The 121896-nt window shown below is 40.2% G+C and overlaps 1 protein-coding gene across 1 annotated transcript; it reads right to left on the bottom strand.

Moving 5' to 3' along the window:
- Nucleotides 1-623: 623 nt before the first annotated feature.
- dhx8 (DEAH (Asp-Glu-Ala-His) box polypeptide 8) lies at nt 624-70848 on the bottom strand. The gene is made up of 23 exons (XM_063038067.1): nt 70625-70848; nt 68665-68750; nt 66899-66974; nt 66607-66692; nt 48657-48760; nt 45215-45550; nt 43984-44128; nt 43598-43801; nt 42691-42778; nt 41827-41924; nt 41063-41210; nt 38239-38420; nt 37450-37644; nt 32153-32338; nt 30730-30940; nt 27694-27875; nt 23692-23832; nt 22880-23035; nt 21281-21418; nt 20323-20451; nt 19536-19732; nt 9349-9528; nt 624-1531 (listed from the first exon to the last, which is right to left on the bottom strand). Exons 1-23 carry the CDS (start codon nt 70731-70733, stop codon nt 1312-1314), a joined length of 3597 nt encoding a protein of 1198 aa, XP_062894137.1. The 5' UTR covers nt 70734-70848; the 3' UTR covers nt 624-1311.
- Nucleotides 70849-121896: the final 51048 nt, after the last annotated feature.

Genomic DNA, 121896 nt, shown 5'->3' with positions numbered 1-121896 from the left:
GTGCAGGTGCATTTCCAGGTAGTAACCACATATTAGCACACACAGCAATGATGAAGTGGCCCTGTGGTTCCTGCCTGGATGAATGAAGTTATAACATTGTAATTATAACTTTGTAGTTACGTCCGAAAGAACTGTAATAGCATGAAAAATACTGAGGAATGTAAAATATACAGCTGTTCTTCTTTCTAACATACAACATAAATAAAAAATGAACTTTTTTTACATACATGAAATATCAATTTAAATACACCTGATTTGTAAATAAAGCTGGCATGTCTTAGAATGCAAAAAATTCCCTTGTTTCTCATTCTAGCTGCTACAATACCTGCACTGCAAATCTCCTATCAGGATTAAACGCTACACATAAAATAGAAAATGTCAAATACTGAACTCCAAAATGTTACATTTCTTTCTGAAATTAAATGGAAACAAAAGAAACATCCATATCACTCTAAAACAACAGGAATTCTGCAGATGCTGGAAATTCAAGCAACACACATCAAAGTTGCTGGTGAACGCAGCAGGCCAAGCAGCATCTCTAGGAAGAGGTGCAGTCGACGTTTCAGGCCGAGACCCTTCGTCAGGACTAGTCCTGACGAAGGGTCTCGGCCTGAAACGTCGACTGCACCTCTTCCTAGAGATGCTGCTTGGCCTGCTGTGACTCTGTTCACTGGGCAACTCATTAATATCCGGCATTCCATTGGTACAATGTCTTTTAAGAAAGCAATGAGAAAAGCAGTGTTTTACAAATAAACAATTATCTATTTCAATCATGTTTAAAACTCTCGAGTCAAACTTGAGTGATTAAAAAAAGTACTGGACCTTCTGTGCAAAGCAAAACTAAAGGAAAAAAGTGGGTTGAGGTTAAAGATAGCTCTGAACTTTGACGAGTCTTAAAACATTAGGTTTTTGAAAAATGTTAAAACATATTCTCTATTCTGTTTTGTGCAAGTGTCCACAGAAGTAACTCTGCTTTTGTAGAAGATAAGGGGGATGCCAAATTGAAAAAAAAATTTATAATTGTATATTATGCAGGCACACATGGTTGCAGCTTTAAACCAAGCTTACATGTGACAGATTGCATCGCTATGACACATGAAGAATAAATCAAGAGATGGAGTATTGCCTTGTATAAAAACCTTCTATGCGGTTCTTTTTTAAACTTTTAAAAACAAATTATACAGCAAACATTAATTGCTTTAAGTACTCCAGGCACCAATTTTCAGTTCCGAGGGTGAAGTACACAAACTCCTTTCACCCATCCAGTATCAATGCTACCTCTCCATCACCTTCCTCAAGATGACCAGTAGCCTAACGTCGTCTGAATGCTCGAGAAATTCTCCAGGCATTGGGCTCTTCATAGCGGTTGTACAAGGGCTCCAGCCTCTGTTGTTTCTTTTGTTTGCTGAGTTTAGTTGGATCAGATACTTTGAAGAAAGCAGGTGCAAACTCCACCAACCAGCGGGGGTCAATTGTGGTCACTTCCCGCATGTACTCTTTGGTAGTTAACACGAGTTCATGATATACAACCCTGAAAGAAAAAAATATTTTATGTTTTTTACCATTTTCTTTATTTCACCTTCTCACATTCAGGAAAATATTTCAATTTTATCATAGGAGATTATGAACAATGCAAGGAAAGAATCTATATTAACAATGGACTCTGACCAATGAACTTTAACAATGAGTCATTAAGTGTAGGGGCAGGAGGGAGAAAGAGATACTGACGTGGTGCGATTGTCTTTGGAATCAGGAGGTCAGCTGAGACTGTTGTGCTCAAAGCTTCTTCCCTCTGTTAACAACAGAGCATTCATGCAAACTATGGCTGATGAACCCTTTCTTGCAACTTAATACAAAGTGGCAAGTTTATTAAGAAATGCCACAAAGAACACTGCTATTAAAAAAGGAAATACACAACGGTGCAGTACAAGGGAATTATGTTACCACTTTGGCTCAGTGTTTTCACTTATGACACTGCCAGAAATCCAAGGTTTCCAGTCTCTTCTTTTTGAATCCAATTTAGGCTGCCATATCACTGAAGCATTAAGTGAGTATTGCACTGTTGAGACCTAGTCTTTAAAATGAGTGAATAGGATAAAGCCCAGACAGCTTTCTCATGCCAATATCTAGAGATCTCTTGTTCAAAGAGCAGCAAGGAAGTTCTCACAGTGGTTTACCCCTAACTGATAATTAAAAAAGACCACCTAGTCAATTACCTTATACTGACAGACATTCTATGCACAACAAGGCCATATTTTGCACTTTAAAAATATTGTAACTGGTTATGCCACATTTTCAGAAGTCCTGGGGTAATGAAATGTGCAATAAAACTGTTTTGTTTTGTACGTAAGACATGTCTATGCCTGATCTGAGTTCCAAAGCAGGAAAATGACCTGTCATTTTCTGGACAGATCAATTTACTTATTTCTTTCTCCTTCCGATACCTTTTAATTGTTTCATGTAACAAATGTTGAGAGTATGGAATGACTGCCTGACCAGATAGTGGAAAGTGATTCAATTACAGCTTTCAGGTGGGATTGAGATGAATACTTGAAAGAATAAAGTGCAGAGGACCAATTGGATTGATCGTCAAAAAGGCGCAGAGCAAACAAGGACCTCCCTTGTTGCTACATTCCTCCATTTGCTGGGCCAAATACTGTACTGTCAAGGACATAGTGCCATGCTTTTTCAAGTACAATGCTTTCCTACACTAACTTTAATTGACATTGATAAATATTATGAAAACAATTTGATTTGAAGATTATACCAAAATGAACTGTGCAGCTTCGCGCACAATGATTTATTAGTTAGGATCTACCACCACTGGAAAAAGTGGTGGTAGATCCACGGGGGGCGGGGGTGATCTATAAAAAAGGACATTATTTTCAGATCCTAGCTTCACTCCAGACACCAGAACAAGCCCACTAGGAAAGTCTTGAACAAGAACTAACTTATGGAGTAGTACTTGTTCAGGACACTATCTTAAGGCTTGTTCTGGTGCCCAGAGTGAAGCTGGAAACAGGAAATAGATCATTCGCATTTTTGAGGTGTTCTTTTGTAAACTGAGGTTTCTTCCTGTGAGGATGCCCACCCAGAATAAGATCTGGGATTAGCAGGATTCTGCCCATACAAGGGAAATAGAATGACCTCAAACCGATCAGGTGAAAGTTAATTTAAGGATGTGACAAGGAGAAAAAACACTTTTGAAAATGGAACATTGGAAAGTAAACTACAACTTATGTACACAGAAAAAAAACCATACATTATATTGAGTTTGTATCTAGTTTTCAGAAGTCATAAGGCATAAAATGTTTGAGGTTACAGAATAAAGGATTACTTCTTCTTCAAATGAAACAAAGATTTGCAAATAGCCATCCGCACAAGAATATTCATGCTGTGTAGACCAGGCTGCCAAATGTAGCAAATCGATTAAAAAAATGGGGAAGTGACTCACTTAGCCCAAAGGGCTTACCATACCATAATCCACTATGGAATATGGGCTGACATTATCTGCACGCCAATTAAAAGAAACTTCAGCATTAAAAAATAAATTTTCATGGAATTAGAATTGCATAAAACTACCAGAATGTTATAGGTGGATTCTTGCTAATTAGTTCTATTACTATATCCACTTTCCAATCTCTCACAGCATTCTAAAACAAAGCCAATTACATCATTTTTTAGATTAAGTTTTGGATTTACTCCTCTAATTACCTTTCCTGGTAGAGTTCCACCAATGAAGAGAAAAAAAAACAGCCAAGAAATTTGAAACTTCCATGATCTCCAACATGTGAGGGGTGTAGTGGAGTGGACTTTGGGGAAGGCTTTTTCGTAAAAAGTATAATCATGGTTTCCAATCAACAATCTCTCCTTCAGTTAGCCATACATCTCATTGTACCTAATGCAGTGTGTGATAGTCACTATCTACTTTAGACAACTAGCCCAACATTTCTAGTGCAGATTTTCTGGTCAACTGAACAACTTCAATACGACTGAAACTTTTTTTTAAAGACAACTATATTTGGCCTTTTGGTACTTCTACACCACATTTCCATCTATCTCACCTTATAGAGGCATTTAAATCTACCTCTGATCAAGCTTTCAGATTTTCTTGTCCTAATATTTCATGTGGTAAATTTGATTCTTACATAATGCACCTGTGGAGTTCCTTGGAATGAATTAGGAAACAGTGCTGAATTTATGCAAGTAATTGTGACGAAGTAGTTTTAGATGCTGTTACATGATTTTTTCCCCTAGTTTTCTAGTTTATTTTGAGATAAAATTCCCAAAGGCACAATTTCACACTCAGGGTGCATCAGTTTGATTGGTGGGGACTCACATGTATTACATGCAAACATCATTTTTTTAATTCAAAGAGGTGGGTACAAGTGATGAGTTCACTGCATGCACTTCAACGTTTAGAAACCGTTCTTAAAATCAGAATTGTTAATAAGATGAATATTGCTCTGTGATTCAGCAAACTGGAATTTGGCCAATTGTAGCACAATTCTCAATAAGTTTGAAAGATGACACGAAACTCACAACTAAGCAGTTATTTACATTTTCATCATCTGATTTCATTTCCATTTTAAATTTCCCTTTGGCACCTATTAAAAAAAGTTACCGTAAACTTTCAATTACTGGTGATACTAACACAAACCATGAAATGACCTTGTGGAACAGCTCTCTATCTACCATTTTAAATGAAGTCTTAAGAAGTTTATTTCTGCTCACTATAATGTCACCGATAATATTTCCTTTATTTTACAATGCATCTCCAGTACTTTAACCACAAACAAGAGAAAATCTGCAGATGCTGGAAAACCGAGCAACACACACGCACAAAATGCTGGAGGAACTCAGCAGGCCAGGCAGCATCTAGGAAAGGAGTACAGTCAACGTTTTGACCTGAATCACCAACTGTACTCTTTTCCTAGATGCTGCCTGGCCTGCTGAGTTCCTTCAGCATTTTGTGTGTGTTGTTCCAATACTTTAATATTCTCTGTCTAGCTCCACACAAATGATGTAAACTCTAGCTGGTATACAATCCTACTGCAGGCAAAGCTTTCCAATATCTTTTCTTACTAAGCTTTTGGTGAGTTTAGTGAATGTCAGCACATCATTCACAATTAATGGGATGATGGCCAAGCAGATGTTGTTCACAAATGACACATCTGGCATCTAAACACTACATTCTGCATGTGGACAGCAATCAATTACAGGAATTCATGCCAGTTTTTCCTCTTGTTGGCCTTTGGGCATGGAATTCCATGGCAGTTGAAGTCCCATGTCACTAATACTGCTCAACACCATGAACTTCATGTCATGTATAGCTCTGTATGTTAGATAATACTTTTATTCAGCAAGCTTTCAAGTGACCTTAGGTATATTTATAAACACCAAAAATATGTAAGCAGTAGGGTAATGTAATCTGTTTACAAACACATACCCTCAATGAACTTTTTACTATAGAACCGCTATAGAAAAACATGTCCAGAATGCTAGCTTAGGAAAGGTTATACCATAAGAGAAATCACACTACTCAATCAGGAATATTCAGAAACACTACAGTAATAACATGACAGCAAACACAAAGATTAAAGTGGATGAAAGGATGTATGAGAAAATTTATCAAGAAACAAAATAGCAAACTAATTTATGAGCAAGTGAAGAGTATTAAAAAAAAACAAGATTGGTATGGAAATACTTACAAAAGAAATCTTTGTGCAATAGAAAGCAAAGGTTTGGTGGTAACATGTAAATAAACATTTTGCCTCAGTTACTACTAATTCAGTACAGATTTGGACATACCTAGCAAGGATTGATACTGAAATTTGCTGATGATACAAATCTCAAAAAAAAATCTGGAAAACAGTTAAGAAGAATGCTAGAAGACTATTTAGTGAAGTATGAAGACTGGAGGCAGATTCAGTTCAATCCAGAAAGGCTGCAGTATATTACAGGGCCAATGATGTGAAACAAATATGAGAAATAAATTTTGCAAAAATACTGATGAGAATATATTTGCTGTGCCAAGTACTGTTCTGAACATATTACTGAAATGGTATTGCAGCCTTCAAAAGATTTATTATGAAAGGCAAAAATTCAAAACCATAACATGCATGACAGGCTACAGATTTAGATTATGGTTTAAAATGGAGTTCTTCAAGTTAAAGTATGATCTGACACTTTCATGAAAGACATGAATGTGCAAATAGTGAAAATATCTTTGTATATTGATGACATTTCGCAAAGTTTTCAGATGGTATGATACAGGGTAAAATTAGAATTATTCCCATGCTGACCAAGACAGACAGACACACAGACACTTTACCACAAACAGCTGTTCAGCAGTGACCACAACAGGAGTTAAAACGTGCAGAGGTTTTTGCTGGACAAAGTAACACCATACAGACATTACCAAGGTGAGGATGATTGAACAATGACAATGCCATGTTCTTCCTCTACTCAATCTTCCACCCAGAGGAAAACAAGTCAGGCAACAATTTAGTCTCATCTTTCAGTCAATAGCAAATTGTATTTTGCAGTCAGTGCTTCAGGTGATGCATCAGTTAAGTTTGTTCTTTCATAGTCTCAGTAGTGCAGGTATAATACTGATCCCCAAGTGAGAAATGTGGGAAGTTTACACTTTCCCCTTGTAATTGCAAGGTTTCCCCAATTTCCTCTAACATCCTAAAATAGTGCTGATAGGTTAGTTGGCTAGTAAACTATCATTAGTGTAGGTACAAGTACTGTGCAAAAGGAAGAAAAACTCTCCCTGCCATGCCAACCACTGTCCGAATCTGAGTCATCTGAAAACTTCGAGCCTCTGATCAGCTCTCCGACACCAAGTACTGAGCGCCATCTTTGTCCGAACGATTCAACCTCAATCTCGGTCGCCAACAGCAGGCAAAGCCGGGGATTTTGAGGCCTACCCCCCGGAAGATTCCCCACCGCGCAGTAACAACAGCAGCCAACTGGCATTTCAGAAATTACTCCAGATGTTCCTCTGTGCTTTCACGTCTGTCTCCATCAAATCAGAATTGTCCACGGCCCCTATTTAACGGATACGATATCATTTTTCACCGGAGGGCTGCTCACTCATGACAAGCTGCTCTCTCTCCTCCCGCCTCAAATGACCTTGCCTGGTGGTTTCAGGGCTGGGTGTGTCTGGACCCACACCACACCCCCAACTCCAGGCATTCCTTCTCTGCCACCTTTCTCACACTCCTCCCACAGCACCTCCCCTTGAATTGAACCTTATATCCTTCACTTACATGATTAAATATCTTTACATTATGTCTCCGTCTAAATGTGCAATCATAGTAATTTATAATAAATAGAACAGTCAATGTAACATAGAAGTACTCTCAAATCAGCATGATTTAATCAGTCTGATGGCCTGGTGGAAGAAGCTGTCCCGGAGCCTGTTGGTCCTGGCTTTTTTGCTGTGGTACCATTTCCCAGATGGTAGCAGCTGGAATAGATTATGGTTGGGGTGATTCGGGTCCCCAATGATCCTTCGGGCCCTTTACTCCCACCTGTCTTTGTAAGTGTCGCAAATCATGCGAAGTTCACATCTACAGATGCGCTGGGCTGTCCACACCACTCTCTGCAGGGTCCTGCGGTTAAGGGGGGTACAGTTCCCATACCAGGCAGTGATGCAGCCAGTCAGGATGTTCTCAATTGTGCCCCTGTAGAAAGTTCTATGGATTTGGGGGCCCATACCAAACTTCCTCAACTGTCTGAGGTGAAAGTGGCACTGCTATACCTTTTTCACCACACAACTGGTGTGTACAGACCACGTGAGGTCCTCGGTGATGTTTATGCTGAGGAACTTAAAGTTGTTCACCCTCTCAACCCCAGATCCATTGATGTCAATAGGGGGTTAGCCCATCTCCATTCCTCCTGTAATCCACAACCAGCTTCTTCATTTTTGTGACGAGGGAGAGGTTGTTTTCTTGACACCACTGTGTCAGAGAGATGACTTCTTCCCTGTAGGCCACCTCGTTACTGTTGGAGATTAGGCCAATCAACATAGTGTCGTCGGCAAATTTAATTAGCAGATTAGAGCTATGGGTGGCGACACAGTCATGGGTATACAGGGACTACAGGAGGAGACTTAGTACACAGCCTTGAGGGGATCCTGTGTTGAGAGTCAGAGGGGTGGAGGTGAGGGAGATCAGGTCTCTGAGCCTGGACAGAATTATGTTTTTTTTTATAACAATTAGATTATGAAGACACGTAGTCCTCTTTTATTGTCATTTAGTAATGCATGCATTAAGAAATGATACATTATTTCCTCCGGTGTGATATCACAAAAACACAGGACAAACCAAGACTAAAAAAAACTGACAAAACCACATAATTATAACATATAGTTACAACAGTGCACAATACCATAACTTGATGAAGAAGTCCGTGAGCACAGTAAAGTTCAAAGTTTCTCAAATGTCCCACATCTCACGCAGATGGGAGAAAGAAGAACTCGCCCTGCCATGCCGACCACAATCCGACTCTGAGTCATCCGAAAACTTCGAGCTCTGATCAGCTCTCCGACACCGAGTACTGAGCGCCATCTCTGTCCGAGCGATTCGACCTCAACCTCGGTCGCCAAAAGTAGGCAAGGCCAGGGATTTTGAGGCCTACCCTCCGAAAGATTCCCGACCTCGCAGTAACAACAGCAGCGAACGAGCGTTTCAGAAATTCCTCCAGATGTTCCTTTGTGCTTTCACGTCCATTCTCCATCAAATCAGAATTGCCCACGGCCCCTATTTAACAGATACGGCATCATTTTTCACCGGAGAGCTGTGCACGCGTGGCGCGCTGCCATCTTCTCCTCCCGCCTAATACAGCACGGAAACAGGCCATCTTGCTGAATGCTGAACTGTAGTCCAAGAACAGCGTTCTCACATAAGCTTCCTTCTTCTCCAGATGCGCAAGGATGGTATGTAGAGCAGTTCCCAACATCCTTCACCATTCCCAGCATCTTTTTCTCCCTTCAGATTTACAAATTTGCTTTCTGCTCCCTATTGACAAATATGGCACTGTGCAAAAGACCATTGAGCATGTAAGGAAGAAGAGGTTAAAAGGAAATAAATGGGGAAAATCAGACTGAAAGGACTACACTGCAAAGAGGTCACATGAACACAATGGTACGAATGGCCTCCTATGCAGTATTAAGTTTCTGCTAATGAACAAAATTAAGATTTTTCAGAAAATAGATCTCAGGGATTATATTTTTGTTTGCAGTAAACATACTTCAGCAGTAAAATATGAACCAGACTCACCACCCTGGTCACTCCATACAGTGGTTTGTATTGTGATTACCTCATCAACATTACATACCATTCAGGCTGCCTGTTGAAGAGAGCACTGGAAGGGTGAATGTACACCACCTGCTGGTCAATCAACGTACGGTATCCCTCTTGTGGGTCCTTCTTAGCTGCATTGCGGAAGAAGCCACTGCAAATTGCTTTCTGAACTCGCACTGTAGCTTTTCCACACGAAACAACATCCAGTTTATGTCTGTGTAAAAATGCAAGGAAAATTTATAAATTTACAAAATAAGACAATATGTGAAAGAATTTAACAGAAGGTGTGAATTTACTTCAAATATCCTGCCCAGACTTTCACTTATCCCATCATTTTTACAGTACATCTGGGCTGGGGAGGTGGTAGAGAGCATGCTTAAACACATGCAAAATAGAGGTGCAAAAGGAGAGAAACATGACAAAGTACTTCACATATTTGGATCCCTTGAAAGTTGGATGCAAAGATAGCTGTTTGGCACAAGTCCTCAACATTTCAACAATCAGCAAGTATCATCGGCTAATATAGGAAATTAGGTGACAGCATCACCAGCCATAATCGAGCATGCACTGCGAGGTTATGGCTTCGTACAGGCTAAAGAGGGGAAGGCTGGAAACTCAGAAAGAAACTACAGATATTCCTCTTCACTTTTAGAATTAGAGGTACATCAACAGAGCAGGTATTGGTGCTAATCTACCTTGACAAGTAATGCTTCACAAACAATGGGATGATGGAGAAGCCAGATGATCTAAACTCTGTGGAAGTCAACAAGAGCTTGTAATGCTATGAACAAAGAAATAAACCAGTGCACTGATCACTAGTAGCAGTAATCACTGCATCCTAACATTGGGTGATGACTAACTTTAATTCTGCACTCATAACTGAGTATGTTTACACAAGGCCTTTTGATAGCAGGGATTTCATTAGAAGACAGTAATCAAAACTATTATACTGGTAAAAATGATCACAAGATTATTAACTTTTCTGAGCACCTACTATATTAAATTACATTTGTAAAAACACAAAGTAAAGATCCTGGGAATGGAAAGCAGGATAAAACAAATTAATGTTCTTTGAAGAAGCAAAGTGGAAGAGTTGTCATGCTCCAAAAATCTGCAGGATCACTTAGAGTTCAATTATTTGGAGGTGGGGGTGGGGGAAGAAGAGAAGGACAAATAAAATAACCTGTTGACACCACTAAACTAAGTGATGGGGAAATGTAACATAGCCGCAGAAAGAATAATAGTACATTAGAAAGCACATGGTGTAGAGTCACCGTAATGATTAAAAGAACATGAGGCTGCAAGTAAAAAAGTTTTGAAAACCTGACCCTGTTTGTTGGGAGGAAAGCCACTTATTTAATGTTTTCTAAATAACAAAAGGCTTTGAAATGTTAAAAATTGAAATGCAACATAAATATAGAAACATTTCAAAAGGAAGAAAAATCTTTTACACCTATTATCAGAAATGTGCAGAATTAGTTCGAATATCACCGGTATATGCTGTGAAATTTGTTAAGTTAATGGCTGCAGTACAATGAAATACATGATAAATAAATCTAGAGAAAAAAAAAGCAGAATTACATTATATATATATGTCCATTAAATGGTTCAGTTAAAATAAGCAGCACAAAAACACAGAAATAAAAAAGTAGTGAGGTAATTCAATGCCGGTTTAGAATTCAGATGGCAGAGGGGAACAAGCTGTTTCTGAATTGCTGAGTGTGCGCTTTCAGACTTCTGTACCTCCTTCCTGACAGCACAGAAATGGACACTTTCAGCCCACTCCATCCATGTTGTGACGTCCATCTACACTAATCCCATTTGCCTGCATCCCATAGGCCCGTACCCCTTTCCCACCCAAGTAGATGTCCAAACACCTTTTAAATGTTGTAATTATATCTGCCTCCACCACCTCCTCTGTGAAAAACTTACCCCGTAGATCTCCTTTAAGATTCCCCCCGCCCCAATCTTAAAACTTTTTAGTTCTAAACTTCTGTCTTAGAAACAAAAAAATCTCACCATCTATCCCATCTATGCTCTCATTTTATAAACCTCTATATGGTCACTCCTCTGCCTTCTACATTCCAGTAAGAATAAATGGCCATCTCTTCCAGGTAACATCCTAGTGAATCTCTTCTGCACTCTCTCTATTACTACTACAGGTGAACTTTCACTAATCCGACTATCTGTAATCCGGTTCCTTCGATAGTCTGCACTGATTTCAAATTTTCCATGCAACTGTAATTTCAAATTTTCCAGGCCACCGTACCAATATGCTGTGCATTGTTTTGGTTGCACTAGATCTGTTCATAGGTTGGCGCGCTCTTGTACACACAGGCAGGCGATTCCTGCTTGTTTTCCTGCATTTATTAATACCATTTGCCTCCTGATAAATTAGATAATCATTTAAGATTATGTTTAGGGACAGAACACATCATCGCCTATCTATATGATGCCATACAAAACAAGTGTCATACAACAATCGCTAATACAGATTTCCCCCCGCCATCTGAAGGTAGAGCGTTTCTGTGAAATGGTTCGTAAGCCGAAATGTCATAAAGCGAAGAAGCAATTACCATTTATCTATATGGGAAAATTTTGTGAGCGTTTGCAGACCCAAAAATAACCTACTAAATCATGCCAAATAACACATAAAACCTAAAATAACAGTAACATATAGTAAAAGCAGGAATAATATGATAAATACACAGCCTATATAAAGTAGAAGTACTTTTTCACAAACATTGCTGGCACTGTTCGCCGAAGCGAAAATCTCACGCAAGTGCTCTCGGCAGAAAATCTCACGCAAGCGCTGTTGGCAAAAACACGGCGCAAGCGCTCTCCAGTAACCTTTAAGCTATGAAGCTGCCAAATCATACCAAATAACACGTAAAAATACACAGCTTATATAAAGTAGAAATAATGTATGTACAGTGTAGTATCACTTACCGGAATTGGTTCAGCGCCGAGCACACTGATGATGGTATGTTAGTCATAGTCATACTTTATTGATCCCGAGGGAAACTGATATTCGTTACAGTTGCACCATAAATAATAAGTAGTAATAAAACCATAAATAGTTAAATAGCAATATGTAAATTATGCCAGTAAATTATGAAATAAGTCCAGGACCAGCCTATTGGTTCAGGGTGTCTGACCCTCCAAGGGAAGAGTTGTAAAGTTTGATGGCCACAGGCAGAAATGACTTCCTATGACGCTCTGTGTTGCATCTCGGTGGAATGAGTCTCTGGCTGAATGTACTCCTGTGCCCACCCAGTACATTATGTAGTGGATGGGAGACATTGTCCAAGATGACATGCAACTTAGACAGCATCCTCTTTGCAGGTTCCGCCCCACACTTAATTGTCGGCTCAGATCAGTGCCGATTGCATCGCCTCTGATCTGGGCCAACATTTATGTGTGGGGCGGCACCTAATTAATTAGCATGTTTATTTCGGCTTTTTTCTTAAAGATGTGCTGGGTGCCTCCCGGCTACCGCTGCATTCTCCACGAATCGGTATCTCTCCGTGGCCCGGGGGTTGGGGTGGTGGGACACTGGGGTGTCATCTCGTCATCTGTTTCCATTAGAGCAGGTGGCTCATCTTCTTCTATGACTGCCCGCCTCGATGTCGAAGGTTGAGGTTCGTCGTCTGCAGTGACTGATGTGGAAGGCTTGCTTGACTGCTGAGCCTCGCGCATTTTTCTATCATACAGTTCTTTGTAATCACTCAAACCATCTTGCAAATATTCCCTAAACCTACGTACCCTTTCAAAATTAAAGTCGTACTTTATCATTGCAGTGAAAATCTCACGCAGTTGCTTCACGTTCATTTCGCTACTGCATTCGGTTTCAATTGTTATCCTTTCCTCTTCCAATTACATCAGCTCTTCATCTATCAGTTCTTGCTCATGGGATGCCAAAACCTCTTCAACATCAACTTTGTCAGCTTCCACAAGCTAAACTCACGTTGTTCTTACTTCGTTCACCACGATCAAAATGCTTAATTATGCCTAGTTTTACGCTAAGTGTAACACCCTTACGAGCTCTTTCAGGCTTTTCCAATACCTCAGAACTCATCTTGCAAACGGCTGCAAGATCATCTTGCACGTGTTAAAGCAATGCCGTTCCGAATCCGGGGGAGAGCGGCTGCTCGGGGCGCACGCTGCCTTTTATCGCGCGCTGATTTTTTTCGTAACAGTGAAAACACCTTCTGTTAGCGAAAACAGGGTACTAATGTAGGTCTTTCATAACAGTGAGGTTTCGTAAAGTGAACATTCGAAAAGTGGGGGACACCTGTATTAAAAAAGAGTGAGAAAAGGAGTTGGGTACAGAGATAGAGGAGGTTATATGGAATGAGGTTTTGGAGTATGTTAACTCCTGTTCCATCAATGCCAGACATTGTTTAATACAGTTTAAAATCCTACATAGACTACATTACTCAAAAGTGAGGATTCATAAAATATTCCCAGAGGTGTCCCCAATGTGTGAGAAATGCAAGTCCTTGGAGGCAAATTTGTTACATAGTTATGCTTTATGTCTCAAGGATACAAGAGTATTGGAAGCAAATATTTGAGGTCCTATCGAAGGTACTAAAGGTTCAGATAATACCAGACCCCATTTTAATAATTTTTGGAACTTCTGGGTGGTCAAATAAATTCCAGGCTACCCAGCAACAACTCCTGACCTATAGCATACTTAATGGAAAGAAACTCATACTGATATTCTGGAAAAAGGAGGAAACTCCATCACTCAAACAATGGCCGGCTGCATTAATGGATACTCTGCATCTAGAGAGGATGATACATTATCAAGGACAGTCTCAAGGAACTTGAAAAAATCTGGCAACCATTACTGTTGTACTTAGAAGAAGCCGACAGCTGAACTAAGTGTGGGGGCGGTAGGACCTAAACAGCACGTACGGGAGCGGTGAGGGGAGGGGAGGGCTGGGGAGGGGAAAGGAGACGGGGTGGTAGGTTTCCTTTGTTTTTTGCTTTTTTACTATACATACATTCATTTGACTTTCATTATGTTATTATAAGAAAGAAAAGAAAAAAGAAGCATTATACTTTAGGACATTGTAGGTTATGGTTAAACTGATGTTGCTTCACAATAAAAACATCTGAAAACAAAAAAAAAAATCACTTGTGAGAGGTGCGGCCGTCCGGCACCCACCTGTCTCACCCGCCAACGGTGGGGGAGCTGGTGCGCACTGGGTCGGTCCGCCTTCTCACCTGCTTGCCGGCAGTCGCGCACTGCCCTCCGGCATCACCTGGCCAGCGCTCCGTTCTCTTCTGCCTGTGACCTCAGATCAGACATGGTGACCCGCTGAATTTAAGGATATTACTAAGCGGAGGAAAAGAAACTAACGAGGATTCCCTCAGTAACTGCGAGTGCAATGTAGTCTTTGGGGTAACTGCAAGTCTGTGTCTTTGCTATTGCTAAGCTCGCTTGAGTGCTGGTAGTGGGTACGCTTTATTTTTTACCGGTGGGGAGGGGGGATTGTTGCTCGCTGCTGCTTACGTGCGGGAGGGAGGGGAGCGGGGAGGGGGGGAGGAACTTAGGGGTTCTAACATTTAACTGTCATTCATTCTTTGGGGCACTCCTCTGTTTTCGTAGATGGTTGCAAAGAAAAAACATTTCAAGATGTATATTGTGTACATTTCTCTGACATTAAATGAATCTTTGAATCCTTTGATATTTTAAAGGTATGATGAGGCAGTTAGCTATTGCTTAATGTGATCCTTCTGTAATTCGGCATTTTCACTAATCCGGCACTCCTCAGGTCCCAATGGTGCCGGATTAGTGAAGGTCGACCTGTACAACTTTCCTTTCGTGTGACAAGCAGAACTGTACACAATAGTGCAATCTAACTAATGCTTTGTACAAACCCCATTTCCAGAAAAGTTGGGGTATTTTCCAAAATGCAATAAAAACAAAAATCTGTGATATGTTAATTCACATGTACCTTTATTTAACTGACAAAAGTACAAAGAAAAGATTTTCAATAGTTTTACTGACCAACTTAATTGTATTTTGTAAATATACACAAATTTAGAATTTGATGGCTGCAACACACTCAACAAAAGTTGGGACAGAGTTAAAATAAGATTGAAAAGTGCACAGAATATTCAAGTAACACCGGTTTGGAAGACTCCACATTAAGCAGGCTAATTGGTAGCAGATGAGGTATCATGACTGGGTATAAAAGTAGCGTCCATCAGAGGCTCAGTCTTTGCAAGCAAGGATGGGTCGTGGCTCACCCCTTTGTGCCAAAATTTGTGAGAGAATTGTTAGTCAGTTCAAAAGGAACATTTCTCAATGCAAGATTGCAGGGAACTTAGGTCTTTCAACATCTACATTACATAATATTGTGAAAAGATTCAGAGAATTCAGAGACATCTCAGTGCATAAAGGGCAAGGTCGGAAACCACTGCTGAATGCGCGTGATCTTCGAGCCCTCAGGCGGCACTGCCTAAGAAACTGTCATGCTACTGTGACAATTATAGCCACCTGGGCTCGGGAGTACTTCGGAAAACCATTGTCACTCAACACAGTCGGTCGCTGCATCCAGAAATGCAACTTGAAACTGTATTTCGCAAGGAGGAAGCCATACATCAACTCTATGCAGAAATGCTGGCAAGTTCTCTGGGCCCGAGCTCATCTCAGATGGACCAAAATACTGTGGAACCATGTGCTGTGGTCAGATGAGTCCCCATTTCAGCTAGTTTTCGGAAAAAACGGGCATCGAGTTCTCCGTGTCACAGATGAAAACGACCATCCAGATTGTTATCAGCGAAAGGTGCAAAAGCCAGGATCTGTGATGGTATGGGGGTGCATCAGTGCCCATGGCATGGGTGAGTTGCATGTATGTGAAGGTACCATTGACTCTGAGACATATATTAGGACTTTAGAGAGACATATGTTGCCATCAAGGCGACGTCTCTTCCCGGGACGTCCATGCTTATTTCAGCAGGACAATGCCAGACCACATTCTACACGGGCTACAACAGCGTGGCTTTGTAGACACAGAGTGCATGTGCTTGACTGGCCTGCTGCCAGTCCAGATCTATCTCCTATTGAAAATGTATGGCACATCATGAAGAGGAGAATCAGACAACGGAGACCACGGACTGTTGAGCAGCTGAAGTCTTATACAGGTTTCCCCCGCCATCCGAAGGTAGAGCATTCCTATGAAACAGTTCGCAAGCCGAAATGTCGTGAAGCGAAGAAGCAATTACCATTTATTTATATGGGAAAATTTTGTGAGCGTTCGCAAAGTCCCCAAAAATAACCGAACAAGTCATGCCAAATAACACATAAAACCTAAAATAACAGTAACATATAGTAAAAGCAGGAATGATATGATAAATACACAGCCTATATAAAGTAGAAATACTTTTCCACAATCATTACTGAACTGTACTCCGTAGCGAAAATCTCACGCAAGAACCGTCGGCAGAAAATCTCACACAAGTGCTGTTGGCAAGAACACTCTCTGCAGTAACTGTTAAGCTATGAAGCTGCCAAATCATACCAAATAACACGTAAAAATACACAGCCGATATAAAGTAGAAATAATGTATGTACAGTGTAGTATCACTTACCGGAATCGGGACAGCACCAAGCACACTGATGATGGTGTGTTAGACTGAGTCGGAGTTTGGGTGGTACAGTGGCCCCACCCTCTGGGCCGCCGAGCGATACATTGCCGTGAAGAACGCAGGAATGCAGAAGTAGCCGGGAGGCACACAACACATCTTTAGGAAAAAAGCCGGAATAAACATGCTAATTAATTAGGTGCCGCCCGACACATAATTGTCAGCCCAGATCAGTGCCAATTTCCGATTGCGTCGTCTCTGATCTGGGCCGACAATTACGTGTCGGCGGCACCTAATTAATTAGCATGTTTATTTCAGTTTTTTTCTTAAAGATGTGCTGTGTGCCTCCCGGCCACCGTTGCGTTCTCCACGAATCGGTATCTGTCCGTGGCCTGGGTGTTGGGGTGGTGGGACACTGGGGTGTCATCTCGTCGTCTGTTTCCATTAGAGCAGGCAGTTCATCTTCTCCTATGACTGCCCGCCTCGATGTCGAAGGTCGAGGTTCATCGTCTGATGTGGAAGGCTTGCTTGACTGCTGAGCCTCGCGCATTTTTCTATCACACAGTTCTTTGTAAGGACTCAAACCATCCTGCAAGTATCTCCTAAACCGACGTACCCTTTCAAAATTAAAGTCGTACTTTATCATTAGTCATTCGGTTTCGATTGTTATCCTTTTTTCTTCCAATTGCATCAGCTCTTCATCTATCAGTTCTTGGTCATGGAATGCCAAAACCTCTTCAACATCATCTTCGTCAGTTTCCACAAGCCAAACTCACTTAGTTCACCATGATCAAAACGCTTAATTATGTCTAGTTTTACGCTAAGTGTAACACCCTTACGAGCTCTTTTAGGCTTTTCCGATACCATAGAACTCATCTTGCAAACGACTACTCACAGGCATGTGTTTAAGCAATGCCGGCGAAAATACCGTTCCGAATCCAGGGAGAGCGGCTGCTCAGGGCACGCGCTGCCTTTTATCGCACACTGGTTTTCTTTGCGCGCTGATTTTTTTTTCGTAACAGTGAAAATACCTTCTGAAAGCGAAAACAGGGTACTAATGTAGGTCTTTCGTAACAGTGAGCTTTCGTAATGCGAACGTTCGAAAAGCAGGGGACACCTGTATCAAGCAAGAATGGACAAAATTTCCAATTGCAAATCTACTACAATTAGTATCCTCAGTTCCAAAACGATTAAAAAGTGTTATTAAAAGGAAAGGAGATGTAACATGATGGTAAACATGCCTCTGTCCCAACTTTTGTTGAGCGTGTTGCAGACATCAAATTCTAAATTTGTGTATGTTTACAAAATACAATTAAGTTGGTCAGTAAGACTATTGAAAATCTTTTCTTTGTACTTTTGTCAGATAAATAAAGGTTCACGTGAATTAACATATCACAGATTTTTGTTTTTATTGCATTTTGGAAAATATCCCAACTTTTCTGGAAATGGGGTTTGTACAACTGCAACATTGTGCCCCAACTCCTATACACAATGCCTTGGCTCATGAAGCATAGCATCCCAAATGCATTTTCACTATCCTATCTACCTGTGTAGCCATTTTTAGGGAACCATGTACTTGCACCCTAAGGTCTCTCAGTACATCAATGCTCCTAATGTCCCTGCCTTTTATTCTATATGTTTATCACAACATGGAATGCTTTATTCTTGCACACTGAAAAAGACCATGTTATTTAGATTCAGAGGAGAAATAGATAAAAAGGACTACAGAAATTAAGTTGTTGACAGCACAATTTGATAAATCGTACACTATTATTTTTCATTATTCAATGCTAATTAAAATTGTAATTAAAACATTCAAATAAGACTCTGAAGTTTTACTTGGGTCTATTCTTCATTAAAAGTAACTTATGCAGTTCACGGAACTGTCCCAAGCAGCATTTACTGAACAAGAAATGTTTGCAAGAGACTATCTTAAATCTCTCATAGAACATGCTTATATAGTGCTAGAACACAATAAGAAGTTTTGCTCATTTTCTTCTCTTGATAGAACAGAGCATGCTTGCAACCATTAGTTTCTGGCAGAAGCCATCAAGCTGTACTTCAGAAGAATTAAGGCAAATGGTGTACCTTTTTCATGATAAAAACATAATGAATGCCAGTAAATAAAACCTTTTACAATTTCCATATGTTCCAGATTATTCCACTGCCCGCTCTTCCTATGTCCACGATTATTCTAGTTATTTTTGTGAATTATTGTTATTAGTATACTACGCATGGACTGCATAAATAGCATGAAGTTGTAGGACATAGATTCAAAGAATAAAGTACCTTTAATGCCATGTGTACATAGGAAAGTGCTGCTTGGAAAGCAAACCATTTCCTCCACATAATAGAAAAAACAACAGAACTCTAAGAGAGGCATGTCAAATTGTTTTTGACAGAATTCCTGTAGTTAATGGTAAAATGCCAGAGAGCAATGTTACCTGTTTAGTGCCTATTCTACCAAAGGAAAAACAAAGATTTATCCAGTAAAACTTCATATGATTTGAACTGCCATGTAGTGAAATGTTTATACACACTTTCCGATGACTTTGTATATATTGAGTACTTTGTTTCAATTCACTTTTAAGAAATATGCTGTAAGTACGACATTTCTTTTACCTGTCCATGATGCCCAGCATTTGTTTGCGGATATCTTGGGCTCTGCGAAGGGAACGTGCTTGGATGAAATTTTCATAACACCAGGGATTGGAGAATTTGTTGTTCTTCCAAGAATTATAAACAGCGAGCAAGGTGAGGTGATCTCCTTCTGCCTGGTGGAACTTAGCCTTCTTCTGGTCTGCAAGTGCTTGCTTATCCTAAGTGAGGGAAGGAAGACACATGACCAATAATTGAATAAAGGCAAATTGGACTGACAACTACAACTGCTTAAATATTAACACAGAAAAGAAACCCATAAAAAAAATTGGAAATTTGGAATAAACACAAAGAAACTTTAAATGTACAGGTTGGTTAATGCATACAAAGAGAAAATGATTAATAACTCATTTGTTAATCTTCTTTTGACACAACCCTATTGATCTTGCTATAGCTCAAATATTTTCTCGTAACATTTGACAATGGATATGCAGTGCACATCTATTTTATTTTGACAAGCAGTAAACATTTTCAATTGTAATAGAAGCACTGAGTTTACAAGACCAACAGTCACTTGAGCTACCGTGTTCTTACATTTGCTTTAAGAATTAATAAAAATAAATGCACGCAAACGATGGCAGTCCAGATCCTTTATCTCTAAAATATTTTTTTCCCAGAAATTGACAGCTTGAACGGAAAACAATAGCACCTATAAATTCAAATTTTCACATCTATGTCCAAAAGGACACTTTTGTAATTGACAGCAATTCCACTAGTCCTTTCAATGATCAGTCCAAGTAGATTTGCTTACCTTTGGTCGGTAGAATACATTCTGCACTGACAGCATAGACACAATTGTCAACATCTCTTCACTGCAGCCAAGATGCACAGACATGATCAGCATTTTACACAGCATGGGCTCCAAAGGAAATTCTGCCATCTAAAAAGAACGACATGGAAAAACTGAACAACTTAATACGGGAATGAAACAGAATTCAACTTCCCTCACAATTTATTACATTGAAAGGTGACTAGGATGCAATACAGCCCATTACATTTTTTAAAGCAAATTCTTTGTTCGCCAATCATACATTCCATAAAATCTCAAAAGGTGTACTGCATCAAACTCAGTAAATGCCGAGTGCATGCCCCATACATCTAAAAGATGATTTCAGGCTCTGCAAGACAATACCAGTTATTTACAGCATATTTTATGTTATAGATCCTTTTCCTGAAAGACTTCAGCATTCGATCAGGATGAGCTCATAGCTCAGCTCTGTCAATCAATCAAAATAAAATCAATACAAAAACTTAAATCAACAGAAAATTTAATAAGACTGATCACCTTGTCCACCCAGCCAATTTGGCCATTGAAAAATTGTGCAGACACATCTCATCCTGTTCTATGGAAGACAGTTTTATTATCGCAACGACATCAGCAAACACTGCAAGGTTAATAGCTGCATGACTGACCTACATATTGAGTAATAAATGGACCTAAATGAGAAGTGATGAGCCTCACTTCAATCACTTCCTGCTTAGTACTTGCATACTGATATTAAAATGAACACACTTCAATCATTAATGTTCACTTTACCTAATAACTTGATATATTTTCCATTACAAAATAAAGTGAAATTTGCAGAATGATTTAAACTCATCCTTATAACAGCAATTGTAATTAAAGGCAAACGCATGTTTTCAGGTCAAATTTTAAAGGGAAAAGCATTTTGTGTTCAGAAAATCAGGAATGTATAAGATCTTCTTACTCTACGCCCAAGCCTTGTCAGCAAGCCTTCATCATCAAGAGCTCCTAATGTATACAGCTGTTCCATGGCTGTGATGAGGGTCTCCATAGGAGGGGCATCCATGAAATCAAATGAAAGGAGGTCATTGATTCCCATAGCCTGAGAAGGAGAGAGGTCTCATTGTGAAAGAGCACAGACCACATGAATAAAACAAATTAAGTCAGTGCGATAAAAGCTTTTATTTATGCCTACATGTTTCAACTTCCACAAATTTTGATTCAAATTATGAAAAGTACTATAAATTTCACTATACACAATTTACCCTTCAAATCATCTGTGTTAGTTCTAATGTTATAAAATGTTACCAGCCACACAAATTTCCTGGAACAATTATTTTTAAATATCAAAACTGAAATCTAACAGTGATCTTTAACTATTCACAATCCCATCAAACAGCTGTGCATATTTCAAGCTCAGTGTACTGGATACATTAGATATTCATGAAGAACCAAATCTCAACAGGGCAATCAAATTTTATATCCTGATTCCTGACCAGGGTAATGCGTCCCAAGCATGCATGACCAATTGGAATTTGTACACCTGGTGTAGATATTAGACCACAGAGCTCTCCTCACTTCCACCATGCTTTTAAATTAAACTGCTGTGCTCAGCAGATTGAAGTCAATACAGAATTAGTAAATAAGGGTAGCACAGTTAATAGAGACATTGCTTCGCAACACTAAAGATGGGGGTTTAATCCTGACTATGGATACTGTCTGTGCCGAGTTTGCATGCCCACCACCCTGCCCTCCATGACACTGAGGGTTTAGCTGGGTGTTCCAGTTTCTTCCCACATTCCAAAGACATGCAAATTGGTAGATTAGATTACTGCAAATTTATTATTTTAGCACTTAGTAACAAGGAGGGGTTTAGAGGGCTATTGGCTCAAACACTGGAAGAAGGACAACACAATTGGCACAGACGAGTTAAGCCAAAGGGCCTGTTTTTTTCATGCTGTAGAATCTTATGACTTGATATCCCCTCGTGCATAGACAGGTGCTAGGAGATGAGAATGTTGGGAGAATAAAAATAATTGGGATTAATGTAAAACAGTGAAAATGCGTAGTTGATGTGGACTTGGTGGGCCAAGAGTCCCGTTTCCATCCTGTCTCTGTTTCTAAGAAGATCAACACGATCAGATATTTCTACACATCTTCAAATGTTTGAAATGCTCCAAGACTCTTCAGATGGAAAGACCTTGTACAGGATTTTAAAATAATGAAATGTTTTGACACTGTGATGAAGTGATAAGGTAAAAACAATTAAAAATGACCTCATCATTGAATGTTTGTTACCAGGGTTAATAGAGGTAAATATCATTGCATCCAGTGAACAATCATTTGCATCAAGAGAAGTCACTGTTTTCGATTTCTGCCATAAAGAGTCACTAGAGACAAGGGCTCCTTTTGTACTGTAACTTTCTTTACTTTTATGACACAAATGCAGTTTTGCTCAGAATTCATTGTCACTAAGAGGTGGAGAAAGAATTCTAATTACTCCTCAATGCATAGAGAACTTTAAAGTGCTTTATGATACAACTGCAATTTATATTTAACTTACCTTAAGTGAAAGTACAGTACTTGCAAGATTAGTTCTTTGAATTTCAGGAACATTTGTGGTCAACATTTCATCCCTATAAGCACGCTCTGTGTACAATCTATAACATTTCCCAGGTCCTGTCCTTCCTGCACGGCCAGCACGCTGCTTAGCTTGAGCCTAAGGACAATGGATAATATTAGAACCTTGGAAATGGAGACAATATATAAAATTGCACAACAAAACCACACAATATTTAAGAATAAGTGAGAAAGTTTAATTTTAAAAATATTTAAATTTTTTTTAATGTTTAAATTTAAAATTTTTTTTTCTGTTCACTATCTTTTGCATAATTTTAAAGAGCGTTTATCCAACTGAAAATAAAATCTTTTGAATTTCCCCATTATCTCTCGCTGGTCTGTCACATTACTTTAAAATACTGCAATTTACAGGAGCTACTCGAGCTGAGCTTCAGCCTCCTGGCTCCTACCTGGCTTCTTGAATGTCTTTATGTTCCTAAATCAAAAAAGGATCAAGCTTGGGTATGACACTATCCACTGGGGAAGATAGCAGAGAGCGTCTGATAGTATTCAAACTATAACCAGTAAATAAAATTCATCAGGAGAAAGGCTCATTCTAAATTTCAGTAGAGCATAACATTGAATACTAAGCCAGATTTTTGTTTTAAGAAATAATGATTGTATGGTCTGCAGGGAACCCTGAAAGGCATTTGATGCATATCAATTTAATGCACAATGTCAGCCTTGCTTCTAATGAAAATTACTAAGTAAATAATACTACCAATAAGTTAAATTTAAAATAGTTGTTTAAATAACCTGTGAAATTGGAGTCACCACTAGCTGGTCAATACCAGTCTTGGAGTTATAAACTTTTTGCTTAACAAAACCAGGGTCCACAACATAGTAGATGCCATCAATGGTCAATGATGTTTCAGCGATGTTAGTGGCAATTACAACCTGTAATTTAAACAAGAAGTTAGTTATGATGGAAAAGATTAAGGAAAGGAAAAAATATATCTGGATGACTAAATTTTTTTAAAAATGGAGCAATAACACGGCTATTTTCATCTCATCTTAATTCACCAGGAGAGAGTAATCACAGGCCCATGAGCCGGTAACCATCAGGGGATCAGAGGTGGAGAGGGTCAGTAACTTTAAATTCCTGTGTGCCACTATCTCAGAGAACCTGTCCTGGACCCATATAAATACTATTGCGAAGAAAGCACGATAGCACCTCTACTTCCTCAGGAATATGCAGAGGTTCAGCATGTCATCGAACACCTTGTCAAACTTCTATAGATGTGTGGTGGAAAGTGTGTGAACTGACTGTATTAAGGTCTGGTATGGAAACACCAATGATTTTGAGCAGAAAATCTACAAAATGTAATGGATTTGGCTCAGTACATCACGGGTAAAACCCTCCCAACCATTGAGCATATCTATATAAAATGTGGCTATAAAAAAGCAGCATCCATCTTCAAAGATCCTCACCCTCCCAGGCCATCCTCTTTGCTGTTGCCATCAGGTAGAAGGTGCAGGTGCCTCAGGACTCGCACCACCAGGTTCAAGAACAGTTACAACCCCTTAACCATCAGGCTCTTGAACAAAAGGGGATAGCTACACTCATTTAAGGATTGTTATATTGTTATTTCATGCTCATGATTTATTGCTATTTATTTATATTTGCATTTGCACAGTTCGTTTACAGTTAACAGTTCCTGATATTTAGTTTTACAGTTACTGTTCTATAGATTTGCTAAGTATGCCCACAGAAAAAGAATCTCAGGGTTGTATGTGATGACATGTATGTACTCTAATAATAAATTTTACTTTGAACTTTGAACCACGGATCTCAATACAGCTGTCAACAATTGCTATTGTTTAAGGCATCTAAAAGCACCTTGTGTATAAAAGTCTAAAATCTGCAGGTGCTGTAGCAGGTCACAATAACAAGAGTAGTTGCTTGAAGTGAGTGTTGATGGTATGATGGAAGGAGAGGAAGTTTGGAAGACTAAAAGTCGAAAGGTTGACTCAGTTACACCAGTTCTGTCTGGAGGAATGGAACAAAATTCCAGCAATTTACTGTGAGAATCTTGTGGAAGGCTACCCAAAACGTTTGACCCAAGTTAAACAATTTAAATGCAATGCTACCAAATACTAACAAAGTGTATGTAAACTTCTAATCCACTGGGAAGTGATGAAAGAAATAAAAGCTGAAATAAATCATTCTCTCTACTATTATTCTGACATTTCACATTCTTAAATAAAGTAGTGATCCTAACTGACCTAAGTAAATGTCAGGAATTGTGAAAAACTGAGTTTAAATGTATTTGGCTAAGGTGTATGTAAACTTCTGACTTCAACTGTAACAAACAGAAAACAAGAGTTGGGTCACTTTCAGGCTGGCAAGCTGTAACAGGAAATACTGAAGCATTAACTGTTTACAATGACTATTAATAAGATGGATGAAGAGAATTAAATATATTGTCGCTAAATTTGTTAATGATACAAAGATAGGTGCGAAGAAAGCTCTGAGGATACAAAGCAATACAGGTAGTTCGAGTGAATAGATAAAAATGTGTCAGATCAAATATATTGAGAAATCAGAGGTTATCCACTTCTGTTGGAATAATAAAAAAGAGAATGTTGTTCAAGGGTACAGGCATAGCAAATGCTGCTGTACAGAAAGATCTGAATGTCTTTGAACACGAAGCACAGTTACTATAGAGGCTCTGAAGGTAAATGCGAAGGTCATGGTAATTTTGCCATTTATTTCAAGATGAATGGAGCATCAAACTAGGCAGCTATAGTTAAAATCATATAGGGAGTAAGATCTCACCTATAACACTACTACACTAATGATCTCCTTATTTAATGATGGAAGTACTTCCAATGGAAGCAGTTGAGAGAAAACTGCTTTATGTTGAAGAGACTGTCCTACGAGGAATGTCTGAGCATACAAAGCCTATCGCCACAATAGGTCAATGGCAGATGCAATCTCAATGGCTCTCCACACGGCTTTAAGCCACCTGGACAACACAAATGCCTATGTCAGGATGCTGTTCATCGATTATAGCTCAAAATTTAATACAATCATTCCCACAATCCTCATTGAGAAGTTGCAGAACCTGGGCCCCCTGTACCTCCCTCTGCAATTGGATCCTCAACTTCCTAACCGGAAGACCACAGTCTGTGCGGACTGGTGATAACATATCCTTCTCGCTGACAATCAAAACTGGAGCACCTCAGGAGTGTGTGCTTAGCCCACTGCTCTACACTCTGTATAGACATGACTGTGTGGCTAGGCATAGCTCAAATACCATCTATAAATTTGCTGACGATACAACCATTGTTGGTAGAATCTCAGGTGGTGATGAGAGGGCGTACAGGAGTGAGATATGCCAACTAGTGGAGTGGTGTCGCAGCAACAACCTGGCACTCAACATCAGTAAGATGAAAGAGCTGATTGTGGACTTTAGTAAGGGCAAGACGAAGGAGCACATACCAATCCTCAGAGGGATAGAAGTGGAGAGAGTGAACAGCAAGTTCCTGGGTATCAAGATATCTGAGGATCTAACCTGGCCCCAACATATCGATGTAGTTATAAAGAAGGCAAGACAGCGGCTATACTTTATTCGGAGTTTGAAGAGAATTGGTATGTCAACAAATACACTCAAAAACTTTTACAGATGTACCACGGAGAGCATTCTGACAGGCTACATCACTGTATAGTATAGAGGGGCTACTGCACAGGACTGAAAGAAGCTACAGAGGGTTGTAAATCTCGTCAGCTCCATCTTGGGTACTAGCCTACAAAGTACCCAGGGCATCCCCTTTTCTCACTGTTACCATCAGGTAGGAGGTACAGAAGCCTGAAGGCACACACTCAGCAATTCAGGAACAGCTTCTTCCCTTCTGCCATCCGATTCCTAAATGGACATTGAATCTTTGGACACTAACTCACTTTTTAAAAAATATACAGTATTTCTGTTTTTTGCATGTTTTTTTAATCTATTCTATATACATATATTGTAATTTATTTATTTATTATTTATTTTATTTTATTTTTTTCTCTTCTATATTATATTGCACTGAACTGCTGTTTAAGTTAACAAATATCATAATGCTGGTAATAATAAACCTGATTCGGAATCTATATTCAAAAGAATTTAGAAGATTTGGTAAGTGGTCTTATTGAAACATCCAAGATTCGTGTGGACCTGGACAGTATAGATGCTGAGACGACGTCTTATCTCTTGTGGAATTAAAAAACTAGGACCATAGTTTGAGAATGAAGGCTTATTCATTTTAGACAGGCAGGCATTTCCTGTTTCTAAGGGGCATGATTCTTTGGAATTCTCTACTCAGAAAACAATAGAGGCTGAATCACTGAATGTGATCAAGGCTGATTCATGGAAAATCAGAGAATTAAAGATTGCGAGAAACAGGTGGGAAGGCGAAGTAGTTAAAACCAAGACCATATCAACTTACTGAAAAGCCAGGCTTAATGGCCCATAAGACCATCTCCTACTCGGATTAAGTTTTCTCAAGGGACATTAATTGCTAGTTATTTAGGCAACAAGATAACCAATGAAATTTTACAGATCCAAGTCTCCTTTCAATGACGCATGAAAAGCTATATGTTCAATGTTCAAAGAATTAGCCCTCATTTTTCTGAAGTATGAATGGCCAAATATTCAAGGAGCTCTCATCTAAAATTTTACTCAAAATACGTTCCCAACTCAATACAAGATAATCTTAATTTCAATAAAATATAGTTATATATTTAGCAATGGAATTGATAGATTGAATTTTTACCTTTCTGCTGCCTGGTGGGGCTGGATCAAAAATTCGAGTTTGCATTTCACTTGGCAAAGCAGAATAGACAGGCAGGATAATCAATTCTGGCACATCAGGACCCATTGATTTCATTCGCTCATACAGAATTTCACATGCAGTGTCAATTTCTTCCTGACCGGTTAGAAAAACCAGGATATCGCCTAACAACAACAACAGCAACAACAACATTTAGAGTACAGACTTTGGAAGTAGATTAAGTGGTAGGTACACATTAAGCTTGAATGAAAAAAAAATTAATAGCCTAATTTAATGAGGCTTTTCATTCCAGGACGAGGGAGATGTCCTCCTTTTTTAAAGAACGGGGCTTCCCTTCCTCCACCATCAACTCTGCTCTCAAATGCATCTCCCCCATTTCACAAACATCTGCTCTCACTCCATCCTCCAGGTCCAACATTTTATTCTCCGTAACTTCCGCCACCTCCAACGGGATCCCACCACTAAGCACATCTTTCCCTTCCCCCCCCCCGGCTCTCCGCAAGGATCGCTCCCTACGTGATTCCCTTGTCCATTCGTCCCCCCCATCCCTCCCCACCGATCTCCCTCCTGGCACTTATCCTTGTAAGCGGAACAAGTGCTACACATGCCCTTACACTTCCTCCCTTACCACCATTCAGGACCCCAGACAGTCCTTCCAGGTGAGGCAACACTTCACCTGTGAGTCGGCTGGGGTGATATACTGCGTCCGGTGCTCCCGATCTAGACTTCTGTATATTGGCGAGACCCGACGCAGACTGGGAGACCGCTTTGCTGAACACCTACGCTCTGTCCGCCAGAGAAAGCAGGATCTCCCAGTGGCCACACATTTTAATTCCACATCCCATTCCCATTCTGACATGTCTATCCACGGCCTCCTCTACTGTAAAGATGAAGCCACACTCAGGTTGGAGGAACAACACCTTATATTCCGTCTGGGTAGCCTCCAACCTGATGGCATGAACATTGACTTCTCTAACTTCCGCTAATGCCCCACCTCCCCCTCGTACCCCATCCGTTATTTATTTTTATACACACATTCTTTCTCTCTCTCTCCTTTTTCTCCCTCTGTCCCTCTCACTATACTCCTTGCCCATCCTCTGGGCTTCCCCCCTCCCCCTTTTCCTTCTCCCTGGGCCTCCTGTCCCATGATCCTCTCGTATCCCCTTTGCCAATCAGCTCTTGGCTCCATCCCTCCCCCTCCTGTCTTCTCCTATCATTTTGGCTCTCCCCCTCCCCTCCCACTTTTAAATCTCTTACTAACACTTCCTTCAGTTAGTCCTGACGAAGGGTCGCCTGAAACGTCGACTGTACCTCTTCTTAGAGATGCTGCCTGGCCTGCTGCATTCACCAGCAACTTTGATGTGTGTTGCTAATAGCCTACAGTTTCATTTATGAAGTCAATACATGTACTTAAGAGAACTGGAGAGAGTAGTCTTAAGAGGCCTGAGGTCACTTTGGTCAGTGGGTTGGAAAGTTGATGGTTTATCAGGTTTTATGTACAAAAATACTGAAGAAAAAGGCTTGTTTTTTCCAGCCAGTGGAAAGCAAATGAGACTTATTGCTTGTTCAAGGACTCTGCATGCTCATTTACACAGGAACTTGGAGTAATCAGCAATCCAAACCATGTTCCTCTACAAGGGGATTGGAGCAGCACAGTGGCACAGCAGTTACAGTTTTAACTTGCAGCTCCTGCATCCTGGTCTGAGTTCTGATCTCTGTGGAGTTTACAACCTTTCCCTACGATCATGTGGATTTCACTTGAGTGTTCCAGTTACCATTCACATTCAAAGGATGCACCCGTTAAATAGGTTAGTTGGTTAAAGTAAATGAACCATTGTGTAGGTGGCAGTTGAAGATTGGGTGTTGGAGTCAAGACTGTTGATGAGCATGCAACAGAGAATAAGTCACAAGGAAATAAATGGACATTAGGAAATGACTGGATTACTCCAAGAGCAGGTATAGCCTTGATGCTCTCCCATTTATGCTAAAAGATGTGACCAGGGAAAACATTTCTATCATCCTTAGTAAATCTGACTAAATAATTCTTACTGAAGCATACAAAGCTTAAACCAGAATTGTAAAATGCAACCATTTAATTCACATGTTATGCATGTGTACAAATAACCTGTAACCAAAAGTCACTTACTTGTGAATAGACAAGTCATAACTTTGTCATTAGCATTTATTACACTACAAAGCAACTTGCATTCACTTGAATGATAACTATCACTATCAGTGGAGATAACAGCATATTGACACTTCTGGGGTAGCAGAAGTTGTAAGCAAACTCCTGATTTCTGCATGTCGCTGTTCAGGTATATTTAAATGAAGTTTACATGCAATTAAATCGTTAGTAACATTGATTGGTCTTCACCGCACACTTTATTTTACTGCTAAATCCAAGCCAACTTCAATTAATTTAGCATGAGATTATAATGGATAAATTGAACTTTTATGCTATTTAAACTTTAAAGATTGTTTAGACTTTAGAAGAACGGACAACACAGATTAGAATCTCCAATGTTAACTGCATAAAACAATGTACACACCAACATCTAAGAGACATTTAGATAGATATATGAACAGGTAAAGAACAGAGGGATGCAAATCTTGCAGTGCCACAGTAGTGTAGCAGTTAGCTCAAAGCTATTATAGCTCAGGGTGTCAGAGTTCAATTCCAATGTCACTTGCAAGGAGTCTGTACATCCTCCCCATGCAATGCTCCGGTTTCCTCCCACAGTCCAAAAGACATACCAGTTAGCAAGTTAATTGACCCAGGATTAGGCTAAGGTTAACTCAGGGATTGCTAGGTGGTGCGGCTCGAAGGGATGGAAGGACCTATTCCATGCTGTATCTCAATAAATAAATAATGTGGTGTCACATTGCATTAGTCAGACTGGCAACATGATCCGTGCACACATAGTAGGTCAAAGAGCTACTCCGATGCAATACTGCTCTCCTTTCAGAAGAACAGCAGGTCAGAATCATAAAAAAAGTTTAGTAACCAGATCTTAATACCTGGTGGTTCAGTTAGATGAATCTGCATCACTGTAATCAGACTAGCATCAAGATAATCAGTCTCAGGTTCCTTAGTATACAGCACTTCCACTGGGTACGTTCGACCAGGAATAGTGAAGATAGGTGCTTCATAGAAATACTGGGAGAATTTAACAGCATCCAGCGTAGCTGATGTTACAATCAATTTCATATCAGGACGCTTTTTAACAGTCTACAGAAAAGTAAATTCATATAACTTATGTTAAAATAGAAAAAACAAGTTTTAATTAAACAAACATAACAGATTATTTATTGCTTTACATTACAAAAACATCTGCAGGGCTGGGGAACCTGTGACATGCGTCCAAGATGACATTGTTTAAACACTACCCATAATAGAAGGATACATAACGATCATCTTTACCACCAAATGAAGCAGCCAATGATTTTTTTTTTAAACTGGAGAGCAGCAAGATGTTTCATAGTAAACATCTCACACCAGCTTAGTGCCAGCTGGAGAGTTGTGAGAACACATGACATTGGATGATATCTTTTGAAATCCTCGCAGATCTGGTGTACTTGCATTTGGATAGTTAATGGCTCGGCCAGTTGGCAATGGCTTGGCTCAGCTTACTTTTTTCTACTGTCGTTTGTGAGTGAACACTGGATGTTCAGTGATAATAATGGTAAATACTGTATGCAGTTTAGCACCTCCATGAATTCCTATTTTTCAATTTTTAAAAAAAAAAGATTACTTTTAGGAAAGGTTTTCTAAAATGTTTCATTTCAATTTGCAGCTGTTAAACTGTTACTAATAGTAAAACAATGAATACACATAAATAAGCAACAGGACTCATCCTTTTTCCTTAAAAAGTCTATAATTATTGTTACTAATTCATTAATGAATGATAATTTCTGTTCAAAATTACCATGGTATGGCACACAAGAGAACTTTTTTTTCAAGAAAATTATTGCAAATTTGGACACACTATCAAAAAGGTTCACTACCCTGATCTACAGTACAGAGAGCAACAGGATAAACTGGAAAAAAAAAATCATTTAATATACAATCTGCAACTCCATCTCAATTTATGTAACTTTGCAATACAAAGTTGACTTATATGGACCTTAGATAAGCATAGGTAACTGACTCATTTCAAGGATGCAATTAAATTGAGCTTTAAAGGAGGGTTGTAAAATCAAACATTTTCAGAATTTAAGACATCACCCAAAACTCTCAAGTTAGATTGATTCAGTCCGACCCGTGAGCCAGTCACATCTTAAGTTTTGACTTCTGTGTCAAATAAGTAAAAATAGTACTAAGGAAGAATATCTTCCACTGACAAGCCAGTTGATGCACTTATGTGTCTGACTTATTTCAGGAGTTTAATATGCAATGTTCACCATTTAATGGGTTTTCAACCAAGGAAAAAAGACAGTTTACCTTCTTCAGCAGCCCAAACAGAACATCGGTATGTATGGTCCTCTCATGAGCCTCATCCAACATGATGATAGCGTATGGAGATAGGTCAGGATCTATTAGACACTCTCTCAGCAACATACCATCGGTCATGTACTTTATTACCGTTTCTGGACTGGTACAATCTTCAAATCGAATGGTGTAACCAACCTACAACAGTCAATAGAAAGAGTGAAAATGAATGCTCTCTCCCATTCCTACACCACCAGCTATTGTTACTACCTAAAACTTCTAAAGTTTAAAATTACTTAGTGCTGTATGTGAGATATACTTCAATTAAACACTACTACTGCAAACTTAAATTATACAAGGTTTCACTCATGACACAACAGATTGAGAAAACAAACTAAAACCTGGGTGAAGAATGGAAGGAACTGCCACAGTGAGCAAGGTCAAAGCAACTTGAATTGCACCACTGAATGGAGCACACCGGCACACTCAAAACCGTTATAATTTTATAGACTGACACTGCATGATCCACTGAAATTGGTTTTCTGTAACTTTGCAATATGGAAGATGCAGGGCACACAAGAACAAGAATTAGTCATCATATTAATCTACTGCATCCAATTTTCCTCTGCTTTAATTAAGGCATGAACTGCACTGCCTCAGTATGTTGGAGCTACACTCATTTCTGATACCCATTTCTTTGACCTGCTCCAGAACCCATAGTGGTTTAGTTGAGTTCTGGCCAATAGTGATTCCCAGGATGCTGACTGTGGGATACTTGGAAATGCTAATGCCATTGACTGTCAGACAAATGTGGTTGGACTCTTGGCTGTGGTTATGTTATGCCACTTATTAACAATGTTGATTCTTGTCTAGATCTTGACAAATGAAGGCGCCAACTGCATTTTCAAGGCTGCAGCAAATGCATTTCAACATTGTGCATTCATCACGGACATCCTCATTTCTGACTTCATAAACATTGGAATGAAGGTCACTGCTGGGGCAGCTGGAAGTGGCTGGGCCAGGACACTGCTTTGAGGAACTTCTGTTGAAAGGCCTCTGGACTGACACATCTGGCCTTCAACAACCATAACAGTTTTTCTTGATGCCCATGGACCTTTTTACCAGAGCAGCTTGATGCCATATTAAGTCAAGTGATGCCTTGATGCCAAGAGTAAGTTACTCACATCTAACCAATGGGATTCACCTCTTTGGACCAAGGTGATGTTGAGGTCTGCAGCTGAGTGATCCTGATGAAACTCAAACAAAAGATGCATTAAGAGATTATTGGTGAGTAAATGCCACTATTGTAGAGACTTCTCATTACCTTAATTGAGAGATGACTGGGAAGTAAATAGCAAGAGTGGATTTCTCCTATTTGTTGAGCACAGAGCATAAATGGCCAATTTTTCATATTGTAAGATGGTACTGCTGTAGCTGTGCTGGAAAGGTTTGGAGGAAGGCACAGCTAATTCTCAAATGTGAGTCATCAGTTTTACAACCTGGACATTTTCTGGCCCAAATGCACTCACTGTTATCTAGTATTCTTGGTTGTTTCTTCATATCACATGGTGAGAAGGTTAATTCTGTAATGGTAATGATCTCAGTTGTTAGCCAAAACCCACCCAACATTTCAAGGTGAAAATGATGACTAAAATGGTTCAGCCTAGACTGTTATCATTTTATTCTTAGTTTGGAGACTCAACAGACTACAGATGCTAGAATTTGGACCAAAAACTATTGAAGGAATTCAGTGAGTCAGCCCTGACACAGGGTCTTGACCTGAACCGTTGCCCATCCCTTTGCCTCCACGGATGCTGCTTGACTCGCTAAATCCCTCCAGCCCTCCTGCTATCGTTAATTCTAAACTCCATATGAGCAAATCAGCTACCACCTCAGCACAACAATCAACCATTTCTCATTGCATGTACAGCAGTCTCAATTGCTATTGAGCTTTTTGCAAAATACGAGACACAGCAGTCACCAGAAGACAAAAATAAGTTGAAAGCATTGGGTCAAGCAAAACACAATCAAATGCCCCAAGCTGACAGCAATCAGAGATTACTGCAACTCTGTTGATACACCAATCAGCAGATACTCAAACATATAAAAGTGGTTGGTGCTGTTGTTGCTTTATTTGAACATGGAAAACAAAATCGGAGGATATCCACAAGCCCAACAGGGAAGAGATCAGACGCATGCTGAAAGAGCCGATGGGAGAGGACTGCAAAGAACAGAGGTCTTTAATGACATAGAAACAACCATTGTTGACCATGTCCTACACCATAGCCTGTCCATGCGTGAGGCTGGTCTAAGGGTGCAGCCTAATGTGCCACATCAATTATCTGGACATTCAGGAATGAGAATCGCCGAGACACAACATTGCAGATTTACACCAGTATGTTACGTAACTAAGTTTTGACATGAATGTAAAAACAGTAGTTTTCCCTCTATAGTGTACTACGGTAAGTGTCATCGGTGGAAGTATACTTATCTTTTCATAGAACTGAAAGAAGACCTCAGGCTGGTGGATGAGCCAAAGTGTTCAATGCTGGACAAGAGCAATTGTTCGGATGGTGCTAGTGAACGTTACCATATGCTTGCATGAAATACAGACAACTGTAATTGCAGATTGCACCATCTTCTCAAATATTCACACCACCAGTATATGACAAATTGATAGGGTGTTGAAAAACCACCACATCAAGATGAAACAGATCTGGAGTGCCCTTTGCTAGAAACAGTGATAGGTTTAAGGAGCCGAGGTATCTGTATGTACAGGTAAGTTGTCAACATCGTACAAGTTTTACAAAGTAGTATAGTGTATTCTGGTTAATTGGGACACATTGGGACCAGTGCATTTTGGCCTAATTAAGCAACTGGCCAAATTAGCCAAAGTTTCATTGAAAAGGTAAAAAGGTATTAAAAAAGTCAAATTACTGTTGAGTAACAAATTATATATTGAAATGAAATAACAAACAAATTAGAAAACTATGAATATTACTACAGTACTATAAAACTCTGTATTAGTTCCTCAGTTATCAAAGGAGGAAATCATCCAGTGTTCTTTTGATTGACTGTAATGAACAAAATCAGCATCGACCTAGTGCAGGTAATGGACTGCCTTCATACAACGCTTTCGATGACTGCATCCTACAAATCTTTATTTTCCATTGTAACATTCAAGATGATTGTCAATACCTTCATAGTTCCTAACTTGGAGTAGTGAAATTGTTTCATTTTTATTCCCAGCTGTTTCTGGCATTCCCAAGCCTGAATGCTTGAAATTGCAGTCAGCAAAACAGTTTGGAATTGTCTTACTGCATATTTCTTGCCAACTATCAGACAAAAATCACTGTTTTCTGAACACAAACTGACGCAACTCACACCATTTAAAAACTACTTGCTCTGAGCACTGTGTCATGTCTAACTGCTACACAACTGCATGTGACTGACACTAGCTAGAAACCGTTTGGCAACAGTCTCCTGTCACAAGTAAGCGACATAGTGTCCCAAGTAAACAAAGCGAATCCTGGCTATTTTCTCGATTAGTTTTTGTTCTTAAAGAGTTGTCCCAAAAAAGCAGTTGCCCCCAATTAACCAGAATCCACCGTACTGTATTCCTTTTCATACACTCTTCCATGTGTTTCACTTTGTCTTCTCTACTGTATTTACAGAGGATAATACAGCTGGAGTTCAATACGATACCACATAAATTCATCTAGGTTGATGAATATGTCTAAGACAAGGAGGTAAGGGAGGAATGTTGTAGGGCAAAGGGCGACAGGCCAGGTACCATGCTAGAGAGGTTCAAACATTATTATGTGTGCAGCCATACCAGACACTAACTTTCTGGCATACATCCTAATGACTGGGTCATATAACAACCCCACATCTTAACACATTCCTTGATGGGCTTTACAGACAAGTCTTAGCATCCAAGGAGGAACAGGACAACAGGGTCAATGGCCCACACTATGTCATCATATGAGATAATGTATCTTTCCACCACTCATCTGCAATGACAGACTGGTTTCAGGCTCACACATGCATGTCCATGGATTTCCTTCCACCATACTCCCGTTCTTCAACCCTATTGAAGAGTTTTTTTCCCTCCTGGAGATTGAAGGTCTATAACAAGCATCCTTATGACCAAATGTTGACGTCATGACTGAGGCTTGTCAGATGATCACCCTGTCAAACTGCCAGGGCTGGATTAGGCATTTCCCCTACTGCATCACTGGGGAGCACATTCTGTGATGTTGATGAAAGCACGTGGTCCAACATTAGGGAAAGAATAGATCAATGGTGACCATTATCTCACTGCATTTCTGTTATCCAGAGATGTATGATTTTTTCCCCCAAGATGTGAGCAATTTTGTCTTCGACTTTCATGTAATGACAGATAGTAAATGACTAAGATTACAGTGAAAAGTGTATGTACGTTTTCATTCTTGCATCTTATTTTGATGGCCCTTCAATGCTTACCCATGATTGGAGTTCAAATCATATTTACACTAATGGACTAAATGTCCTATCTCTGGCATCATACACAGTATGCAACAAGAATCACACCGTATGACTGACTACACTGTTCATGTTATGCCTTAATGAGACGGACAGTCAGTGTTTTGCCAGTAATTATTTGGTGATTGCTTATGTGTTAGTGATGCAATGTTGTGTGCAACTGTTTTATTTGAATTATTCATTTTTACTACAAGTATTTTTTTGTCTTGATTGGCTGAGTGTGTTTTGCAGTGAGAATGAGGAGTTTTGCGGGCTGTGTCGACTGTTTTGATCAGTGTGGTTAAGCAACTGAGAAAAACTTCGATTGTGGATTGCTTCCCTCTGCTGTTCAGCATGCAGACTTGCAGACTCACCTGACTTGCATCATTTTTTTTGGGTATACCTGGTGCCGTTCCAAACATGCTCTTCAGCATTTTCACTGAACCAGGAAAGATCCACAGGTGTGATTGTAATGGTATAGTGATAGATATGCCAAGCCAGATTGTGGAGGATTTTGGTGAAGTTAACTTTTGGTAATTTTTATAGAAGTGATAATGTATTATCTTTAAGAAAAACTGTTTTAAGATTTCCAGCGTCTGCAGAATCATGTGTTTAAAATATATTATTGTTTATACTTTAAAAAATTGTCGATAATGTGAAAAAGGAGACACTATTAGAGCATTAAGTCTGAAAGCAATTTATCTTAGTAACCACAAATGACAATAACTGGCTAACCATTAAAAATGGTAACATCTAGTAACTTATGAAAGTTCAGATTTTAACATAGACAGATGATTTCAGCTTACCTCTTGACCCAAGCAGCAACCATACTCTTCCGACACTCTTTTGGCAACTGACATTGCAGCCACACGTCTTGGTTGTGTGCACCCAATCTTGCCTCGGGTCGTATATCCTGCCTCTGCCAAGTACTGGGTTATCTGCGTGGTCTTACCAGAACCAGTCTCCCCGATCACAATCAGGACTTGATTGTCATGCACAGCCTACAAAAGAGAAAAACATTTCATTACCAAAAACATTGTTTTCCAAAAGGATTTTTATCAGAAAAGGTGCCCCATATAGGAACATCCTGTTGTGTGCCAGGCTTCAAGAGGATAAATCAAGCAATATATTTTGTTTACCAAATAGATAGATTACAGATAGATAACTAACCAGTTGTACATTGAAAATGTTAAAATTAATATTGTTCTGGCTTTAATCAGACCAAATATTCAGTCTTTCAATTAATAATATGCTCCTAAGTATAACAAGCCCTGGAAAAAAAATGTTATTAATTTATTTTTTAATGGATTTAATGGGTCTGCTACTCATATAGGGAGAAGAGCAACATCATCCAGGGATGTAAAGCTGTAGCACCGCCTGGTGGCCTGCAATTACAGCAATCAAAGGCAGTAGAGACAAAAAGGACTGTAGATGCTGGAATCTAGAGCAACAGATTCTTTGGTGCTACAGCAATTACTAAACCTGTTGACAAGGAATTTCTTTTTTAATCAAACATTTCATTGCAATATTTTCACACAATGTAAGATGACATTTGAAAATACATAGATTTATGTGATAGATTGCAAATGTTATACCTGAACCAACTGCTCCTTAAGTCTGTAGATTGGTAGGCTCTCTCTCTGCTCAAGAATTGACAATTGGGTTTTACGTCCATAAGATGCTTTGTTCCCTCCAAAGGCATGCTTTTTCCACTCAGGTATGTCTTGCGGCATCATTCCTATGCCTCTCATGTTTGCTGCAATCTGTCGGCCATCAACTAGAAATAAAGACCATCATTTTATACCTAGTGCAACTGTGATAATTTACTTCACTCACACATTAAAATGAAATTTTATTTAGAGAAAGGGAAAAGCAAAAGTTTTAGCGAGCAAGGTACTTCTTTTTGCAATAGCAATCAAGAGTTCAAATCCAATCAAATTTCTAAGCATAGATATTCCTCCACAACGGCAGATGCCATCTCTCTGGCCCTACATTCCTCCTTAGAACACCTGGAGAATAAAGACGCATACGTAAGGCTCCTTTTCATTGACTACAGCTCTGCCTTTAATGCCATCGTTCCAAATAAACTGATTCCTAAGCTCCGGAACCTGGGCCTTAGCAATCAGATCTGCAGCTGGATCTTCAACTTCCTCACAGACAGGACCCAGGCTATAAAAATAGGGGACAAGCTCTCCTCTACAATCACTCTGAGCACTGGTGCCCCACAAGGCTATGTACTCAGCCCCCTGCTGTACTCACTGTACACCCATGATTGCGTAGCCAAGTTTCCATCAAACTCAATATATAAGTTTGCTGATGACACCACAATTGTAGGCCGTATTTCGGGTAATGATGAATTTGAGTACAGAGAGGAAATTAAGAACCTGGTGGCATGGTGCGAAGACAATAACCTAACCCTCAATGTCAGCAAGATGAAGGAATTGGTCGTTGACTTCAGAAGAAGTAGTGGACCGCACGACCCCATTTACATCGGTGGTGCGCAAGTGAAACAGGTCAAAAGCTTTAAGTTCCTCGGGGTCAATATCACAAATGACCTGACTTGGTCCAACCAAGCAGAGTCCACTGCCAAGAAGGCCCATCAGCGCCTTTACTTCCTGAGAAAGCTAAAGAAATTTGGCCTGTCCCCTAAAACCCTCACTAATTTTTATAGATACACCGTAGAAAGCATTCTTCTAGGGTGCATCACAACCTGGTATGGAAGTTGTCCTGTCCAAGACCGGAAGAAGCTGCAGAAGATCGTGAACACTGCCCAGCACATCACACAAACCAACCTTCCGTCCTTGGACTCACTTTACACCGCACGCTGTTGGAGCAGTGCTGCCAGGATAATCAAGGACACAACCCACCCAGTCAACACACTTTTCGTCCCTCTTCCCTCCGGGAGAAGGCTCAGGAGCTTGAAGACTCGTACAGCCAGATTTGGGAACAGCTTCTTTCCGACTGCTGACCGGATCCTGACCCGGATCTGGGCCGTACCCTCCAAATATCCGGACCTGCTTCTCGGTTTTTTTGCACCTTACTTTCCCTTTTTTATTTTCTATTTATGATTTATAATTTAAATTTTTAATATTTACTATCGATTTGTACTCCAGGGAGCGCAAAGCGCAGAATCAAATATCGCTGTGATGGTTGTATGCTCTAGTATCATTTGTTTGGCGACAATAAAGTATAAAGTATAAATCGAAAAGTGTACAGCTGGTTTCTAGTCAGGTCACAAAATTGCCATAATATTTGCAATAACTAACCACTTCAGGAAAAGCATAAACAATTTTTGCAAAAGATTTAGGACTGAGGCAATGGAGAGAGGTAGATTACTAATACCAAGTACCAGTGCTTTGTCCTGTGACTTCACCTTTGATAATTTGATAAGTGGCATAAAAGATTCTAATCCCTGCATCAAAAAGCTGACGAGGTGTACAGGAGCAAGTTACATCAGCTGGTTGTCACAACAACAACCTTTCACTCAATATCAGTGAGACCAAGGAATTAATTGTGGACTTCAGGAAGGGGCAGTTGAGGGAATGCACACCAGATCTCATCGAGGGATTAGCAGTGGAAAGGGTGATCATTTCAAATTCCTGGGTGTCAACATCTCTGAAGATTTATTCTGGGCCTAACATATTGATGCAATTATAAAAAAGGCAGGATAGCCACTATACTTCATTAGGAGTTTGAGGAGACTTGGTATGCCACCAATGACTTTTGCAAAGTTCCACAGAAACACCGTGGAGGGCATTCCAACTGGTTGCATTACTGTCTGGTATGGAGGGACCACTACAAAAGATCGGAAACAGCTGCACAAAGTTGCAAATTCAGCCACTTCCACCATGGGCACTTGCATCAAACATATGTTCAATAGGCGATGACTCAAGAACGTGGCATCCATCATTAAGGACGCCCTTCACCCAAGACGTGCCCTCTTTTCATTGTTACCATCAAGGTGGTGGTACAGGAGCCTGAAGTTTCAGGAACAGTTTCTTCCCCTCCATTATCAGGTTTCTGAATGGACATTGAACCCATGAACACTACCTCACTATTTTTTTGGGGGGGGTTTTTTGCTCTCTTTTTGCACTATTTAATTAAATTACAATAAGTATATATAAAAAATATTTTACGTGTACTGCTACTGGAAAACAACAAAGTTCATGGCATACAGTATGCCAGTGATATTAAACCCTATTTTTATTTGGATTCCCACTTTGAGCAGATAAAAACACAAAAAGAATAAAATCTACAATATTTTAATAATTCTCCCAATAGTAACTTAAGGCCAGAAAACCATTTAAACACTACGTTATCAATTACTGAAATACAGGATCAGCAGAAGTCACAACTTATAATCAATATTTTTCTATCCCTATCCTCAGCGCAAGGAAAATATTTTAGCCATCAGCATACCATCAGGTAGTGGATCAACCCAATGTTTATTGAGTCCCATTGGGATCGAATCCATTTCTGCCTCTCGCTGTGCTTGTTTCATTTCCCGCCTTTCCTTAGCCAAAGCACTCTGCATCATGGCAGCCTGAGACAGAGAGCCATCAGGGTTCTAAATCAAATATAAACCAGCAGGTTAGCAATTAAAGAAAACATTCATAGTACCAAACAAATGTGAATTTCAAAGAAATGAAGAGAATAGAAACCTCAAATAAAAACAAGAAAATGCATGTCAGGTAATATCTTTGGAATGGGAAACAGAGGTAATGTTTCAGATCAAAGGCCCTTCATCAACAGAACAAACAACTGAGGTTTGAAACTTTTCATACAAATTGTGCCAGAAAATGCATTTCAGGAAATAATCTCACTTTGTCATCATTACCTACACCTCTGCAAAAATTAATTTTACAATCAGGAATACTCTGAAACTTTGACTGAATTGTTTTTAAATACAGCACTTGTAGTTTCCAAATTCAAATGAGTTCAGAATTTCTTTGCAAATAATGCATAACCTCACAAACAAAATAGCACTTACAGAATTGTCACAATTAAAAGCATAGGAACATTCATGCCTCAATGATAAAAGTGTGGATTAATTTCTAATTTATTACATTAAAAATAAGCAGCAAAATGCTTCAAAAGGAGTGGAAGTTTAAAAACATTTTGCAAATTCTATTTGAAGCATATATGTATAAATGTGAGTTTCTGGATTTAATTGCTCTGCATACCTTTACTATCTTAACAGGACTCATGTCCATGCTCTGCTTGGTATGCCCTCTGAGGAATGGCGGCTCTTCTTCTACAAGCTCTATTTCCAAGTCTTCATCTGAAAAATAGTACAGACAATCACGCAATGTTTCAGAGCTCCCCAAAATAAAAGGCAAGTAGATTTTTAAGATTTGATTTTGAATGTAAATGTTGGCATCCTATTGATTAAGTTGCTTCTTCTACACTGATCTATTCAGAAGGATCTTATCGTTACTTGGGAAATCCAGTGTCTAATTCCCATGTTCTTCCTTGTATGTGTCATGATCTACCATAGCACAAAATTGATTGAAACTCAGTTTGTACAAAATGCCTCTTGTACAATGAAGAGCCAAAAGCTTGCTTATAAGTTAAAAGGCAACCTTTAAAAATAAAATCATGAATAAAAAGTTAGAAATGTAACAATGAATTTTACAGGAGTGAGAACACACCAACATAACCATCAGCAACTTTGATTGAGAAAAGGTGCTTTAAATACAGTAAGTCAAAGCACTTAACAGAAACATTTACAAACACAATTGAACATCATGGCATATAAATGTTATTATACACAGATAAATCTTACACAGTATCTTAAAAGGAGGCACAGCACCCCCTTTAAAGCTATTGGAGGTTACGTTGGCTTAAGATTGAGGAGACACAACAGAGACCGTGGGTCAGACAGATCTGATTTAGGGAGAGAATTCCAGAATATAAGACCCAAGCAGCTGAAGGCATAGCTGTAAATTCATTGTGATGAAACCCAAGCACGAAGTAAGCAAAGACGAAAAAGTGATTTAACAATTAGTGTACATTTTTCATGCTGTAAAGTGAAAAATGGTGCATACCTTCTTCATCATCAACTTTAGGCAGGATACCCGTTTCTTCATCAAAGTCTGGATACTCTTCCTTGGAGATTACATTTGCTGCAATCATCTGAAATATAAGGAGAAAAATATTATAGAAGCAATCTAACCTTCAAATGTAATTGGTCCTTAAAAACACAATGGTTAAACTTTGCTGCTTGCAGCCTGTTTCCGAAGAAAACAATGGCATTCTGTCACTCCCAAACTTTAACAGACTCACTCAAATAGATGTGCTTATTAACAGATCCCAGTGCATCCTTCACTGCTCCACTGCTGGAGTCAAACAATGGAGCCCCATCTTGTTAGCAGTATCCACCACCAATAAGAAATCTACCTCCCAGTTCCTCTCCCAGCCCAACCTGGCACAGAAATGGAGATCCCACTTATAGTGCCTCCTGGCCTGAAAATTCAGTGAAAATAGAAAGTAATTAATTTTTTTTTGCATTTAAAAAATTACAGTAATTTTATCTTTTCATAGGTTTCTGAACTTATGATATATTTGAACTTTACAGCTTTCACAGGAGGCAAGAACTTGAGGCCAGCTTTTCTTTTATTGAAGGTTGTGCAGTGTCCCAGAGACAAGGCCTCAGCACTATGCCATTAATGGTTTATTTTCTGCCATGACCTTGTTACACCTCAAGAGTCAGCCACACTCAGCCTCTGCATCCATGTAGAGGTTTCAGGTGGCAATGAGGGTCCTATCCAATTCAGCCCTATGGATCTAATAGGTTAGCATAGTGCTTCCCAATGATAGGAATATACAAATATAGGAACTTTACTGACACTTTATTCAGGTTAATCAATCACCTCGGAAACACCAGCTCAAACTGAGCTTAAAAAAAATGTTACGTCTGCCATTTGATAGGTTAATCTCTGAACAGGGTCCTACCTGCTTAATTTCCCATTTCTCTGGATCGGAGATTTTTGTGAGACGTTTGCGCTCCAATACATCATCCTCTACCTCGGGAGTGTTCACCAATGACAAGTTACTAGGTCTGTCAGGGTTCCTCATGGCAGCTTCCTCATTGCTTTCACCTCCAACATTACGCCGTCGGTTTGGATTTAGATCCTCTCCAGTCTCCTGATCCACATCCTAATGAGCCAGATTAAACCAGAAAATTTTAAGATCAAAGCAGAAATTATATCGTCTTGGACTTCAAACTGAAAGTTAGTCTTTTCAATCCCCTGCCCAACTCTGGCATGGGTCAAACTTAAACCAGTTTTGAACTTTGTTTAAATATTCAAAAATCTTAATTGAAAATTGCAAATAATTACCTTCATACTTAAGCTTGTTTTGGACCCAGTGAATGATAACACTTTAATCTTTACTCTTTGACCTTTGCTAACAACATCAGCAACATTGGCTACACGCCCCTCTCGTCGGAGCTCGGATATGTGCACCAAGCCTTCCCATCGTTTTCTGAAAAGAAAAGTGCAATGAAAAAAAAATTACTGGTAAGTTGACCAGAATAACTACACATAATTCTACTTACATGGTGAATGATGTATTTTGAAATAATAATGTAAGCTCTACATTTCTTAAAACAGTTAATACATTGAAACACACCTGAGGAACGGTTGGTATCTGAAACATCCAAGAAAAACACAGATAAAAAAAATATAATCAATAGACAGGTTTGCAATTTTCATTTAAGAATTTCCATAAAATCAGTAATAGTATTAAAATTTTAGAGACAAATTCTACACGGAATTATATTACAATATCATATGAATTCAAATCATGCTCCAAGGTACATAGAATCCAGGGCACCATTTCCCAGTAATAATCTTAACAAATGTTTTAATACATGGTAGAGAAATAGGCTTCAATCATTTCCTGTTGCACTTGAGTCAAAGTATGACATACTTTGTTTCCTTCTACCTACAGAATGCAAAGCAATGGTTTCCCCAAGAAACTATCATAAATAAAAATTAATATTGTGCAGACTTGAGCCTTGTAAACTTACAAAATTGGAAGAACACAAAGCTCAGCTCTAAAGACTTAGTTACAAATTTCAATTTCAAAATACTTAAATAATTGTCTATTATTATCCCAAAAATATTTTTCTTCTATAACTTAAATAATCCTTTTAAACAAATGAGGAGACAGCTTGGGTATTATTTTTCAAGGGAAGAACAAGCCTTTTGTTCTAAGCACATCTGGATATCTCCTTTCACCATCCAGAACTTGGAAGCATTGGCTGAGCAGTATACATGAAAGGGAAAACACTCCTCCTTGCAGCAATAACTGTAAGAAACTATTTGACAGAAATTAAAACACTGAAGGAGATTTGGGAATTTTTATTCGCATGCAGGAAGCTGATGCAAAAGGAAATTTATGACACGTGCCTTGAAATGCCATTTACCTAATATCAACATAGTCAAACAGTTCACAGCATATCTGAAGTTCTTAATTTGAACAATTACACTCATATCACTCAAACCCAATTTCTCAAGTGTTCACACTATTGCAATGACTTCTTACACTACCTGCCGCTTACTATACCTTAAACCTTCCAGCTGTACAAAACATCCAAACTGCATGATACTGGTGACTTTGCCGTTGTATATTTCACCAACAGATGGTTCTTCAGGTGGAGGCCTGTCGACGTATCTTTCTTTCCTTTTCTCACAGCTCTTTTCTCTAGTTCTGAAACGTTCCTTATGATCTCGGCTTGGGCTCCGACTCCTGCTTCTGGATCTCCTGCTGAATTTACCTTTGTTTCGGTCTCTCGAGTGTGATCTGGACCTCGACCTGCGATGACGCTTCCGGTCCCGGTCCCGGTCTCTGTCTCTACTATGACTGCGACTCCTTTTCTTTTTCTTTACTTTTTCATTAGAGCTACAAATGAGAAACAATTCTACTTTTACAAACTTGAAATAAATCATGACAATATTTCACCGGACAAAGAAAATTATTTGAAGAGAATCATGAGAAAGGCAGAAATATATTTGTTCTTTCATATTGCTGACCTGAATATCAACTACAAATCCAGTTTAAGGGTAGCTTATCAGTCTAATTAATGTCCTCTTGGAGTAGGTCTGAGATTACCATCTAATATTTATGATGGTAAACTGTCATTACATTAGCTAGTTTAACCAGTGTTACTGGTCGCATTCTGCTTAATATATCAATTGACAAAGCTGGCGCTGGCAAGACATGGCGACATTTTGCAGGCAGCAAAAAATCTTTAACTATTCTACTAAGTATACTTTCTCTGGACTACGATCACTGCGATCCGCAGCCTGTGATTTCCCTTTGGGAGTTGTGCTTTTTAAGCCATCTGCACGAGCTGCTGTTTTTGCGTTTTTCCTGAAGGATTCGGCGAACTGAACTCTTCAGATTGCAGGTATGGCCGCAGCAGCCATTGCTGGGTGGACTTTGAGCCAGATTGAAGCAGTGAGGCCCAGGCCTGAGAGCAAAAAACAAACTGATGTTGAGCAGAACTATGCGCCGAGCCAGACAAAGGTGAAGGACGAACTGATGTTCAGATCTCTACTCTGTGAGGCTTTACTCGCCTCAGCACTTAAATTGCCTCTTGCAGCAATCGGGCTCCTGCATTGCCTGCAGTGCTGAACTGACTCCATGGTTGTGAAGTCAATTTCAGGGATTCTGCAATTTATGTTGTGTATTATTTGTTTACTTTACATTTTTTTAAATTGTTTACATGATTTGCTCTTTTTTTCGCACACTGGATGCTTGACAGTTTTTGTTGTGTGGGGTATTTCCTGGATTCTACTGTGTTTCTTCATTTTACAGCAGCCTACAAGAAGACAAGTCTCAAGGTTGTATACAGCATATATACTTAGATAATAAATGTTCTTTGAACCAGCAAGGGCCCATGGTCCACACATCTAAGTAGTTCCAATTTAGAGTTGCCCATACTTACATGGAAATTTATGACACAGGGCTGACACTTGACCCATTGGTTCTGTGGTAGAATGCACTTACGTTTTAAAGTCACCCCAGTAATACCAGAAGATTCCAGATTGATTGCATCAACTGCTCACCAAGAAATTCTATTCCACAATACCAATATTATTCCTTTGCTTGAGAGGAGAAATGTGGATAATCCAGGAAATTTTAGGCCTCATACCAGTGGTTGTAAAGCTATTAAAGATTCTTAGAGGTAGGAGTTATTCCCATGTGGAGGAACATGGTCTGTTTAGAGACAGTTAGCATGGCTTTGTGTGGGACAGGTCATGCCTTATAAACATCACTGAGGCTTTTCTTTGAGTTAGTAATGAAGATAATTGATGAGGATAGGGCTGTGGATGTTTATGTGGGGATCTTAGTAGGGTATTTGACAAGGTCCCACATGATAGGTTGATAAAGAAAATTAAGATTCATGGGATCTAACTGTGACCAGGCAATTTGGATTCAGAAATGACTTGCCCAGAGAAGACAAGAGTATTGTGCTGCAGGGGTGTTATTCTGGCTGGAGGTCTATGACCAGTGGTGTTTTGCAGGGATCCATACTGGGTCCTCTGTAAATGAGATATACAAACATCTTGAACAAAAATGTAGATGGGCCAGAAAGTAAGACAAGAAAATTGGTGGATTTGCAGACATTGAAGGTCAAAGGATACAGGATATCGATTAGTTACAGTTAAGGGCAAAGAAACAGCAGATGAAAGATACCCACCATCCTGCCATGCCATCTCTTTGCAGCTTTGAATTTGGGAAGCGTGAGACATTGCACTTTTGAAAATCAAATGCAAGGGGAAAGTACATAGTAAATGGCAGGATACTTAACAGCATTGATGTATATTGCTCCCTGAAAATGGTAACACAAAAGGATAGGGTGGTAAAGAATACATGGCATGCTTGCCCTCTGCAGAATTCCTCGTGCTTGGAGTTCAAGAGTCAGGGAGGCATACTGTAGTCTCATAAAACTTTGGTTAGACCACACTTGCAGTACTGCACGCATTTCTGGTTGCCCCATGACAGGGGACATGGAGGCTTTGGAAAGAGTATCCAAGGGGTTTAGCAGGATGTTGCCTGGATTAGAAAGTATGAGCTGTAAGGAGAGGTTGAACAAACTTGGGCTGTTTTCTCTGCAGTGAAGGTTGAGGAGAGACCTGATAGAAGTTTATAAAATGATGACAGACACAAACATAAACAGACCAAGTACTAGAGGGCATAGTTTTATAGAATCAGAGGGGGAAAGTTTAAGGGGGAAATGCAAAGCATGTTTTCTTTTATTTACACAAATAGGTGCCTAGAATGGGCTGCAGGGACTAGTGGTGGAAGGAGATACAATAGTGGCATTCAAGAGACTTTCAGATAGGCATGTGACTATGCAGGGGCTAGAGGGATATGAATCCTGTGCAGGCAGATGAGATTAGTTTAATTTGGCATCAGATTCAACTCAGATATGGTGACTGAAGGGCCTGTCCTGCTCTTTCGAGTTCAATATTTCAATAACTCATTAAAAGTAAAAACTGTCAAATGGCTGCCAAAGTTAACCTTTTATTGACTTGAACAGTATCCTACCATCAATTTATATACCCTCTGAAATAACGCTTGGACTTTTCTTTATTTTCTTTTTTCTGCCAAGTCTTCCCACCATACACATTTCAATCCTACTTAGATGGCTTAATTTTAAAAGAAAGTTCCAGATATGCTTTGGGTACTCTTTCTCAACAAGTTGCTACTTCTGTCCTGCCTGTCATTGTAGTTATTTTTTCTGTGCAATAGCTATTAACTTTGATTTGAAGGGAGTAAATTTAAAAGAGAAACTTCAATGTGAGAACAGGTTGAACCAGGTGAAAATTGTGGTGAAGGGAAATTGGCTTGGTTTTGTAAGATAACTCAATACAGATGAGTAAACAGACCCCAGACTTTTTAGTTGGGACCACTTATTACACATCATTTGGTATCTATTCCTAGTCTATTAAAAAAAAGCAGATTATAAAATGTGCTTAATAGGACACTGTAAAAGTACCCGTTTTTGCTACTCTTTTTAATATCATTTTTTGATGGCATCAAGGCTTCAAGTTCCTTCAATGCATCTGCAGCCACTTTCAAATCATCTTCATCCAGTGAAGTCTGCAAAACAAAGAGTAAGTTTAGATTTTTTCAAAAAGACTTTTTAAAAGCCATGCAGCACCTGATTGGGCCTCAAATGCAAAATAATTCAAGATCTCCAATGGGGTACACCCTTCTAAGATTAATATGGAATATTGTGCTGTTTGGACGCAATTAGGTGGGTTGCAATTAAATTGATAGAATATCATGAGATGCACGTATTTCAAATGATTTAGTTGATGGCCACTCAAAAAGACAATCACTTGACGTCTACAGTAATAGATCATGAAAGAGTCCTATCTCAAGTCATAGAAAATGATTTTTATTTCACAATATAAATGGTAATTAGTTAAATGTACCTACAGTGATGCCAAGATAAAAACCTAAAAAAGTCAAAATTATTCAAATGCACTGACCAAAAATAACATCTTTGTAAATCTAATAGTATTGCAATACTATAATATTCATAAATATTACAAATATTCCAACAACTCCTTCAAAATACTTGAGATGTCCACATTGTTGAGTGTGAGAATGAGATCAGTGCACTAAGTAAGGAATTGCAAACTGTTTCAAATCAGAACTCTAATCTGGTGAAAGGGCACCCCGAAAATGTTCATGCCTTTTCTCTTTCAGATACTAATCCCATCCACTTTGAATCACTGGAGAACAAAGATTTTGCTTCCTGAATATTTTTAGGTGTATCTTATGGGCTGCTGATCATGAAAATACCATGAAATTTCCAAACAATCAGGAGGGAGGAGAAGATGGCAGCGCGACGCAGTGCGTGCGGCTATTCCAAATTGATATCGTATCTGTGAAGTAGGATGCCATGCACAATCCTGATTTGATGGGGACAGACGTGAAGAAGCACAGAGGAACATCTGGAGAGACTTCTGAAATGCCTGCTTTGCTGCCGCTGCTACTGCGCGATCAAGAATCTCTGGAAACAAAGGCCCCGAATCCTCGGCTTTGCGTATCGCCTGTTGCCGGGGCCGGGGTCGAAACGCTCAGCAGAGATGGTGCTCGGTGCATCGGTGTCGGGGAGCTGGACAGAGGCTCGGAGTTTTCGGACGGACTCGGAGTCGGACTGTGGTCAGATGCTTCCGGGATGCTGCATCGGCAAGTTTGCGGCGCTGGAGGTTCACCGTCTGCATGAGATGATGGGAATTTCGAGAGACTCTGTGATTTTACCGTGCCCATGGTCTGTTCTTATCAAATTACGGTATTGCTTTGCACTGTTGTAACTACATGTTATAACTATGTGGTTTTTGTCAGTTTTTCATTCTTGGTTTGTCATGTGTCTCTGTGATATCATTCTGGAAAAACATTGTATCATTTCTTAATGCATGCATTACTAAATGACAATAAAAGAGGACTGCGTGTCCTCATAATCTAATCTCATGCACCATTTTGCAAAAATCCTGTATTTGTTATTTCAATTCATGATTCAAGTCAATTAAAATGTTGCCCACAATGCAAGCTGAAAAGTTTTCTATCTTGTCCAGGCATGCTTAGGCAGGGCAGATGCTGCATGGCAGGACAGGTCTTAGAAAGGCTACAAAAGCATAACACACACACTGTTCTATGCATTGCGTTTGCATATATATCTGCGATCACATTGACGTGCATTGCATATTGTGAGTACTCATTATAATAAAAGAATTGCATTTTCAGGAGTATTTGTGATAGTAAAATGTCTCACCAATGTTGCAACAGCCGCGATACTTTCTGTTATATTTGTGGCAAGTATACACTCAAATCTCAAAGATAAGGCATGACTCCTCTTATTAAGGAAGTCTATGAGCTCTAACTTTGGGTGTAAATTTGGCGACCAAGACAAAGCCTGAGTTCCTCACATTTGTTGCACAACATGTGCTGTCAATCTTAGAGCTTGGCACAGAGGTATTTCGGAAAGCAACACCGTTTGCTGTCCCAATGATATGGTGAGAACAGAAGGATCATGTGACAGACTGCTACTTCTGTCTGACCAGCGTGTCTGGTTTCTCTGCTAAAAACAAGTGATTCGGACTCTCTTGAAGCACTAGATGGAGTAAGTCGCACTTGACTTTGCTCCGTTCTTTTTTTCATTTATTTACCACCTGTTTAGTATTCACATTGAAGTGTTTACGTTATTTTTGTATGCTTGAATTTTGACTTTCAATTCTTGGAAATGACAACCAGAGGGAAAAAGACACTAACCGAGAGCGAGGAAGCCGACAATGGAAATGGAGGAGAAGAAGGCGACCCTAAACAGTCTAAACAGCATAAACAGGCACAACTGACTTTCAAAGTTATATCCAAGCTTTTGGATGACAAACTTGATAAATTTGATAAAAGATTTTCTAATCTCGAGATAAAGTTAAGTAATATTGAAGATCAACTCGGAGTAATTAAATGTGAGAATGAAAAGCAACAACTAATTTCGGATCTTGATGAAAATGGCAGACAAAGAGACCGTGGATCAAGCTCACTGGAAAAGAAGGTACTCTTGACCACTCAAACACTGGAACGATAATAAGCCAAGATCATTGACCTGGAAAATCGTAGTTGCAGACAGAATCTACGGATTATAGGACTTCGTGAGGATGCTGATAGTGGTGCTCCCACTAAGTTTTTTGCTCAATTTTTAATGGAGGTATTCGGTACTGAAGTGTTTTCTAACCGTCCCCCCCCATACTAGACCGCGCTCATCGCTCGTTAAGGGTTAAACCTCCGAAAGATTTAAAACCCAGAGCAGTTGTTCTACGATTCCACTATGTGCATACTAAGGAGCAGTTAATTCAAGTTGCACGTAGGAAAGGAGTCATTGAGCATGGGGATCTCAAATTTCGTTTGGTGGAAGATTTTAGTTCAGAGTTGTTACAAGAGAGGTCTCTTTTTAAGTCGGTCATGTCTGAATTATACCAAAAGTAGTTACATCCTGCGTTATTATATCCTGCGCGTTTAAGGGTTGTTTTGCCAGATAAATCACGTAAATGGTTTAAAATCAGTGACGGAGGCACGTCAATTTCTTGAAGAGCTTGACTAATCTTCAACTGTTTAATAAAGTTACTGCTTTCTCATGTTTGAATGTAGTTGTCTATTAGTTTAAAATTAATGTGTAGATTTGCCTTTAAAGTTCAGGAATTCTCATTCTTGGTTGGATTATACCTGTATCTTTTTTGGAGTATAGATGTTTATTATGCTTTTATGTTAAGATTTCTTTTCTCTTATTATTTTATGTAAGTATTTTTAACTTTTCCTTTAACATTTTGACTTGGCAACAGATTGTTTTTTTTTGAAATATTAGTAAGATTGTATTTGTTTCATTTTTCAAGATTTTGCCTTTCAAAATGTCTCGCAATGACTGGGTTCTTTTTTCTCAATATTTGTTTTGTCCTTTTCTTGGTATTTCTCTCAATATTTTGTCTGTGGGTGGTTTATTACATTCCTTCCATTTGGAGTTACATCTTCATGAGAGTTGGGGGTAATGTATTTGGGATTAGTTAGCGTACTGGCTGGCTGTGGCCAGTTGCGTTTTTTTTTCGGGCTTGGTGGGTAGAGGATGGTATTCCTCTTAGATTAGTATTTTCCAATTGGGATGTTCTAAAACTGCAAATATGTCTGAAGTGTCGTAGATTCCAGTTCCTCTTTAACCTTTTTCCTCTTCCTGAGTCATGGGTTTCCTGTGCAGTAAGGTTAACCCTTTGCATACCATTTGGCTTATTGTAGTAAATGGATAATGATATTAATTTTGTTTCATGGAATGTAAATGGTTTGAATCATCCGATTAAACAGAAGAAGATTTTTAATGTCTTTCGTAGACTGAATGCTCAAATTATCTTTGCTCAGGAGATTCATGTGCGGAGGGTGGATAATCAGCTTTTTTTAGGTTTTGGAAGGACCAACAGTTTCATTCTAATTCACAATCTAAGGTAAAAGGAGTCTCTATTTTTATAGACTCCTCGATTTCATTTGTTCATTATGAAACAATTTCAGACCCAAATGGTAGATCTTTGCTAATTACTGGCTTACTTTAGATTAGATTAGATTATGAGGACACGCAGTCCTCTTTTATTGTCATTTAGCAATGCATGCATTAAGAAATGATACAATGTTCTTCCAGAATGATATCACAGAAACACAAGACAAACCAAGACTAAAAAGACTGACAAAAACCACATAATTATAACATATAGTTACAACAGTGCAAAGCAATACCAAAAAGTTGTTTTGGGTAATCTTTATGCACCAAATACTGACTATTACCAATTTTATTAAAGAACAGATTGATTTTTTCTTTTCAACTAATTCTACGGATGAAATCTCCAGTGGAATATTGTGGGATACTTTATCGTGGGCAAATTATTTCATATTCTGCTGGATTGAAAAAATGAATTAATAATGAAATATGTACATTGGTTGAAAAGATTAAAGAAACTGATTGAAAGTATTCTGTTGCTCCTAATTTAGAACTCTATAAAAAGAAGGTTGAACTTCAGATACAACATAATTTGCTACTAACTTCCCCAATTGAAAATCAATTACTTAATACTAAGAGTCAATTTTATATACATGGTGATAAATCGGGTAAATTATTGGCAGACCAACTGAAAGCTGCTTCGGCTAAACGTTTGATTAGTAAAGTTTCTAAACGGGATGGTACCTTGACGGTTGATCATGACGAAATTAATAAATCTTTTCAAAACTTTTATACCTCTCTATATCAATCGGAATTTCCTGAAGAGTCTACCATTATGCATGAATTTTTAAAGAAATTGAACATTCCGAAATTACCACTTAATGAACGCTTAGAACTAGCTGCATCCATTATGGAAAATTATATTAAGAAAGCAATTTTTGCAATGAATACTGGAAAGTACCAGGCTTGGATGGATTTACAGTAGAATTTTATAAATCTTTTTCAAATTTACTTTCACCATGGCTATGTAAAATTTTTAAGGATGCCTTACTTGTAGGTAAATTACCACAATCCTCTTATGAAGCATCCATTTCTTTAATTCCTAAAAAAGATAAAGACCTTACAGATTGTGCATCATATAGACCTATATCTTTGTTGAATACAGATTCCAAATTTTTTTTCTAAAATAGTAGCATATAGATTGGGAAAGGTACTGCCACAAATTATTTCTGATGATCAGACCAGGATTTACTAAAGATCGCTTTTCGTATTTCAATGTTAGGAGATTAATGAATATTGTATATGCTCCTTCATCTAAAGTCCCAGAATGTGTTATTTCGCTCAACGCCGAGAAGGCATTTGACAGAGTTGAATGGAAATATTTATTTAATATGCTTGAGAGATTCAACTTTAGCTTAAAATTTATTTCTTGGATTGAATTAATATATCATTCACCTTTGGCCTCCGTAGTTACCAATATTCAGAGATCCCCCTTTTTTAGGCTTTTCAGAGGTACTAGACAGGGCTGTCCGTTAAGTCCTTTATTATTTGATATAGCTCTGGAACACTTGGCAATTGCCTTTCGTGATTCATCCAATATATTTGGAATTATTCGTGAGAAGGAGATACATAAGGTATCATTGTATGCAAATGACTTGTTACTATATATCTCGAACCCAGAGAAATCCATCCCTGCAGTTTTATCACTACTAGCTCAGTTTAGTAGTTTTTCTGGTTATAAACTAAATCTTAATAAGAGTGAGCTTTTTCCATTAAATATGCAAGTTCCAATTTATAGACTATTACCATTTGAATTAATTACTGATTATTTCACTTATTTGGGTGCCAAATTACTAAAAAAAAATAAAGATCTATTTAAAGTTAACTTTCTACCCTTAATTGACCATGTTAAACAATTGTTTACTAAATGGTCCCCACTGTCCTTATCATTGATTGGTCGAATTAATGCTATTAAAATGGCTGTTTTACCTAAATTTCTGTATTTATTTCAAATGGTACCAATTTTTAATCTCTAAATCCTTTTTTGATATTATTGATTCTAAAATTTCTTCATATATATGGCAGAATAAAAATCCTAGATTGAGTAAGAAATATCTACAGAAATCAAAAAAGGACGGTGGTTTAGCATTGCTGAATTTTAGATTTTGTTATTGGGCAATTAATATCTGATAATTAATGTTTTGGACACAAGATTGGGATGAAACTCATTGTCCACGATGGGTGAACCTGGAGGGTGAGTCTGAGCAGGAGTTCTCATTAGCTTCTATTTTAGGAGCTTTGCTCCCCTTTGCATTAACCAAACTGAATAAACAAATAATTAATCCAATAATTAAACATACAATACGAATATGGTTTCAATTTCACAATTTTTTTGGATTGAATGAATTTATTTTATCTAGTCCTATTATATCTAATTTTTTCTTTCAACCTTCTAGAATTGATCAAGTTTTTTCCTTATGGAAAACGAGGGGAATAGCATGCTTTCGTGATTTATCCATGGATAATGTTTCATGTCGTTTGAACAATTATCTAATACAAGTTGCCTAGTTCACATTTTTTCAATATCTGCAGATTAGAAGTTTTTTTGAATGGTATTTTACCTAACTTTCCAATATTTCACCCAACTAGTATTACAGAAAAAATTTAGGTTTAAATCCCTATCAGAAGCGCTTAATAGCAAGTTTGTATGATTTAATTACGAAAATACATCTACGTACATCTGATAAAATAAAAAAATGAATGGGAAAGAGAACTTCATGTATCCTTACCTATAGAGAAATGGGAGAAAATTCTTCAACTAGTTAATACTTCCTCAATATGTGCTAGACATACACTGATACAATTTAAAATAGTCCATAGGGCTCATATGTCTAAGGATAAATTAGTTCGTTTTTACCGACATATAAATCCTGTGTGTGACAGATGTAATTCTGAGGTGCCCTCTCTAACACATACGTTTTGGTCTTGCCCTCTTTTAGATAAATATTGTAAAGATATTTTTGATATTATTTCAACAGTTTTGCATATTAATTTAAAATCTCACCCTATGACTGCAATTTTCGGATTACCAGTGACAGATGTTGGTAATTTATCCTTTTCAGCTTGCTGTTTGATTGCATTTGTTACACTAATAGCTAAAAGATCCATCTTACTTAAATGGAAAAATTCTGATCCTCCTACTACTTTTCAATGGTTTTCTCAAACTATATTATGTTAAAACCTGGAAAAAATAAGGTGTGGTATGGGTGATTCCTCAGTTAAATTTGAAGAAAGCTGGAGACCGTTTATTTAACATTTTCATATGATGTAAGCTCTCCCTTTCAGAACCCTTTTTTTAAATAATCTTTTGTTTATCTATGGAGGAGTAGAGTTAATGACAAATAATGTTCTCATCCGAAGGAATAGGACATCCCAGATATGTTTTGTATTTTTTAGTTTAGGGGGTTCTTTATAAAATTCTAAGTAATCTTCAATTACTTAGAGATTGGGAAGTTTGAATTATATATTTTACTCGAATTATGTTTGTATATGTTAACCATTATCAATGTTATACCGATCTCTTTGTATCATTAGTATTGTTATGTATATTAATCTGAAACTTAAAAAAAAATTCAAAAAGGGAAAAAAGAGATTCATTGAATACGCCAATCTCCCTACGGTCATGAGACCTGTACCACATAGCAACAGCCTTGCTGTACTGAAGCCACCAGAGACATGGAGTCTAGAGGAGGCAGAAGAAGATGCCATGATGCAGAAGCCAGGAATGGAAAATGACACTGATACAGATTTCGAACACTTTATATCCAGTGAGCCTCATCTGATAGCTCAATCTAAGTTAAATGACTTGGCCAGAGATTTGGGTCCGTCAAAGACAAAAGCTGAATTATTGGGTTCAAGACTGCTAGGATGAAATCTGCTGTTGTCAGGCTTATGAACAATTTTATGAAAGCGAGGAACAAGGAAGGTGAAGGATTTTGCTATTTCAGCGGTCCCCAACCACCGGGCTGCGGACCGGTAACGGGCCGCAAAGCATGTGCTACCGGGCTGTGAGGAAACGATATGAGTCAGCTTTACCTTTCCTCATTCCCTGTCAGGCACCGTTGAACTTGAACATAGGGTTGTCAAATGTCCCGTATTTGCCAGGACATCCCGTATATTGGGCTAAATTGGTTTGTACCACACGGGACTGCCCTTGTCCCATATTTCCCCCGCTAAGGCAGAGCGTTCCTTTCTTTCTTTCTTTTTAAATCTTTTTATTGAGTAAGTATACAAAAAAGGTAAGCCATATAAACATTAATACAATGTTAAAGTATAATAAAATTCCAAAAGATATCAATACCAAAAACAAATACTACAAACATAAGAAACCAAGATAACATAATAGTGTACTAAATTTTATATATATCAATGGAAAAAAAAAGAAAAAAAAACCCCCAAAAAAAAAACCCACCGTGCAGCTAACTAAAAGCAAGGCAAAGCAATGGGCTAACTTGAAACCAAACAGAGTTAAACTTAAAATCACGTCCTCAATCCCGACCTCCATTAAAAACAGTGAAAAAAAAACAAGAAGGGTAAATATTACATTAAATGAAAATATCGAATAAAAGGTCCCCAAATCTGTTCAAATTTAAATGAAGAATCATAAAGGTTACTTCTAATTTTCTCCAAATTCAAACATAAAATCGTCTGAGAAAACCAAAAAAAGGTAGTTGGAGCATTAAGCTCTTTCCAATGTTGTAAAATACATCTTTTCGCCATTAAAGTAAGAAATGCAATCATTCTACGGGCTGAAGGGGAAAGATTACTAGAAATTTTAGGTAGTCCAAAGATAGCAGTAATAGGGTGAGGAGAGATATCTATATTTAATACCTTAGAAATAATATTGAAAATATCTCTCCAAAAAGTTTCCAAAGTAGGGCAAGACCAAAACATATGAGTTAAAGAGGCTATCTGCCCCGAACATCTATCACAGAAAGGATTAATATGCGAGTAAAAACGCGCTAACTTATCTTTGGACATATGTGCTCTATGAACCACTTTAAATTGAATTAGGGAATGTTTAGCACAAATAGAGGAAGTATTAACTAATTGTAAAATCTGCCCCCAATCATCCACAGAAATGGTAAGCCCCAATTCCTGTTCCCAATCTACCCTAATCTTATCAAATGGAGCTTTCCTAAGTTTCATAATAATATTATAAATCATAGCCGATGCACCTTTCTGACATGGATTAAGGTTAATTATCGAATCTAAAATATATGTAGGAGGAAGCATTGGAAAGGAAGAAAGTATAGTACTTAGGAAATTTCTAACTTGTAAATATCTAAAAAAATGTATTCTTGATAAGTTATATTTATTAGATAATTGTTCAAAAGACATAAGGGAACCATCTAAAAATAAATCCAAAAACCGTAAAATACCCTTAGTCTTCCAAGTTTGAAAAGCGCGATCCGTAAAAGAGGGAGGAAAAAATATGTTACCTAAAATAGGAATCGCTAACCCGAATTTATTAAGATCAAAAAATTTTCTGAATTGAAACCAAATGCGCAAAGCATATTTAACTATCGGGTTAGAGACCTGCTTAAGACGTTTCGAATCAAAAGGGAGAGAGGAGCCTAAAATAGAACCAAGTGTATAACCCTGAACAGATTGTAATTCCAATGCTACCCATTTAGGAATAGATAGTATATCCTGGTCAAGTAACCAAAATTTCATATGTCGAATATTAATAGCCCAATAATAGAATCTAAAGTTAGGTAATGCTAAACCTCCATCTCTCTTAGCTTTCTGTAAATGTATTTTACCCAGTCTCGGATTCTTATTCTGCCAAATAAATGAAGAAATTTTAGAGTCAACTTTATCAAAAAAAGATTTTGGAACGAAAATTGGTAATGCCTGAAACACATATAAAAATTTTGGCAAAAAAAACATCTTAACTGCATTAATACGACCAATCAAAGTTAAATATAAGGGAAACCATTTAGATGAAAGTTGAGTAATATGGTCTATTAATGGTAAAAAGTTAGTCTTAAATAAATCTTTGTATTTACAAGTAATTTTAATCCCAAGATATGAAAAGTAATTATTAATCAATTTAAATGGAAATTTATAATATAAGGGAAGATGTTTATTAATCGGAAAAAGTTCACTCTTACTAAGATTTAATTTATAACCTGAGAAAAGACCAAATTGTGCTAATAACTCTAAAACAGCAGGAATGGATTTCTCAGGATTAGAAATATATAAAAGTAAATCATCAGCATAGAGTGATAATTTATGGGACTTTAATCCCCGAGTTATCCCAGTAATATTTGAAGATTCTCGAATAGCAATTGCAAGAGGTTCTAATGCAATATCAAATAATAGGGGACTAAGAGGACAGCCTTGTCGAGTACCACGAAAGAGAGGAAAAAAAGGTGAGTTTAAAGAGTTAGTACGAACCGAGGCTACAGGGGAATGATATAACAGTTTAATCCAGGATATAAATTTCAAGCTAAAATTAAACATTTCAAGCATCTTAAATAAATAAGGCCATTCTACTCTATCAAAAGCTTTCTCGGCATCTAAAGAAATAACACACTCAGGAACATTTTGTGAGGGAGTATAAACGATATTTAACAATGTACGAATATTATAAAAAGAGTAACGACCTTTAATAAAACCCGTTTGGTCTTCCGAAATAATAGAAGGAAGTACTTTTTCTAGTCTATTTGCTAATAACTTAGAAAAAACTTTAGAATCAACATTTAATAAAGATATTGGTCTATAAGATGCACATTGAGCAGGGTCTTTATCCTTCTTTAGTATTAGAGAAATTGATGCTCTATTAAAAGATTCAGGAAGTTTACCAAGTTTCAAAGAAGCCTCAAAAACCCTACAGAGCCAAGGAATCAATAAAGAAGCAAAACATTTATAAAATTCAACGGTAAACCCATCAGGGCCAGGAGCTTTCCCCAGATTCATAGAAAAAATAACATTCTTAATCTCATCCATTGTAATGGAAGTATCTAATAAAGAAGACATATCCTGTGAAATCTGAGGGAAGTCTAACTTATCTAAAAAATCATTCATATATTTAGAATCTCGAGGAGACTCTGATTGATATAAAGAAGAATAAAAATCACAAAAGGTTTGATTAATCCCCACATGATCCAGTATCAATCGATCATTTTGGTTATAAATCTGATTGATTTGAGATTTAACATAATTAGATTTCAATTGATTAGCCAGCAGCTTGCCAATTTTGTCACTGTGAACATAAAAGTCACTTCTTGTTTTCTTTAATTGGTTTACAATCGAGGACGAGAGTAGTAAACTGTGTTCCATTTGAAGTTCAGTTCTTTGTTTGTATAACTCCTCAGAAGGAGCCATAACATATTTCTTATCAATTTCTTTAATCTTGTCCACAATTGCCATCTCCTCCTGCTTCTGTTTCTTCCTCAGAGCAACAGAATACGAAATAATCTGACCCCGAATATAGGCTTTAAAAGTGTCCCAAAGAGTGTTAACTGAAATATCTTCTGTATGGTTAATTGTAAAAAAAAGCTCAGTCTGTTCATTCATAAAATTAACAAAGTCCGAGTCCTGAAGCAACAGCGAATTAAAACGCCGTTGTCTATTATTTGGTATATTGGCCATAATTTTAATAGAAAGCTTAAGTGGAGCATGATCTGAAATGGTTATAGAATCATAATCACATTTAATCACTGAAGGAATAAGACGAGAATCAATGAAAAAATAATCAATTCTTGAATAGGAATGATGAACATGTGAAAAGAAGGAAAAATCTTTTTCCTGAGGATGCAGAAAACGCCAAATGTCCGTCGACCCAGAATCAGAAAGGAAAAAATTAATCAGATTTGCAGATTTATTAGGTAAAGTCCGTAAAGGAGCCGAACGGTCCAAAGCTGGAGACAAACAGATATTAAGATCTCCGCCCCAGATCAATGAAAACTCGTTCAAATTCGGAAACTGATCAAACAATGATTTATAAAATTCCGGACAATCCATATTAGGAGCATAAACATTAACCAAAACTACTTTTTTATTAAATAGTAAACCACTAACCAATAAAAATCTACCATTCGGATCAGAGATAATATCCTGTTGTATAAAAGTAACTGAGGAATCTATAAAAATAGAGACGCCTCGAATCTTAGCATTGGAGTTCGAATGAAATTGTTGGCCCTTCCAGAATTTGAAAAAACGTAGTCTGTCCCCCCTCCGTACATGGGTCTCTTGTAAAAATAAAATTTGTGCTTTAAGTCTCCGGAACACTTTAAAAACTTTTTTCCTTTTAATAGGATGATTAAGACCGTTAGTATTCCAGGAGACAAAATTAATAATAGACTCCATAAATCCTAAAGTCAACCCACAACAAGGAGGATTGACGATAGGCGCGACCCACAAACCCGGAGAGGAAACAGAACATACAAAAGATACCGGGAAAAAGGACGCAACCAGTACTTCAATAATGTATATAGCCCAAAGAGAAACAAACTAAAACGTGAAGCCCCTCCCACCACCCGCCGCCCCAAGACCCCAAGGCAAAATCTAAAGCAGACCCGCCAGAAAGAAGCAAGCGCTAAAACTACCCCCATGACTTCCGGTATACGCTCCCTAAAAAAAAAGGTATAAATATGAAAAGGATCAGCTAATTGTAAAACAGTAAAAAAGTAAAAAAAAAGGTAGCTCAATTAAAATACACACAGAACAGAACAAAAGCCGGAAAATATATATTAAAAAAAAACCACAATAAACCTCAAACCCATGAATAGACACAGCAACAAGAAAAAATAAGATTATTGACATAAAGTGGTTATAAAAAGCAAAACAGAATAAAATTTAAAAAAACTACAAAATTTAAGGCCACACAGGAAATACGTAAGATGACAAAAAGGAAGTAACCACCCAGAATCCCCTGGGAAAAGAAAGAAATGACGCAGTTAAAAAGAAAGTTTAGCAACCATATTAAGAAATCAAAAATAAACTTTTCTGCCCAAATAGGGCACGAAAAAGTTAAAACCAACCAATTCACAGCCTCCGATCAACGGAGATAATTAAAAAAAGGCAATTAAGATGTTGAAGATGAAAGTTGATCCAGATAACTCTGGGCATCCGATGGAGAATCAAAAAAACGAAGGGCTCCATCTGACATGCGAATCCTTAGACGTGCAGGGTACAGCAGCGCTGGTCTTAAGTCCATCTTATAGAATTCCGACATCACGGATCTGTAACGAACCCGTTGGTCCCAGATTGGTTTACTGAAATCTTCCACGAATCGGAACTTAAGATCCGAAAAATCAATGAAACCTTTAGATCGAGCGAATCGAAACAGTCTCTCCTTGTCTTGAAAGTAATGAAAACGTAAGATAACATGCCTAGGTCTATCTGACCTAGACGAGTATGATGGGATACTGTGAACACGATCCAGAAGCGGTGGTTGGTCAGGAAATACAGTAGGGAATGCATCTTTTAAAAGTTGAGAAAAATATTTCATGGGGTTGTTAGATTCCACAGCTTCCCTCACCCCGATCATTCGTAAATTCTGCCGTCGCATTCTAGATTCCAAGTCAGAGTTTTTAAAAGTCAAAAAGTCAAGTTTCTTCTTCATTACATTAATTGTTTCTTCGATTTTCCCCATCTTAAGCTCACTTTGTTGCGCGAATTTTTGAAGATCAGATATAGCCGACTGATGTTCTGCAATAAATGTTTGCATCTTATCAACTGAATCGGCAATTTTCTGGAGATTAGTTGAGATTTCCGTATGAATCAGGTCTTTAACAGGGCCTGCAATTTCCGTACGAATCATCTCCCTAACAGAGGTTGAAATTTCCCTCTGAATTAACTCCGATATCGCTTTCAAAGTCACCGGTGATTCAGTCGGGGGGAGATCCGTAGCTTTCGGTTTTACCGGAGGTTTACCATCCTTGCCGTTTTTCCCGTTCTTAGACATAGCAGATCTAAGTATCATCCAATTGTCGGAGAATTCAGTTTAATTCAAAGTATTGTAAGAATTGATGCCTTAATGGTTAATTAAAGTATAGCTGACCATAGAGAAAAAAAAATCAGAGGTAATGGAGCGAGTCAAGAACGCGACTTCACTCCATGAGCGCTACCGGAAGTCTCAGAGCGTTCCTATGAAACCTTTCGTGCCGAAATGGCGTGAAGCAAAGAAGCAATTACCATTAATTTATATGGGAAAAAACTTTGAGCGATCCCAGACCCAAAAAATAACCTAACAACTCATACCAAATAACACATAAAACTGAAAATAAATAACACTAACATATAGTAAAGGCATGAATGATATGATAAATACACAGCCTATATAAAGTAGAAATAATGTATGTACAGTATAGTCGGGAAGATGAAGGCAAAACCGATTTGTGGGGGGAAAATTGGCACGTACGCGCATGCGCACACAGGTGCCCGCGCAAGGCTTCATGGTCATGGTAGTCTTTCCTGGGGTAAAGTGTCCCGGGATTTGACTGCTACTTTTGTCCCTTATTTGGGAGTGAGAAAGTTAGCAACCCTATCTACAAAAGGCATGTTAAGGTGAGTTTAACCCTACTTGAACAACCCCTCCCGGCCGGTCCGCAAGAATATTGTCAATATTAAACCGGTCAGCGGTGCAAAAAAGGTTGGGGACCCCTGTGCTATTTGAAACAAATGTTTCCGAGAATAACTGATGCTAAAATTAAGGCAGGCATACAGTAGCATGCAAAAGTTTGGGCACCCTGGTCAAAATTTTTGTTGCTGTGAATAGCTAATAGAAGATGAACTGATCTCCAAAACTCAAAGTTTAAGATGAAACATTCTTTTCAACATTTTAAGCAAGATTCGTGTATTATTTTTGTTTTGTACAATTTTAGAGTGGTGGGGGGGGAAGGAAAGGAGCACCGTGCAAAAGTTTGGGCACCCCAAGAGATTTGCGTTCTCAGATAACTTTTACCAAGGTCTCAGACCTTAATTAGTTTGTTAGGGCTATGGTGTTCACAATCATCGTTAGGAAAGGCCAGGTGATGCAAATTTTAAAGCTTTATATATACCCTGACTCCTCAAACCTTGTCCCAACAATCAGCAGCCATGGGCTCCTCTAAGCAGCTGCCTAGCACTCTGAAAATTAAAATAAATGATGCCCACAAAGCAGGAGAAGGCTATAAGAAGATAGCAAAGCATTTTCAGGTAGATGCTCAGTTCATAATGTAATTAAGAAATGGCAGTTAACAGGAACAGTGGAGGTCAAGTTGAGGTCTGGAAGACCAAGAAAACTTTCTGAGAGAACTGCTTGTAGGATTGCTAGAAAGGCAAATCAAAACCCCTGTTTGACTGCAAAAGACCTTCAGGATATTTAGCAGACTCTGGAGTGGTGGTGCACTGTTCTACTGTGCAGCGACACCTGCACAAATATGACCTTCGTGGAAGAGTCATCACAAGAAAACCTTTCCTGCATCCTCACCACAAAATTCAGCATCAGAAGTTTGCAAAGGAACATCTAAACAAGCCTGATGCATTTTGGAAACAAGTCCTGTGGACTGCTGAATTTAAAATAGAACTTTTTGGCCACAATGAGCAAAGGTATGTTTGGAGGAAAAGAGGGTGTGGAATTTCATGAAAAGAACACCTCTTCAACTGTTAAGCACGAGGGTGGATCGATCATGCTTTGGGCTTGTGTTGCAGCCAGTGGCACGGGGAACGTTTCACTGGTAGAGGGAAGAATGAATTCAATTAAATACCAGCAAATTCTGGAAGCAGACATCACACCGTCTGTAAAAAAGCTGAAGATGAAAAGAGGGTGGCTTCTACAACAGGATAATGATCCTAAACGCACCTCAAAATCCACAATGGACTACCTCAAGAGGCACAAGCTGAAAGTTTTGCCATGGCCCTCACAGTCCCCCGACCTAAACATCATCAAGAATCAGTGGATAGACCTCAAAAGAACAGTGCATGCAAGACATCCCAAGAATCTCACAGAATTAGAAGGCTTTTGCAAGGAAGAATGGGCGAAAATCCCCCAAACAAGAATTGAAAGACTCATAGCTGGCTACAAAAAGCGTTTACAAGCTACGATACTTTGAAAAGGGGGTGTTATTAAGTACTGACCATGCAGGGTGCCCAAACTTTTGCTTTAGGCCCTTTTCCTTTTTGTTATTTTGAAACTGTAAAAGATGGAAATAAAAAAGTAATCTTGCTTAAAATATTAAAGAAATATGTCATCTTTAACTTTATGCCTTTTGGAAATCAAGTCATCTTTTACTCGCTTAGCTATTCACAGTAACAGAAGTTTTGACTGGGGTGCCCAAACTTTTGCATGCCACTGTATTTGTTGGTCCACAAATCAAACAGGTCATCAATGATAGGCAATTCGAAGAACTTCTTGTGGGACCAGACAAAATCGCATAGAAGGCATTTAGGGATGTTGAAACTTTTCTTGGCAAACACAGAGCACCAAACCATGCACTGATGGTTGATAACATGCTTCAGGCATACAAAACCATGAAGTGCAACATGTCACTAAAGATTAATTTTCTGCATTCTCACTTAGACTTCTTCCTGCAAATCTTAGCATTGTCAGTGACGAGCATGGTGAAAGGTTTCACCAGGACATCACAAGTAAGGGAGAGATGGTATCAGGGCAATTGGAATTCTGGCTGGCTAATTGTTGTTGGACAATTAAGCAAGAAGCCTCAGACACTGAATACAAATAAAAATCATCATAACATTAGTTAACTATTGCAAATTGTCAGCACCATCATGCAATTCAATTTATCAATAAAAGTTAATTTCATGTTTCCCCAAATTGCTACGTGATACAAGTAGTCTGAAATTACATTTAGGTTCGGCTTCAAGCAGTCTATCATAACCACAAAGAATTTCTGAGGAAGCACCCTTCCATAAAATTTGCTGCCCAGTGATATTTGTTGTTTCCATTTCAATGCAAGATAACAATAAATCTGTCAAACAGTTACCCCCCCGCCCGATGAATGTACAAAATCTCAGTTGAAGGCCTAAAAACAGATTCAGCTTTATTTACAACCTGTACATCAAAACACACAGTGAAATGCACTGCTTGCATTAGCAACCAACACGCCCAAGGATGCGCTGGAGCAACCCACAAGTGTCGCCACACATTCAGCGTCAAGATAGCACGTCCACCATGCAAGGCAAAACCATACAGAACACAAGCGACAAAATAAAAACAGCAAAGCGAGCCCTGTTCCTCCTTCCCACCCACCTACATACCCACACACGCACACAGTGCTCGAACCAGGACAGGCCATCTCCTTTGGCCTCGGACCTCCAGTGGACTAGGATTCGCAAACACTGGGCCTTCAACTTCCCTGCAGACTCACTGAGATTCACAGACTCAGATCTCTCGCCATCGGGCCTTGATATCCGATTGACCTTCGGGCTTCAATCTATCGTACTGACCCCAGGTCTCACCGATTACGACGAAGGAGGACCCTGAATACTAGATATTTCACGCCGGACTCAACGATTTGCAAACCTAGTGAGTTACTGTTGCTTGTGCCTCCTGCCTGTACAGAACTCTGATCTCAGAACCAGCCGATAACATGCTGACTAGGGGGAACCTCCAGCATTTGTCCTTGCTGATCTGACATCTGACCACAGATGCCCTTTGCCATACATCCACATCACTGGCCTTCGAACACAGTGAGAAGGATGGAACAGAGGGCCAGACTGTCCTCTAGCTCCCCCACGTTGCTGTCCCTAGGTTCTACCTGACCCCGTAACTTCTCTCTGAACCCAAAACCATCCCTACAAACCTAAAAGACAACTAAGTCTGAGCCATAACCTCGGCAAAGACGGCACCTTGGTGTCATCTTGCCTGGAAAAGTTAAAGGCATTTAAAGACTGGAAAATATCAACCAAGGAGTTCCCCATTAAGGGGGCTAAGAGTAAATGCAGAACTTACCCGCGTCGATGGATTATCAGGCATACAAAGGGCAGGGAATAGCTCCTTTATTTTTTCTTTTTCTGATTTTTGTTTTGGTAATTCAGCTGCATGAAAATATTAAGAAAAATTGAGAAGGAATTAGATAAATATTAAGAATAAAAATGGAAATAGCACAAAATGAACAGTTTTACAGCGAACAGAGCAGTTGGGATGGGCTGTATGACCTCCATCTGTGTTCTAAGATTTCACAAATCTCTGGAAATCTGTTCTACTGCACATGTACAAAGAGGGAAGGTGCTGTATTTCTTACATTTGCTGGAGGTTGATGGCTTAGGTGGAGGTCGCATAGTCTGGATCAAACGTAACAAATTGCTGATGAGCGAATCCTGGAAAGTAACAGAAATTATGAACACAGTTAGAGCAAGCAATTAGAATCCACAATAAAAGTCACTTTTGGGGTTAACACTTAGCAACATGCTACATTTGCAAGAAATCTGCAAATCACCAAAAGAAATTTGGCTGGAATCTCGAACAGTAAGCTCAAGAACTCAAAGGGTCAATCAGCATTTGTGGAGCCAAAAGATTCAAGTCAACATTTTGGGTTCAAACCCTGTATCAGGACTGGGAACAGGAAATATTGCCATAATATTGTCATTGGCAGACAGAACCTGGAAGACCATTTCATATCTGGCTTGGATAGCTTACAATCCAGTGGTACGAAGACTGAATGCCCTACTTTCAGATAACCTACATCTCTGGTTCTCTCCTTCCTCACACTCACCTGTTTACTAGATTTTCTTTTCTTTTCCCTTTGTTCACTCTCTCATCCCCTTAATCCACCTGCTTGGACTACCAGCCCTACCTACAACTATATACTGGTAATCTTTCTTCTTCCCTCTCAGCCATGAATCACTAATTTACATCTTTTGCTCCTACAGATGCGAATTGACTCATTCCAGCATTCTGTATTTGCTCTACTTTAATATTTGGCCAACCACTACAACAAAGAAAGGCAGAAATAATGAGCCAACTACTTACTAATCATGATTAGCCGTTTGTCGGTTTTAAAAAAATGAATAGTTCAGTTTCTGAATTCAGAAATTTTGACTTTAAGAGGAGACTGTATTTAACAAAAACATTCCATTTATAAATTGGAACTAGTCTTTCAGTGTGATTTTTTAAACAGATGTTACACCCTTTATTGCATTAGGAAAGGGTCCATAAATTGTTTCAAGCAAGGCAGCTCAATGTTCCTGGATATTGCTGCCCGAGGTGTAACAGAGGAACAGATAAGAGTGGAGGGGGTGCTGTCTTTGTTTGGTCTATGATTTTGTTGATCTTCGGTTGATGGCAATATGCAGCAGAAATAATGAATGAGTTATAAAATACATATTCTGACCACAACTGAATTTCTAATATCAGCATATAGTACATTGCAAATATGTTTCAAAAATTCCACTGTCTTTGCATAATACTATAGTGAATTTTTTCAAAGTAGTAGAAAAATTTATACAAGTACCAAACAAAAATGCTGAAAATGCAAACTGGTCAGCAAAATGGTTAACATTTTAGCGAAGACCCTTTATCAATATTTCAAAAAGTAAAATTCTCTTTGTTCTTTCAGATGCTGACTTATCTTTAACATTTTTCTCTAATACTTTGCATTTATACTTCAGACTTGTACCACCTTAGGTTTTACTAATATTTCCTAACAATTTTTATCCGTTATCGATGATGCATTCAAAACAGAATGTCTATGGTAATGAAAATATCAGAAAGTACATTGATAGCTGATATTTAGCATATAAAGAAAATAAAGAATTCAGAAATACGAATTCTGCTTAAAACTCTACCAAAGCATTCTTTCACTAATGTTTGTATCTTAAAAGTATATTTCAGTGCTGCAGAAAAGGAACAGCAGACTGGTTTTTGGAAGACTTCCGTTGATTCAACACAGTCCAAAAAAAATCACTCCTTTTGTCAGATTATCTTGAGGATCATGGAACATTCTCCATCCTTTTGTGTAAAAGGGATGGGTATATCAGTAAGGAACAAATCATTCTGTACAGAACTTACTGTAAACTCAGCTCCATTCTTTACCAGTGCTCCTTTGAAAGTATCAAAAGTAATATTCTTCTCAGCAAGACTGATGATAAATTCAGCTGGAAAAAGGAAAACATTATATTGAAAAAGTCAGCATATGACATTGCAGAACCCAACAGAAGCAAATCAAACTTAGCCTTATATTTGATAGAAAACCAATGATAATTTTTCTTGATTTTGTTCCTAATATTGAGCCCAATAAAAACAAACACATTCACTAAGTGACAATCACAATGACCAATCAAGTGTTTTCCTCACGGGTAGCTCCTGTTGTATTGTTGGAGATGTAGATGCCAACAATCAATGACCAGTAAATCAGAGTTCAGTGACAAAGATTGACAAGAACATCAGGAACGATTCTCCTATTCTTCACTGAACTACTGTTAAGAAACAACAGCATCCATATGAAGAGCCAGGATGTGACATCTCCACTGGAAAAAACAGCAATTCCAATAGACTAGATTTGTGCTCAAATCTCTATAACCAACAACCTCTTGACAGAGGGGCAGCTTGGAACATCCAGGTTGCAAATTACACTAATTACACATGCAGATTCTGAAATAATCAAGGTGCAGGAAACGTAGATATTTCCAGTCACCAGAGGCTGCACCTGAAGCCATTGTTGACACATTCACCGAAGTGTACAAAAGAATGGGCCTTGCACCCAGCATCCACAAGGCAAAGATGTTCTATCAACTTGCCCACACAGTACAACCCTGCCCTTTGACAGTGAAGGTCATTGGTGAAATCCTGAATAATGTGGACTACTTTTTCAATTTCTTGAACTACCTCTCAGTGAAGCCAGACGGCAGTGATGAAATCTGTCATTCCCTTCAATACAACAGAGGAGTTTGGTCCCCTTAGAACAGAGATGAGGAGGAATTTCTTGAGCCAGAGGGTGATGAATCTATGAAATTCATTGCTACAGATGGTTGTGCAAGCCAAATCGCTGGGTATATTTAAGGTGGAAATTGAAAAGTTCTTGATTAGTGAGGGCATCAAAGGTTACAGGAAGAATGGGGTTGAGGGGAGAATATAAATCAGCCATGATCAAATGGTGGAAAAGAATCAATGGGCCACACGGCCTAATTCTGCTCTCACGTCTTATGATTTTATTTGATTTTCTTCAAAATCTCAGATCTGGCACAAAGCTCATGGTCTATCAGATAGCAGCACTGCCTGCCATCCTACACATTTCCAAAACCCAAAGTATAAAAAGCAAGCACCCCTGAGTGCTGGAAAAATACAATGAGCACAATGAAAAATCTCAAAATTTACTGGATGATGAACAAACCAACATAAGTGTCTATTCGCAGGCCAACAACCCCGATACTGAGAGCCAAATGATATTGATATCTACTTTGCAATACAATGTCATTCTATATCCCCAACACCAGCACTTCTATTCCAAACTCTGTCACAACGTAGACAGAGGAAAAAGAAGGATGTGTTCAAAGCATCCTAATGGAAACTCTTGGAAATTGCAGGCCCAGCAATAAGAGAAACATTTTTTTTTAAAATTGCATATGCTAGAATTTTGAAATAAAAAAAACAAAAAAGCTGGAAATACTCAGTTGGTCAGGCAGCATCAATAAACAGACAAGACCGAAACATTGACCTGAAACTACTCCACTGCAAAGTCTCAAGGTATGCTGAAGTTTTCCTCCAAGTCCTGAAACAGAGTTTAAATCGCAATATCAGCAACGCCTCTCAACCCACCCAACAAATGTTGCTCGGCCCCGAGTTCCTCCTCCAGATTCCGGCATCCACAGTCTCTTGTGTTTTTCCTGCAACGCGGACTCTGCGCATATTCTGCCTGACCTATTGAGTATTGCTAGCATTTTCTGGTGTCATTCCCTGCTCAGGGCGAAGAAGGGGTCGTGAAGCAAATGCTACAAGCCCCGTGTGCCATCCCAGTCCACGCCATCCTTACCCAGGTCCTTGTCGTTGATGCCCAGGTGGTTGTCTAGCTCAGTACAGACCTTGGAGACCAGTGACAGGTATTCCAGCTTACTCAGTTCCTCCAACGCCACCTCCGCCATCTTCCAGGCCTTTCCCAGTATTTGCTCGTCCGAGAAAAACCTCACAAACTTCCTGTACGAGAAATCGAATCAAGCTCTCTTCACCAAATCGCCATCTTCTCGCAGACACGCTCAACTCTCACCTTTCACCTTTCACCTCGTGACGCAGCGCCGGGTGCTCGGCTCGCACTCGGTTCTTTCCGGAGATCCTCGGGTGGAAAGTACAGCTCCGTCACCGCAAGGGGCCGCAGCGGAGCAGCGTGGCTAAGTTAAACATTGACTACGACAAGGACCCGGGTGAAGAACGGCTCGGAGTTGTTTCCTCGGAGCTAGCAGCACCTTCCCCACCGTTAAAACAAAAACATGTTTTCTGGACTACTATGTTCAAAATTCGTAGGTAGGACATAACCAGGGTTTGTACAGGTGCTTGCAAAGCTTTAAATATAAGAATTACGAGGCGACGGGGTGACCCGTTGGGGCACCCTTTGAGACAAGGGTAGTGCAGTCTGATGTGGCCAGAATGAACATTAAATTTTCCTGAATGCTATTGCTATCTCTTTGATTTGTAAATTAAAGAAGAAAAACTCAACTTATTAAAGAAGAAAGACGCATAGCAAGACAAATATGTGACCAGAATGAATATTAAGTATCCATGAAGTAATTTTGAAGGAATCGGGCTTGCTGAGTCAGGTCTGGAATTAAATGTCCGATGTAATGATGGATTTGGCCTTGAATACCACAGAAAGATTCCATCGATTCCCAGTTGGAATGACTTCCTTGGCACCAAAGGATGTCATTTGGAAGAGGCAATTGTATTGTCTGATGTTCTTGCTGAACTCGTTTGCAATAGGTTCATCATTGCTGTACAAATTGAGGAGTTCATTAGGTAAAGGCTGCAAATTGCCTATCCTGACCTGTCCCTTCATACAGCAGAAATGTGCGGTTTCTCCAGTGAGTAGGAAGGCACGACAGTGAGGCATACTCTCGTCATCGAACCAACATCAGCAGAAATGTGACGGCATGTGAGTCGTGCATTTTGCCTTGCTCTTTCTCTGTCGAGGTATTGTTGTCAAAATTGGCCATTGTCATCTTCAGCAACTCTCGCAATAATTACTCTGTGCCGCATATTCTCCAGTTGATCTTTCCTTTTCTCCTCTGTCTCTTCCTCTCGCCTCCTTCTCTGCCTGTTTTTGTCATTCTGGAGACACACAGCCCTTTCATCCTTCGTCTCTTCATCTCTTCTACCATTTGTTCTTTCTCTCTGATCCTGGAGTCGTGCAGCCCTGGCCTGATCGGATTCCTGCTGTCTCCTCCGTCTGTGCCTATTGTTGTCATTTTGGAGACGTGCATGCCTCTCCTCCTCTGTCTCGTCTTCTCTCATCTTTTTTGTCCTGACTCTTTGATCCTGGAGTCGTGCGGCCCTGGCCTCATCCAATTGTTATTCTGTCCCCCTCCTTGCCGCTTCCTGACGACGTTTGGCATCATCACTTGACCATAATGTCCCCCTTCTCTTTCCACGCGGCATAATTAGGTTATCCATATATTTTTACCCTAATGCTTGATGGAAGATAGGAAGCAGTAACACCAAAGCCTCTAAGCTGCTGAGGCTGGCTGTGTGCATGTGTCGGGCTGTGGCGTCCCGATTGCCATGATGGCTGATCAGGTCTCAGGTGAAAGGCAGCCTGTTGATTTTTGGCAAATGAGCAATTTTATACGAATATATAAGCCTGAACTTTGCCTGCATTCTGTAAGTTAGCGCATTTTTATTCGATTTAGCCGAAGTGCCGCTGTAATGCACCGCTTGCGCTAATTGGAGGTCACAAACAGACAGACAGAGCATGAGAGTTTTAGTAGTCTATAGATGAGAACCATAAAGCCAGTATGACCCATTGATTCTGTGTCTCAAGCTCACTTTCCTGGCTAATCACCACTTTCTCTGACAACCACTTCCCCCCCCCACCACTTCAAGGTACAACGTAAGTTTTATACAGAAGTAAACTTTCGAATCATAAATACTTACAGGAAAATGGATATTTATGAATATCCACAAGAGAAATTAGACAGATTTTTAAGATTAATAGTATCAGAATCAGGTTTATTATCACTGTCATGTGATGTGAAATTTGTTAACTTAGCAGCAGCAGTTCAATGCAATACATAATCAAGCAGAGAGAGAAAATAATAATTTTAAATAAAATAAAACAATAATAAATAAACAAGTAAATCAATTATGTATATTGAATAGATTTTTAAAAATGTGCAAAAACAGAAATACTGTATAGAGGTAGTGTCCAAAGCTTCAATGTCCATTTAGGAATCGGATGGCAGAGGGGAAGAAGCTGTTCCTGAATCGCTGAGTGTGTATCTCCTACCTGATGGTAACAGTGAGAAAAGGGCGTGCCCTGGGTGCTGGTGGTCCTTAATAATGGACACTACCTTTCTGAGACACCGCTCCCTAAAGATGTCCTGGGTACTTTGTAGGCTAGTGCCCAAGATGGAGCTGACTAGATTTACAACCCTCTGCAGCTTCTTTCGGTCCTGTGCAGTAGCCTCTCCATACCAGTCAGTGATGCAGCCTGTCAGAATGCTCTCCACAGTACAACTATAGAAGTTTTTGGGTGTATTTGTTGACATGCTAAATCTCTTCAAACTCCTAATAAAGTATAGCCGCTGTCTTGCCTTCTTTATAACTGTATCAATATGTTGGGACCAGGTTAGATCCTCAGAGATCTTGACACCGAAGAGCTTGAAGCTGCTCACTCTCTCCACTTCTGATCCCTCTATGAGGATTGGTATGTGTTCCTTCGTCTTACCCTTCCTGAAGTCCACAATCAGCTCTTTCATCTTACTGATGTTGAGTGCCAGGTTGTTGCTGTGACACCACTCCACTAGTTGGTATATCTCGCTCCTGTACGCCCTCTCATCACCACCTGAGATTCTACCAACAATGGTTGTATCATCAGCAAATTTGTAGATGGTATTTGATCTATGCCCAGTCACACAGTCATGTGTATACAGGGAGTAGAGCAGTGGGCTAAGCACACACCCCTGAGGTGCGCCAGTGTTGATTGTCAGCAAGGAGGATATGTTATCACTAATCCGCACAGACTGTGGTCTTCTGGTTAGGAAGTCGAGGATCCAGTTGCAGAGGGAGATACAGAGGCCCAGGTTCTGCAACTTCTCAATCAGGATTGTGGGAATGATGGTATTAAATGCTGAGCTATAGTTGATGAACAGCATCCTGACATAGGTGTTTGTGTTTTCCAGGTGGTCCAAAGCCATGTGAAGACCCATTGAGATTGCGTCTGCCGTTGACCTATTGTGACGATAGGCAAATTGCAATGGGTCCAGGTCCTTGCTAAGGCAGGAGTTCAGTCTAGTCATGACCAACCTCTCAAAGCATTTCATCACTGTCGATGTCAGTGCTACCGGGCGATAGTCATTAAGGCAGCCCGCATTATTCTTCTTAGGCACTGGTATAATTGTTGTCTATTTGAAGCAAGTGGGAACTTCTGCCCGTAGCAGTGAGAGGTTGAAAATGTAACCTGAAAATGTCCCACTAGTTGGTTGACACAGGTTTTCAGAGCCTTACCAGGTACTCCATCGGGACCTTCTGCCTTGCGAGGGTTCACTTTCTTTAAAGACAGTCCAACATTGACCTCTGAGACGGAGATCACAGGGTCATCAGGTGCAGCAGGGATCTTCACAGCTGTAGTTGTGTTCTCCCTTTCAAAGTGTGCGTAGAAGGCGCTGAGTTCATCTGCTAGTGAATCATCGCTGCCATTCATGCTATTGGGTTTCGCTTTGTAGGAAGTAATGTCTTGCAAACCCTGCCAGAGTTGCTGTCCATCTGATATCGTCTCATTCAAAATTGTCTCTTCACCCTTGAAATATCCCTCCACAAATCATACCTGGTTTTCTGGTACAGGCCTGGGTCACCAGATTTAAATACCACAGATCTAACCTTCAGCAGATGATGTACCTCCTGATTCATCCACAGCTTTTGGTTTGGGAATGTACAGTAAGTCTTTGTGGGCACACATTCATCCACACAGGTTTTAATGAAGTCGGTAACAACTGAAGCATACTCATCCGGATTCAAAGATGAATCCCTGAATACAGTCCAGTCCACCAATTCAAACAGTCCTGTAGGCGGTCCTGTGCTTCCCTTGTCCAGACTATCTTGGTCCTCACTACTGGTGCTGCATGAGAACATTTTACTCTCTTTTACAAGTAGTGAAGAAAAAGATTTTACATTTTTCACAAGTAACACTGGAAAGAATTGTGACTCGTCAACTATCATCTATTTATTATGTCCCTTATTTTTCTAAGGGTACTCTTAATTATTTTCTGCACCTCAGGTGTTGTTTAAAAGACTTAATGTTGGATACAGACAGATATAATACTTTACCATTAAGGTTTATTTGAGTTTTTGTATTACACGCTGTCAAAATGTGAGAAATTGAGCAGCAAGAAATGTATCCTAAAATGCAGAAAAAAAGTCAATCAAAAAATGCCTAAATTGCCATTAACTCAAATTTCATCATTTAATCTGAAATTAATCCAAATCTTTGTCTGAGAATTTTAAACTTTGGTACGGACATCTTGAAAACATCATAGTCTATAATTGCAAATGTGTGATCATTGATTCAAGATTGTTTAATGTCATTTTCAGTTCACAAGTGTCAGTCAGTCAGTCAGTGGGTGCCGTCCCGAATCCAGGGTTGGCGGCTATGCACCTCCATCTTCTTCAATCTTGCGACAGCACCGAGTACAGCTTCTCCTCCAGTTTGTTCTCGCTGGCCGCCTTGGCACCACCCGCCGCCGCCCCCGCCGAACTCCAGCCCGAGGCCGTGTCGGCCTCCAGCCACGGCCGCTTCTTCGAGCTTGGCCCTTCCTTAGGCCTTGGGCAGGCCCAGGCACACGGTGCAGCGCCCAAGTTCATCACGTCTCTTCTAACTAGGGGCATAGCATACGATTCGTAGATACGTGGTGAGGCTTTAATCTCTTCCATGGAAGATGGCCGTTGGCTCACAAGGAGCTCATCCCCCTTTGTCAGGTCTAGTTGTTTTTTCAGTCCTGCTGGGTGTCCTCACACCCCCCTCACCAGACTAAGTCCAGTGGGGGAGCCAGCCCAAGTCACTGAACACTCGACCACAACCCCCAGCCGAGCGTCAGGCACCCACCCCCCACCGAATCTCTGCGAGTGCCTGGCACCCGACCGAAAACCATGGTCGAGCTGGCTTCACATCTTCACCCTTCAAAAAATAGAAGAGCTGGCTTGTTACATACACCTGTGTAAAGGAGATCAAAATAATTGTTACTCCAGATCTGATGCATTGCAGCACAAAAAAAAACACAATAAGGTAAAGAATACAATAATAAAAACACAATGAATATAAATACATTACATAGTTCATCTTCATAGATTGATTATATGTATATAATGTGACTAGGCATAGCAGTGTCTGTACATAAGGTGACTGACAGAAAATGATAGCGGTGGTTGGAGGTGTGCTGGGGTGGGTTAGTGGGTGGAGGTGTTGGTCATCCTCACTGCTTGGGGAAAGAAACTGTTTATGAGTCTGGTGATCCTGGCGTCGATGCTACGTAGCCTCCTCCCTGAAGGGAGTCAGCCTCGACAGGCAGGCCATGATGTTTGCATTCCCAACACTTGCATTTTGAAACAGACACTCTATCGTGAGCTCTGTCATGGGAGGAGTTATCAAGTAGATGGAGTAAATGATTCAGGATATACTCAAAAGCTTCGTTGAAATAGAACATACTGTGAACTTCTTGTTCACAACTGCTTAAAGTGAAGAATAAGTCTCTGGGATGATATTGAGATAATTGAGGCCATGGATCAGAAGCCACACATAATAAGAAGAAGCACCCCCTCACACAAGTTACCTACTAACTTACCTTGCCATTCACCTCCAGCCTCATCTGGAAAAACGGTGGTTTCTCATTAGCCACTTTAAAACCCGCAAAACTAGAGTAGAACCAAGTCATCTATGATCCCGAGGCACTGCCTAAGAGGAAGCCTTTGTGTAAAGCCCTTTGGAAATGTCATTGATCAAAATGAAAGATGACAAAGATTATCATTGTCTTTGCTGTATATGCTTTAGATGTCTTTAAACTCATGTTTAATTTTTCTGATCAGAAATCAGAATACAGGGAAACTGTACTCAATAAACACTATATGGGAAATAGAGCAAATAAAGCTATAACCAATCATTATAGAGCTGAACAGAATGTGGAAGGGAAAACCACATGGAAAAACTAAGAATTAAGTGCATTATGTTCATAGATTCAATACACAAATGGCATGAGATTGGCATTGGCCTAAGGCTTGAAGGGGTTATACTAAGCCAATTTAAAATACCAAACAACAAACATCAATAACTCAGCATTAAACATACATATAAAATTGTAATCAAGCTAAAATCACTACTGAGCTCTTCACACTATTAGATGAGCACATTAATCAATATGAGTAAATGCCTTTTAAAAATGCCAGTTTATCTCTCCTAAGTATTTTGGAGAATATGATAAAATATGAAATTATTAGTTTGACTGTTAAACAAATACAGTATGTGTTACAACAAGGTACAATCCTTTGTACATAACCCCCTAAGTATAAAAATGCTAAAATTTGCATGTACCCCACTGCCATCAAGTGCAATTTTACAGAACTAGTCAAATTACGCTAGTCATTTGAGGATCAGAAGCATTTGTTAAAGCTAAGAAGACTCAATAATTAATTAGTTGTGAAGCCTCCTGAGATGTTTCCTCTATTATGCTGATAGTAAACAATCATTCATACTCAATTTTAAATTGGTAACATCTAAAGTATACTCTAAATTCCATTAACCCGGGGGTTCCCAACCTTTTTTAATGCTATGGACCAATATCATTAAGCAAGGGATCTGTGGATCTCAGGTTGGGAACCTCTGGATTAAGCAAATATCTTCCCACCTAATAAATCTGTATCATCAAAGATGAACAAGTATCATGCTCAGAAGGAAATGATTTGCCTGCAAGCAGCTATTCATGAAAAGAACAATACTAAGAGAAATAGCTAAGTTCTTGATTGGAGTAGGTTCAGAGCATTCAGTTCAGCAGACAAACACAATTTCATTTAGACACTGGTTATAGCAATCTTGTTGTGAGAGGCCCCTTGGGTAAGAGTGACCATAATATGGTGGACTTCTTCACTAAGATGGAGAGTGACATAGTTAATTCAGAAACAAAGGTTCTGAACTTAAAGAGGGGTAACTTTGAAGGTATGAAACGTGAATTAGCTAAGATAGACTGGCAAATGACACTTAAAGGATTGACGGTGGATATGCAATGGCAAGCATTTAAAGGTTGCATGGATGAACTACAACAATTGTTCATCCCAGTTTGGCAAAAGAATAAATCAAGGAAGGTAGTGCACCCGTGGCTGACAAGAGAAATTAGGGATAGTATCAATTCCAAAGAAAAAGCATACAAATTAGCCAGAGAAAGTGGCTCACCTGAGGACTGGGAGAAATTCACAGTTCAGCAGAGGAGGACAAAGGGCTTAATTAGGAAGGGGAAAAAAGATTATGAGAGAAAACTGGCAGCGAACATAAAAACGGACTGTAAAAGCTTTTATAGATATGTAAAAAGGAAAAGACTGGTAAAGACAAATGTAGGTCCACTACAGACAGAAACAGGTGAATTGATTATGGGGAGCAAGGACATGGCAGACCAATTGAATAATTACTTTGGTTCTGTCTTCACTAAGGAGGACATAAATAATCTTCCAGAAATAGTAGGGGACAGAGGGTCCAGTGAGATGGAGGAACTGAGCGAAATACTTGTTAGTAGGGAAGTGGTGTTAGGTAAATTGAAGGGATTGAAGGCAGATAAATCCCCAGGGCCAGATGGTATGCATCCTAGAGTGCTTAAGGAAGTAGCCCAAGAAATAGTGGATGCATTAGTGATAATTTTTCAAAACTCGTTAGATTCTGGACTAGTTCCTGAGGATTGGAGGGTGGCTAATGTAACCCCACTTTTTAAAAAAGGAGGGAGAGAGAAACCGGGGAATTATAGCCTAACGTCGGTGGTGGGGAAACTGCTGGAGTCAGTTATCAAAGATGTGATAACAGCACATTTGGAAAGCGGTGAAATCATCGGACAAAGTCAGCATGGATTTGTGAAAGGAAAATCATGTCTGACGAATCTCATAGAATTTTTTGAGGATGTAACCAGTAGAGTGGATAGGGGAGAACCAGTGGATGTGGTATATTTGGATTTTCAAAAGGCTTTTGACAAGGTCTCACATAGGAGATTAGCGTGCAAACTTAAAGCACACGGTATTGGGGGTAAGGTATTGATGTGGATGGAGAATTGGTTAGCAGACAGGAAGCAAAGAGTGGGAATAAACGGGACCTTTTCAGAATGGCAGGCGGTGACTAGTGGGGTACCGCAAGGCTCAGTGCTGGGACCCCAGTTGTTTACAATATATATTAATGACTTGGATGAGGGAATTAAATGCAGCATCTCCAAGTTTGCGGATGACACGAAGCTGGGTGGCAGTGTTAGCTGTGAGGAGGATGCTAAGAGGATGCAGAGTGACTTGGATAGGTTGGGTGAGTGGGCAAATTCATGGCAGATGCAATTTAATGTGGATAAATGTGAAGTTATCCACTTTGGTGGCAAAAATAGGAAAACAGATTATTATCTGAATGGTGGCCGATTAGGAAAAGGGGAGGTGCAATGAGACCTGGGTGTCATTATACACTAGTCATTGAAAGTGGGCATGCAGGTACAGCAGGCGGTGAAAAAGGCGAATGGTATGCTGGCATTTATAGCAAGAGGGTTCGAGTACAGGAGCAGGGAGGTACTACTGCAGTTGTACAAGGCCTTGGTGAGACCACACCTGGAGTATTGTGTGCAGTTTTGGTCCCCTAATCTGAGGAAAGACATCCTTGCTATAGAGGGAGTACAAAGAAGGTTCACCAGATTGATTCCTGGGATGGCAGGACTTTCATATGAAGAAAGACTGGATGAACTGGGCTTGTACTCGTTGGAATTTAGAAGATTGAGGGGGGATCTGATTGAAACGTATAAAATCGTAAAGGGATTGGACAGGCTAGATGCAGGAAGATTGTTCCCAATGTTGGGGAAATCCAGAACAAGGGGTCACAGTTTGAGGATAAAGGGGAAGCCTTTTAAGACCGAGATTAGGAAAAACTTCTTCACACAGAGAGTGGTGAATCTGTGGAATTCTCTGCCACAGGAAACAGTTGAGGCCAGTTCATTGGCTATATTTAAGAGGGAGTTAGATATGGCCCTTGTGGCTACGGGGATCAGGGGGTACAGAGGGAAGGCTGGGGCAGGGTTCTGAGTTGGATGATCAGCCATGATCATAATAAATGGCGGTGCAGGCTCGAAGGGCCGAATGGCCTACTCCTGCACCTATTTTCTATGTTTCTATGTTTCTATACCATATAATCCACTACATACAGCATTGACTCCCAAATGTAGGTCGTGGGTTGTAAAATAGTTTGTGATAAACTGACGTCATGAAAGCTACCATAAAAATGCTGACCTTCATATCAAGTTCCACCATTGCCAGCTGTGGGAATTAAAGCTCACTTTTCTTTTGACCTCCAGGCAATAATGGAGCCTATTCAGCAGCCAAATGGGTCAGAGGACACGTGAGACTTATATCAAAGTTTTGGAATCAGGTGCCAAAACTGAAATGGAAAAGCAAAAATAACTGCAGATGGTGGAAAACTGAAGTGAAAACAGAAAATGCCTGAAATTCTCAGGGCAGCATTTGTGGAAACAGAAACTTCATTAATTTTAAACTTTGACAAATGGTATTGAACTGTAAACAACAGAACCTGAATTTGACCAGTTGAAACCAGAATGCTGGTTGAAACCAACCTCGCACACACAGACAGCTAAAGTTATGAGCGAATTAAATTCACTTAAAGTAACATTTAACTCTAAGTCTAGAGCAGAGGTTCCCAACCAGGGGGATCCTCAGTTAATACTAAGGCTCCATGGCATAAAAAAGGTTGGGAACCCTGGTCTAGAGGAATAGCAGAAGCACATGTAGAGGACTGCTGCCAAATCTGAGCACTTTTAATTGGAAACTTCCTTTGCAATGAATATTGTGTTGATCAAATGAGGGATGTTATTGCTGAAAAAGAGAACCAGAGTGCCAGAGCTGACAGTGTGGCTGGGGTGAAAATAAATGATATTGAAAGTTTAAGCAAATCCGCTGATAGAAAGGTTGTGAGTGGTGGTAAAAATCTTCTGAGGTGTATATATTTCAATGCTAGGAGTATTGCGGGGAAGGCGGATGAGTTGAGGGCGTGGATTGACACGTGGAATTATGATGTTGTAGCAATTAGTGAAACTTGGCTACAGGAGGGGCAGGACTGGCAGCTTAATATTCCAGGGTTCTGATGTTTCAGATGTGATCGAGGCAGAGGAATGAAAGGTGGGGGAGTAGCATTGCTTCTTAGGGAAAATATTACAGCAGTGCTCAGGCAGGACAGATTAGAGGGCTTGTCTACTGAGTCCTTATGGGTGGAGCTGAGAAACAGGAAAGGTATGGCCACATTAGTGGGATTGTATTACAGACGAGTCAACGAGCCTTGGAAGAGCAAATCTGCAGAGAGATAGCAGACAACTGCAGGAAACATAAAGTTGTGGTGGTAGGGGATTTTAATTTTCCATACATTGATTGGGACTCCCATACTGTTAGGGGTCTAGATGGTTTAGCGTTTGTAAAATGTGTTCTGGAAAGTTTTCTAAATCAGTATATAGAGGGACCAACTAGAGGGGATGCAATATTGGATCTCCTGTTAGGAAACGAATTAGGGCAAGTGACGGAAGTCTGTGTAGGGGAGCACTTTGGTTCCAGTGATCATAACGCCATTAGTTTCAATTTGATCATGGACAAGGATAGATCTGGTCCTCGGGTTGAGGTTCTGAACTGGAAGAAGGCCAAATTTGAAGAAGTGAGAAAGGATCTAAAAAGCGTGGATTGGGACAGGTTGTTCTCTGGCAAAGATGTGATTGGTAGGTGGGAAGCCTTCAAAGGGGAAATTTTGAGAGTGCAGAGTTTGTATGTTCCTGTCAGGATTAAAGGCAAATTGAATAGGAATAAGGAACCTTGGTTCTCAAGGGATATTGCAACTCTGATAAAGAAGAAGAGGGAGTTGTATGAAATGTATAGGAAACAGGGGGTAAATCAGGTGCTTGAGGAGTATAAGAAGTGCAAGAAAATACTTAAGAAAGAAATCAGGAGGGCAAAAAGAAGACATGAGGTTGCCTTGGCAGTCAAAGTGAAGGATAATCCAAAGAGCTTTTACAAGTATATTAAGAGCAAAAGGATTGTAAGGGATAAAATTGGTCCTCTTGAAGATCAGAGTGGTCAGCTTTGTGCAGAACCAAAGGAGATGGGGGAGATCTTAAATAGGTTTTTTGCGTCTGTATTTACTAAGGAAGCTGGCATGAAATCTATGGAATTGAGGGAATCAAGTAGTGAGACCATGGCAACTGTACAGATTGAAAAGGAGGAGGTGCTTGCTGTCTTGAGGAAAATTAAAGTGGATAAATCCCTGGGACCTGACAGGGTGTTCCCTCGGACCTTGAAGGAGACTAGTGTTGAAATTGCGGGGGGCCCTGGCAGAAATATTTAAAATGTCGCTGTCTACGGGTGAAGTGCCAGAGGATTGGAGAGTGGCTCATGTTGTTCTGTTGTTTAAAAAAGGATCGAAAAGTAATCTGGGAAACTATAGGCCGGTGAGTTTAACGTCAGTAGTAGGTAAGTTATTGGAGGGAGTACTAAGAGACAGAATCTACAAGCATTTGGATAGACAGGGGCTTATTAGGGAGAGTCAACATGGCTTTGTGCGTGGTAGGTCATGTTTGACCAATCTGTTGGAGTTTTTTGAGGAGGTTACCAGGAAAGTGGATGAGGGGAAGGCAGTGGATATTGTCTACATGGACTTCAGTAAGGCCTTTGACAAGGTCCCGCATGGGAGGTTAGTTGGAAAATTCAGTCGCTAGGTATACATGGAGAGGTGGTAAATTGGATTGGACATTGGCTCAATGGAAGAAGCCAGAGAGTGGTGGTAGAAAATTGCTTCTCTGAGTGGAGGCCTGTGACTAGTGGTGTGCCACAGGGATCAGTGCTGGGTCCATTGTTATTTGTCATCTATATCAAAGATCTGGATAATAATGTGGTAAATTGGATCAGCAAGTTTGCTGATGATACAAAGATTGGAGGTGTAGTAGACAGTGAGGAAGGTTTTCAGAGCCTGCAGAGGAACTTGGACCAGCTGGAAAAATGGGCTGAAAAATGGCAGATGGAGTTTAATACTGACAAGTGTGAGGTATTGCACGTTGGAAGGACAAACCAACGTAGAACATACAGGGTTAATGGTAAGGCACTGAGGAGTGCAGTGGAACAGAGGGATCTGGGAATACAGATACAAAATTCCCTAAAAGTGTCGTCACAGGTAGATAGGGTCGTAAAGAGAGCTTTTGGTACATTGGCCTTCATTAATCGTAGTATTGAGTATAAGAGCTGGAATGTTATGATGAGGTTGTATGAGGCGTTGGTGAGGCCGAATCTGGAGTATTGTGTTCAGTTTTGCTCACCAAATTACAGGAAGGATATAAATAAGGTTGAAAGAGTGCAGAGAAGGTTTACAAGAATGTTGCCGGGACTTGAGAAACTCAGTTACAGAGAAAGGTTGAATAGCTTAGGACTTTATTCCCTGGAGCGTAGAAGAATGAGGGGAGATTTGATAGAGGTATATAAAATTATGATGGGTATAGATAGAGTGAATGCAAGCAGGCTTTTTCCATTGAGGCAAGGGGAGAAAAAAACCAGAGGACATGGGTTTAGGGTGAGGGGGGAAAAGTTTAAAGGGAACATTAGGGGGGGCTTCTTCACACAGAGAGTGGTGGGAGTATGGAATGAGCTGCCAGACGAGGTGGTAAATGCGGGTTCTTTTTTAACATTTAAGAATAAATTGGACAGATACATGGATGGGAGGTGTATGGAGGGATATGGTCCGTGTGCAGGTCAGTGAGACTATGCAGAAAATGGTTCGGCACAGCCAAGAAGGGCCAAAAGGCCTGTTTCTGTGCTGTAGTTTCTATGGTTCTATGGTTCTAATTCATAATAGGCTTTTAAAATCTATAAACCAGAAGGAGCTTTAATTCTCTCTGCCCAGGCAATGATGGACTTGCAACAACTCACATGAAAGGTCAATGCAGATACTGCAATGTTGAAAAAAAAAATGAAAATATGCATAAGCCTGTACATTGGCAGCATGTTACTTCCCACACTCACTTCATCACTAATATGTCATCCAGCATGCAATCAATTAACACAGACCAGTTACTTTCATTAAGCTCATATTTTTACAACTCTTCCATGGTACAGAGGTTTCCCCAAAGGATCTTCCTTCTCCATGATAAATATGTCAGCCTTTTGGGATATTATAATACCACATAGCCCACATCGTGCCAGTGGCAAGCTTTTCCAAATGGTTACCATTGGATTTAGAACATAGAACATAGACATAGAATAGTACAGCACATTACAGCCCCTTCGGCCCACAATGTTGTGCCGACTCTCAAACCCTGCCTCCCATATAACCCCTCACCTTAAGTTCCTCCATATACCTGTCTAGTAGTCTCTTAAACTTCACAAGTGTATCTGCCTCCACCACTGACTCAGGCAGTGCATTCCACACACCAACCACTCTCTGGGTAAAAAACCTTCCTCTAATATCCCCCTTGAACTTCCCACCCCTTACCTTAAAGCCATGTTCTCTTGTATTGAGCAGTGGTGCCCTGGGGAAGAGGCGCTGCCTATCCACTCTATCTATTCCTCTTATTATCTTGTACACCTCTATCATGTCTCCTCTCAACCTCCTTCTCTCCAAAGAGTAAAGCCCTAGCTCCCTTAATCTCTGATCATAATGCATACTCTCTAAACCAGGCAGCATCCTGGTAAATCTCCTCTGTACCCTTTCCAATGCTTCCACATCCTTCCTATAGTGAGGCGACCAGAACTGGACACAGTTGGCCTAACCAGGGTTTTATAGAGCTGCATCATTACATCGCGACTCTTAAACTCTATCCCTCGACTTATGAAAGCTAACACCCCATAAGCTTTCTTAACTACCCTATCTACCTGTGAGGCAACTTTCAGGGATCTGTGGACATGTACCCCCAGATCCCTCTGCTCCTCCACACTACCAAGTATCCTGCCATTTACTTTGTACTCTGCCTTGGAGTTTGTCCTTCCAAAGTGTACCACCTCACACTTCTCCAGGTTGAACTCCATCTGCCACTTCTCAGCCCACTTCTGCATCCTATCAATGTCTCTCTGCAATCTTCGACAATCCTCTACACTATCTACAACACCACCAACCTTTGTGTCGTCTGCAAACTTGCCAACCTACCCTTCTACCCCCACATCCAGGTTGTTAATAAAAATCACGAAAAGTAGAGGTCCCAGAACAGATCCTTGTGGGACGCCACTAGTCACAATCCTTCAATCTGAATGTACTCCCTCCACCACCACCCTCTGCCTTCTGCAGGCAAGCCAATTCTGAATCCACCTGGCCAAACTTCCCTGGATTCCATGCCTTCTAACTTTCTGTGTAAGCCTACCGTGTGGAACCTTGTCAAATGCCTTACTAAAATCCATATAGATCACATCCACTGCACTACCCTCATCTATATGCCTGGTCACCTCCTCAAAGAACTCTATCAGGCTTGTTAGACACGATCTGCCCTTCACAAAGCTATGCTGACTGCCCCTGATCAGACCATGATTCTCTAAATGCCTATAGATCCTATCTCTAAGAATCTTTTCCAACAGCTTTCCCACCACAGACGTAAGGCTCACTGGTCTATAATTACCCGGACTATCCCTACTACCTTTTTTGAACAAGGGGACAACATTTGCCTCCCTCCAGTCCTCCGGTACCATTCCCGTGGACAACGAGGACATAAAGATCCTAGCCAGAGGCTCAGCAATCTCTTCCCTCGCCTCATGAAGCAGCCTTGGGAATATTCCATCAGGCCCCGGGGACTTATCCTTCCTAATGTATTTTAACAACTCCAACACCTCCTCTCCCTTAATATCAACATGTTCCAGAACATCAACCTCACTCATATCGTCCTCACCATCATCAAGTTCCCTCTCATTGGTGAATACCAAAGAGAAGTATTCATTGAGGACCTCACTCACTTCCACAGCCTCCAGGCACATCTTCCCACCTTTATCTCTAATCGGTCCTACACTCCTGTCATCCTTTTGTTCTTCGCATAATTGAAGAATGCCTTGGGGTTTTCCTTTACCTTACTCGCCAAGGCCTTCTCATGCCCCCTTCTTGCTCTTCTCAGCCCCTCCTTAAGCTCCTTTCTTGCTTCCCTATATTCCTCAATAGACCCATCTGATCCTTGCTTCCTAAACCTCATGTATGCTGTCTTCTTCCACCTGACTAGATTTTCCACCTCCCTTGTCACCCATGGTTCCTTCACCCTACAATTCTTTATCTTCCTCACCAGGACAAATTTATCCCTTAAATCCCGCAAGAGATCTCTAAACATCGACCACATGTCCATAGTACATTTCCCTGCAAAAACATCATCCCAATTCACACCCGCAAGTTCTAGCCTTATAGCCTCATAATTTGCCCTTCCCCAATTAAAAATTTTCCTGTGCACTCTGATTCTATCCTTTTCCATGATAATGCTAAAGACCAGGGAGCGGTGGTCACTGTCCCCCAGATGCTCACCCACTGAGAGATCTGTGACCTGACCCGGTTCATTACCTAGTACTAGATCTAGTATGGCATTCCCCCTCTTGGCTCCTCTTGTCAAATGCCATTGGAAATAAGCGATTTAATGTAGGCCCTTGTTAATTCTCATGAGTCTGTAAATACTGCTCTCATTTTACCCGGTCTGGTGGTCAGCTGCTCCAGCAAGAGTTCAAATGATTGAAATCTCTGCAGGTTACTAAGTTGGTCGTAAATCGTAATGGAAGGAAATTGTGCATGTCTCACTTGAGTGCCTGAGCACATTCTTAATGAATTGTACTATTTTAAAATCTAACTTTGCTTGTTGTGTATGGCACACATTGGCATGTTAGATGAGTTTGTCTACTTCATGGAATAATTTATTAGTATTGACGTATTAATTAGGTATTGTGTTTGGTATTAGTCTGCATGAGGGCAAGGTATTATTTGCACTTACAGCTGGGTCTATGGCATTTACTCTGTGCACCTATTCCTTTGACTGGAACAGCCTGAACTGGGGGTATGTTTCTCCAGCCCTTTCTGAGCCTATGTTACTGATATCAATTACAAAACAAATGAAATTAAAATATATGCAAACATTATGTAGGTCATTAAAGGAGAAAACCAGGACATTAGTAATTAGTAGCGGCCACACATTTTAATTCCACATCCCATTCCCATTCTGACATGTCTATCCACGGCCTCCTCTACTGTAAAGATGAAGCCACACTCAGGTTGGAGGAACAACACCTTATATTCCGTCTGGGTAGCCTCCAACCTGATGGCAGGAACATTGACTTCTCAGACTTCTGCTAATGCCCCACCTCCCCTTTGTACCCCATCCGTTATTTATTTATATACACACATTCTTTCTCTTTCTCTCCTTTTTCTCCCTCTGTCCCTCTGACTATACCCCTTGCCCATCCTCTGGGTTCCCCCACCCCCCACCTTGTCTTTCTCCCCGGGCCTCCTGTCCCATGATCCTCTCATATCCCTTTTGCCAATCACCTGTCCAGTTCTTGGCTCCATCCCTCCCCCTCCTGTCTTCTCCTATCATTTTGGATCTTCCCCTCTCCCTCCCACTTTCAAATCTCTTACTAGTTCTTCCTTCAGTTAGTCCTGACGAAGGGTCTCGGCCTGAAACGTCGACTGTACCTCTTCCTAGAGATGCTGCCTGGCCTGCTGCGTTCACCAGCAACTTTGATGTGTGTTGCTTGAATTTCAAACATCTGCAGATTTCGTCGTGTTTGCATTAGTTCACTTTCTCTGCATTTGTGATACATTAATTGTGCAATCTTTGTTTTGACATGCTTTTCACTTAATGGTAAATGGATGCAAAATCAATAAATAAAATGATGGATTCAAATATCAATACGCAGATTTAATTAAAATCTGTATAATTTCACACAGTGATAGGTTCTAACTTTTTCTCAAAAAGTTTGTCCATCTCTGGCAAATGGCATCACTGCATTTCCATTAAGAAATTTGAAGTGTGTGTATTCAAGGAGAATGAGTTGGAGAATGCATTATTATGCTGCTACTGAGCCAATGCAAAACAGATATGGACTGACCTGAAAAGTGACAGGCATGTCTGAGATCTCACAAAACCAGACAATGATGAAGTTTTACATTTCCTGAAAAAAGTTATCCTATGTACTTTTAAAAACAGTAAATGCCAGAAACACTCAGAAGGTCAGAAAAGATCCGAGGAAGGGTTTTTAATCCTCAAACCTAAAAATTTCCCTTTTCCCAAATACTGCCTCATCTGCAGTGTTTCCAGTATTTTCTATTTTATTTCAAATGTACGATATATGCAAGGTTTTCATTTTCAGCCACCCCATGCTCTTTGGATTTGTCTTTAAATTTAGCCTTGTGCAGATTTGTTTCGTTGTTTGGACTGCATGGATCTTTCAAAACTGAATCTATCTCTCCCAAACAAGAGAAAATCTGCAGATGCTGGAAATCCGACCAATACACACAAAATGCTGGAGGAACTCAGCAGGCCAGGCAGCATCTATGGAAAAGAGTACAGTCGACGTTTCGATAGGACTGGAGAAAAAAAGCTGAGGAGTAGATTTAAAAGGTGAGGGGAGAGAGAAACACCAGGTGTTGTCATACGGCGGTGGCTGGGGATGGACCAAAGTGCAAGACACAGACACTGAAGTACTAGGGACAGGACTAGGATACAGGGTGAGGGCAAGGACATGGACACGAAAACCGGGAACCCGGAACAGAACTGGACAAGAGAGCTAGGAGCCTGGGCTTGGACTCCGAGCCAAAGACTGGTCAAGGACCCAGTCAAGGACCTGAGTCTTACCTCTGGCTCGGACCCCAGAACCAGGCAAGGACGAGGCTTGGCTGGCAGGCAGGACAAGGCTGGAGTCTTCAGGCTTGAGGCTAGAGACTAGAGGCGAAGCTTGGCAGGAGGCAGGAGGCTGGAGTCTTCAGGCTTGAGGCTAGAGGCTAGAGACAAGGCTTGGCAGGAGGCAGGAGGCTGGGGTCTACAGGCTTAAGGATAGAGGCTAGAGACGAGGCGAGGCTTGGCAGGAGGCAGGAGGCTGCAGTCTTCAGGCTTGGCAGGAGGCAGGAGGCTGCAGTCTTCAGGCTTGAGGCTAGCAGGAGGCTGCAGTCTTCAGGCTTGAGGCTAGACAGGAGGCTGCAGTCTTCAGGCTTGAGGCTAGGCAGGCTCCTCCTGGGCAGGGCGTGGTACTCCTGGGCAGGGCGCGGCACTCCTGGGCAGGGTGCGGCACTCTTGGGCAGGGCGCGGATCACTACGCGATGGAGGCATGGAACAGGAAGGGACAGAACCAACCACAGGTAACGGCAAGATGGCCTGGCTTACCCGACAGAGGCAAGGGACAGGAAGGGACAGAACCAACCGCAGGTAACGGCAAGACAGTCTGGCTTACCTGGGAGGAGGCAAGGGACAGGAAGGGAGCTAGGTACAGGGTGGCTCCAAGACAAGACAAGGCTTCACGCAACGCAGGGCAGGACAGAACTTCAGGCGAGGCGAGACTTACCGGCAAGACAAGGCAGGGCTTCAGCCATTGCAAGGCGAAACGAGAACTTCAGGCGAGGTGAGAGTTACCGGCAAGGCTTCAGGTGAGGAAACAGAAGGCAGAGGAAGGGATACAAGGAGTAAGGACAAGAACAATCCAGCAGCCACAGCCTGGTCTGTGAAGGTATTTATGCAGCCAGCCCCAACGAGCATCAGCTGCCTCAATTAGAGCTCAACAAGAACAGAAACAGGGTAGACAGGAAAACCTGGAGCAAGGGTCGATGGACCAGACCGTGAACCGGAATACGGACTTCACAGACTGGACCATGACAGGAGGGGGAGAGGATGAAGTAAAGAGCTGGGAAGTTGATTGGTGAAAGAGACAGAAAGCCATAGAAGAAAGAAAAAGAGGGGGAGGAGCACCAGAGGGAGGTGATGGATGGGCAAGGAGATAAGGTGAGAGGGAGAAAATGGGATGGGAGATGGGGAAGGGGAGGTGTGGGGGGGGGGTATTACCGGAAGTCTGAGAAATCGATATTCATGCCATCAGGTTGGAGGCTACCCAAACAGAATATAAGGTGTTGTTCCTCCAACTCAAGTGTAGTCTCATCACAACAGTGGAGGAGGCCATGGATGGACATATGGGAATGAGAATGGGAAATAGAATTAAAATGGGTGGCCACTGGGAGATCCCACTTGTTCTGACAGATGGAGCGTAGCTGCTTGGCGAAGCGGTCTGTCTCTCCCACCTTGGTCACATCTTTCTGCGGTAAAGCTCTCAGAGATTTCTGTGCTTCTCTAATTCTAAACTTTTAAACTTAGGAATTGCAACTCCTTCCTTCCCTAAACCTTTCAATCTTTCTGTTGCTTTCTGCTCTTATGATTTCTTATGCCCTAATCCTTATGCTATATGGCAAAGTATAAAAGTTTGTGCAATAAACATTTTCCTGTGGTTAAGAGCTCTTGTAACTGAAGGCAGTGTTGTGAGTTCTGATTATGTTTTAGTCACCCATCACTGGTTTGAGATCAGTGGCTGTAGTTTTGGTGAGTAACATTCCCCAGTTAGCATTCATCTCACAAATTCAATACCCTTATCATGCAGTGAAGCAAGATTAATATAATCTATTGATGTATGATTACAACAGTGCTAGCAACAGCCATGCAATCCATTATCATATCATCCTCCCTAGGACCTAACATCGGAAATTACTTCAAAAGGTAAGAAAACTGCAGACACTGGAAATCTGAAATAAAGCTGAAAATACTCAGCAAGTCAGTCAGTATCTAAGGAGATGGAAACAGAGTTATTGTTTCAAGTCAATGATCATTTGATGACAAGAGATTACTTGTTACAAGAGATTATATTTCTGTCCCATTTGTCTGTAATAGGGTTCATATTTTGAAGATAGCACCAATGAAAATTGTGTTTTCAAAGGCTCAACTTTAAATTAACTTGTCATATGAACGTGTCAGTTCTTGTGCCTAATTATCTTTTGCAGCGTTATAAAAGCCTCACTTGGTCCCAGGACTGGGTTAGGGTGGGCTTTTGCAGCAAAGAAATAAATTTTGTTACTTTTTAGTCTTGATGTGAGACTTCTGGCACAGTACCACTTTTCTATTAATTCCTTATTCACCTTGCATCAGCTCAGCAATGACACAAGATGCAGCTGGTTCAAATTGTCTGCACACATTTCAAACTTGCCAACTTCCTCTGCTTAGGATTGAGGGAGATCTGCTTCCATTCCAGTTTTGTGAGTCCTGTTGTGGCAGATGAGACCAATAAAGGAACTCCAAACTCCCCCTCAGAAAGGCCAGGAGGTGACTGTTTAATGGGTATGTGGGTGATGAGGTGGTCCACTCCTTCTAACACTAATGCATGACCTTGAGGTCTTCTCTACCATCTCAAGTGGTTCATCTCTTCTTTGAAGAGTCATGGTTGTATGTTCCAAGAAAAATGGTGGAGATGTTACACTGTATTCAGGGCAGCTTTGAGTATATCTTTGAATCTTTTTCTCTGTCCACCTGATAATTTCCCTGAATAAGAGTTTGGAATGGAGTGTCAGGAATCTAGTCAGCATAGCTTGATTTAAGCCATCGTTATTCAGAGATGAAGAGTGTGATTATGCTGCAATTTAATCAGAAATTGATTACAGCCTGGATTTTTAAAATCATAGTTAAATATTTTTACAATTAAAATCCTCCATAGTGATATGTGTATCAGTATTACAATGGAATAAAAGGAATTACGGAAGCATGAGAGAGGAGCTTGCCCAGGTGCATTGGAGGAGGATACTGGCAGGATGATGGCAGAGCAAAGGTGGCTGAAGTTTCTGGGAATAGTTCACAGGGTGCAGGATACATACGTCCCAGAGAAGAAGTTGTTCTCAAACGGCAGGGGTAGGCAACTGTGGCTGACAAGGGAAGTTAAAGTCTGCATAAAAGCCTAGGAAAGGGCATATAAGGTAGCAAAAGTGAGTGGGAAGTTGGATGATTGGGAAGTTTTTAAAACCAACAAAAGGCAACTAAAAAGCTATAAGAAGGGAAAAAATGAAACATGAGAGCAAACTAGCCAATAATATAAAGCAGGATATTAAAAGATTTTTCTGTTATATAAAGAGTAAAAGGGAGGTGAGAGTTGATATTGGAACACTGGACAATGATGATGTTGAGGTAGTAATGGGGGACAAAGAAATAGCAGAGTAACCTAATGGGTACTTTGCATCTGTCTTCTCTGTGGAAGACACCAGCAGTGCGCCAGAGGTCCGCGAGTGTCAGGGAGCAGGGGTGAGTGCCATTGCTATTACAAAGGAAAAAAGTTCCAGGCAAACTGAAAGGTCTGAAGTGGATAAGTCACCTGGACCAGATGGACTACATCCCAGGATCCTGAGAGAGGTGCTGAAGAGATAATGGATGCATTGCCCATGATCTTTCAATAATCAGTGTGGATAGTCAGAGGCATTTTCCCAGGGCTGAAATGGCTAACATGAGAGGGCACAGTTTTAAGGTGCTTGGAAGTAGGTACAGAGGAGATGTCAGGAGTAAGTTTTTTATGAAAAGAGTGGTAAGTGCGTGGAATGGGCTGCCAGCGACTGTGGTGGAGGTGGATACAATAGGGTTCCTGGATAGGTACATGGAGCTTAGAAAAACAGAGGGCTATGGGTAACCCCAAGTAATTTCTAAAGTAAGTACATGTTGGGCCAAAGGGCCTGTATTGTGCTGTAGGTTCTCTATGTTTCTCATCACTTGATTCTGACATGGTCCCGGAGGATGGGAAAATTGCAAATGTCACTCCACTCTTTAAGAAGAGAGGAAGGCAAAAGAAAGGAAATTATAGGCCAGTTAGCTGAACCTCAGTGGTTGGGAAAATGTTGCAGTCTTATTAAGGAAGAAGTTTCAGGGTACTTGGAGACTAATGAGGACATATGTCAAACTCAGCACGGTTTCTATAAAGGGAAATCTTGCTTGACAAATCTGTTAGAGTTCTTTGAGTAAGTAACAAGCAAGGTGGACAAAGGAGAGGTAGTGGATATCATTTACTGATTTTCAGAAGGCATTTGATAAGGCGCCACACATGAGTCTACTTAACAAGATAAAATCCTGTGGCGTTACAGGAAAGATACTGGCATGGATAGATGAATGGCTGACAGGCAGGAGGCAGCAAGTGAGAATAAAGTGGGGGGGGTTCTGGTTGGCTGCCAGTGACTAGTGGTGTTCCTCAGGGGTCAGTATTGAGACCACTGCTTATGGTCTTATGGTCTTATATTCATCAGATGTGAACAACTTGGCCTGCTAATGTGACTCACTGAGTGTGATTCAAACCTCTTACCATCTGGAAGAGCGCACTGGTGTTAGTTTACTTATCCTTCCAGTAAATTTGGAAGTTTTGAAGAACGGCAGTTTTCTAGTGTCTTGAAATGCATGTCATAGGTAATCCAGGCCTTAGAAGCATCAACTGCTGCCAGATAGACCATGAGTTTTATGCTAGGCCTGAGACCTTGATCTTCCTCAGTTGACAAAAGGCAGTGCTGGTGCATTGGTATGATGTAGTGAATTTCTTCATCAATATCCAGTTTTGGTGAATGGTGGTTCATCAGAAACAGGAAGTGGTCAACATTTCAGGTGTCTTGTCGTGAGCCTTTATTATCAGAGCATACTATGGTCCAGCAGGGCCAGGTTGGTTATAACCCTTATTTTGCAAATGTTTGGTGTAAAGCTTCAGTGAACGTGTTGACAATGTCTTGGAGCACTTGCCTTGGGGCATCAAAGGATGTGGCAAGAAGGCAGGTGTACGGGGTTGAGTGGGATCCGGGATCAGCCATGATGGAATGGCAGAGCAGGCTGGATGGGCTGAATGGCCTAATTCTGCTCCGGTGTCTTATGGTCATGCAAACATAATCATCATCTGCCTACTGAGGCTTGATTATTGAGGTTTGGGTGTTCCTGCGTCTGAAGGGTAATTGCCTTGTATTGAACAATTCACCATCAGTATTGAAGATTAACTCTAGCCCCATGGGAAGTTTATTGTACATCATAAGACCATAAGACGGTAAGATATAGGAGCAGAAGTAGGCCATTCGGCCCATTGAGTCTGCTCCGCCATTCAGTCATGGGCTGATCCAATTCTTCCAGTCATCCCCACTCCTCTGCCTTCTCCCCATACCCTTTGATGCCCTGGCTAATCAAGAACCTATCTATCTCTGCCTTAAATACACCCAATACCTCGGCCTCCACAGCTGCTTGTAGCAACAAATTCCACAGATTTGCCACCCTCTGACTAAAGTAATTTCTTTGCATCGCTGTTCTAAATGGACGTCCTTCAATCCTGAAGTCGTGCCCTCTTGTCCTAGACTCCCCTACCATGGGACATAACTTTGCCATATCTAATCTGTTCAGGCCTTTTAACATTCAGAATGTTTCTGAGATTCCCCCTCATTCTCCTGAACCCCAGGGAATACAGCCCAAGAGCTGCCAGACGTTCCTCATACGGTAACCCGTCCATTCCTGGAATCATTCTCGTGAATCTTTACTGAACCCTCTCCAATGTCAGTATATCCTTTCTAAAATAAGGAGCCCAAAATTACACTCCAAGTGTGGTCTCATGAGTGCCTTATAGAGCCTCAACATCACATCCCTGCTCTTATATTTGATACCTCTAGAAATGAATGCCAACATTGCATTCACCTTCTTCACCACTGACCCAACCTGGACGTTAACCTTTAGGGAATCTTGCACAAGGACTCCCAAGTCCCTTTGCGTCTCTACATTTTGAATTCTCTCCCCATCTAAATAATAGTCTGCCTGTTTATTTCTTCCACCAAAGTGCATGACCATACACTTTCCAACATTGTATTTCATTTGCCACTTCTTTGCCCATTCCCCTAAACTATCTAAGTCTCTCTGAGATTCTGTTTCCTCAACACTACCCACTCCTCCACCTATCTCTGTATCATCGGCAAATTTAGCCACAAATCCATTAATCTCACAGTCCAAACCATTGACATACATTGTAGAAAGCAGCGGTCCCAATACAGACCCCTGTGGAACTCCACTGGTAACCAGCAGCCAGCCAGAATAGGATCCCTTTATTCCCACTTTGTTTTCTGCCAATCAGCCAGTGCTCCACCAATGCTAGTAACTTCCCTATAATTCCATGGGATCTTATCTTGCTAAGCAGCCTTACGTGTAGCACCTTGACAAAGGCCTTCTGAAAATCCAAATACACCTCTACGAGATTACAGAAGAAAGACTATAAAAAATGAAGGGTCTCAGCCTGAGATGTCGACATTTAATTCATCTTCATAGGTGCTGCCTGAGCTGCTGAGATGCTCCAGCATTTTATGTGTGCTACTCTGGAATCCAGCATCTACAAAATGTATTAGGACAATGATACAGCCTTGCTTAACACAATCTTCACTCAGATTGATTCTAGTGCAGATCAATTGATCAGTATGGTGTCTCGCATGGCATCATAGGTCACATATAAGAGCAAGATGAATTTTTGTGGACACACTAATTTGAAAAGGGTGTTCCACCATCCCTCCCACCTGATGGAATCAAAGGCTTTAGTCGGGTGGAAGAAGGCCAGGAACAGTGCTGCAACTGTTTTCTTGGCCTTTGAACCTGATGCTGTTGGTCTATGCAGTGCAGGACCAGCTTCAACAGTGTTTAATCTGTCGGCTAAAACCATTCCTTACCCACGGTGACAATTTATGTAAAATCTTCAATGTGCAGAATTACTTTGAGGTAGCAAAGTAGACAACAGTAATCATTGAAGTCCAGGGACAAAGTCTGGAGCTTTCTAAAGAAAAAGAGGGACGGAGAATAAAGTGCACTTCTTGAAAAACATGGCTAATGATTCAACTGTCCTGAAACTACCTGCCCTGGCAGATAGTTTTGAGGAAGTAGAGCGGCTACAGGAGGACTTAGATAGATTATGAGAATAGACAAAGAAGAGGCAGTTGGAATACTGTACAGTGTTGGGAAGTGTATGGTCATGCACTGTGGTAGAAGAAGTGAAAGGGTTAACTATTTTCTAAATGGAGAGAAGATACAAAAATCTGAGGCGCAATGGGACTTGGAGGTCCTTGTGCACGATTCCCAAAAGGTTAAGTTGCAGGTTGAGTATGTGGTGAGGAAGGCAAATGCAACACTAGTATTCATTTCAAGTGGACTTGAATATAAAAGCAAGGATATAATGTTGAGACTTTATAAAGCACTGGTGAGGCCTCACTTGGAGTATTGTGAGCAGTTCTGGGCCCCTTATCTTAGAAAGAATGTGCTGACACAGGAGAGGGTTCAAAGGAAGTTCATGAAAATAATTCCAGGACTGAACTGCTTGTCATATGAAGAGCATTTGCTGGTTCTGGGCCATCAGGTTAGAATTCAGAAGAGGAGTGACCTAATTGAAACCTATTGAATGGTGAAAGGTCTTGATACAGTGGATGTGGAGAGGATGTTTCCTAAGGTAGGAGAGTCCAGGGCCAGAGGACTCAGCCTTAGAATGGAGATGAGGAGGAATTCCTTTAGCCAGAGAGTGGTGAATCCATGGAATTCTTTGCCATGTGCAGCTGTATAAGCCAAGTCTGTGTGTATATTTAAGGCAGAGGTTGATAGATTCTTGATTGGTAAAGGCAAGAAGTGATACAGGGAGAAGGCCGGAGGTTGGGATGAAAGGAATAATGGATCAGCCATGATGAAATAACAGAGCAAACTTCATGGGCCAAATAGCCTAATTCTGCTCCTATAACTTATGGTCTTATGGTTTGATGGAAACTAATTCTGGGCATGCAGTGAATAGTGGATAGTGTGGAGGGCTGTCAGAGGTTACAGCAGGACATTGAAAAGATGCAAAACTGTGCTGAGAAGTGGCAGATGGAGTTCAACCAAGATAAGTGTAAGGTGGTTCATTTTGGTAGGTCAAATATGATGGCAGAATATAGCATTAATGATAAGACTCTTGGCAGTGTGGAAGATCAGATGGATCTTGGGGTCCGAATCTATAGACACTCAAAGCTGCTGCACTGGTTGACTCTGTGGTTAAGGCATACGGTACATTGGCCTTCATCAACCGTGGGATTGAGTTTAAGAGCCGAGAGGTAATGCTGCGGCTATATAGGACCCTGGTCAGATCCCACTTGGAGTACTGTGCTCAATTTTGGTCGCCTCACTACAGGAAAGACGTGGAAACCATAGGAAGGGTGCAGAGGAGATGTTGCCTGGATTGGGGAGCATGCCTTATGAAAACAGGCTGAGTAAACTCGGCCTTTTCTCCTTAGAGCGACTGAGGATGAGAGGTGACCTGACAGAGGTGTACAAGATAATGAGAGGCATTGATCATGTGGATAGTCAGAGGCTTTTTCCCAGGGCTGAAATGGTTAGCATGAGAGGGCACAGCTTCAAGGTGTTTGGAAGTAGGTACAGAGGAGATGTCAGGGATAGGTTTTTTACGCAGAGAGTGGTGAGTGCGTGGAATGGGCTGCTAGCAGCGGCGGTGGAGGCGGAAACAACAGGGTCTTTTAAGAGACTCCTGGATGGCTACATGGAGCTTAGAAAAATAGAGGGCTATGGGTAAGCCTAGGTAGTTCTCAGGTAAGGACATGTTTGGCACAGCTTTGTGGGCCGAAGGGCCTGTATTTTGCTGTAGGTTTTTTATGTTTCTATGTTTCTTTGAAAAAATGGTGGCATCAGACTTATTTAAGTGTTTGTTAATTCTAACGAAATTCTATTTAATCAAAACAAATTGAAAGATGATGAATCATATCCAGTGCCAAAAATATTCTGATGGAAGATCATTGATCTGAAAAAATTAACACTGTTTCTCCCTCTACTGATGTGCCTGACCTATTTCCAAAATCTTCGACTTCGTATTTCCAGCACATGCAGTATTTTTGCTTTTCTGTCAAAAATGTACTCGTCACTTCAGTCACCATCACTAATCAAGTAAAAGTACGACTTGTCACATACCAGGCAGCAACGTCCTTTCAGATGTTCTCATCTGAAACACTCAAACCTTACACAAGAAAGCAAGCAGTTTATTAAGGCCAATAATTGCCATGAAAGACAAGACAACACTGCTTCAAAGATGACACACACAATCAAATCTGGGGCTTGTTGTCATGTTTTTGACATGTATTTAATAGATGAGCTTTAACCATGCTAGCATGCTGTACTTAGTGTTAGTAAGTTTGGAGAATAGTACATTAACCTAGTAAGCCACTGAGCATGTCAGTGAGGATGATAAATAGTAACAATTTACTGTAATAATTTTTGCTTTAGAAAAATAACCCTGTACATGTCCCCTGTTGATTAATGAGGTCCCATCAGCTGTCAGGTCATTTAAACTTGCCTTGGGAAAAGGTCCCAGCTGCCAAGATATAGTATGTGGGAGTTATGCCTCTACAACTGAAACAGACTGAAAAAATTAGAGCCACACCATCTGGGAATACTTAGCCTTGCAAGAGAAATGGTTTTGAACAACATAGGCTCATCCATTTATTGATGAATAGGTCCTATTTTCCATTTTTAATTGAGTCTTTTCACTGCAGTTGGCCCTTTATGCACAATCATCTTTTATTCTGTAATATCATGTCATGTATGATTCAAATGGAGCCAGTTAAAAGGGCAATCTACCAACTGCATTTTCCTGTCTCTAAATTAGGATGTGGAGTGCAAAGGGAAAATTCAATCACTACATCATTCTTTATCGATTTTTTAAGAGTAGGGATTAATATATGCTACTGACCTCTATTTTTTGAACTTAGCCTTAGTTTCTGTCCCCATGTCAAACAGGGACCATGGGGCAAAAGACAGAGGTCAATGCTGAAGGTGTATAAATCATAAGATACTGTTATAGAGCTTTCTGTAAAAGGTTAAGTATCTTTTCTGAAACTAAATCAATCAAAAATAAATCAAAATAAATTTATGATTGAATTGTAGCATAGTCACACTCTTCATCATTAGTTGATGACTGCTTAAATAACGGTCCACTAACAGTCCCTTCTCTAAGTCATTCTTTTCTTAGATTGCCAAACCATGTTGTTCTTCAGTGTATTTGGCTTTCATTCTACAGAGCTCAGGCCCCAAGTTTGGCATCATTTCTGAGCCAGCTTTTCACATATACTGTACCTTTTTCTACTCTTTTCAACCTTCAGGATGTCTTGTATTGTAGAACTTTGCTATCCTTCCCAGTCTCTAAACAAATACAAAATTAACATCTGGTTCAAACAGTATTTATCTTCTCCTCTCCATTTTACAATCATTTCTTAAAATGTTCCATAAGCTCTCACAGCAGTGTTAGCAAATTTTGATGCCAAGTTGCATGAAGATAAACTTAGGGCAATTGACCAAAAGCTTGCTCAAAAAGTCAGGTGTTAAGTTCAATCTTAAAGGAGCCGATGTGAGTCAAGGGGAGCCGAGGTGACAGACAAGTGGGACTGCATGCAAGTTAGGGCACAGGCTGCAAAAACTTCATCCTCATGGAGTGTGTAAAGTGGCCAGTTGGCAATAGAGTTTCAGAGTAGTCAGGTCCAGAGGAACAAAAAGCAAGAACAGGAAATTTGGCAATGTAAGGGAAGTATGAGCTAAATATATGTAAAATGTTTCACAACAAATTATTGTAGCACATTCTGGGGTTGTCTGAAAATTAATCTCTCTTATCTGGTCGGGTAGCCATGACGGGAAAGGAAGTGTCGATGATTCAGGTCAAAACCCAACTTGATGAAGGGTTTCAGCCTGAAATGTTGACAATTCCTTCCTCTTCACAGATCCCACTCAACTCACTAGGTTCCTCCAGCAGTTTGTTTCTTGCCCCAGACTCCAGATTGTTGATGTTTCAGATCAAATCCCTACTGCAAGAGTTAAAGCAGGGTTTTGACCCGAAACGTCAACATTCCCTTCCCTTAACAAATGTTGCTCGACCCACTGTTGGTTCCTCCAGCAGACTGGTGTTTTTTTTGTTCCAGATTCCAACATCAGCAGTTTTTTCTATCTTTAAACTACCTCATCCTGCAGGTTAAGACAAAGATATTTATCTGTTAAACTGGTATAAAGCTATTATGCCAAGAAATTTGGAATAAACTAGCTCTTTTAAGGGATATTTCTTTCCCTGTGATTTTTCCTCACATCTGTTAATGCAGATAATCTCTGTGTTTCAGTTGTCCATATCTTATTTCTCCCAGATGAGAAAGCAGATTATTAACTCAATCAGAGGCTCTTCACATGAGCTTCCCAGAAATAGTTCTGCATGGAACGTGCTTCATTCCTTCCAAACTGCCAACTCTCAATATCTGGGGAATCAGAGGCACAGGCCAATGATATGAGGTTGTGGGGAATTTTCACTTGTGACATTTTTTCAAAGAATGAGGCCTCAGAGTTTTCATGAATACTTTGGCACGTCAATAAATTCAGTGTTTCTTTGCCTGAAGGTTTGTAGCTCTTGTGGGAACCAAGAAAATTATAGAAAAAATGCAAAGCGGAGAAAATATTAATGTGGCTTCAAATGCTATTTAATGCCTTTTAATGGAGTTAGTGATATCCCAGCTGTTGACTCCTCCATTCTCATTCATCATCTTTTATCAACATCAGCGGTAGAATCTTTTGGGATATTTGGATGTTTTTGGCACTTAGTGATAATACATGAATTCCACGATCACATTGATAGCTTATGTTTCATTTTATTAAAGGAATACTGTTTTAAATAACCCTGGAGACTGTCACTATTTACACAATTATAAGCTTACATTGCCATGCCCTGTGTATTTCTGGTTTTCACCTGCCTTTGATCAAAGGACTTGGTTCATTCTTCTATTAAATGTTTTAAAATTATCTAATCTTACTTCAGCCTTTCATTTTTCAGCTGAGGTTAAATTAATGCCCATCTGCTTCCCCTAAACTCTTATTTGAAGGAAGTTCTCCTGGCTAATCCTTCATTCCACAGCCAAAATTACTAAGAAATCCAAATATCAGGGATAGCTTGTCACTGGATGTGCCTGAAGAAGCACAGGTACCCAGTCACTTTAAATATAAAGACTTAAAGATTAGCTTGATTTGTCACATGTGCATTGAGACATCAAACATACAGTGAACTGCGTTATTTGTGTCAAATCAAATTAACGAGGAATATGCAGGGCAGCCCACAAGTCTCGCCACACTTCCAGCGCCGACATAGCATGTCCACAATTTGCTAGCCCTAACCGTGTGTCTTTGGAATGTGGGAAAAAATCGTAGCACCCGGAGGAAACCCACGCCAATAACCAATTCCTTTCAGACAGTGCCATGAACTGAACCCAGATTGGTGATCACTAGTGCTGTAAGGTGATGCATTAAGTGCTACATTACTGTACCGTATAATGGCAAAGAGTTATCAATCCACTGAGCACAGTATCAGGGGACACCAGCAGGTACAACCCCAGGCCCCTCCATTTTGATGAGCTGCATTTAATGCTTGGAAACAATGTTGGAACTTCTTGAGGTGTAGATTTCTGGATGAAACAGCAGAGGGCAATCATAGAATGAGCAGTGAGCAGGATGACTGCCCATGCTAATAATGCTGAACCAGTTATTTACTTCAGCAGGTCGTCAGTGACTTTGAAGCAAAAATAATAGCAAATATGATGAGTTAATATACAGAGACAATTATTATAGATAGACAGTTTGTGAATTGACCTTCATGTTAGTCAGATACTTTTGTATTAAAGTCCTGCTACAAAGTATATGCTCCTGAAAATGTTCAAATTGATATTTTACTGTATTTACAGAAACAATAGAGAGCAGTAGGTGCATGCAAAAATTCATCATTCATATCATAACATCATTCTACTTTGTATCTGAGGTTGTTCATCAATGGCTGCTGATGGCTTTGCGCATATAATCTGAGTTTCAAATTAAAATGTGTGAGGGGTTATCAGAATATAACACCTTGAACTTCCATTGGAACACACTTGACTAATGGTGGGTTAATTTACATATGCTGGACTGTATGTCCACTATTTGAGGCCTAGCCACGGTCACCAGTATGGTCTAAGAGCATCCACAGTAGAATGGTTCCATTAGGACTAAGGGACACTTGATGACTGGCCAGCTTGTTGAATTGATCGATGGAACGTGAGTGGCTCTCCACACTTCGCTTTAGGTAACCTTGTCCAAACCATGGGTCACATGAAGCCCCCAGACTCTGCAAATCCAGTTCTCCAGTACAGCTCCAGATAGATCTTCTTATTCATGTTATTTCCTTCTTCTAAATGTGTAGTCCTGGAATATTGGAGAGGAAATTTCTTATGATTGCTCTCTTGATAAATCCTATATCAGAAATTTTACACCTATTAGTATCAGCAACATGAGCTATGTGATAATCAATGGAGAGCACTATTCCAAACCTATACAGGTCTGTGCCCAGAATGAATTAAAAAATAACAGACATTCCTGTCTGTCTGAGAAAATCATTGAATGCATAACCCATATCTCCCGCACACTTTCAAGTAAATGACCTCTCCCCTGTAGTAAGGTTCTCTGGCATATGTGGATTCTACATCTCCATAGCTCAGCGGTATGGTGATGAGTTTCCACGCATCAGATCACCAAAAAGAAACAGATAGATTATTGGATTTAAGAACGGGGCTTGAGGAAGTCATATCAATTAAAAAATAATGAGGAACATGGTATGAAATTAGCTGGATTTGTAACCAGGGGTCTTGACTATTAATCCAGACATATGAGGTCAAATCTAGCCAAGGCAACTCAGGAATTCAACGAATTAAATTCATCTAGAATGAAAAGCTAATGACAGTGACCATGAAAGTTCAAAATTGTCATAAAAATTATATGGTTCATTGATCTTCTTCACTGAAGTCTGCCATCTATGCCCAGTCTAGTCCAGATGTGACTGCAGACCCAGAGCCGTGCAATTGACCCTTGATTCCCCTTTGAGATGCTTGCAACACTTAAGTTCAGGGGCATTTAGGGATGGTCACTACATTACCTGAACAAATGGATTTAAACATAAATTCTGTCTCAATATAATCAGAAAATGCAACACTGAGAAGAAACATAATAATTTTTATTTTTTTTTATTATGGTGACAATTGGATATGTCTATTGTTCATGTTTTAAGAAGAAAGCAACTTTCTTTGATGAGATTTAATGTATCTTAGTTTTTTTCCTGTCCCCATCAATCAAGTCATAGATCTTTCCATTAAGGTGATAATATCTTCATATGAAATGGTGAAATTCTTTTTCCAAAGTGCAATGTTAGAAATAACACCAAAACAAGTTAGTATAAAATTTATGAATCTTATTTTACTTCTAAAAATAACACATAATTGTTTTGGGATTTCCTTGTCAGTAAACAAGGATTGCAAAGCTCCTTGCACAGATCTGTTTTAAAAAACTGCAAAATGATATTAATCTTACTCAGACTGGGACTTTTACGCCATATTTAATTCCACTTATAGATCTACAAAGGAACTGTATGCTTTGATAAGCAAAGTCTGAGACTTCAGGTCATTTCCGCTTATTTTCCCAAAAGCTGATTCATTAAAACTACTTAAATGTATGAGTTGTATTTTATTGCAGATTTAATGCTTGAGGCAGATTTAGTTTGTCTTTTAAACGTTCCTTCAAATCATCATACTTTATAAAATAATTGCCAATGTCTTTAATTTTCCTTGTTGTTTTGCAAACACTTCAGTTTGGACTTCATTTATGGGGAGAGAGTGGAAAGGCAGGACCTCTTTTTCCTGGAGTGAAGGAAACTGAGAGGAGATCTAATGGAAGTGTAGAGAGTCAAGGTCGTTTTTCCATGGCAAAGGTATCAAAGGAAGAGAGCATAGATTTAAGATGAGAGTTAGGATTTTAAAAGTGTATGTGAGAGGTAAGTTGTTTTTTTTTGTTTGTTTTTTGTTTTTTTTACACAGAGAGTAGTTGATATCTGAAACATGCTGCCAGAAGAAACGGTAGAATCAGCTACAATTACTACATACAAGAGGCATTTAGATAGATATTTAAATAAGCAAGTCATCAAAGGATGTGATCCTAATGCAAATAGAATTAGTGCAGATGAGCAAAAGGGTGGCATGGATGTGGTCAGCAGAAAGGCCCACTTCTGTGTTGTATAACTGACTCTATGCCTCCATGAGTATGACTAAAATGCAAAGGCATTTTCATTGAGAAGTAAGAGTGACCACTCTTTATATTCATGTAATAATACCTTTGCCAGGATTGCAAAATAGATTTTATAAGATTTGTTTAAATAGAAATAGAAAATAGCAAAAATATCTTGAAGTAACAATAGTTTTTTTTTAAATTGTACACACGATGTGTCAGGATCAAGAGTTAATGCCCAGCTCTCGTTTATCTTGGGTAAATTAGTCACTTTCTGAATCATTGTAGTTTAAGTAGTAAGTCGTAGTGCAAATAAATTTGATACACTGCATAGTTTGATTATTATCGGCCATTTCCTAGCTGCAGGGGTTGGATTTGAATTTATTCCTCTGAATAACTTTGCATTTTTAATCTGGTCGTATAACTATCATATTTCTAAAAACATAATTGTCGAGTTCAGGTGACCTGTATGGACATTTGGACATTTATCCATTGTTACAAACATGTGCTAGAAAGGACATGGTTACTTACTCAAGTCTCCTTAAAAAAATTCATGAAATCAGGAAAAATAAGTATTAAAAGAAATGCTGTGGCAATTTTGCAATCCAATCCATTTGCTGAAATGTGACATTTGGTTCCCATCAAGATCTGTATGTATTATCGCAGTGCTGACAACTAGGAAGAGATACAGACGTGCATGGAAATCTGTAATCACAAAGGAAAATCGGGCTGATACATCTGCATATGATTTGAACATAAAAAAATGAACCATCCAGAGACGATTAGTGTAATAATAAGGTTATATTGGGAGCCTGTTATTCCCATCTAGTCATACAAACATAGAACACTACAGCACAGACACAGGCCTTTTGGCCCATCTAGTCCATGCCAAACTATTAATCTGCCTAGTCCTATCAACCTGCACCTGAACCATATCCCGCCATATCCCTCCTTTCTGTCTACCTGTCCAAATTTCTCTTAAATGTTAAAATCCTCCACTTCCGCTGATAGTCCATTCCACACTCTCACTACTCTCTGAGTGAAGAGGTTCCCTCTCATGTTCCCCTTAAACATGTCACCTTTCACCCTTAATCCATGATTTCTAGTCTCACCCAACCTCAGTGGAAAGAGCCTGCTTGCATTTATCTTATCTATACCCCTCAGGATTTTGTATACGTCTATCAAATCTCTCCTCATTCTCCTACACTCCAGGGAATAAAGTTCTAACCTATTTAACCTTTCACTATAACTCAGGTCCTCAAGTCCCAGCAACATCCTCGTAAATTTTCTCTGCACTCTTTCAATTTTATTGACATCATTTCTGTAGGTAGGTGGTCAAAATTGCATTAGGCTTTGCCAACATCTTATACAACTTCAACATAACATCCCAACTCCTGTACTCAATTCATTGATTTATGCAGGCCAATAGACCAAAGGCTTTGTTTATGACCCTACCTGTGATGCCACTTTCAAGGAATTATGGATCTGTATTCCCAGAACCCTCTGTTCTACTGCACTCATAGAAACATAGAAACATAGAAAACCTACAGCACAATACAGGCCCTTCGGCCCACAAAGCTGTGCCGAACAAATCCTTACCTTAGAACTACCTAGGGTTACCCATAGCCCTCTATTATTCTAAGCTCCATGTAGCCATCCAGGAGTCTCTTAAAAAAACTCCATCGTTTCCGCCTCCACCACCGTCACCGGCAGCCCATTCCACGCACTCACCACTCTCTGCATAAAAAACTTACCCCTGACATCTCCTCTGTACCTACTTCCAAGCACCTTAAAACTATGCCCTCTCATACTAGCCATTTCAGTCCTGGGAAAAAGCCTATGACTATCCACACGATCAATGCCTCTCATTATCTTGTACACCTCTATCAGGTCACCTCTCATCCTCCGTCGCTCCAAGGAGAAAAGGCCGAGTTCACTCAACCTGTTTTCATAAGGCATGCTCCCCAATCCAGGCAACATCCTTGTAAACCTCCTCTGCACCCTTTCTATGGTTTCCGCATCCTTCCTGTAGTGAGGCGACCAGAACTGAGCACAATACTCCAAGTGGAGTCTGACCAGGGCCCTATGTAGCTGCAAATTACCACTTGGCTCTTAAACGCCATCCCATGGTTGATGAAGGACAATGCACCGTATGCCTTCTTAACCCGAACATCTAAAGGCCTAGAAAGAGTGGATGTGGAGAGGACATTTCCTGTAGTGGGGGAATCTAGGACCAGAGGGCACAGTCTCAGAATAGAGGAAGTTTCATTTAGAACGGAGATGTGGAGGAATTTCTTTAGCTAGAGGGAGGTGAATCTGTAGAATTCGTTGCCACGGGGTGGCTGTGGAGGCCTAGTCATTGGGTGTTTTTAAAGTGGAGGTTAATGGATTTTTGATAAGTCAGGGTGTGAGTGGTTACAGGTAGTAGGTAGGAGAGTAGGGTTGAGAGGGAAATAGATCAGCCATTATGAAATGGTGGAGCAGACTTGATGGACCAAATGGCCTGATTCTGCTCCTAGATCTTATGGTTTTATGGTCTAACCACAGAGTCAACCTGCGCAGCAGCTTTGAGTGTCCTATGGACTCGGACCCCAAGATCCCTCTGATCCTCCACACTGCCAAGAGTCTTACCATTAATACTATATTCTGCCAACAGATTTGACCTACCAAAATGAACCACCTCACACTTATCTGGGTTGAACTCCATCTGCCACTTCTCAGCCCAGTTTTTCATCCTATCAATGTCCTGCTGCAACCTCTGACAGCCTTCCACGCTATCCACAACACCTCCAACCTTTGTATCATCGGCAAACTTACTAACCCATCCCTCCACTTCCTCAGCCAGGTCATCTATAAAAATCACAAAGAGTACGGGTCCCAGAACAGATCCCTGAGGCACACCACTGGTCACTGACTTCCGTCTATATGACCTGTCTATAAGTTAGTCCTGACGAAGGGTCTCGGCCTGAAACGTCGACTGCACCTCTTCCTACAGATGCTGCCTGGCCTGCTGCGTTCACCAGCAACTTTGATGTGTGTGACCTGTCTATAATCACTCTTTGCCTTCTGTGGGCAAGCCAGTTCTGGATCCACAAAGCAATGTCCCCTTGGATCCCATGCCTCCTTACTTTCTCAATAAGCCTTGCATGGGGTACCTTATCAAATGCCTTGCTGAAATCCATATACACTACATCTACTGCTCTTCCTTCATCAATGTGTTTAGTTACATCCTCAAAAAATTCAATCAGGCTCGTAAGACAGGACCTGTCTTTGAGAAAGCCATGCTGACTGTTCCTAATTAAATTATGCCTCTCCAAGTGTTCATAAATCCTGCCTCTCAGGATCTTCTCCATCAACTTACCAACCACTGAAGTAAGACTCACTGATCTATAATTTCCTGAGCTATCTCTACTCACTTTCTTAAATAAGAAAACAACATCTGCAACCTTCCAATCCTCCAGAACCTCTCCCATCCTCATTGATGATGCAAAGATCATTACCAGAGGCTCAGCAATTTCCTCCCTCACTTCCCACAGTAGCCTGGGGTACATCCCGTCTGGTCCCAGTGACTTATCCAACTTGATGCTTTCTAAAAGCTCCAGCACATCCTTTTCCTTAATGTCTACATGCTCAAGCTTTTCAGTCCGCTGTAAGTCATCCCTACAATTGCCAAAATCCTTTTCCATAGTGAATACTGAAACAAAGTACTCATTAAGTACCTCTGCTATCTCCTCCGGTTCCATACATACTTTTCCACTGTCACACTTCATTGGTCCAATTCTCTCACGTCTTATCCTCTTGCTCTTCACATACTGTACTTGTAGACTGCCTTGGGATTTTCCTTAATCCTGTCCACCAAGGCCTTCTCATGGCCCCTTCTGGCTCTCCTAATTTCATTCTTAAGCTCCTTCCTGCTAGCCTTAAAATCTTCTAGATCTCTATCATTACCGAGTTTTTTGAACTTTTCGTAAGCTCTTCTTTTCTCCTTGACGAGAGTTACAACAGCAATTGTACATCATGGTTTCTGTACCCTACCATCCTTTCCATCTCATTGGAACGTACCTATGCAGAAACTGTCCCCTGAACATTTGCCACATTTCTTCCGTACGTTTCCCTGAGAACATCTGTTTCCAATTTATGCTTCCAAGTTCCTGCCTGATCGCCTCATATTTCCACTTACTCCAATTAAACATTTCCCTAACTTTTCTGTTCCTATCCCAATCCAATGCTATGGTAAAAGAGAAAGAATTCTGATCACTATCTCCAAAATGCTCTCCCACCGAGAGACCTGACACCTGACCAGGTTCATTTCCCAATACCAGATCAAGTACAGCCTCTCCTCTTGTAGGCTTATTTACATATTGTGTCAAGAAACCTTCCTGAACACACCTAACAAACTCTACCCCATCTAAACCCCTTACTCTAGGGAGCTGCCAATCAATATTTGGGAAATCTCCCACCACAACAACCCTGTTATTATTACACCTTTCCAGAATCTGTCTCCCTATCTGCTCCTCAATGTCCCTGTTACTATTGGGTGGTCTATAAAAAACACCCAGTAGAGTTATTGACCCCTTCCTATTCCTAACTTCCACCCACAGAGACTCCGTAGACAACCCCTCTGTGACTTCCTCCTTTTCTGCAGCCGTGACACTATCTCTGATCAACAGTGCCACGCCCCCACCTCTTTTGCCTCCCTCCCTGTCTTTTCTGAAACATCTAAAGCCTGGCACGTGAAGTAGCCATTCCTGCCCCTGCACCATCCAAGTCTCTGTAATGGCCACAACATCATAGCTCCAAGTACCGATCCACGCTCTAAGCTCATCCACTTTATTCATAATACTCCTCACATTAAAATAGATACATCTCAAACCATCGGTCTGAGTGTGTCCCTTCTCTATCACCTGCCTATCCTCCCTCTCGTACCATCTCCAAGCTTTCTCTATTTGTGAGCCAACCTCCCTTTCTTCCATCACTTCAGTTCAGTTCCCACCCCGCAGCAATTCTAGTTTAAACTCTCCCCAATAGCCTTAGCAAACCTCCCCACCAGGACATTGGTCCCCCTCGGATTCAAGTGCAACCCATCCTTATTGTACAGGTCACACCTACCCCAAAAGAGGTCCCAATGATCCAGAAATCTGAATTCCTGCCCCCTGCCCCAATCCCTCAGCCACACATTTATCCTCCTCCTCATTCTATTCCTATACTCACTGTCTTGTGGCACAGGCAATAATCCCAAGATGACTACCTTTGAGGTCCTGCTTCTCAATTTCCTTCCTAACTCCCTGTAGTCTGTTTTCAGGACCTCCTCCCTTTTCCTATCTATGTCGTTAGTACCAATATGTACCACGACCTCTGGCTGTTCTCCTTCCCATTTCAAGATATCGTGAACGCAATCAGAAACATCCCAGACCCTGGCACCTGGGAGGCAAACTACCATCCGTGTTTCTCTCCTGCGTCCACAGAATCGCCTGTCTGACCCCCTAACTATAGAGTCCCCTATTACTGCTGTCTTCCTCTTCCTTTCCCTACCCTTCTGAGCCACAGGGCCAGACTCTGTACCAGAGGCGTGACCACTGTTGCTTCCCCCAGGTAGGCCATCCCCCCCAACAGTACTCAAGCAGGGAACTTATTGTTAAGGGGTACAGCCACTGGGGTACTCTCTAGTATCTGACTCTTGCCCTTCCCTCTCCTGACTGTTGCCCACCTCTATGTCTCCCGTGGCCCCCGGGTGACTACCTGCCTAGAGTTCCTTTCTATCACCTCCTCACTCTCCCTGACCAGACGAAGGTCATCGAGCTGCATCTCCAGTTCTCTAACCCGGTCCCTACGGAGCTGCAGCTCGACACACCTGGTGCAGATGTGGCCGTCCGGGAGGCTGGGAGTCTCCAGGACCTCCCACATCTGACACTGAGCACAGAAAACCGGCCTCACACACATACTTTCTGTCTGTATTCTAAATAGATAACCTACCTCGCGTTGACTCGTTATCACTGAAGCTCCATTGAGCCAAAGCCTTCCTACTCTATGCCGGCGCCTGCTGTATAAATCTGTCTTCTTTTTAAACTCTTCTCGCTGTTCTCACTGGCTGGCCTCCATGTGCTTGCGCAGTCATGCCCCATTCAAACCGCTGAAGAAATAACTCCTTAATGCCCTACCCCTCACTGTGTAAGTCTTACTCTGGTTTGTCCTTCCAAAGTGCAACACCTCACGCTAGTCTACCTCAAATTCCATCTGCCATTTTTCACCCCATTTTTCCAGCTGGTCCAGATCCCACTGCAAGCTTTGATAGTCTTCCTCGCTTTCCACGACACCCCCAATCATGGTGTCATCTACAAATTTGCTGATACAGTTTACTACATTATCATCCAGTTTGTTGATATAGATGACAAAAAACAACAGACGCAGTACAATCCCTGTGGTACACCATTAGTCACAGGCCTCCAGTCAGAGAGACAATCTCTTTGCCAACCTACTGCAAGGTTTGCTCCTTTATTTTTGTGTTTCTTCATTGAAGGTCATAAGTTTCATCTTTATCTCCTATTTAGTTTGGTAAAGGCAACAATTCTTGTATCATTTCTGATTACATCACTTGCTTTGGAATGAATACTGTGCAAATGTCAAAAGTACTATGGGGAATCGTGCCTGGTAGTGTCTGGGTCAATTTTTAAACAGCTGTGAAATAACCAGAAATGATCACTATTGCAAATTAAGGGGTACAAAGTGGCTCATGTGTTGGTTACACCCATCACCCCTACTGACAGTATCTCGCCAGAGTCTACTGACCTAGGCCGAAAGTTGATTGACCCCGTGGCTTCCGCTTTCACCAGACGACTTTATAGGTCTTCCAGGTGAAGATCTTTCCTCTCCCAAGCTAAGGTCTTTGGAGCTTCTCTTGGTGTTTCTGTAGCTTTGGGTTTTTATAGGATGGGGTTGTTAGCTCCATGCCCAAACCTCCTTCTTTCACAGCTGGGCTTGGAACCATCCATGGTGGAAGTGACTTATGTGTGCACCTATAAAAATGGATACTAAGGTGTCCTTATGTCTAGTTATAGAACTTCAGTCTAGGGAATCAAATGCGGGATGTTCCAATCAGGTTAGACCTTATACATGAAATAATTCATCTGAATCTAATTTCTATATGATTTAGAGGTCCTAGCTTCATACCAAGAATGCCCTTCATGTCCACATCTCAGATCTCAACCATCTTTATGGATTTTTTGAAGGATGAGGTTCAGAGTAAAATAATACAAATGAATATGTTTCTAGCATTAATAGCTCGGTACAAACTATTGGGAAAGTTTAAAAATACATTCTGAGTGTCACAGTGCTGAAGTTCCATTTTAACCCAACGGAGTGCACCAGATTTTATAGGTCAATTTAGACCTGCAGGTATATGAAAGACACTGATGGCTTTGAAAGCCAGATCTATTGAGCTCTCCCACTGATGTGACTGTATGAAGTAATAGGAGTGACATTTTAACTAGCTGGAATAATGAGGTCATCCTATATCAGTAGTTTATAAAATTTTTCATGCTGTGACTCTCTGAAACCATTGACACTATCCCAGGCACCCTTTGGCCTGAAAAATCATGTAATCTATCTAAAGGAAAGTCGTGCTATCATTGGAGACAATCGCTGAAATGAAAGACATCGATGTGATGAAGCAGAATATAAAATCTGGTGCTTCAGAAATGGGTGATAACAGCACAAAAGGAAGTTGATCAATAAAGACAGAAACCATACAGAAGAACACAATAGCTTGAGAGGAGTATCTGTGATCAAAAATTGGAAGGTGCAACATCAACACAGTTCAAGTTGTGGAAAGGTTTCAGTTTTACAGAAAATGCACTGTCCTTTTGTGTGATGATTGTGATGCACCACACACTGTAAAATGGATCTGAAAGAAGTTTAAGTAGTTCAAAGTAAAGTTATTATCAAAGAACGTATAAATATGTTACCGTATACTACACTGAGATTCATTTTCTTGCAGGCATTTACAGGAAAAAACAATAGTATTTACAAAAAGCTGTGTCTTTTACCAGCCAGAATTCAGGCCAAAGGGCCTGTACTGTGCTGTAACGTCCTATGTTCTATACATAAGCAGACAAAGACTGACAATCAACTAATGTGCAAAAGAAGACAAACTGTGCAAATAAAAAAATAATAATACTGAGAACAGGAGTTAGAAAGAGTCCTTGAAAGTAAGTCTGTATATTGTTGAACTAGTTCAGAGTAGTGGTGAATGAAGTTTTCCACATTGGCTCAGGAGCCTGATGGTTGAAGGGTAATAACTGTTCCTGACCCTGGTGGTGTGGGACCTAAGGATTCTGTACCTCCTGCCAATGGTAGTAGTGAGAAGAGGGCACGGCCCATATGGTGGGAGCATTCAATGACGGATGCTGATTTCTTGTGGCAGTGATCCATGTAAATGTATACAGTAGTGGGGAGGTCTAGCAGCTGAAAGGTATGTATTCATGAGACACCGTGGGTTATAATCAGTAGCAGAAGTGTATTATCCCACAGTCTGTACCTTACAGCAGGTCAAACCTTTCCCTCCGCCACTGCCATAAAGCCAGGTGACCAATTCTGTTTTGCCAGAAGTAACAACAATCATCCTGCAAAGTGACATACCCACCTGGTGAAGCTGCAATACATGCATATGAAATGGTGGAAGCAACCTGCTTTATAGACAATAGACAATAGGTGCAGGAGTAGGCCATTCGGCCCTTCAAGCCAGCACCACCATTCACTGTGATCATGGCTGATCATCCACAATCAATATCCAGTTCCTGCCTTATCCCCATAACCTTTGATTCTACTATCTTTAAGAGCTCTATCCATCTCTGTCTTGAAAGCATCCAGAGACTTGGCCTCCACAGCCTTCTGGGGCAGAGCATTCCATATATCCACCTCTCTTTGGGTGAAACAGTTTTTCCTCAACTCCGTTCTGAATGGCCTACCCCTAATTCTTAAACTGTGGCGTCTGGTTCTGGACTCACCCATCAGCGGGAACATGCTTCCTGCCTCCAGCATGTCCAATCCCTTAATAATCTTATATGTTTCAATAAGATCCCCTCTCAGCCTTCTAAATTCCAGAGTATACAAGCCCAGTCACTTCAATCTTTTGACATATGACAGTCCCGCCATCCCGGGAATTAACCTTGTGAACCTACGCTGCATTCCCTCAATAGCAAGAATGTCCTTCCTCAAATTTGGAGACCAAAACTGCACACAGTACTCCATGTGTGGTCTCACCAGGGCCCTGTACAGCTGCAGAAGGACCTCTTTGCTCTTATACTCAATTCCCCTTGTTATGAAGGCCAGCATGCCATTAGCTTTCTTCACTGCCTGCTGTACTTGCATGCTTGCTTTCAGTGACTGATGTACAAGAACAGCTAGATCTCGTTGTAGACAGAACCAAATGGCTCATAACCAAAAGTTAAGGTCAAAACGCAACCCTATACCAGCTCCAGCTTTAAAAGGGGATAAAAAGCCAAGCAATTAATGAGACAAGGTTCAAGGGCTTTCACATCCTCAACAGTGGCAGGAAACAGTGGTTGGTGGATTTCTGTTGTGAAGTAACTAACTACAGCCCATCAAGAAAATGATGGTTCTACACAATGCAGCTGGTTTCACTTCCCAGGACTCTTCCCACAGCAGATATATTCTGTTCAAGTTTCTTTTTCAAGCCACTATTGAACTTGCTCCCACCTAACATACACAAAATGCACGAACCTGAGTGGACACAATTTCAAATTGCTACAAGGTTGGCTACGAATTTGATATAGAACCCAGGGTTAGCAGACATTACTCAGCACTCATTCCCTAAGAAAAAATTATCCAATTCCTGCATCAAAGAACAAACTGTGTCCCTGAGCATCAGCTGGTTGCTTGTCCATGTGAAGAAATAAGGACAAGACTAACTCTATCCCTCTCAAACACTTGTACAAAACTAACAGCAATTCAAACTGGGAGCAGCTGATCTTACTCCCTAATCCAAAGACATAGCAGCATCCTTACAGAGATTAATTCATTCTGCAAAGACCAGGGATTGAACTCAGAAACCTTATGAGCTATATGACTCATATGGAACATAGAAATCTATGGCACATTACAGGCCCTTCGGCCCACAATGTTGTGCCGACCACGCAACCTACTCTAGAAACTACCTAGAATTTGCCTAGCATATAGCCCTCTATAATCACTAAATAATCATATGAGGGATATTTTAATCTCCTAAATAAATTATGTACATTGACATTTAACTTTTGCCTTCAAAACCCTTTCAGAAGCTGATCAAGCAGACAGATACCCATACCAACTAAGAGTATGTCAACTTGATGAATCAGGATAGAAAATCCCAATCACCTTTTGGCTGGAGATACTGACAGTGCGCTGTTTGATTCTTTGAAATCAAAAGGAAAATTATTTTTAAAATATTTAGAAACAGCTACAATGAACCAGTTTTTTTGTTTAAATGATGGAATTTTTTTCTGTTACTTTGCCTTCAAATATTAAATTATAAACCACTCACCTGTATCTACCTTTTGACAGGGTCATCTATTTATTCTAGACATGGCAACTGCACTGATGAAGGATCAGATACAAAGTGCATCTGGACTTTTAGATCAGTACCTCAGTTGCTGGATTGGGCATGGCGGATAGTAGCAGCTGACAAGTCGTATGCTTATCCGTGACTTTTGTACTTCAGTGTACATAGATGAGGAAGAGAATTGAGCTGGTCAACAAGGAGGACTGGCTGAGAGTTCTCTATGGAACTAACTGTCTAAGATGAGCCTGATCAGGCCCAAAATCTTTCCTACTTCACAACAGTGATATGTAATATCACTGGCTGCAAAGTACTTTTCATTATCTGATGTCGTGAAAGATCCTGTACGAATAGAAATCGTACTTTTATGTCCCACTGTTGCCATTACATTAATAGGGATGTAAGAAATACCACTGAGCTCAAATTTTAACAGATGAAGCAGGCATTTTAATGCTACCCTCAGATATAGCTCACTTGAAATTGGAGCAACAGGGATAATTGTTGATAGCATGATAATTTTAACAGTTCAATCATCTCCTTCAGTATCCCCCACTTGAAGAAAAACAATCTCAAATTATTGCCTCTCTTCACATCTGAACTGCTCGCTCCCAGGCAATATCTTCTCAAGTGCAATCATGTTCTTCCTAAAGTGTAACAGTACCCATGGGCTAACCAGTGTTTTTTTTTATAAGTTGTACCATATCTTCTTGCTCTTATATTCTTTGTCCCAACTAATGAAGAAGAGTAACTCATATGCTTTCTTAACCAACTTCTCTACCTTTGTTGCCATTTTGAAGAATCTTTGGACAAGCGCAGGTTTCCTCTGTCCCTGAGGCTCTGTCAGTCATTATGTATGTCCTAGATTTATTAGTCCTCCCCAAAAGTATCATTTCACATTTATCAGGATTAACTTCCATCTACCATTACTCTACCCATCTTACCAACTCATAAGTATCATTCTGTACCTTGAGGCTATTCTCACTACTGCCAACACCACTAATTTCTCCGTCATCCGCACCTATTAATCACACCTCCTAAATTCACATCCATATTGTTATTGTATATAATAAGTAGTAAAGATCTCAGCAACAACCCTTGTGGAGCACACATGCAGGCTTTCAAATCCAAAAGCAACACTTTGTCTCCATCTGTGTAATATGAAAACCAATAGCATGTTTTCACAGATGATCACTGTTCCCTCTAAGCTGCGTGAGTGTGCGGCCGCGCAGTAACTGAAACGTTCCTGCACACAGTCTTTGTTGCCGCGCAGCTGGAATTTTCTTTTATACAATGCTAATATAAAGTGGTGCACAACTTTCAGGCTGTGTAAAAATTTCCTGCTCAGAGCAATGGTTGGTCCATGCAGCTGTAAAAAAAAAATTGGAGGCAACATTGCAAATAACGATGAGGGCAAGAAGTAACAAGCCAAGAACAGTTTACTAAGGACAGCAGAGATAACAGTGTGGCACATTACTAATGTTTTATCAGCTAAGAAAGGGTACATGATAATGGAACCAGGCTTAAAAATTGCAGTCACATCCAAGTGGGTGCTGTTGGAATGGTGCTGGAGATTGGACTGATCAAAGTTCAAAGTAAATTTATTATTGAAGTATGTGTATGTCACCATATACTACCTTGAGATTCATTTTCTTACAGATATTTACAGTAGAAAGGAGAAATACAATAGAACCAATGAAAAACAGCACAACGATAACCATGACAAACATCACAAAATGACAAGGACAAGTGGATTACTCCCGCCAAAATCACATAGGATGTCACAATGAAAGAAATGGAGAATTCAAGCAAGTGTTGTAGTTTCCCAGGCATGGACTTGGGAGAAGAAAGGTGAGCTGGGATCAACGCGAGGGCCAGGGTGCAGTTAAAGATGAGGCTGACAGGACATTGGGTTTTTAATGGCAGATTTGACGGAGAGGGGTCAGTAGTTTAGGAGAGATACCGTAATGTTGTTGCTTCACATTGCCAACATAGACTTGACTTCCTTAGTCCCTTAAGGTAAGTATTTCAACTGAACCGTATTCCTCCTGTTACAGTTTTTACAATGTTGCACATACAGCCCAGTGCTTGACTCTGAATTCTTTTCTGTTTCTTTGTCCATGTTTACTTCTTGCATTTCGGTGCCATCTGTGAAATAAGCACTCATCTCAGTTTCTTTATCGTTTGTCTTCGATCTGCCACCATTTATTCCAGTTACAGATTATTTCCACACTCTCTACAAGTCATTATGTGTGGGAGAGCATGTGATCTGCAAAAGCACTCCTTGATTCTGAGTAGCAATTTGGCTGCTATTTGTGCAGCCTTGGACGGCAGCTCAGACTTTATTGATAAGATTCACTGTTCATTTAGTAACACAGTGCCATGCAAATCATTGACAAGAAACATTATAGTTGTGTGATATACACAAAATGCTGGAGGGACTCAGCAGGTTAGGCAGCATCTACGAGATAAACACAGTCGATGTTTCGGGCTGAGACCTTTTTTCAGGACTCGGCCGAAAATGTCGACTGTTTGTTCATTTCCGTAGATGTTGCCTGACCTGCTCAGTTCCTCCAGCATTTTGTGTGTGTTGCTCTGGACCGCCAGCATCTTCAGACTTTCTTGTGTTTATGGTTGTGTGGCCCTGTATTTAGCTTCCCTTTTCATGATAAGTTTTAGGTGATGTAGTTAGACTATAAAGGGGATATAAAGATGGAATTAAAATTTTAAGAAAATAATTCATATTAGGGACTTTGAGATCAAACATTTCTTCAGTTATCTGCTTTTTAAATGCAAGGACTTTCTATTTACTGTTTGGTGCTAATAAAAAAATTGGGCAAAGCACAAGTCCCATCTGGAGTGTCTGCTTTTGTGTGATCCCGGATTCAACAAGGTTTTATTGGCATCACGGAACCTCATTAGAGCCTTGCACAGATCACGAGATTGGAAAGAAGGCACTGTGCACGGGATTTATACCATGCAGAATTTTGTAAGGTGCCATTTTATGGGCCAGAGGAGACAGGGGAGACTAATTTAAATCAAAAAAAAGTAATTAAACTAAGGCCCCATACATAATTTCACACAACCTTTTGCAAAATTTCATCCCAATTGTGTAGTGAGGAATTAAATCTTGAATCGATTTCTTGGCCTGTGCATGTATTCATTTTTGCTGAAGCTTTGAGTCTGCGAACAAGACTTTGCTGCAATCTGTCTTAATTAATGCTGCATGATAAATTGCTTTGTGTATTCCCACCATGTTGGCACAAACTTGATGAAAAAGATATTTTATTGATGGTCCAAACTGACAACACTTCAGGCTGTTTTTGTCTTTTCATCAATACTCAAGTGCTGGCTTCTTGAGACTGCACTATGCTAACCTGGATGTGCGATATCAGATCTGTCTCTCCCTCTGTCACTTCACAGCTAAAAATGTGACAAAGCTATGGCCTGCGGTGCAGGCTCATTTACAGGCAACTCTTCCTATGGCTCTGGAGGTCACAATAACGCAATATTTTGTGAAACAGGATCCACCTAAATCATTACATGGGATAGTCACAAATTGAGAAAGTATGCAGTTTCATTACTGTACAAAGCTACAGACTGATGCCCTTTTTAACAGTTTGCCTGCAGAAAGGTGGTATTATTTCAAAGGAACGTAGAGTATGAACTATGAAGCTTCCTAAGAATTCTTTTACCATGCTAGATAACACAAATAGATGAGCAACAATTTGCTTCCAATGTTCTTTTTCCAACCAATCCATTGAGTTTGGTGAACACAAGATTCATCCATTTCATCCTGTTAATTTTGTGTCATTGATTTTGTTTGCTATGTTTCTTATGATCTTATTAAGATAATTGCAGCTAGTTCTGTTCATCACTGTAATATATATGCACCAAAACACACAAAATGTTGGAAGAACTCAGCAGGCCAGGCAGCATCAATGGAAAAGAGTACAGTCGATGTTTGCTCCAGCATTTTGTGTGTGTTGCTTGGATTTCCAGCATCTGCAGATTTTCGCTTGCTTGTGAATATATGTATATACCTGTAGGTTTCTAGTCTACTGTGAAGAGATACTAGGATATGCAGAATTCCTGAACGTATGTTTGAGAAGGTATCTCAGGTGCTGCACATACAAAGAACAATACACGTACAATAAACATATTGTCCATTTTATCTGCCAAGAGAGTTTTCCGTATCATCTTGTTTGTGGTGTGCATTCCACCTCTGGCCAACGTCAGACAGGCACTGGAGGAGCTGAGCTTCCTGATCAATGGTCACGAAACAGTGTACCCTGATGCCTTCCCTATCATTGCAGTGGATTTCAGCCAGGCCAGCTTAAAGAATTCTCTGAACAATTACCACCAACATATCACCTGTGGAAGTAGAGGAACCAACACACTTGATCACCATCCCTCACCCACACTTTGTAAAATCCAATCACCTGGCTATATTTCTACTCCTGGTGTATAGGCAGAGACTGAAGACTGCAGCACCAGTGGTGAGGACCAGGAAGATATGGTTAAGGGAGGCAAATAAGAGCTTTCAAGAATGCTTCGAGTTGGTAGACTGGACAATATTCAGGGATTTATCTTTGAATCTGAATGAATATGCCACAGTTGTCACAGACTTAATCAAGACCTGTGTGGATGAGTGTGTGCCTTTGAGAACATACTGGACATACCTAAACTAAAAGCCATTGTTGAACCAGGAAATTCGTAGTCTGCTGAGGGCTAGATCTATGGCATTCAAGAGTGGTGATCCTGAACTATACAAGGAGTCCAGGTATGACCCACAGAAGGCTATTTTAAGAACAAGAAAACTATCCTGATTGAAGTTAGAGGCAGAATTGGATGCACATCAACTCTGGCAGCGTTTGCAAGCCATTACTTCCTACAAGATGAATCCTAACATCATGAATGGCAGTGATGCTTCACTCCAGATGAGCTCAACACCTTTTATGCACACTTAGGGAGAATAAAATTATGCCTGTGCGGATTCCTGCAGCATCTGCTGACCCTGTGATCTCTGTGTTAGAGGCCGACGTCAGAACATCTTTCAAGAAGGTGAAACCTCGCAAGGTGTCAGGCCCTGATGGTACATAGGGTCGGGCATTGAAAACCTGTGCCTACCAATTGACAGGAGTGTTCAAGGACGTCTTCAATCTCTTACTGCTGCAGTTCGAGGCTCCCGCTTGCTTCAAAAGGGTGACAATCATACCAATGCCCAAGAAGAGCAGGGTGAGCGGCCTGAACAATTACCATCCAGTGACTCTCACATCTACTGCGATGAAGTGCTTTGAGAGGTTGGTCACGGCCAGAATCAACTCCTGCCTAAGCAAGGACCTGGACCGACTGCAATTTGCCTATTGCCACAATAGGTCTACAGTGCTGCAATCTCGCTGGCTCTCCACTGGGCCTTGCATCACCTGGACAACAGCAATACCTATATCAGTTGCTGTTTATTGATTATAGCTCAGCATTCAATACAATCATACCTTTGGTCCTAATCAAAAAGCTCAAGGAGTCTCTTGGGACACTAGATGGAGTAAGTCACATTTTGGCTTCACTCAGTTCATTTTTCAATCTTTTTACCACTCTTTTACTATCTATATTAAAGTGTTTCTAACACTTTTAAATGCTTGAACTCTGATTTTTAATTGCTGGAAATGAGTACCAGAGGGAAAAAGGCATTAGCCGAAGGCAAGGAAGCCGGCGATGGAAATGGAAGGAGAGAAGGTGACTCTCAACAGCCTAAGTCTCAACTCACTTTGGAGGCTATGTCGAAGTTCCTGGATGATATATTCGACACAAGATTTTCTAATTTGGAAGTATTGTTAAAGGAGATCGAAAGTAGACTGGGAGCACTTAAGCAGGAGTTTGAAAAACAACAATGGCAAATTTCTGAACTCGATGAAGCTGGTAGACAGAGAGACCGCAAGCTAGATTAACTTCGACCACTCAAACACTGGAACAGTATAAAGTTAAGATTATCGACCTGGAAAATTGCAGTCATAGACAGAATTTGCGAATAATAGGACTCCGTGAAGACGATGAGAGTGGTGACCTTACCAAATTTTTTTCTCAATTTTTAATGGACGTGTTCGGCTCTGAAGTTTTTTCTACTTTCCCTATACTTGATCGCGCCCACAGGGCTTTGAGCAAAACCCTCTAAAGAACTGAAACCTCGGCATGTCATACTCCGATTCCACTATGTGCATAGCAAGGAGCATTTAATTTGAATTGCCCTTCAGAAAGGGGTTATTGAATATCGAGACCTCAAGTTTCGTTTGGTCGAAGATTACAGTCCTGAGGTAATGCAAGAAAGATCGCATTTTAAACCGGTGATGTCCGAGCTCTATCAAAGAAAGTTCCAGCCAGCTCTGCTATTTCCAGCTCGCCTAAGGTTTGTTCTGCCTGATAAATCACGTAAATGGTTTAAATCCGCGGTCGAAGCTCATCAGTTCCTTGAGGTTCAACGTTCGATCTTAGCTGTCTAATAAATTTACTGTTTTTTCATGTCTGTACTCATTTGGTTTATAAGTTAATAACCAGTTCATAGATTTGGACTTTTAAAGTTTGAAGAATTTTGCCCTTGGTTTGATAATGCTCGTACTTTGTTTGGGAGTATGGATATTTATCATGCTTTTATGTTAAAGTTCCTTTTTATTTCTCCCTTTATTATTTTCAATTGTTTGTTTTTGAAAATAATTAAGAATCTGATTTGGTGATTGATTTTTTTTTTGAAATATTAATAAGATTGTATTCTGTTTCACTTTCCAAGATCTTGCCTTTCAAAATGTTTTGCAAACGGCTGTTTTTTTAACATTTGTTTGGTGTTTTTTTTTATAGCATTCTCTTCTCAATGTTTTGACTGTGGATGGTGTTTTGAATTCTTTTCAATTTTGGAGACTTGGCTACAAGAGGAATGGGGGTAAGGAAGTGTCTAGATAGCTTTCTGGCTGTCTATTGGCCAGTTTTCGGGCTTTTGTGGGTGGGAGGGTGGAACTATTTTTAGTTTAGTTTTTTCTATCTAGGCTGATCTGAAACTACAATTATGTCCGAATTGTCGTGACTTCCAGTTCCTCTTTAAACTTTTTTCCCTCTTCCTGATTCATGAGTTTCCTATGCAGTAAGGTTAACTCTTTACACACCATATGGTTTATTCAAGTACAATGGATAATATTCTTAACTTTGTTTCATGGAATACGAGTGGTTTGAATC

The sequence above is a fragment of the Mobula hypostoma genome, chromosome X1, assembly GCF_963921235.1.
Source record: "Mobula hypostoma chromosome X1, sMobHyp1.1, whole genome shotgun sequence".
NCBI classification, from domain to species: domain Eukaryota; kingdom Metazoa; phylum Chordata; class Chondrichthyes; order Myliobatiformes; family Myliobatidae; genus Mobula; species Mobula hypostoma.
Note: the sequence above shows the minus strand (reverse complement) of the source record. Positions and strands in the feature narration are given on the sequence as shown.

Excerpts from the sequence above, each read along its gene's own strand:
- dhx8 (XM_063038067.1), bottom strand. The coding sequence starts at position 70,733 with ATGGCGGAGGTGGCGTTGGAGGAACTGAGTAAGCTGGAATACCTGTCA. Across the intron at positions 44,129-45,214 it reads GTACAGCTGGAAGGTTTAAG|AAAACGATGGGAAGGCTTGG; the intron begins GTATAGTAAGCG and ends TTTTCTTTTCAG. Across the intron at positions 9,529-19,535 it reads ATGCTGGGCATCATGGACAG|ACATAAACTGGATGTTGTTT; the intron begins GTAAAAGAAATG and ends ATTTTTACACAG.